This window comes from Talpa occidentalis, unplaced genomic scaffold (assembly GCF_014898055.3).
Source record: "Talpa occidentalis isolate TD23 unplaced genomic scaffold, MPIMG_talOcc4v2.1 talOcc4.16, whole genome shotgun sequence".
NCBI lineage: Eukaryota > Metazoa > Chordata > Mammalia > Eulipotyphla > Talpidae > Talpa > Talpa occidentalis.
The window spans coordinates 22,237,631-22,381,809 of NW_023601653.1; the positions used below are offsets into that span (position 1 = coordinate 22,237,631).

Below are 144,179 nucleotides of genomic sequence, written 5' to 3' on the forward strand. Positions count from 1 at the left end.
GGATTACAAAGTATTGAAAAATATGTTTAAATATTTAAAAAGTATTTTTTAGTAAGTTTTACTCAGTTTCACATCATAGGAAACCCAACCCCAAAGGGTTTTAGAAGAAAAGGAAAATATTGATTTATGTATGTAACATGCCAGTTATTTTGCTTTTACTGCATTTTTATTGGGGACCCAGGTTCTCTCGGTCCTCTTCTGTTCCTTATCGTTCTCCTCCACTGTCAGGTTTCATGCCTTCTTTTGGGAAATGGTTGTTCTTAATGCAGACTTAGATCATCTTTCAGTCAAATCCAGTGGAAAAGGAGAGATTCTAAAATTTAAGAATTTTGGCCATATCAGGTGTTTTCCTCTATCTTTTGAATTATTAGTAAAGTTGATGTAAGGTAAGAACTACGATTTCAGTGGATCTGAACTGATAATCTTTTAAGTTCTATTCAATCTATTCAGTTAACATGTTTTCCATGACCATATCTGAGATGCATCTTGTTGTTCTTTATCAGGTACTTTGTTTAACCTGTAGTGCTAGAGTCTGAGAATAATTCTAAGGTTTGAGCTACTGTAATTTCTTGTTTGTAAGACTTGGGATTTTTTTTCATGGTAAAATGTGTTGAAACTCTTGATATGCTTTTAATCTAGTTTTTCTTCACTCTATATTATGGGATAGTAAACAAAGAACACTACCATGAAAAATCAATCTTTAAATCTAGAAATCACTCTTGAATATTCTGTCTTTAAGAGATTGACCATGTACTGTTATGGCTTGAATTTTGTACCACCTATGTCCTTGGTACATCAAAATGTGAACCTATTTGCAATTAGAGTTGTTGCACACTTCATTAATTAAGATGAGGCCATAGTAGAGTGAGCCTTAATCTATTATTACTCATTTCCTTATAAGAGGGAAACATAAAGATAGAGAGATATATGCCATGTGAATGGAGACAAAGTGATACATCTGCAGGTCAAAGAACACAGAAGACTAGCTGACAGCTTAGAAGCTAGGAGGAAATCATGGACTAGTCTTTCCTTTAGAACTTCCAAAAAAAAAATGTCTTGCCAGCATCTCAATTTAGAAATTCTAGATTTCAGAACTGTAAAACAATAAATTGTGGCTGCTTTAAGCCATTTTAGTTACTGTGTTAGTGTTCCTTCCTAGGAAAGGAAGACAGCCACAATCCACCCCCAATGTCTTTGGTCCTGAACTGAATGTCCTATACTCGGAATCTGTGCCCCAGAACTGTCTTCTCAGTGGGAGTAATTCATCTCCTTGGCAGCCAACAACAGCTTAAATGGAAGAATGTACAAGGAGCCTGAGATACTAAAATCCAATTTTCTCAACTACCAGCATTTTAAGTCTCCCACCTGGTATTTCTGCATGATCCAAGTGTAGCTTGGGGCAGAAAATTTGGCTTTTCCAGCCCTGCTATTGTAATTGCAACTAAGTCAGACTATAGAGTGCAGGTAGAAAGGATACTTACAGTACAAGAAAATTGTCTGATCTCTGTTCACAGATGGAAAAGATCCAGCTTAAAACTTTCTCATTTTTAGGTGAACTTACTGAAGGCTGTAACATGCTGATTATTTTTCAAAACAATTTCTCTTATTCTGTTGTTTTTCTCAGCCCAAGATATAGTATGAACTACATTCATTCCACTTGGAATAAATCCATCAGTAGAATGGTCCATATATTTTGGGAAATTCTTGGCTCTTATCACTAAATAATTTTTTGTCTTATTACCTCCTTTTGAAACTCCAGTGAAATGCATGCCACATCATTTGACTATGTCTCCTGTATATGTTAACATATTTTTCCTCTTCCCAAAATATGTCTCCATTCTTTAGCTGGTATGTTAAGCCCTTGATCATGCCCTTGTCTATATGTTCCTAATGCTAGTAATTTTTTTAGTTTTAGAATTTTAATTTTTTAGATTTCAAATTTCTGTTGAAGTTCTATGAATTTATCCATTTTTCATGTATTTTTCCCTTTAATATATAATAGTAATATATCTACCATAGGTCCCTGTCTGCTAACTCCATTATTTGGATAATCTGTATTTTAATTTTTGTTTTATTCTCTTGATAATTACAGTTTTCTGCATCTTTGACTATCCAGTTCAAAATCAGGCAAATCTGGTCTTTGTAGGATGAGAGATAGTTTAGATTTGTTGTAAATGGAATACTATTTAGCAATCAAAAAAAAGATAAACTAATGCCATTCACAGCAACATGGATGGAGCTAGAAGGAATTATGCTCATTGGAATAAATCAGAAGGAAAAGGAAAAATATCAGATGGTTTCACTTACAGGAGGAATACAGGAGAACCAAATAAGACATCAGGGGAAAAAATATAATACAAAACACAACACAACAAACAATTATAAACCAGAAACATCCTGCAGGGGAGGGGAGGGAGAGGGACTGGAGGGAGGGAGGGAGGGAGGGAGGAGCACAGGGAACTGTGGTGATGGTGCACAGGTGAATTGGTGGAGGAAATTCTATGGGGACTACACCTGAGGGGGGTGTGGGGGGGTGGAGGGAAAGGCAAACATTGTTTAAAAATCAACAATGATGTAAAATATATATGAATTTTTAAAAAAGATTAGATTTGTTGTAGGTATCATCTCTCAAAACATCTATTTCATCCCAAAAGCAAAGTAAAATGTGGGTCAGCTCCAACTCGACTCCTGCTGCAGCAGCTGTGCTGCAGTAGCTGTGGATTGCCTCATAGTGCCGATGCTTAACCCCTTGCACCACTAGGGAGGCCCCTCTTTCTAGTTTTTAATACATTATATCATTCTTAAGTGATTACATAAAACTCTATAGGTTTATCTTTCTCCCAGTAGGTGCTCTCTGTTCTGCAAAGTCAAGTTTTCACTCCACACCCAGAATTGGCAAATATCCCTAGGGAAGAAACTGCTTAGTAGTTAAGCTCTTCTACGAAGGACTCTTTCCTCAGTAGACTATTGGGTTCATAGTTTCGGAAAACAAGAGAATATCTGGGGCTGCAGAATTGGAATCATATAAAACTGAAACCACTACCCCACATGAATTAGTATTTAAGAAATAAGCAGAGAAAAGAAGCCTAAAAATCACATTGTAGGTCCCCTGAAGGAAATGGTGTAATACAGTGACTGGTATTTAAAAAGTTCACACTAAATTGACATTCCAGAAACTAACCTCATAGTTATCATTATTGGATTGAGGTGGACTGATGTTGACAGTCCAGTTACGCTGATTCTGATTCCTCTCCCAAAGGGCAATCACTCAGGCAGCCAGAAGCTCAGCAAAACAGGACTCTGGGTACGTCTTCTGCCCACCTATGACTATGCCAGTGCCCCTCTCTCTTTTTCTTTCCTTTCCTAATAAACCTGTTCTTTTAAAATGTAAAAACAAAATGAAACAACCAGCCAGAAATACTCTGGTCAGAAGTGGTTTTAAGTAGCAGTTACAAAGGATTTTTGTGAACATTCACTTTGCTTAGATAGGCAGAATGAAGAAATTCGTATCACTCAATAGCTCCCTCTACACAGCCGGCTATTTCACGAAGCCAGGAGTTCACGAGAAATAGCTATTGAGTGGGTTAACAAGATCCACCTATCACCCATACTTTGGCATGAATTAATTTAATCTGACTACTGTCCTAATATCAGAAACTAAAAGTATGGGGGAAGGAAGCAGTAAAGGCTGCCATGAAAGTCTTTTAAGAAAGGGTAAACTGGACTCCCTGGTGGCACAGTGTGTTAAAGACAGTGCTATCAAGCTATTGCCAGCCACAGCAACATGAGTTCGCTCCCCGGCCAGGGAGCTAACTCACATGGTGCAGCAGACGTCTCCTGTCTTGCCTGCTGCTCCCCTCAGCAGTGTATTTCAGTAAATCTGCCAGTTCTGCTCCCTACTCTGTCTCTGGTGAATTCTCTCACCCACTGCACTTCTGGCCTACACCCCAGTTCTTGTATGCATAAAAATAAATCAATCTTTTAAAAAAAAAGAGTAAACTCATATGGGGTATTTTGTACAAAACATAAACATACTAATTCTTATAGAGTATGAACGCTAATTGATGGGACATATGACATCCATTGATATATATAGTGTTGCTGATGAAGAAAATGGGTGCCAAAAACATTAATTTGCCTGAAAGTTTTCAGACATTTAGGCACTGATATTTTATCTTATACTGCCTCCCTAATGCCAGTGAATAACAAAAGAGGTAGGCTGTACAATCTTAAGGTGTGGTAGTTTGAGTTCTCATTTGTGTGATTTAATAATTTAACTTTTAAAATACATGTAATTGTTGGGCCTCCCTGGTGGTGCAAGGGGTTAAGCACCCTACTATGAAGCAATCCGAAGCCTCTGCAGCACGAGTTCGATCCCCGGCCTACCAGGGAGCAACCCACATGGCGAAGCAGACCTCTCCTGTCTTGCCCACTGCTCCCCTTAGCAGTGTATTTCGGTTAGTCTGCCTGTTCTGTTCCCCACTCTGTCTCTGGTGAATCCTCTCACCCCACTGCATCTCTGGCCTGTGCCCCAGCTCTTGTATGCATAAATAAATAAACCCTTAAAAAAAAAAAGAAATACAGGTAATTGTAAAATATTTAATATATTTTAGCTATCTATGCACTAGCTGGCTTAGAAACAAGCATTATTAGATTGCTAATAATTTGCTTTCTATCATAACCATCATCTAATACACAATAAAATGACAAAAATAAAAGCATATGCATCAACTGGAAGCCTACACCTTGCAATTACATTAACTAATATCTATTATTTACTATGTGCCAAGTATGGTCCTAGGCAATTTAAATATATTAACATATTTAGTAAAATTATGTAATACATAAAAATTTCTTCATAACTTTGTGAAGAAAGTATTTTTACCACTGGCATGGAAATGGGAATTGGAGGTTAAATAACTTGTCCTACACTGTAATAGTAAAGGTGGTACCAGAATTTGAACCCAGACGTCTCTTACTCATACTTTTTCCATAAAAGTCATTATCACATTTTTGCATAGAAAAAAAATATGTCATGACTTTTCCAACAACCCAATATTCTACTACACTGACTTCCAATAGTGTGTATGTATAGAATTCCACATCTGAGTTTAACTGTCTCATTTTCTTAATTTAGCTTGTCATTCAGGATAGAAAAAAATCACCTTGACATCTTTCTCAGATCACTGCTAACAAAACTATCAGTTCTTTCTTTTTTGGGGCAGATATCTTTATACATTTTTGTACTTTTCATTTTAAACACTAAAAAGGCAATTCAGGTTAAGGTTTTAAAAAGTATCAATTTAATTTGAATATGTAGAAATATGCTACACACACACCATAGAAATATAAAATGCATACAATTTATAACCATTTTTTTATGAACCCTCAATATGGATGGCTGACAACTTCCAACAGATAAAATTTTGGACAAAGATATCAGAGAGGTTGGGGCAGGGGGTTCATTTCAATACCACTTAGTCATGCTGTTAATTAGGAGGTTCTTAAAAAAATAAATGACAAATATATGGATTTCTGAAGTACAAATTGACATACAAATCTATATATTTTCATATTTTCCATTTAAGTGTCTTTAAAGAAACATTGTATAACATGAAATTGGGAGGTCAAGTTATATGTAATGAAAAAACATGAGATTTATTAGAATTGTGTAACTCACATACTAAATATTTACATAAAAGTAAACAAACATTGCAGAACAAAATTGCAAACATATTTGTTGTATCCTCCAAGTCATCACCTTCAGAAAATTACTCACTGGAATAATTATAAAATTCCCAATTCTGAATGTTAATAAGAAAACATATAGGAGCAATGTGAAACATTCTTCCTACTGAGAAGTAGTGAAGGAGTATATAATTGCCCGTTGGGGATTGTCAAAGCTTTTTTAGAACTCTGGGGAAGTAGATTCCTTTTTTACGAGAGAACTAAAACTACACCCTTTTACCAACAAACTAAGATCAGCTTTCTTTTCCAAATGTACAGATAGACGCTGACAAATCTGACCTGTAGGTTAGTGAACAGTGCTTAAATGTCCCCATCCTCCATTTCCCCAAAAAGGCAGTTCTAAAGGAAAAAAAAAAAAGAAACTATTACCTATTCTCACCCTATCAGCTTGAACACAATTTTAAGTTGAAATAATTAATCATAATACAAGCAAGCTTGATGGAATTTAAGATGGAATAAATACTAGTTGTCTAAAGAACATATTCCTTAGTGGAACTCACAATATCAAAACTTAATTGACTATGTTACTAATTTAAAAAGTTAACACAGGAGAGAGAACATTTTCTTAAACTAATTTACACTCACTGTACTTCATCCTGACTATAATTTAGAATAACTTCAAGAGCTTTTGGGAAAACTTAAGGGTGGACAAATTGTGGGGTAGGGTCTATTATTCAGAGCCCTCCAGATGATTCTATAATGAAGTAAGGCTTGGGAAACATTGATTTGAAAAAATTAGTTAGGGTGTGTTTAATTTAAATAAATTACTTAAAATTCAAATATATGAGCACTAAGTTCTAAGTGCTTAGAAGGAATTCTTTTTTTCTACAAAAATCATTGGATAACATTAATATATCTTTTATCTCTTGAATAGTTATATATAACTTTACTAAAATATTACTAAAATTTTTTATTATGGTGTGCTGTCGTTAAAGATTTCCATTCTGCTTTTCTGAACTAGCCTTCACTCGATATATAACAGAAATCACTCAGATACATTTCCTCAAGATATGTGGAGAGAAAATAAGAATAACATAGATCTTATTTTTCAAGTCACAGTATATGAGGTATTCTCCACTTTATATCTGGAGTCAAGAAATCTAATTTAAGGACTAAAATTAAGTATTGCTTTAATGCTTAACAGAATATCAGAAGCTCCTGGATCAAAAATGAACTCTCATTGGTATCAGTGCATGCATTAAATTGCCTAAAAAATAATCTATGACAGGTCCTCAAGGAAACAAGTGAGAGTGGGTCTTTAATGCAGATACTGCTTCTTGTGACCTATTTATAAAACATTTTTAAAAACTGTCAGGAATATGGTTTTTGAAACATACATAATTAGAAATTAGTTATCTCAAAGGAATACAGTTTTTGCTACATTATTAGAAATTAGTTTCTATCCCAGGATAGCTTGAGCTTTAACATTTTAAATTATAACCAACTTTTTAAGGTATAAAAAACTGATCTGAAACATTAATCCAAAACAAAATCAGATTTAGATTAATAAATCTGATTTATATCTAGTTTCAACCTAACAGTTTTCACGTTCAAATCTACAAAAGCCAACTGACCAATTTATTAAACCCATGTTATACCAGTTACCGTGTATATCTCATAGGTGGACAGTAGGCCAAAAATGATGAAATTTGTTTAAACCATAATATATGCACATTTAGGAAAATGCAACAACAATTTGTTTTTCATACTTGATAAGACTTAAAACAGCTTTATACTTTTATGGAAGCTCAGTAGTCAAAATAAATATTTAATAAAAACATACACCATGATAAAATATCAAGAACTTAGTGTTTAAAAATAAACTGTTACATGTTTCACCTTTAGTTAAACAGAACTTAATTTAGTTGTGCAAAGTACAACTAACTAAGATGGGGTCTTGGAAAATATAATTAAAATTCAAATAACACTAGAGAGAGAACACTAAGATGAAAGAAAAACTTTGTTTTAATTCAGAAGTTTGAATGTAGTTATAGCTAATGGGACTTCTCAATATGATTATGACCCTAAGAAACATGAATAGTTTGGGGAATAAAAGTCAAAGATAGCCATGACTGCATGGTTCATGTTGTGAAACTTACATCACGTAAAAAAACAAAAATACAGTATATATGAGCACCATTAGTAACGTCTGTGTATGCACACATGCACATTTAAAAACGTACCTGATTAAAAACTGCATTTAGGAGAGATTTAAGGACTAAAAACACAATCATGAAAATACATTCTTAAGCTAAAATGTCACGACTTTTTTAAAGAATGTTTCCTCTAAATCCTAAGAATCAACAGAAGAATACAATACAAAGGAAGCCAGTATTCTTTTGTAATACACAGACCCTTGGTTAAACAGGTTGCTGAAGAAAAAGAATGTGTTCACTTAGTATTTTCAATCCACAGCCAGATTCCAATAAGTGAAGGGAAAATGCAATCAGCTAATAAATGGAATTCATAAGATAAATTGGTACATGTTGGTTCTGACCCCACAAGAATTTAGATTATTTTTAACTGAGCAGTAAAGATTATTCTGCTGGAAAAACATTCTTCTATAATAAAAGATAAAAATTTTCCACCTATAATGCAATAGTTTTGCTAAATTCACAAAACTCAGAAAATTACTGCCATATTTAAAATTTAATGCATATCCTGGGATTAGACAGGTCTTCAACAAAAATCTTATTTTCATCACATACATATATATATATATATATACATATATATATATATATATATGCAGCTCATGATAGACTGTTGTGTGTCCTTCTATTTTTCAAAGCTTCCATTACAAGCAATCACATGATATAAATCAAAGTTCTTTGAAAACCATTGCCACATGATGAAGAGCAATGCTATTCACCATTTAAAATACGTTCAATCTCTTCTAATCTTTTCAAAGCAGCGACTCTTTTCTTCTCAATTTCTTTGATTTCTTTTGTTGTTTTGTGGGGGGTCTCTTTGTCTGTATTTTTTTCTGATTGTTTATTGGATTTAGACTGACTTTTATTATCACTTGTTTTTACTATCTGTGTAGGTTTGGCTTCAAATCTGATTTCTTTTACATTTTCAATTGGAATTTTTTCTTCTTCTACACCTGAAATCTTACCAGCTGGGAACACTGGCTGTTCTATTAAACTAGATGAGGAAATTTTATCCCTGACTATATTCAAATGACGCTGAATATATTCTTCATGTGGTGCTAATGCCAATGTCTCAACCAGACATCTTTCAGCTTTTAGTAAGTCCTTTTCCTCAAAATAAACCACACAAAGATTATGTTTTCCTTGAACATTGCTTGGATCCATCTCTAAAATCTTTTCAAAACATTTTTTTGCTCCAAGTATATCCTTCTTTTGATTCATCAGAATGTCTCCCTTCAATATGAGACCCTTGATATGATCAGGATAGTATCTGAGTAATTCTTCCAAAATTGGCAAAGCCATTAATTCCTTTGCAGTCTGAGAATACAGGAGAGCCAGGTTAAACAAAGCACTTCTGAAGTCAGCTTGTAATTTTATGGCTTTCTTCATCCACATCTCTGCTTCACTGTCCTTTCTGTCATCCATGGCAAGCATCCCTAGATTAAAATAACCATTTGCATCTTGTGGCTCTTCATTTATATAGCTTAGAAGTCGTCTTCTAGCTTCAGGTCTAAGTTTCACCTCACCTTTGAAAAAAATATTTTTTAAGGAAAAAAAAAATTACAGTTGGCAAATGAATTAAGTCTAAGGAGAAAAGCCATTTTCAAGTACTTATCTAGTTAAATTACAAAGAAACACATCAAAACAAGCAATTGCTTTACCTAAATCAAAAAAGGAAAAACCAAAAACCTCTAAGTCTTCATAGGAAAAATAATGTTTAAAGCATTGAAATAACTCATTTCCTTTCCTTTAAGTAATAATAATGCCTCAAAAAACAAAAAGAGCAAATTATCTCTTTATAGTTCAGATCTAACTGGGAGCTAGCAGAGGAAGAACAGAGAATTAAGAAGAGGCAAGAGATTTGCAAAGAAAGATATATATTCAGTCAGATATATTTATTTCTTTTGACATTTGTAACTTCATACATTAAACAAATTTTTTAACTTCTCTGGGTTAACTTATTGAATGTTCTAAGGATTACGCGAGCCTTATGGAAAAATACTCGGCAAACAGTAAGCTATTATTGGAAAAGCAAAATGTTTCAGTTTTACTAAATCACTGATTTGTATATTATTTTTTTTTAGGGCTTTTCAAAAGTGAAAATGTACCATTAAGCATAAAGATCATAAATGAGCATTTAGAAAACAAGTATTTCTTGGGAACATTTGTATTGCAAGAAAGTACAACAAAAAAACTCAAGTTCTACAATACATCTTAGGGTGCAATCTTGCATTGGATAATGGGCATCTTTCATGATGACTAAGGTTAGCTGACTTACAAAAACATTAGTTTTCTCAAAACTTCTTTGAATAGTGGTACAAATATTTCCCCTGATTCTTTTATTTGACAATATGATGCAACAAAAATTGGAAAATAAATCTCATCTTACACAAATCACGCTAGCTATGGAAGCTACTGCTCCTTACTCTCTAACCTATTAAATAAAGGATTAGCACAGTAAACTTAGAAATCTTCTTTCATTCTAAAATAATAAGATTTTATAATTCCATCATTTTTGGAAAAAGTTTTTAACAAATACCTATTACCTTAAACATGTAAATACATTTGTCAAATATAAAAATTAAGATTATACACCATGTAAGATTGCCGAATTAAGCAATATTCAAATTCCTAGATAAGACAAATCCTGATTTATTTTAATAAATTAATTTTGCTAAATTATAGAAAATGTAGGGAATTATGATATCTGATAAAAAAGTAAAACTGGATATAAAAAGATACCAAAAGCAATTATGTAAAAAATTTTACAAGTTCAGATAATTTGGGCAATGGAATATTTATATATGTGATATTTCAAAGCATGAAATCACAAAACAGATTAACATCACTTGGTAGAAAGACTGCCTGAATAGTATTAACTAACTATACCAGAAGAACTAATAATTAGTATTGTCATTAATATTACTGCATATTACTTGAAAAGTTTGCTTCAATTATTTAAAATATTCTTATAAATTATCTTCATATAAATGATCCATTTGTAAAATATATATTACAAATAATATAATTTAAGGTTTTATTAGATTTCAAACTATACTTTGTTTAAATATAGAAGTATTTTGAAAACACATACCTGATTCTTGCATTAATATAGCAGAATTGAATAATGCTAGTTTATGTCTTGGATTTAGTTCTAAAGCATGATTGAAATTTTTTAGAGCTTCATTTGGTTCTTTAAGTTCAATATGAACAATTGCCAAGTTGTACCAAAGATCTGCATTATTTCTGTCCAGCTCAAGTGCTTTGAGATATGCTTCTTTTGCTTTGAGAGGTTTATTCATTTTTAAAAGTAATTCTCCTCTGTGGAAAAATAACACAAGCTTTACTTACAACATTACCTTGTAGATTTGCAGATACTATTTTCTTCTGCAAGTTTTAAGTTTTTTCACATATTTAAAGCTTTTATCCTTTATCCTTAGGTTCTTGAAAGTTTCGCTTTCAAAAATAACTATGAAATGTTATCAAAACTGAACTCATTAATTTATCAATTTGGCTTGATATGTTGTCAAATATTAAGAATGCAAAAGCAAGCCTGGCTTTAGAGGGTAAGATGTGGGGAGGTATCCAAGAAAGGAGGATAAACAAAATATATCCTTACAAATATCTTAGAAGGAGGCAGACTACGCGGCATCAGAAAAATGAAAGTAACCAGTGTGGAAGATCAAATTGTGAGGAGATGAAGTAATAGCATTTGAAGAAAAGGAAAAAAGAAATACAGGGTATTGGAGAAATTTCATAATTCAAAATGTTACAAGTCTCAATATACAAAAATCAGAACAAATGAAAAATTTTAACCCATCTAAAGTTATTTTCTCCATTGTATTCTGATAAATATGATACGATCATTCATTTAAAAAATGAAAGAATTTAAAAAATTGTTCATGTAGGGTGGGCGAGTACCAGTGCCACCTGCAGATATCTTAGGGGAATATAACTAGAACTGAGGATCACAGTTTGAAAATAATTTTACAAAAATTTTATTATGGTTCTATATTGTTAGAATACTTAAGTCATTTTGCTTAAACACATATAATATCAACCTAAGTATTGATATAAAAGTTATTTTTATTATGATACTATTATTCTCTAAAACATCAGCATAGGAAATCAAATTAAATGAACTCCAGATATTCTCATTAAAGCAACAAATTAGTGACCAACTCTTTATAGATTAATACATATCTTATTTATATATACAACCCACTAATCTTAGTGAATTTCAATAAGCACTGGATAAAGATAAACAAAGCCTCCTAACTTAAGATTTTATCTGAAGAAATTAAATTTTAAATGCATTTCCCCAACAGAAACAATGACATAAATTATAATTAGTTTTTTGGGGTAGGCAACACAACCAAGTTTAACATACAATTTTCCTCAGATACAAGAAAAACACTCTTGCACGGGGAAAATATATCAAATTCTAACATGTGGTGACAAAACTATTTTTTGCTGACAACTGAAACATTTCTTTGTGGTAAAGGCCTCAATAACTGGTTAATTCTGAATATTTATATATTAAAAAGAAAGTTTTTGAAGTTAACAACCCAGCTCCACATTAAGCCTTAAGGAACTAGAATAAGAACAAACTGAATTTGAAATTAGCAGAAAAATGGAAATAATAAAATCAGAGCAAAAATTAATGAAAGACAGAAAAAAATAATAGAAAAGATTAACCAAACTAAAAGTTGGTTCTTTGAAAAAATAAATAAAACTGACAAATCCTTAAAACTACACTAACCAATGACAAATGAGAAAGGGCCCGATTTACAAAATTATCAATGTAAAAGGAGATATTACAATTGATACAAGAAACTAGAATATCTGCATAGTCCAATTACTAGGAAGGAGATTAAATTAATCAAATAACTCCCAGGACAAGTTGGGCACCAGAGGGCTTCACTGGTTAATTTTCACAAACATTCAAAGGAACAAATACTAATCCTTTTCAAACTTTTCCAGAAAATTGAAGAAGGAATACTCCCCTAACTAATTTTATAAAACCAGCATTATCCTGTTACAAAACCAGAAAAGTGCAATATTAGAAAAGAAAACTACAGGCTAATCTCTCTGATGAATATGGATGCAAAAATTCTCAGTAAGGTACTAGCAGACTGAATTTAGCAGCACATTATGAAGGATCCATCTACCACAATCAAGTGAGACTTATTCCTGTAATGCAAGGATGGTCCCACTTATGCAAAACAATCTATGTGATACACAGAATGAAAGAAAAGAAACATTTTATTATCTCAATAGACACACAAAAAACAAGACAAGACATCCATTCAAGATAAAAATTCTTAAAAATTAGGAATAGAAGAAACATAACATAATAAAAGTTATATATGACAAGTCCACAGCTAACATCATACTTATAGGTGAAAGGTTGAAAACTTTTCCTTCAAAGATTAGCAACAAAACAAAGGTGTCCACTTTTATCATTCCTATTTAAAATAGCATTGGAGGACCTCCCCAGTGGTGCAGCAGTTGAGCGCTGGGTTGTGAAGCTCCCCGCAGCCTCTGCGGAGCCGGTTCGATCCCCAGCTGCTCCCCGGCCACCGGAGGAGGGTCCCACATGGCGCGCAGACCTCTCCTGCTGCCCGCTGCTCCCCTCAGCAGTGTACTTCGGTCCTTCTGCCTGCTCTGCTCCCTGCTCTGGCTCTGGTGAATTCTCTCACCCTCCCGCGCTTCTGACTGTACCCAGTGCATGTATAAACAAATAAACAAATAAATAAATAAATAAATAAAATACGGGCCTCTTTAAAAAAATAAAATAAAATAGCATTGGAAGTCTTAGTTAAAGCAATCACACAAGAGAAAGAAACAGAAGGTATCAGAACTGGAAACGAAGTGAAACTTTCACTACTTGTAAATAATACAATTTTATATATTTTATATCAATGGACTGGAAAAATATTGTTAAAATGTGAATACTACCAAAAATTATCTATAAAACCAATGCAATTCCTATCAAGATTTTAATGGCATTCTTTACATAGACATTAAAAAACATTCCTAAAATTTATATGAAATTTCAAATGAAATCCTGAAAAAGAACAAAATAGGCAGTATTATACTTTCTGATTCCATACTACACACGAAAGCAATAGTCATCAAATAGTATGATACTGGCATAAAAGCAAACAAGTAAATTAATGGAACAGAACTGAGCCCTCAGGAATAAACTCAAGCATATATGATCAACTTATATTTGACAAGGGAGCCAAGAATACTCAATGGTCAAAAAATGTCTTCTCAATAAATGGCACTGGGATTAGATAAATAAGATACAAATGAGTGAAACTAGACCCCTGATCTTATTCCACTCACAAAAATTAACTGAAGATGGATTAAAGACTAAAATGTAAAACCTGATATTTTGAAACTCCAAGAAGAAAACATAGGAATAAGGCCCCTTAACATGGGGCTTGGTAATGATTTATTGGCTGTGACAACTGAAGCATAAATAAAAAAAACAAAAAATAAACAAGTGGGCCTACAGTTAATCTAAAAAGCTGGGCATAGCAAAAGAAATCATCAAGAAAGGAAGATTATCTACAGAATGAGAAAATATATTTGCAAACCACAAATACTGTGGTTAAACCACAAATACTGATGTGTTAATATCCAAAATACATAAAGAATCCACATAATGTAGTAAAAAGGAAAACTAAATTAATAACCCAATTAAAAAAACAGACAAAAGATACAAATGGACATTTTTCCAAAGAAGACATGAAAAGTCAACAGGTACATGAAAGGATCCTCAACGTCACTAATTATGAGGCAAATGATAATTCAAAGGAGATGTCACCTAACACCTGTTAGAATGTCATCATCAAAAAGATGCTGGTATAGGTGCAGAGAAAGGGGAACCCAAGTGCATTATTCGTGAGATTTTAAGTTGGTACAGCCACTATGGAAAACAGAATGGAGAATCCTTAAAAAAATTGAAAATAAAACATATGACCTAGAAATTCCTTCTCAGAATATATCCAAAGGAAATGAAACATTAACTCAAACAGAAATACCTGCACCTACATATTCATAGCAGTATTATTCATAATAGCTAAGAACTGGAAAACCACCTATATGTACATCAATGAATGAATGGAATATTATTTAGTCATAAAAAAGAAAAACAAGGAAATTCCACCATTTGTAAAAACATGGATCGATCTTGACAGCATCATACTAAGTGAAATAAGTCAGACAGAGAAAGTCAAATACTGTATGATTTCACTTATATGGGGAATCTAAGACACAAAAATGAAAAACAACAAACTAAACTCACAGAAAAAGAAAACAGACTAGCGATTACCAGAGGTGGACAGAGGGGGGAGAGGAGAATGGAGGAAGGTAGTTAAAAGGTAAAAACTTCCAGTTATAAGATATTCAATAGGTAACAGAGATATTATGTACATGATAACTATAGCTAACATCATAGTGTGACACACAGGAAAGTTTTTAAGACAATAATAAATCCTAAGAGTTCACATCACAAAGAAACATTTTTTTTCCTTTTTCTCTTCCTTTTTATTTCATCTATATGAAATGATGGATGTTAACTGAACTGCGGAAATTCACAATCCATCGTGTTGTATGCTTTAAACTTACATATTGATAATATCAATTATTTCTCAAGGAAACTAAAAAACAAAAGGCGGCTCTTCAGAGGGGGCTATTACAAATAATTTTTAGAAGATGTATGTTTCAGTTGTTTTAAATAAAAATGAATTTGGTAATAAGAAGCAAATGAAACTAAGGAGAGTCTTCTCTATCCTTTTTTCATGTAAAACTTAAATTTGCCTCTATCGAGGCCATTATTTATTTCAAATCAACTGACTGTTAGTTTAAAATAGGCCACAGCTTTTGATGTTCTCAAGTGCCAAGACTACTAAAAGAAAAAAAACTACCAATCTAGTCAAACATTTGTGCCGCTTCAATCTCAATCTTCTATAATGATAGCTTAAAGTTAACTCTAATACCTGCTAATGTAAGCCTGCTTAAAGTCAGGCCTCATGCTGATTGCTTGTCGGTATAGCTGATCTGCTTCTTCCAGTCGTGATTCATTTGCTCGGATCAGGTTGGCCAGATTGATATAAACATTTAGGTGGTTAGGGGCAATTCTGGCTGCATATTTTTTGCCAGGAATAATCTGTTCAGAATAAAAGGTATTTTTTATACTGTTATTTCAGTACCAAAGAAAAAATCAAGTACCCCAATAGCTTCTCTAAAATACACCAAAGAGAGAAAGCTTAATGCCACTGATTTTACTGCTATATTAAAATAAGTCATAAAAATGTAAAAGCATCTGTAGTATTCACAAAATGTAAATTAAAAAAAAACTATTTGGTTGCATAGCATATATTTTTTCATTCATGCCAGCTCAAGAGAATATACTGTTAGCTTTTTATTTATGTATCATTTATGAAGTCATGGAAATCAGACTTTTAAAGGCTGGGTCTCTTATTTCTTAGTATGCGTGCATCAGACAAGGAATAGAACTCAGGTTTCCTTTCCCTCACTGCACTGTACCTGTTACCATATCAGCTCTCATGCTGTCAGCAAAATATTTCCTGATTGTGAAATAGGGTAATTATATGTCAGAATTATATTAAAACCTCACTTGGCTGGTAAAGTTAGGAAATAAAATTCTTTCATTAATTATTTAGGTTAAGTAATTATATATAATATTTATGGACCCAAATTTTCAATGAACATAAATTATATCTGATAAAAATCTACATTGAACACAATTTAACTTTAGATTAGATCTGATATATTTTATTTTAAATAATCTTTAATTATAAAAGACATTTAATTTAGCTATACATGTTCTTGATACAAATTCATATTCATACATAGTTTATCCCTTGCAAGTCTCTCCCTCAATTTTTTTGTCATCTCTGTTGGGTTTTTTTGGCACAAGAGTCAAGTATCTATATATTTGGTAAGGAAACAGTTTATCCTGTGCATTAAAATCTTCTGTAGTAGTCTTATTTTTAAAGTGTATTCCATTAAACAGTGGCACCAGAACTACCTATATGGACTTATGGACCACCTTTGGACTTGTGAATCTAATCACACAATGGTAATATTAGGCCAGAATGCTGTGTAAACCCCGACATTTTAGCATAGATTTGTGGAGCCCAGGAAAAAAATGGGTAAGCCACAGCCATGTTCTCTACTTTCATATTTTGTCTCCCATAGATGGTAGTAAGGAAAGTGATGGCAGGGTCTCATCATTTCATAACCTGTTGGTGGTGGTGTTGGTATTCTGAGTCAGAGGTGCAAAGAATTGAGTTCTTCATAATTTTCATTTTCAGAGACACATGATCATGAAAAATGAAAGTCCCTTTTCTTAAATTTCTTTCCCTTTTTCTCCAACTTCCACCCATTTTTCCCTCCTTGCCATAAACCCGCATTGTAATCTGCTTGATGTATATCTATCCTTGGTGGAAATGATGCTTTGCTCATGACATTTTCATTCAAATATTGTTATATGTTAACCTAGTCAAGCCTCGTAAAAGCTGTACAGGACTCCTTCAAACCTCTTTGACTTGTCTATGCCCCTCACTCTGAGGACTTCAGTTGTCCCACCATAATCAGCTCAAGTTCAATAATCATCTATATAGGTTTACTACTTGACCAGTTCATTGGTAATCAGGCCTCAAAAATACTCTCACCATTTTCCTTCATCTGATATTAGATACAGAATTTAAAAATCCTTTTTCATTGATGATATCCTAATAAGCTGAGTGGATAACATGTACTAGGAATCGCAAACTCAGTGGAAAGTGAAATAATTCTTAAGATAGCATATGATATAAACTTAAAAAAATTATTAGGAACTATTCAATTATTTTAACCTTACTATTATCCATATGGTATTAATAAGTATTACTATTAACAAATCTATAACCCATGGTAAAGTGATTGGCTTTTCTGACGGCACACAGCTGGTAAAGGGCAAGATCAGATTTTGCAAATTTGATGTTATGTTACAGTATCCATTAAATCTAGTATTGTGTCATTATAGCACAGAAATGCATTCACTCATCAGTTAGTTCCAAAACATTTTTTATAGGAATAATACTGAAAATAGTGCTTACTGTAAAAAAAAAAAAATTCTCTTCACTTAAATTCATCTATACTTATAATTCCTAAAATTAATAACCTTATCTATTTAGGCTTTACAAATGGATTATTTTTTTTTTCAAATTAAGTGAGCTAGAAAAGTAACTAGTGTTTTATAGAACTTACAGTAACAGAAAGTTCATTGAGCACTTTATCAACTTTTTTTATATGAATAGGTTGAAGAAAAGATAAGGATTTTCCATCTTGATAAATGAACTTAATATGGATATCCAGTGGATTATGACACAACAGGAATAAATTATGACAACTTACTTGGGGCATCAGTGACTTTGCCATCATGTAAGATTCTTCAGCTTCTTTGGTTCTATTTAAATTTTTGTAAGTTCTTCCTACATTCATGTGGGCACCAATATCATCTAAAATTAAAAAAAATAAAACCTTGATCTTTTGTTGGCAAATACACTAAAATAGTTCTTAATGTAAATTACTAAGACATGTTTCTGGCAATAAAACAGGTCAAAAAATGCAAAAACAGGTCCTATTTCTTCTTTAAAGTTCTTCCAACATTTGGTATGAATTATAAAAGACTAGACAATTATTAAATAAAATACTGTTAGGACAGAAAAAACACATATGACACAAAATACTGGATTAATCGAACCTTAAGGTTTAAAAATGAGAGAAAATGGGGCAATGAAGAATTTTACATTATTTTTCTTCATTATATTTTGCTATAATATACTAACAGATGTTTCATTTCCTTATTCACATAGCTTTGGAACTCACTCAAAAAAGTATGGCTCAATTCTACAAGTGACAAAGTTCTACTGGTGAAAAGGATCATCGTAATTCTCGAATTTTTCAGGTGTTATAACTAACAAGTATGTACTCATGATAGCAAAGAGACTATGAAAAAATCTCTGAGATTGTATTTTTAAATTTTTGGAATGTGAGTAGAATGAGAGGACTTAATATTAGGATTCTACAATATTACCACAGATGCACCAGCCTATCTCTTTTAAATGATAAATTCCTACCTATATACAATGTTTTAAAAGGTTGTGCTAATAGCATATTGTTGGGAACTTTTGTCTCATTTTCTGATATGAAAATTCAAATCCTCAGTAACTCTATTCAAGGACAGAAAAAGACACAATTTAAGCAAGGAGGATAAGTGGTTCATGGCATACTATTGGGTTGAAGAAAAGTCAAGACATATTTTTTCTACGTTTTCTATGCAAAAATGCATTGTGACTTTTCCGACAACCCAGTAACTTTAAACTACATTTCTCAGTAAACATTTCAAAGGTTTGGTATAAAGACATAAAGATCTTAAAACAGTTAAACTAAACTCAACATGAGCTTCTAACAGACATGACAAGGCTTCAAATAATGAATACTACTTGCCTATGACTGATGATTTTGCAAAGTGTGGAATAGCTCTCTGCCTGCAAGTGCCAAGATACATATGGGTCAAACATACTCATCTAGGCATTCCCCTAAGAGGTGAGCAACAATCTAAAATGCTGCTACATTATTTTAAGCTGGTAATTGTGTATACTGTACAAAAACTGTCAGATGCAGTTTAGTTAGAGAACTAGGGGCAAGTTGGGGGAAAAGGTCTGCTCTTTTTTGTTTTTAAATATCTATATACATGCAGCTCATTGGGTCTCAACGGGGAAACAAGCAAAACAAAAAACAAAACAAATCTGAAAACAGTACTTAGGCTAGAGTAGTCATTCCTAACCCTGGGGCAAATCAGAATACCTGAGTGGCTTTTAAATTTTCAGATATCTCATCTCTACCAAACTCTATCAAAATAGAATATTCAACAATATTCTAATGAAAATTACTAAGACATGTTTGCAGCAATAAAACAGGCCAAAAAATGCAAAAAACAGGTCCTATTTCTTATTTCTTCTTAGGATCTGAAAATGTTTATAAAGTTTCAAAGGCAATTGTGATGTAAAGCCAAGGTCCTACCTTGAATCAAACAAGACTGATTGCCCCCATCCCCTTCTACCCTCTTGATTCCATCCATATTCAGAATTCATACCAATTGTCTCTAATTATTCTGCCTTTACTCCCTAAATTTACTCCTATCAGGCTTTTGCACCTATCATTCCACCAAAACTGCTCATCAGAGCAACCCTAGAATGTTCTATCTATATATGAAAATTTTTTTTTTCAAATGTCTGATATAAGTGGTTCCAACATGAAATCCAATTCAAAATAAGTTGGCATCAAACACTATAGTATTCAAATTACTTAGAATAAAGACTGAAAATAAACTTTCTTATTTTCCTCAAATATAATCAAATTTTTAAAAAGAAAATAAACTATTCAAATAGTTTTATTTCATGATGCTTACCTGGCTGAACATGGGTAGCCTGCAAGAAGTATTTCAAAGCTCTCTCAAAATTCTTTTCATTTTCCAGAGCATGACCCACATTATTCCATAACTTGGCATTGTTTTTATTTACCTTAGATATACAGGTACACGTGGCATTAGTTACAATTAAAAATAACACAACTCCAATTAGCACAGATATTAATTTGGTACACTATTAGGAACAGAATGCTACGTGATTTGAATGGGTGACAATGCTAAAAGGTACAACTTTCCAGTTTGAAGTTTTGAGAATATAACAACTCCACAACACTGCACTGAACAATACTAAGGAGAATATTTGAAAGTTGCTGACAGAATAGACCTTAAAAGTTCTTATCACAAGAAAATGAGGCTATATGAAGCTATAAATATTAACTAAAATATTGTAGTAGTCATTTCATCATACATACATACATCAAATCTTTATGTTGTATACCTTAAGCTAATACAAATTTGTCAATTACATTTCAATAAAACTGGAATAACATAAAATAAAACCATGGGGATTCTCTACCAGAATATCTATTTATACATATATATATATTGTTTAATATACCATTAGGAATGGAGTGTTCCATGGAGATGTCCTTGGCTACAAGAAATGAGCTAACTAGACAATGCTTCACTAAATTTACTCTATGCTTAATTTCCATTATCAACATACTAGAACCACAGTACTCTGATTTTATTTATATTACGTATTAGAATTTTACTAAAACTTATTTGATCAAAGGATAGTGGTTTTTTAAAAATACTTGCTCTTTGCATGCTTTTAAGAGAAGAAGTATTTGGACTTAAGAATATAACTAAATATTCTGTCCTGGGAGTGAGGAGAAAAAAATTCCTGAAAATTATAAGGTGCCAGTGGTATAGAAATGAGGGTTTATAAGAATAGTAATGTAGTCTTATTTGCAGATATCTGAGTTTGGGGAAGAGATTGTAGAGAATCATTGGGTCATAAGAAGCCCAGTAAATCAAGAAGTCACATGTAAAATCAGAATAAGAAAACAAAAAGGAAGTAAAAATTTGTAGTTCTGAAGAGAAGCACTGGCAATGGAGTGCCTGAAAAAAAAAAAATCTTACAACTTTTTTTGAAAACACTTTTGGTGATTTTTAAAAAGACCTATTCCTACTTATACTGTCTATTTTATAGAAATGCTAACATCACTCTTTTTCGCCAGCTCCAATCTTCCTTAGTGTTGTAACCACTGGGTATACCCCAGATCAGTGTGCCTTTTTTATCCATGACATATTTTATTTCACTGAATCTAAGATGCTGTCAGTTATGGCTCACTATTATTTTAAGTACTATTAAGAAAGAAAAAAAGTTTATTAAATAGTTGCAAGATTCCTTTTGCTATAATATTTAGTTTTTCAGAGATGTTAAAAGATAAAAAATGTGTACGTTAAGCACCAATGAAATACAGTATTCTTATTTATATATTTTATCATTAGAGTTTTTAAAGACTATGTAACATTTAGGGAATTATACAAGCTGTGATACTATTTAAAGTATTTCATTGCAGCACACATTATATAAAGAATAAATTGTCTTATTAATATTTTGGTGAAATATTTGTACCAACAGTTAAATGTCAAATTAAAAGTGATGTTAAAATAGGTAACACATGGCTATAAGATATCAAATCAAAACAAATTTGTATCCACACTGCCACTTACTAGCTGTGTTTCAATACACAATTTCAGGTTACATGCATGAATTGCAATTTTCAAATGTGCTAAACAGAGTTAAGGAGTAACAAATTCAATAAAAACATTTTTGTCATTCTGAATAACACGTTACCTTCAAGGCTGACATAAACAATGTATATTCAGATTCCCAATCCCAATTTCTGTGGAGTGTTTTTAAGGCATGAGTGAATATCACCACAGAGAGGAAAACCCAGGATAGCTTTCTTAATACACTGTTTAAGAGAAAAATGGAAAATAAAAGATTGTCTACATAACCAAAAGCATTTTATCTTTTAGAGAGGAAAATCTTAATTATTTCTAAACATGTTTGAATTCATTCTCAAGTATAGGGATAATTCTAATCATCATTTAATGTCAGAGTGAAAACATCAAAATAAGTAAATATTCTCAATACAGAACTACCTCTTCAGTCTTCAATTACATTAAATATTCTAATATTTGTCTCTATTTCAAAAGCCTTATCTAGAATTAATGACAAAAACCTGATAAAACTGGTTTTTAATTGTTTTTTATATTTAAAGTTTCTTGTACTATTACCTACAACTTGAATATTAAAGATAATTAGAAAGAGTCAATCTTATCATAGGTTATATTTACAAATGTCTTAATGTATATTTAAGGTCACTGCATTTCAGACTGTAAAATAAAATCATATAAATATGCTAAAGAACATAGGATGAGATAGGTGTTATAAAGCTTTCCCAACTTGAAACATAGACAAACGAGGCAGCACTCAAGATGATAAACAAAATAGCTTGAAAGTATGACTTGTAAAAGTGAAGTAAGTGCTTATATGTATCATACTTAAATCTGTTGCTATTAAACATTAAATGAATTAACATTTCAATTTACCTTTTGTTTGATATCTTCTGCCATCCATGGGCTACTAAAATACAGAACCCCATGCTAGGAACATACAATACTCGTTCAGCAACAACAAATCCAACTGGAAAAAAAAGGTTCGATGCAGGAATAAATGGTAACGCCATTAAACAAAGTGCCTACAAAAAAAAAGATATTTTATTAAACTAAAAATATACGGACATTCAAATCCAACTATTTTATTTAATTTAGTGGCTGTGCCAGAAATGATGTATTTGCAAATTATTACAAATACTTCCTGGCATATATAAGTGATTTCAGAGTACCTACCAAATTAGGGAAATTAATAATCAGTTTTTATTTTATATTCTGAATGTACAAATCATGCCTACATGTCATAGTCTGACATATAATTTTAGGAAAACTTAATGAGCTCATAAATATGATGTTGAACAAAAAAAGATTCTAGTTCAAAAAAGACACTTTTGATGAATGAGAGGCAATCTCCTGATCAATTAATGTAAGAGCATGTGTAAAAATAAGAAAATTTCTTACCATTAAAACAGTCTTAGAGGAATCACCAGGGTATCTGAGACTGAATATTCCCAAAGCTCCCAATAAGCAAAAGAAAGTAAACGTGGCAAGATTTCGAATATCCAGAAATGACTCTATAAGTGGTATTGTTCCCATGGTCCAATCACAGCAGAGCTCTGAAGGATTTAAAAGAAGCCAAGCATTTACAGGAAGGAGGTAGTTAAAAGTTAGCTGCCTTGTGGGAGTTGGGCTTACAGCAGCTGGGTTATCAAACCTGTATAAGGAATGAAAAAAAAAAAAAAGTAATTTTTAGATACAAAATCAACTCATATATAAATAAAAAAAAATCAATAAAAGCAGCATTTATATGTAATCTTGTTAAGAAGACAAATATTTTTATGCATACCTCACACTCTTGCTAGAACTCAAAATGTCTAACCTCTATGAAATGTCTAGCAAAGAGGGGTGATATTTATAAAGAATTATATAAAAAAATCTAAATGCAACCACTAAGACAACACAACAATGATGTACAGCTAATAAGTCAACATGGAGCTAAAATAATAAAAAAACTCAATTCAGAAGATGAAAGAAGAGAAAATGGAGAACAAAGACCAGATGGGAACAGCGAGATGGCAGATTTATATCAAAATTTATCAATAGTTATGTTAAATGAAAATAACAGAAACAGCTCATTTAAAGACAAATATTTTACCAAACAAGAAAGGGAGACTCAACTGTATGCAGTCTACAAGAAATCCACTTAAAATGTAAAGACATAGATAAATAAAATGTAAAAGGATGGAAAAAGATACATCACATAACACTAACAAAAAATAACTTGATATCCATATTAACTTTAGACAGTGAATTTCTAAGGGATAAAGAAGTTCACTTAAAAATGATAGAAGGATCAATTTATCAAGATATTACAGTTCTAAATGTTTATGGACCTAATAGAGTTTTAAAACAAATGAAGGAAAAATCAACAGAACTGTAAGGAGAAATAGATAAGTCTATGATTAAAGTAAAAAATTTCAATATCCTTCTCACAAGAAGACAAAGTCATCAAGGATACAGAAGACCTCAACACTTAACCAATTTTGGGGGAATCATCATCTTGATAGTGTGTTTTTGTAAGTCTAACAAGTTGAAACATGAATTTGCACACTTTAAATATACACAGTTCTTTAAAATGTTAATAATACCTTAATGTTAAAACACCTCAACGTAAATCAAAGACTTAATCTTTGTAATCACTTAAAATCCAAAATTTGAAAAAATAGGATGGAAAAAATAGAAAGAACCAGAATTTCCTACCTGGTAAATACTGGAAGTTGGGACTGAATAACCTGGACTCTAATCACAACAAGTAATAGTGTACTGAACATCAAAACAATGAGTTTTATTAGTGTCTGCAGCATAGAAAATGGAATACTACCCTTTCCACGGAGAAACTGCCCAGCAGTAGCACATAATAATGGCAAAGTATACTGAAAAAGAAAGAAAATATTTTTAAAAACAAGTAACAAAATACTATGATGTTTTCAATGATGCATTGCATTCTAAATAACAGAAACTACAAACTTAGTATAATTAAAAAATATGGAACAATCTGTTGAACTGATAGTAAGACAGTCCAACAATCTTATCCAATGATGAATTATACTACACAGTACTGTTGTGTATTGTTGCAAACTGCCTAGAGTCCATTTAAAAAAAAAATCAGTCCCTAAAAAATTGCAAATGTGTTGGGCCTCCCCTGGTGGCGCAGTGGTGGAGCGCTGGGCTGCAAAGCTGCCCACAGACTCTGCAGTGCCAGCTGGATCCCCAGCTGCCAGCAAGGGTCCCACATGGCGCAACAGACCTCTCCTGAAATGCCTGCTGCTCCCCTCAGCAGTGTATTTCGTCAGTCTGCCTGTTCTGTTCCCCTCTCTGGCTCTGGTGAATTCTCTCACCCTCCCGCTCTTCTGACCGTACCCAGTGCTTGTAAATAAATAAATGAATCTTTTATTTAAAAGAAAAAATTGCAAATGTGATAAAATGTTAAGAAATTTTCAGTACACATAAGAAAAAGACAAGTTTGCTTCTTGCAAATTTTTGGTAGCATTACTGATAATCAGATCAATTTATATAACGACACATTGGAAAATATTGGGTTGTCAAAAAAGTCATGACTCAGTTTTGCAATGAAACAGAAAAAAATACGAGATGACTTTTCCGACAACCCAGTATTTATAATAATCTGATTCAACTAGGATAAAGACAGCAACAAGAAAATTTATATTTTTCCTTACCCCCTGGGCAATAAATACTTCATACACACAGCAAATTCCCACAACTGTTATTCCTTGTTCTTTACACAGTGTTGCAATGGCAACTAAAATCACTGTCAAAGCAATTGGAGTCCACACTGTAATTTAAAACAAGAACAAAAAAATAAAACTACACAAAACAATTTTGTAACATCATAAAAGGACATTTTAACTTAGACAACTATTAGTCATTACTGAAAAACTTTACTACTGATTCTGTATTCATTTATATTATTTTCTATTGACCTATAAATACTTTGTTTTAAAATGTATTTGAATTTTGTAATTTTTGTTTTATAACGTAAAACTCAAGATGTATTATTTGAATTAGAAAATTTCTGTGAAGAAAATTAACCATATAGTAACTTTTAAAACAAAGATATGGTGTCCAATTTATAAAAGAAAACTTACAGCCTTGAGATTCATGATTAAAGAACTATCAATTTAAAATGAACTCAAGTATCAAAAATAATCACAGATCTCTATATACCTGATTTGTAATATAATAAATTTGAACGTGAAAACTACTGATAATTAAAAACACTGAATTGTGAGTAATATTGAATCTACTGCTAACTTGTTTTGTGACCTTGGGTAACTTATCTGAACTTCAGTTTTCTTACTGGAAAATATCACTTCAATTCTTTTCCAATTGGAAAAAATACAGGGTAGTATGAATGTGCAATGTCACCTTTAATCAAAGCAAAAACTCAAATAAATGAATTAAATAAAGGTATAAAATAAGAACACAATTTGTGAATCTAATATAATTTCTCTCATCATTGGTCTTAAAAATAGTAATTTAACAATTTCTGAAATTTAAAAGTTTAAATTTAAAAATTCAATTTTAAAGCTCTTCACAGATTAAAACAAAAACTCCATAAGATTGTTAGGGATATTATTATAATAAAGGTATACTTTAATAGATGTTTACTTTTGCCTAAACAATACAATTCGCAGTCCATCAGGTGTTAAAGAAAGACTCTAGTAGAGGGCCTCGCTGGTGGCGCAAGGGGTTGAGCACCGCACTATGAAGCAATCCACAGCCTCTGTAGCACAAGTTCGATCTCCGGCCAGTCAGAGAGCAACTCACATGGCAAAGCAGACCTCTCCGGTCTCGCCAGCTGCTCCCCTCAGCAGTGTATTTCAGTCAATCTGCCAGTTCTGTCCCCACCCTGTCTCTGGTGAATCCTCTTGCCCCCCACATCTCTGGCCTATTTTTGCAGCTCTTGTATGCATAAATAAATATTTTTTTAAAAAAAGACAGTAGAAATACTGGTAGTTGTAGTATTTACAGGTAACAGCAGATAGAACTAAGAATGACTCTAACACCCCTGTATTCTAGGGTAATTTAAAAAAATTAGACTGGGGCCTCCCCGATGGCGCAGTGGGTTAAGCGCAGTGCTGTGAAGCTGTCCACAGCCTCCGCAGCGCTGGTTCAATTCCCGGCCAGCCAGGGAGAATCCCACATGGTGAGGCTGTCTCCTGTCTCACCCGCTGCTCCCCTCAACAGTATATTTCGTCAGTCTGCCTGTTCTGCTCCCCGCTCCATCTCTGAACCCTCTCACCCTCCCGCGACTCTGGCCTGTACCCAGCTCTTGTATAAATAAATAAAATAAATCTTTAAAAAAAAATCAGACTGTACAAAATCTGTAGTCATAATAAAATATAAATTACACTAACAAATTAATATTGCCAATATTGCATACTTTCGTATTTCTATACATGCTAAAGCAGTAAAATATATAAAGATAAATTATTTTATAAGTACACAGAGTAAATAAAAATTGCTTGATGAATTTTGAGCTATAGAAAAATGTCAAATATTAGACATTTACCTATGGAATTGTTGGGTCCTTTTGATTTGGTATATGACAAAAAAGCAGCCAGAAAAAAGATGGATGACAAAAGTTCAGCTCTTCCTACAACACCTGTTACCTAGAAAGGGAAATGAGGTGAGGGGTGGTTCATATTAATGAAGAGAATATTGAAAATTTAACTATAAATGATAGCAAAGGCAATTTAATTAGAAATCCATTGCCATGACTTTTAAGCACATTTTCTAAGACATTCTGTGAGCGCCCTCTTGTGGAAAATCTGTCTCTTTCATAAAAATTTAGCAGTGACTTTAATAGGTCTTTTACTAACTTATTTTGAAATAATAAAAGACAGCAAGTTACAAAAATAGTAGCAGTCCCCTGTACCTTTTACATCCAAAGGTAACATCTGAAATAGCTACATCTAGAACACTTCTTTATTTACATATGCTCTGATATATTTTCATCCCCTACTTAAATTTGCTTTACTATTTTCTGTACTTTGAAACATAAATATTGCCAAGTTAAAAACTTTTAACTAAAAGCTATATTTGCTTATATTGCATGTGAGTGCAGTTAAGAAATTATGGCTTATGTTCTTGAATGAATGTTTCAAAAATAGTTTTAAATTTAAATAAGTCATGCAGGAAACAATAGACTGTACGTTAAGAACTTAGACTTGCAGTAATTTAAGAGTCTTCAAATACTTATATTAATTTAATGGCTAATTATTTTTTTAAAAATAGGTGCGATTATAATCACTGTGTAGGCTTTTTAAAAAAAAAGTAAAAAAGCGCTAATTTAAATTATACTTACTGCTTCTGTGTGTATTGGGTGTACTGCAAAAAGTAGAGAGGCAATCATACTACTCCTGTTGTCCAGAAAAAGTCTGCACACTTTAAGAAATATCACACTAACCACAGCATGAAAAACTGTATTTAGAAGATGGTATGACATGGGTTTCAGTTCACTAAACAGATAATTTAAGCGAAATGTCAATACTGTTAAGGGACGATAAGACTTGTGGCTTCTCTCCTGAAAGAATTAAAAAAACAATCATTGGTTATTAAACAACTTCAGTGTTTATAATCTAATCATTGCATTTACTATTGAAAGTATATCTACATTTGTTGGAGACATAACAGTAAAATAATGAAATGCCCCAAGGATGATACAGACATTAAAGACACCATTATAATTTGTACTGTCCTATTTCCTTCGTAAAAAAACAGAACAATTTCCTTTCTATATAGTGGTCAGAGAATTAACAGTACAGGAAGAATATTTAAGTAATTCCTTTTCAATACATGTATTAAAAAGAAGATAGGAGGACAACAAAAGTGGCACTAGAGTTCAGGATTCTCTCAAAGGCCTGCACCCAGGTCTGTGACAAATACAAGTATTTATTGAAATGATGGCCAGATCTTCCAAAGGAACTACAAGAACAAAATATTTACCAGTAGAGTTGAAACAGCGATAACCAAAAAGGTACTGTCTAGTTGTTTTATGAAAAATATTTCCATGATGTATAAACCTGATTTTATTAAACCAAAATCCCTAAATACTACACAAGAGCAAAAATTTTTTAGATTAGACAACTTTGTTATGGTAGTCTCTATTGGCAATAAATTAAATTTTATGTGAATACTGAATTTCTTTATAAACTAGAAGTTACATTTAATGAGAAATATTTTTACCCTCAGACAAAAATCAAGGCAGATTTAAGAATATAATACATAGATCAAAAATACATAAAATATTACCATAGATTTTTTTTTTTTTGTAATTTTACATTATGGTAACTACACTCAGTTTCTTTGCTCTCCTATCTCTTACCACATTTTGCTGTAACTCTGGTATATAGGTATAGATTTAAGCATGTTCAAACCTACAAAAGGAACATTAGGATGCACAAGGAACAAACATTTCACATTTTGAAATGAGAAACATTATAATATCTCTCTGATTGTACACTATAACAAACCATGAGCACTGTCTACCTAGAATATTCTTTCCTGCTTGGCCTATTCCTAAACACCCTTCAAATTTCATCTCAGGCGTACAAAATTGTTCGTAAGCACTATAATGAACTGACATGATTTGAACCAGAAAGTAGAAAAGATTCTAAGAAACCTTGTGAGTGCCTGATATGTTACTGTGGTTCCACTTAACTGCCAACTGAAAAGAAGTCAGAAAATAGCAGGAAATAAGTATTTTTAATTGCAGTGTACATAATTGTTTTGCTAGGTCAATTATACAGATATACATATACCATGATAATGACCAAATAAAAGATAAATTATTAATATTATTATTCATATAATTCATTAGTAATACATTTGAAACACTACTATGACAATCAGCAGCTTAGTAGGTATCAGGTTTACTCTAAAAAAAATAGCTGGTTCTGTTATGAATAAAAACAATTCAGATTATTATTATATTGAGGTACATAAAGAAAAAAGTACTTGGAGTGTTACCTGGCAATAGAAACATGAGCAAGAATATACCGCATAAATAAGCTAACAATTCCCTGTCAATGTGATCTTCAAATAGGGATGGCAAAAACTTACTGAGTGGCTACATGCAAAAGTTACCTTAACATAGGTACTTTACAGGTCTAATGCCAGGAATATATGGCTCCATAAAGCAGAAAAGTTATCAAACATGGCAGTATCAAATAATCACTTTGTTAACAAAAAAATCTCCCATTCTCCCAAAACACACTCCACAAAACAAAAAAAAAGCAAACATACAAACAAGACAAAAAATAGTGATGCTAACATCCCACTCTGAGATAACTATTAACAACAGGCTTCGGTAGAGTTTTGATAATTTTTTAAAGTGCTCCAGGCAGATTCTAATGTGCAGCCAAAGCTGTAATCCATGAACATCAATAAACAAAGTGTTACGTATCTCAAGAATGGATTTCCTGAAGAGATAATCTAAACATAGACAGGCGAAGGGGGATGCAAAGACTCCTTACTAAGGCAGTAGTCACACAGCTCAGGAGAATGTCCTAAGGCCTCTTCATGATCTGCACTGGCACACAAATCCTTAGGGAAAGCATGCATGCCTGCACACAGGCTTCCAGGCTATCATTACATGATGACACAACCACTAGATCTGTGAATGTGCCAATTCCAGCTTGTCAAGAAACTGACACCTAAATGCTACTTAGAATAATTTTTCCCTAGTGCCACATTTCCCTGCAGGAAAGAATTCGTCCATCAGAAAATAGAAGGAAGTGATACTCTTCACTGTAACTTGTATTCTAATTTGTTTATTTTCTCCAAAATTATTATTATTAAATTTGTGTGTGTGTGTGCACTTACTGTTCTCTGAAAAAAATCACAAAACATAGTACGGATTCTATGAGATCTTTTTATCTGGTGAAATTTTCAGGCAAAATTGCAATATGATTAAAATCACAACAGATACCAGTGTAATTTTGGGCAATGCACACATACTACTAAGAGCCTCTGGGGATAAAGTGAAGGGTAAAAAAAATAAATTATCTAGAAAATAATACAAGCTATAATAGGGCCATATTTTCTTTTCATTATCAAGAGTTTTCTTTTTTTTTTTAAGACCTAAGTTGTATGTGAATAGGAAGGCTGTAAGAAAAACAAAGCCTGCTTATTTAATCAGAAAACATACATATTATGTGTTTGTAACAAGAGGAATGAAAGACTCCATCCCCATTCTTGAGAAGTATCCAAGTTTGGAGAATACAGAAAGGGGTCATAAATTACAACTCACAAACTATCAAAGAGTATTATGTATTTTAACAATAATGTGCCAGATACTAGTTAGACTGATTCATTTATCCTCAGGGTATTACTATTCTTTTATAGGTCAGAATAATGATTTGCCATCAAAAGCTGTATTTCCACTTATTTTTCACAACTGATATATAACAGAATGTTAGATTCCAATCTATATGATCCTGACCTTACAATTAATCCTAAATAGCATAAAATTGACCTTGGCAATAGAGTTACTAGCAAAATAAAAAACCCTGATGAAAATAAACTAAACTTTTAGGTATTCTCAGTATAAAATTAAAGTAACTATTAGGTAAAAGATATGACACAAATTTAAACTTTTTAATAAATCACTGCTTTTTTGCTATAGAAAAACTGTGTACTTACTATTTTATCTTTAAAGTATAATCTATTTACATAAATTATACATTTTAAATGTTTAGACATAGCATACGTAGTCATCTCTTTTGCCTGACTCACAAGAAAAAAAGTATATTTAGTATTTGCTTTTCATACACTTTTTTTTTTAATTTGGTCAAGGTTCACAATCAAGGAAAGGATAAATTAGTCTAATTATAGTACCTAGCACATAGCTGATAAAACATAACCATAATACCCTTATCGTTTGCTTTAGAGACGATAAATCATATCTTCAACTTGTTCTTAAGAATGTTATGTATCTCATAAAAACTTTTTTGGGAAAAATTCATACTTGCTATGATTACAACATTAGTAAAGAAAAAATAATAAACTATTCCAGACTATTTCAAATTCTGATATACAAAAAAGTAACTAATTTACCTCAGACATGGGGGTTAATAAACTATTCCAGAGTATTTCAAATTCTGATATACAAATAAGTAACCATTTACCTCAGACATAGGGGTTCCCCAGAAGTCATTCTGAAATAAAGTTTTTAAAGGTGTAGATGGATGTAGGTCTTTATTATCCAGTATTGCTGAAACATCATCAAAAACAAAACCACAGAAGAGGCTGTTCCAATAGCAGGCAGTAATCACACCTACTATTAAAGTTACTTCTTTGAGGTTAATATCAGCCATCTTTTCCACAACCACTTGTGGACAAATCTGGGGAAAAAATCATGAAGATAAAATAAACAACAGAAGTACAATTTTACTGTAAGTAAAATAAAGATTGACTATTAATTGTCCCAGAGAATTACTTTAAAGTCCAGCTCAAACATCATATACTTTCAAGAAGAATTAGTTGATCACCTCTCCTAATTCTTAAGACAAAATTGTTCCATCATATGAATTTTTATACCTCTGTTACAGTCTTTTATCATACCACTCAATCTTTGGAACTGTCTCTCCAGCTAACTGGAGAACGGACTCCTTATCAACTGTCACATGTCAGGATACCTGGGAAACAGATTAAAAAAAAAAAAAACCTGAAAAAAATAGCATGATAAATAGTATAAATGCAGCTTTGTGGGAATTTCTAAAGTGCAGAAAAAGTCAATATTTTAATGCAAAACTTTGTCTATAAACTTTATAATAGATACCTATGGAAAGGAAAAAACTTAGTATACATAGGGTTCAGTACCATCTGTAGTTTCACATATCCACTGGGGCTCCTGAAGCATCCTCCTTGGATATAGGGATACTACTATACTTTATGTAAGTGGCTATCAATTATTACCTAAATCAGGAGTCCAAACTTGTAGCCTGCAGCCTTGCTGATTAGTTTGAGCAGTTTTTAAAAAGTATTTGTCTTGAATGCCTTTAGGCTATCCGTACACTAGCCAAATAACTACATAATCCCATTGTCTTCCATATAGGTTAATTTGCTTGACTGATTATGTTAACTGTTTGGCCCTTCTGACAGGAGAGTTTATGACCAAGATGTAAATCAGTTTTTCTTTTTCCCACTACAACAAACACTTTTAATATAGAGTATAGGATTCACGTATGGCAGTTCATAATTAGCACACTACTTTATAAAGTGTTCAGTAGAAAGAAGTACATTAACTGGATACTGAAGAAATCAGCCCCAAATAAAAATAGAAAGTACTCTCAGGAAACAAGCTAATGATACTTTTCTAGTTAGAGCAGCTTCTTTAGCATAATTTAGTGTTATTTCTTGTGAAAGGCTGTATAGGGTAAATGGTTTTCAGGCTTTTCTGCCCTGCCATTAGGATTGCCCTGCCTGATGGGGCACCTGGATTTGTTACATTGGTATGACTGTGTTGTTTACTTGTGTGGGCCATGGCTCAGCATTGAGATATCCAACTAAGAGATGCAGAGGCAGGAAAGAAGAGGCAGGAGAGAGAAGGGGAGAAAGAAGCCCAGAGTGAAGACTTGCTGGGGGCCCCTGCCTGCAGTGTACCTGGTTGCTGCACTATATGTAAAGCTCAATAAAAGCCTGAGAAAACCACCTAGGGCTCCAGGACTCCTTCTTTATCCCAGTCTGCTCGGGTCATAGGAAACCTGCTCAGTGCCCTTCCTGGCACTACAGGCAGAATGGTTTCCCAAAATTGTCCACATCCAAATACCCTCAACCTGTTAATGTTACCTTGTGAGGCAAAAGAAACTTTACAGAAATTAGTAATTTGAGGATTCTGAGATGAGATTATCCTAGATTATACAGATGAGGCTATTCAATGGCATTAGAATTTATAAGTGAAAAAGACAGAAGTCAGAATAGCAGAGGTCTGAGTGCTATGACAGGCTTGAACCACAAGGTAAGGAACAATGGAAGTCCGGAAAAGCTGCCATGACCCAGCAATTCCATTCCTAAGGATTTACTCAAAGAATACAAAAACACTAAATAGGAAGGAAACTCCCACTCCCATGTTTATTGTAGCACTATTAACAATAGCCAACGTAAGTACCCCAAGACAGATGGGAGGGTCAAGAAGGTATGGTATTTATACACAATGGAATACTACCTGACAATCAAAAAAGATAAACTCATGCCATTTGCAGCATGAAGCTGGAAGGGATTACGCTAAGCAAAATATGCCAGAAGGAGAATGATAAATACTGGATGGTACACTTTATTGTACAGAATATAGAGAAAGTAAACAAAGGATCAAAGATAAACTTCAAAAGCTGACCACAGAACTAAGCCATCCAGAGGGGGAGGGGGAAGGAAAGAGGTGAGAAAAGGGACCAGGAAAGCACAATGGACTACATGGACTAGGGTGGATGACTATGGTGGTTGGTGCACTATGGTGACTTCACCTATACTTCCAAAACACTAACCAGGATGTGAGCCAATGGTTTAAAAGAAAGAAAAAAAAAAAAAAAAAGAACTTTGGGACTACCATCCTACAAACAGCACTTTGTGGACTGAAATGTCTATGCAGTATACTGAATGCATAAGAATACCTTTATTTGAGAAACATATACAAATATATATACATACATAGTTCATATATATATTCCTTCTTTTGATTGTGCTTGTAGTCATTCTTGTACTTACTTGTACTTACAGCTACGGTTGGATATCTAAAGGGTAGGGGTCTCAGGTTGAAAAGCTACTCTCTGCTACCTGTGGTCATATCCAGTCGGTCAGCCTGACCTTCTTTAAATGATTTCCAGAGAGCATAAAGGCAAGTCCCAATGCAAAACTCTTTTCAAGTCTCTGCTTACTGTGTATTTTTTACTGCCAATCAGACAAGATAAACTCAGAATCAATGTGGGATTGGTGATAAAAGGGCAAAATAATAGAAGTTTTGAAGTTTCTCTAAGGGAACATCCAACGATAGAAAGGGAGAGAGCTGGTTTTCACACATGGCATGAGCTCAGTTGTGGAGCTATATTAGGTTCTGTCCATAACAACTGCCTGCAAAGATAGACTTTATTTATTTATTTATTTTTAAAAGATTTATTTATACAAGCACTGGGTACAGTCAGAAGTGCGGGAGGGTGAGAGAATTCACCAGAGCCAGAGAGGGGTGCAGAGCAGGCAGAAGGAATGAATGAAGTACACTGCTGAGGGGAGCAGCGGGCAGCAGGAGAGCGTGCCATGTGGGACCCTCCTCCGGTGGCCGGGGAGCAGCCGGGATTGAACCGCTGCTGCAGAGGCTGCGGGCAGCTTCGCAACCCAGCGCTCAACCGCTGCGCCACCAGGGAGGCCCCAAAGATAGACTTTAGGAGAACAGGAGGGTGTTGCAAAGGGGCAATGATAAAGGGAGGTATAATTCAAGGGGGCCATTACTTTAACAATGTAATACATCACTATTCAATGTTAGTTGTGGGAATGCTATAGACTAGATATTTGTTTTCCTCCCAATTTATATTAAATCCTAATGCCCAATGTGATGGCATTTGGAGGCAAAACCTTTGGGAAGTGATTAAGAACTGAAGGTGAAGCCCTCATGAATGGTTTATCTTGTCCAGTAAAATAATTTACTATGTTTTATCACTATTTTAAAATTCAAAAAACTTTCTTTGGCCTATACAGTTTGCTAAGTCTGCATTTACAGTGACTCCTACTAATCTTTCCAGTCTCCTCATGTTGAGAAAAGACAAGTGTCTGCTTGTTGCACACAGATTCCTCTCCACAAGAATAAGTCAAAACTAAACATTTATGATACATAGGGGATAGTAAATTTCTCATGGCCATGCTTTATTTTAGATGCTGGAAAAGAAAGCTACTATTCATTTTCTTGATAAGGTAGCAAAAAAGGGAATGGAAATAACACCTAAGAAATATAGATTGCTTGGTACAAAGAACAGAGGTAGTAATTTTAAAAGGCAAGTCTTTCTGTTGAAATGATTTTTGGTCAGATAAAACTGTTTATAAAACCACAGAGAAAAAAGAAGGCCGGTCCAGGCAAGTGCTGCTGTAATTAGATCACTTTATAAAACTGTCACATAAATCCTTTCTCTTGTTGCAACTGATTCAGAAAATTTGATGAAAAATAATGGTGAGTTTCAGTGAGAATTTGAATTAAATTTCATGATTCACAGTTACGCATAAACATAATATAGTGCATTAGGACCCTTTTTCCTGCTATACCCCAGTGTCTAGCACAGTGTACAAGCTTACAAATATCATTAGAACGAGTAAAAGAATGAAATCTAAGCAGTATATTTTACATTTACTCAGGACTACAGCTGGGATCTGGGTTACATCCTTAGTTTCATTGATTATTAAGAAATTACTTAACTTTTATAATCTTGTTTTCATATCTAAAAACAAAAGTAAAAGCTTGCCATTAGGCCAGGTACCCTGAATTGTTGGGAATACAGATATGTCAAAGAAGGTGAAGGAAGTAAGGATAGAAAGACCAATCTAAACAACACAAAATAAATAAAATATAATAGTTACAATGAATAAAATTCTAACTTGCTGCAGTAAAAACCAGATTCCTACTTGGAATTACATACATAGTGTTAAGTATAATATGTGACATAATATGTACTCAAGAAATACTAGATTTCATCCCTGCTAAATTACAAATTAATAGCACTGAACACAAAACATTCATTGAAATTGAGGAAACAAGGTTACATAATTAAAATATGACATATAGATAGCAAGATTGAAGAACAAGCATGTTACAAACAGTGATTCCCAGCAACCCTGAGGAGGCAGAATAAATAATTCAGAAAATGTTCTTATCAGAAAAATTTCAATTCAATGACATTATTTAAATTTGATCAGTGTGTTCAACTTCTTCATTCCAGTATCTGAACTGGAAAATGAGGACAAAATAAGCATCTATTTCATTGGACTGTTTAAAGATTAAATCAGATGACAAAAACTATAGTAATCAAAATAGTATGGGATTGCATAAAAATAAACACACAGATCAATGGAACAGAATAGAAACCCAGAAATAATGCAATAGCATTAAAACAAACAATACAATTAAGAAATGGCAGAGAGGTCTTCTAAAGAAGAGAAACAAATTGCCAACAGGTTCATGAAAAGATGAAGATGATCAGTATCACTAATCATCAAGGAAAGGTACATAAAACTCCAATGAGCTATCAAACTGATTAAAAAAAATAAAGAAAATATAGTATATAGTATATATAGTAAAAATGAATAAAGAAAACATAGTATAGTATACACATAATGATGTATTACCCATAAAAAAGAAAACAATCTTGCCATTTACAACAACATGGATGCATCTTGCGGGCATTAAACTAAGTGAAATAAGTCAGAGAAAGACAAAAACTCTATAATCTCATTTACCTGTGGAAATTAGAAACAAAAGCTTATCATAGAAACAGATTGGTTAGAAAGTACAAATTTGTAGACATAAGATAAATAATTCCTGTGGATGCAATACACAGAATGGTGTGTGTGTGGGGGGGGGGGCACAGAATTTGGCACACAATACTGTATAAGGTCAATTATTAATCCCACAAATATTTAAAATGTAGCTCACAAACATGAGTATCTTTTTATTTTCTAGGGAGCTATTTCTTCTTTTACCCAAGCATATATTTTGGAGAGAAATCTATTATTTATTATCAAAGGAAAACTTACCATCAGTTACAATTATTATTATTTTTTAAATGGAAAAGGAGGAAAGACCAAAAAAGAGGGAAGGCACTGGTCCAAGCAGTCATTTGGATCAAAAATGTCATAGATTTCAAGCTTAGAGTTTTATTTTATTTTTAATTCTTAATATGGTTTATTTTATTTGCATCATCTACATAAATGACTATGTTCAAAAACAAAGGTTAAAAGCACCACCATAAAGAAGATATGGCCAGTTTCAGGTGCTCCTTTTCTCCTCACTCAACGAATGGTAAGCATTGTGGTTGTTCCTCTCACCCTTTTTTATGTTTTAAAGAAAGTTACCTAGTGGTGTATCACACTCCAGAAGGGCAGTGAGCAGCGGGAGAAGCAAAACCGGCACCACCAGGATCTATACACACCTGAGAAGGTGCTCCCCCCCGCCCCCAACCTCGGTAAACAGGTAAGTGACAGCAACAGGACTGGTGAACACTGAGACCCCAAATCTCCCCATTCCCACGGTGGGCCGGATTACGTTTGAAGTTTCTCCTCTCCAGAATCTTCGCTCTACACCAGCTCCTCACCGTTCCCTTCGTTCAATCCATGAAGGGAAAGGTGTGACAGGTAAGACGGGCGGGGTTTTCTCAATGCTCCCCTCTCCCCCAAACCATACCCTCGGCGCGGCCCCTACTCCACAGCATGGAGAGAGATTCTCAGACCAAGGAAGGCTCAAACTTTTTTCTACTTCAAGCAGGCAGCGCCCGGGGAGAGGCTGACAAACGCCTGTGGAGAAGGTGGGGTTTTCCTCAACCCTCAAGCCCAGGCCGGGCCCTTCCGCCCCACAGGTAGGCGCTGCTCCCCGCCGGGACCGCAACCCACAACTCCTCCCCCGCCGCTGACCGCCCGCCCGCCCGACCTCACCTGGGGGCGGCTCCACCGGGGCTGGCTTACGAAAACCTCAGGAACAGCGGGCCAGCGAGCGACGCCGCCGAAAGCACACTCATGGTCTGGCTCGTGCAGGTCAGCAGCACAGACGCGCCTCCGCCAGGGCGCCTCCCGCCGCCGGGGTCTTTACCTCGCCGCCCTGGTACCGTCGCAGCCGCCCGCATTGCACGCCGGGAACGGGCTGCCTCCGCTTCACAGAGACTTCAGTTCCCAGGATGCACAAGCTCCCGAGCAGAATTGCACTCTGGGATTTGTAGTTCTCACTGCAAGTCTTGGCCTAGGCTTTTCTACCCAAGTCCGGGGACCGACCTGGAACTTTAAACGTAAAGCACGATCTTACTGTCGTGAAATGTAGTCTTCCCGTCATCCGGGGCCTTGTTCGGACCTGGCTGGGGAGGGAATGGTGTCGCCTAGCAGCCACCGCCGCTAGTGCTGGCTCGAGACGTGTTTGGCGGGATCCGGTGTCCGGGTGGAACCGCGCTGGGGAGCGGTCAGGCGTGGTCCAGGGCTCGGCTTGGTGGGTGCGGTAGATGAGTTAGTGGCTTTGGCTGCCAGGCATGGTCTAGGTGGGTGGATCTTTGATCCTGATGAGCGGGAGCAGGAAATCTCTTGCCACGCAGATCCTTTAAGTCTCAGGGCCCATAAACTACGATGCAGCCTGCACGCCCTTTAGCTTTTGGCACTCACTGCATCTACTTTCTCAATTCATTCCCTGTTTCTCCGGGCCCACCTGCACTCATTTCAATCATTTATTGTTGTTTTTTTTTTTTACCTCTAGTTCCAGCTTCTCCTTTTCAGCCTAAGAAACACCCTGCACTTGGCACCATTAGTTATTTACGTGCCCAAACTTAAATTAGTTTTAACAAGGAATTTCTCTTAATTTAGCTCGTACAATATATAATGGTTTGTGCCAACTGCTGTAATTTTGATCGAGGATACTGTGCACACTTATCTGTGATGCAGTGAAGGAGCCATACTAAACACCGTGGAGTGTTAGAATGATATAATGTGCAAAATATGAATATGATTGCAAAATCAATATTGCTGTTTACTTTGAAAATGTTAATAGCGACCTGTTCTGTTACAGAAGGTAAAACACAGTGAAAGAATTCAAGATGCCACCTAATATAAACTGGAAAGAAATAATGAAAGTTGATCCAGATGACCTGCCTCGTCAAGAAGAATTGGCAGATAATTTATTGATTTCCCTATCCAAGGTGCTTAATAGATAGTAAATATATATAAGTACAACTATGATTAAGTTGACCCTGAAATCACAGTATGATACATCTGGAAGATTTCTTATATTTTGTTTCAGGATTATAAAATATATAATAGTTGCTTTTCTGTTACTTTAGGTGGAAGTAAATCAACTAAAAAGTGAAAGTCAAGAAAATGTGATACACCTTTTCAGAGTTACTCAGTCACTTATGAAGGTTTGTATGCAGTAGGTTTTAATAATAGCTTTGAGTATTAAAAGTTTAAGAATCTGTTCTAAAATAAGTTAATCTCTGTGAAAATACTTTGCACTCAAAGATGAAATATCTTCATATGTGGATTGAGCATTTCATTGCAAATATTGCTAGCTTCTGCACTCATGCTCCTAAAAGAATGTATAAGGAAACAAAATAAGTATGCTTTAAAATAATGTAGGGGAGTTCTATGTTAATTATTAACATAGTCCTGAGATTGACATGAAAACTGCAGGCTGTTACTATAGGGATTTGTTAGAAGGAAAAGAGATTTAGGTCTGAGAAAACGTGGTCAGGGGCAAGGACTGATAAGTAATTTTAGGTCAGTGGAAGGCAGTGGTAAAATGTTAGGGAAATTCTAGCGCTAGAGGCTATCATAAAAACTGAGTTACAAATGTGCTTATTCTTTACATTTGAGGAGACAAGTGCAGAAAGTTTATATTAGGTTGTAGAGGAAACAAACGTTGGCTATAGTTTGGAAAAGATTCTCAAGAGTCTTACAGGTGTATTTTGTGATATCAGTAATGAGGAGCCCTTGAATGTATCGAGCCACAATTGTTTGAGTACAGAAATAAGCATGTGGAGGCTAAAACAATGTATGTCAGTAAAACAAATTAGAGGGAGCTGAGGCTGTTTAGGCAGCATTATGAAAGGGTTTATATATGAAACTATGGGATAGAATAATGACAGTTGGAATAGACAAAGGGAGATAGTGGAAAACAAAGGGAAAAGTTGCAATGCTCAATATAAAACTAGAGGGAAAAAAGGACTCACAGATATTTCAACTGTTAGGAATCTAAAAATTATAGTTTTAAGTAAGAAAATCATCTATTCAACAAATATTTACTGACCATCTTTGTGCACCAGGTGTAGGTACTAAATAATGGATAGGAAACAAAGCACAATTCTTATTTTTAGTGTACACATTCTAGGGTAAAGGTATATTGAAATAATTTTTTAAATGTTTAGATGAAAGCTCAAGAAGTAGAGCTAGCCTTGGAAGAAGTTGAAAAAGCTGGAGAAGAACAGGCAAAATTTGGTAAGTGCCTTAGAATAAGTTTATTATGGCATTAAGTATTGAATTTATTCATCAATAAAGAATGAGCTGCTTTATATTTTAATTAAAATATTTCAATATTTTCAAAATTGTGTATGCTCAATTTATTTTGAGTCATTTCTAAAAATTTAATTTCATAGGTCTGATAGAAAATAATTATTTTTCTCTTATGGTGCCTTATTAATACAATCATGATGGAATCTTTTAAGAGAATTTTATTAAAATTTAAAAGTTTTGAATTAATTCTGAGTAATTGAAATATTCATTTTTTATAGAAAATCAATTAAAAACAAAAGTAATGAAACTGGAAAATGAACTGGAGGTAAGTCCTTTTGTATTCTCTAAGGTGTAATTGTTAATTTTATTATTTTGAATTATTTCAGATTTGTTGGCAATTATTGGCTGGAAAAATCACAAGCATGCACTGTGTTCTTAGTTATTTCTTCAGTCTTTATTTTACATGCCTGTTATCTACCTTAAGTTCTACTCAGAATTGAGTATCAATTGTGAACAAAATAAAAGCATTCAATAGATGCATGAAACTTAGAGTTTAGAGAGTGATGCAGAAGTGTAGGGTCAATGATTGTCAGGCTTTTCTGCCCTCCCGCCATTGGGATTGATGCTGGATCCCTGCGGTCCTGAATGCATGCCCGATGCAGGCACCTGGAGTAGGGTGTGGGGACATGTAGGTGGGAATCACCTGGGCTGAGACCAGGTTAATAAGGGTGGTGTTGCGGAATGGAACCACCAGAAGGAGAGCAAGCAAGCGAGTGGAATGGAACCACGAGAGAATGCCAGAGAGTCCAGGAAGAGGGAAGATTCACCGGGGGCTGAGAGGGCTGCCAGCCTCCTGGCCTCCCGGCACCCCTGCATGTCGTGTACTTGGTAAACTCAATAAAAACCTGGAAAAGCCATCAAGGGCTCCAGGACTGACTCTTCTTTACCCGTCTGAATAGGATCATAGAGATCCTGCCCTGTGTCTTCCTGCCTCTACAAGAGGGATTACTAGTAACTGAATTGCAGGAAGGCATGTGGGAATTTGAGGACTAGTGACAGAAGGGTATGGTAGAAGAATTAGCTTCTGAGAAAGCCAAGAGTCAAAATATGTGTGTATTGTTGAGGAACTGAATACTTTGAGATTCCTTAGAATTTGGGAAGTAGCATGGTATACAAATACATTAAGCTTTAAATGGAAGCTTCCTCTTTTAAAAGAAGAGTCTTCTTCCTTTGTGGTAGGAACAGAGGAAGAATGGAATGTGTTTAAAAGCTTTTATGCTTATAGGTTTAGTGCCTGAAAATAGAGAGGTTAAAGAGATGGTCCCCTGGTAAAAATCACAGTGGGAGATTTGTGGCCAAATATAAAGGAGATCATATAAATCTTGAAATATAGTAGAGAATGAGCTAGACATAAGGGAACCTAGAGTCAGACAATTTGAGTCAAATCCTCATTCTTTTACTGCTAACTCTGAATTTTTATGAATGAGGGTTTCTTTGTTCTCCACTACATAGTTAGCTCCTTGGAAAATAGGGACTACTTAGAACATTTATTAAATGAATTATGAAGCCTGTTTATTTCTGTTTTAGTGTTTAGCCAGGCAGCTGCTATAGAGTAAATAGAGCAGTTGAAGGTTTTGGAAATAAAGTAGTTCAGGTGATGATTATGCAGTTGTAACAGAATAGACAAAAATTCAAGAGGTGCAGAAGATAGAGGAGTGAGAGGTTAGAGAGGAGTCAAGGGGTTAGAGAGGGTCCTGTGAGGTCAAAAGGCAGGTTTGTTGAGAATAATCGAGTAGATATTCCCACTTAGAGAAATTACTGGTGGTGGCATGGGAGTAGAAGACTTTGATAAGTTCAAAAAGCAAATGAAATAGTGAGACCAAATTGAAAGTTATTTGGATGCAGAAATTGCATGGAATGTGGCTGGTGGTGGGGGCAGTGGTGATGGTGGGGAAGAGCTTAAAGGAATACTGCCAAAAACTTTTTTTTTTTTTAAATAATAAATTTTATTTTTATATTCCCCATACAGTTGCAACCCCCCCTTTCTGATCCCAATCCCTCCCTTCCCGCCCTCCACCCCCCCAAAAGTGTCTCTGTTTCATAGTTTTTTGTTGATTCTGATTTTCACTTTCTTATAGTTATTCATTTTCCTGGTCCTTTATTTAAGTTTTCTAGATTCCTGCTATGAGTGAGACCATCCGGTATTTTTCTTTTTCTTTTTGGCTTATTTCGCTGTGCATGATCCCTTCCAGCGCCATCCATGTTGCTGCAAATTGCATGTGTTTATCTTTTTTGAATGCTGAATAATATTCCATGGTGTATATGGACCACATCTTCTTGATCCAGTCATCTATTTTTGGGCATTTGGGTTGTTGAACATTTTTTCATATGCCTATTCTGCCAAAAACTCTTAATGAACTTTGAGATGGAGTGACTGGGAAATTGGTAGTTTGCTTCTACCTTGGGTGGTAGGTATTGGATAGCTGGGTGTCATGTAAAAATCAAAGAAGCTGGAGTTTTTGCAGGATATTACAGGAATCATAGTCTAGAAATTGCAAGTTGGGGTAAATCAACACCTCTTTTGGCATTGAGGTTCATGGTTATAAAAGAATGAGCATGTCCCAAATAAAAGAGTTCCAAAGGAATTAGTGTACTAAATGGGTCAAATTGTAGCTAAGGGAAGGCAGTGGATAGGAGGATTCAGTAAAAAAAACAAACTAATGTAAAATACTAAGTTTTCTTGGAATAGGAATTTTGAGAGAAATAGAAATCTTTTTGAAAAAGGGAATGAGAAAAAAATTTTGTTAAGGTGGAAACGAAATAGAACTATGGGGCAGGGATGAATGTGAGACAGGTTAGTTGACCAAAGAATTTGATGTTTTGGACCATGACCCAGGAATATGAAGTAAAATGGATACATTGACTACAAGATTTTCAAAGATAATCTAAAGTCTTGGCTATCTAGAATGTGGCTGTTTATATTTAACTTTGTTAAAATTAAAATTAAAAATTCAGCTCTTCAGTTGCACCAGCCAGATTTCCAGTGCTCAATAGCACGTAGCCATGTGTATGCAGTGTGCTGTACTAGACAGGCAGAGAAAATTTTCATTATTCTGGAAAATTGGATACTTTGGTTTATATATTCCATGGTGTGAGGTAAAGGGCATGTTCAGAGCATCAGGGGTCAGTAACTGGGGTGGAGACTTTAGTGATTTATAGCCTAGTGGTTTATAACCTGTTTTCAGAGCTTTGAGGCTAAGAGGAAGCCTAGGTCGGTTATCACCTATGTTTTGTGCCCTTGCTGTACAGTATCGCTCAGCAGCTATAACAGCCTGAGTTGTTGACAGTCAATTCTTCATTACTGGGAGACTCGGGTAGTCTAGAAATTTAAGCTTAAATAAATAAACTTTTTTAAAAAATGAATTTTAAGCTAACATGACTTTAAACATCTGATGCTTTCCTATAAAATATTTAAAATCAAGATAATTATTTGTTGTTGATTATTTGAATCCTCACATACAGTGGAGTTGATTTATATTTTTGGTTTATTACTTTAAGATGGCTCAGCATTCTGCAGGTGGACGTGATACTCGGTTTTTACGTGATGAAATCCGCCAACTTGAAAAGCAACTGGAACAAAAAGATAAAGAGTTAGAGGATATGGAAAAGGAGCTGGAGAAAGAGAAAAAAGTTAATGAACAAGTAAGACACAATTAATCAGTGAATTTTTTTTTTTAAAGTCCTTGAGTTACTTTATTTTTTTTAAAATAAATTTTATTTTTATATTCCCCATACAATTGCAACCCCCCTTATTTTGACCCTAATCCCTCCCCTCCCTGCCCCCCACTCCCCATAGAGTGTCTCTGGTTCATAGTTGTTTGTTGATTTTGATTTTCACTTTCTTATAGTTATTCATTTTCCTGGTCCCTTATTTAAGTTTTCTAGATTCCTGCTATGAGTGAGACCATCTGGTATTTTTCTTTTTCTTTCTGGCTTATTTCACTGAGCATGATCCCTTCCAGCGCCATCCATGTTGCTGCAAATTGCATGTGTTTATCTTTTTTGAATGCTGAGTAATATTCCATGGTGTATATGTACCACATCTTCTTGATCCAGTCATCTATTTTTGGGCATTTGGGTTGTTTCCAAAGCTTAGCTATTGTAAATAGTGCTGCTATAAACATAGGGGTGCAGGTGCTCTTTGGAATTGATGTTTCTGTGTCCTTTGGGTAAATACCTAGGAGTGGAATTGCTGGATCATATGGAAGCTCTATGTTTAGTAGGTCCAGAAATCTCCACACATTTTTCCATAGTGGTTGGACCAGTTTGCACTCCCACCAACAGTGCAGGAGAGTTCCTTTTTCTCCACATCCTCGCCAACATTTGTTGTTACTAGTTTTTTTATGTGCCATTCTCACTAATCAGTGAATATTAACTTTATCTAAATAAAATACCTGATTATGCTTTTTAAAATTATTGGTAACACTCTCAATTTTTATGTTTGTATGGAGAAGTGATGCACACTTTTCTCTAAGGTTTTATATCACTGTATTATCATCACATCTTTAAAATACATTAGGGGGGCCTCCCTGGAGGCACAAGGGGCTAAGATGCAGCACTATGAAGCTCTCCGCAGCCACTGCAACACAAGTTCGATCCCTACCCATTACAGATGACTCACATGATGCAACAGACCTCTCCTGATTTGCCTGCTGCTACGCTCAGCAGTGTATTTCAGTAGATCTACCTGTTCTATTCCCCACTGCCTCTGGTGAATCCTCTCAACCTCTGGCCTGTACTCCAGTTCTTGTATGCATAAATAAGTAAATCTTTAAAAAAATGCATTGGACATGGTGCTTCTGGTGAACAGGAGATTTTTTATATATGCAGATACATTTTTCTCAGAACGTTGGAGTATTTTACACAAACATACAAATGATGATTTGGTATGAAGAAATTAATAGACACTTATAAATAAGTGATTTTTTTACTTGCCAGAGTTTATTTTGGGAAAAGATACTTCTTTTTATTAGTTTACTTATAGTATTAATAGACTTGGAAATTAATCTTTGAATGATATATTCAATACTAGTCAATAACATTCCTCGGTTTTTAGGTATGCCTTTATAGATTCTTGAGAAGTTGTTTTAATTCAGCATTTTGTAAAGCAATGCATATTTTAAATCAGACATTTCATCTTTTATATAAAATAGTTTGTCTCTTAAGTTGTTTCTTGTTATTAATAAAAAAAACTCAAAGTTAAGTTTAATTTGAGGAGACAATTGTTTTTGCAGAAAAAAATTTATATTTCCTGTCAGAAAATAATGTATTATTTTGCTTCAATTATCAGTAAGTTTAGTGCAAAATTTGAACCTAAGGGTGGTAACTATCCCTTCCTGGATGCCCAGAAACTTTTTCATCGTCCTACAGAAGGTCTCTGTTATGTTACATCCTGATAATTTTATTTTGTTCATTGTTTTCTCAGAAATAAAGGGTTGTACAATTCAAGAAAATAGCAGTGCTTGAGATATTTTTATTTAAAAGCAACACATCATAAATTGATTTGTAAGAAAGAATCCTTATTCTTGACATATCTATTTTATTATATAATTTAGAAGAGTCTTTAAAAGTGAACAATGTGTATGATTTTCAAGGTGAAAAAAATATGGATTGATGCCACTTGAAGGTTAAGACTAAGCTTTTAGAGGATTATCTGTTCAGCTGAGGTAGTAAAACTATAATAGAACAATAGAGTTCTTAATTTTTGAGGATCCAACCCATGAAATACAGTAATAGAATTGTGAGGATTGTCTGTCTACATGGATATTGTTTTGTCTAGCTTATTAGTCAGCTTCCCATCATTCATAGCATACCCTTAGGTATTTTGTTCATTCATACCTTAGACTTTATTCATTAGCACATGCACAGAAACCTTGAAAATAATGTGTATGTGCCTGTCCAACTGCTAGGTTCCATGAGATGGAATCTGGAATCTGGAATCTTCCTTACCCTCAAGTCATTCATTTTATTGATTATTTTTGTTATACCACAGAGTGTGCCAAATAGTAGAGATACAGTGGACAAAGACATTCTTGATTCTCAAGAATATTCATTATAAATAATAAATGTAGATTAGGATTAATATGCAAGGATATAAGGATACCTAAATCAATCTTGTGGTTCAAGATGAAAATGCATACATTGTGCAAAAATGAAAAATGATGTAAAAAGTACATAAAATAAAAATGCTCACAAAAAAAAAAAGAAGTGGTCTGTAATTGAAGTTAACCTGGAAAAGAGCATGTAATGTTCATCATGGTTAAGGAAACATCTTCTGAATAGAAGATTTTGCTAAGGTGTAGAGGTAAGACATAGCATGGTGAATTCAGGGAACTGCAGTTATTCATTTTGAATATAGATAAAAATAACGTAGAATCCTTGCTATGTGTCAGATACTTTTTATATGCATTAATTTATTATTACTTATTTGATGCTTATTATATGAGGTGGTGACATTTCTCCCATACTATATATGAAGCAATTGAGACTTGAATGAAATCATCTGTATATGGAAAAGAAAATACTTCAAAATGTTTTGCTTTTCCATGCACTGAGCATTGCATCATGCATCATACTTAATTCTTCTGTCAATATATGAGATGAGAAAACTGAATAAAGAACTATTTACACTTTACTAGAAATTGGTGGCAAATTGAAAGGCCAATCCTGGCCTTTCTGGGTTTCATCCAGATTTCAGGTTGCTGTCTTTTAACCATTATGTTATACTGCCTTGAATTTCTGAGTATTTTAATACTCAAGGAAGCAAAGAGTATTTTAGCCCTGACGTAGGAGAACTGTAATATGATAAAGATTTGGGACAGAAAATTATTGTTATGTTCTGGGATGGAGGGAAGGGGGTAATTTTTCTGTTAGTGTTTTTGTCTCTGTATCCTTTGATTAGAGTTTTATTTCTTGTTTTACTTTTAATCTTTTAAACTTGTACTATCCTTCCTAATCCTTGGTTTTCAAAAATTTAGATATTCTTGTCTTGGGTCAACAATGGGTCCTTAATAGTTAAACATTCCATTTTTTTTATGAACAGAGTTTAAAATTTAAACTGATTAGCTAAAAGCCTGGCTTTATATTGAATTACTGCTGAATTTTATCTTTCTACTTTTTAGTTGGCTCTTCGAAATGAGGAGGCAGAAAATGAAAACAGCAAATTAAGGAGAGAGGTTGGTAAACATTTTTAGTAGTTATGATGGTTTAACAGATATTTGTTTAAAAGTTTTTCATAAGCTTTTACTGTAACCAGAACTGGAATCTTTTATATAACTTTTTTCCCAACTGACTGATTTTATGAGATGACTTTGTCTCAAGGAAATAGAAAATTGAAAGGTGAGGCCATTAAATACTATATTCATCTTCTACATTTATGTGGGTTAATTTTGCTTTCTGTTTTATAAGCAACTCTTTGCTAGTTAATAATGAATAAGTGATAATTTGTCTCATTTATCTTAATTTATAAAGCATTCTTTAACAGTTTTTGTTTTTCATGAAATCTTATAAGTTCTGATTATTTGGCTTTTTTGAGCCAAATAATGCATGTACATTTTTATCTTGCTAGGAATTCTTATTTTTGAACATAAAATGTTCTTTCTTTTGGTTGATATTATTCTTGTTTTCCTTGGTTATCCAAAGTGATATCTCCTTCTCTTAAATTTCTCTTTTTATTTTCTTTAGTTTCTGATTCTCACTTTTAATTATGTTACCTTTCTCATTTCTAATTACTTTTGTCCTGTCCTTTTCTGGAGAACAAACGTCTAAAGAAAAAGGTGAGACTTTACAATGGGTGGAAAAACCTTGGAATTTAAAGATATGTTTTGAGTTCACTATTTAGAAGATACAATTTTGTATCTTTGGATAGTTCCTTAGCAGAATTTTGTGTTTGACCCACCTTCAGAATGAACAGCTTCGCCAGGATATTATTGACTACCAGAAACAAGTAGACTCACAAAAAGAAACACTTCTATCAAGAAGAGGAGAAGATAGTGACTACCGATCACAACTATCTAAAAAAAACTATGAACTTGTCCAATATTTGGATGAAATTCAGGTAAAATGGCAAGGATTCCTATAAAACTTCAACTTGATAATAATGTAAGTTTAGTATTTAGTCCTACATTTTAATTCTTCAATATAAATCTGCAACTGTGTACTTGCAAACATGAAATATAGTGCATCTTTGAAGTTGCAAAATTGCAAAATTTTCTTTTATATGTGTATCTTGAACATTGTTTAGGAAAAGTTGAGATTCTTAGGTATAGTTTTCATGACATTTAATTTTATATAATTAGTCAACACCAATTAATACTAACAGTCTGTGAAGAATTCTCTTTTCTCCAGCAGACACTTATGACTTACATTTCAACTTAGTTTAAATTTCAGTTTCTTAAGTTATTTTTAACTGTAGTACTTTTAATTTTCTTAGACTTTAACAGAAGCTAATGAGAAAATTGAAGTTCAGAATCAGGAAATGAGAAAAAACCTAGAAGAGTCAGTACAAGAAATGGAGAAGATGACTGATGAGTACAACAGGATGAAAGCTATTGTACATCAGACAGATAATGTAATGGACCAGTTAAAAAAAGAGAATGATCATTATCGTCTTCAAGTAAGAATTCCTGTTTGACTAACTTGTTTGCATAGATTTCATTTTGCCTCATTACTGTTGGCTTGAAATTTAAAAAGTACTTTTATCTGTGATCTTATTCTGTAATATTTATATATTTGTGCCATATTTATATATTTGTCCATATGTGTTTAACAAAATTTATACATACCTCATAATACATAGTTGATACCTGAATGAATGTGTAGATAGCAGTCCTGCCAAGTTAATATTATGGGGCTTTTCTACTAAAGACTCTTGGAAATCTGGACCATGAAGTTTCATTTTGTGCTTTAAAATGAATACGCTATAAATATCATAATCAATACATTATTCACTATTTACATGGATTAAACCTGTTTAAAAAATATGGCTGTCTGTGTAAATATGTACATACAATGAATATATATGGTACTAATTTGTAGCAATACTGGAAATTGTGTCCTTTTAGGTGCAGGAGCTTACAGATTTTCTGAAAGCAAAAAATGAAGAAGATGATCCTGTCATGGTAGCTGTCAACGCAAAAGTAGAAGAATGGAAGGTGCTTTTTTCAATCACTATTATGACTTTTTCATATGTATTTTATTTATTTATTTTTTTTAAAGATAATACCTTTTTTTTTTTTTTTTTTTTTACAGATTTACTTATTTATTTATACAAGCACTGGGTACAGTCAGAAGCTCAGGAGAGTGAGAGAATTCACCAGAGCCAGAGTGGTGAGCAGAACAGGCAGACTGACGAAATACACTGCTGAGGGGAGCAGTGGGCGGCAGGAGAGGTCTGCGCGCCATGTGGGACCCTCACCCTGTGGCCTGGGATCGAACCCGTGCTGCAGAGGCTGCGGGCAGCTTCGCAATCCAGCGCTCAACCACTGCGCCACTGGGGAGGCCCTCATATGTATTTTAGATTTCAGTTTTTTGGTCTTAGTTTTCTTCAAAACAAAGTTAGCCAGTTTATGCAAATGATGTTCTTATTAGACATTTTTAAGTATATCAAATGTCTTAGAAAAGCTCTAATAACTCTCCTGTGTAATGCTCTAGCTTACTTCTTGTCAAATGAGATCTTCATATCAATGAGTTAAATTTTAAACTTTTTGATAGAAATCTAAGTCTAAAATGTAATATATTTAAAATATATAATTCTAAATAAAATTAAAATTCTTTTCACATAAATGACAGTTACTTTGTCTATATTAGTTATGTAATACCAATAATTTTAGTTTTTCTGACTCTTATGTCAGGTTAATAAAAGTATTAACAGTCAGTGGGAATGGGAATAAGGAAAGGGATCTTTCAGAATCATCTGAAAAGTCTTTTCAGAAGTCTTTTTGGGCCTCCCTGGTGGCGCAGCCGGTGAGCACTGGGTTGCGAAGCTGCCCACAGCCTCTGAAGCGCGGGTTCGATCCCCAGCCACCGGGTGAGGGTCCCACTGGTGCGCAGACCACTCCTGCCGCCCGCTGCTCCCCTCAGCAATGTACTTCATCAGTCTGCCTGCTCTGCTCTCTGCTCTGACTCTGGTGAATTCTCTTGCCCCACCCCTACTTCTGACTGTACCCAATACTTGTATATATAAATAAATAAATAAATAAATAAATAAATAAATGTTTTAAAAAAAAAGTCTTTTCAACCTCATCACCCTGCAACCCAGCTAAATTCCTCAGCCTTACCATATCAGAAGCTAGGGTTGTAATGATTGTGTATTTTGAAAATTGACTGATAGGACTTTTGAATAATTTCTAACTGTAAAAGCTAACACTTCTATAGTTAGCATTCCTGATCAGATTCAATTTTGTTGGTTCTTTGGAATTGGTTGTCATCTAGTAAGTTCAGATAAACTGCATTTTAAACAGTGGAAACAGTAGCAATGGAGATGAAGTCTACAGAATCAATCAGAGGTCAGTAAAGTTTCTATAAAAGACCAGGAAGTAAATGTTTTAGATCATCTTGTCTTTGCTGCAACTGTTCAACTCTTCTATTATAGCATGAAAGCAGCCATAGACAATACACAATTGAATGAGCAAGGCTGTTCCTAATAAAAGTTTACAAAAAATAGGCACCAGTCCAAATTTGATCTGCGAGACATAGTTTATTAAATCCTGGAAAAAATAGTTTTTACCATGTTTGATATTTAGGGGAGAGATGATCAGATATGTATTCATCTGCAATTAATTTGCTTCTGCTTAACATCTATTTTATATTCCTTCTGAAAAACAGTTTCATTTTTATTAGAGAAAATATTTTATATAATAAATGCAGTTTCATTTTTATTAGCTACACAACTCTTATTGAATTTAAATTTTCTTGCAACTCAAATATTGATTGATCTGTTTTCTAACCATGTACTCTTGTTTTAATTGTTATATTTAAATATTTGAAAAACTTTGGTTTTTGACCCTTCCTTATAAACATGTTTTTTATGCAAATTTTAGAAATAATTCTTAAAATAACTATTAAACTGAATATGGGTTAAATCTAAAAATAATGTATAGATTGAATTTGATGTGTGGTCTTTCTAGTCATGAAGATAGTTTCATTCATTCCAAATAGTTTCTGCATCTCAATAATATTTTAATGTTTTTTTTCATAGAGATTAGCTATTCAATACTTTTTGTAATTCCTTTGTCATATTTATAATCTCTTATTTAGGAATGGATTTTGAGAGCCTGAGTTGTCTTAACAATGGAATTCCTTAAAAAAATGTGAAAGTTACAGGGTACAATTTTCACTTACATTTTATTTGAACTTTAGGTTGTGTACAGGAAAAGGAACAATGATTTTACCAAAAGTTGCTGATATTTTCTCACTTCAAAGAATTTTATCTCCTGAAATCTGCTAATGGTGTATATTATCATATTTACCTTTAATGAGTAATGGTTTATTAATTTTCTGCTTATGTAACAGACCGTATTTTTTTTCTAGTTAATTTTATCTTCAAAAGATGATGAAATCATTGAATATCAGCAAATGTTGTATAACCTGAGGGAGAAACTAAAAAATGCCCAGCTTGATGCTGATAAATGTAATGTCATGGCTCTACAACAGGTAAAAAATCTCAAAATTTGGTTTACCAACCAGCTTTATTATATTTTGTTTTCTTGTATCACCTATGCTTAATCTAGTGACTTGCACTATTGGGTGTACAATAAAATTTTACGCAGTTTATTACACTATCCAGTCCCAAGAAAAAATGAGAATTAAGGTTAGAGTTAGGGATATAGTTATTACAGTTGTTTTTCTGTGTTATATAGATAATGCACAAATTGTTTTAATTGGCTTTAATAAGTAAATGTTAAAAACTTAGAAATTTAAATATATCAACAATCTTAAAGTTTACTGTATTGTAATGCTAAATATTCTATGCTAACAGTGTGGTTTTAATGACTATACTACATAAAGATTTTATTTTTAGTACAAGTATATTCATTAGAAGTTACTCTTTTATCATCTGTGCTCCACAGTCAAGATGGAAATTTGGGAAATATTGATGAATAAGAACAATTGCAAGGACTGTATTTTTCTTTTTTTTTTTTTTTTAAAGATTTATCCATTTATTTATACAAGCACTGGGTACAGTCAGAAGCGCGGGAGGGTGAGAGAATTCACCAGAGCCAGAGCGGGGAGCAGAGCAGGCAGAAGGACCAAAGTACACTGCTGAGGGGAGCAGTGGGCGGCAGGAGAGGTCTGCGCGCCATGTGGGACCCTCCTCCGTTGGCCGGGGAGCAGCCGGGGATCGAACTGGCGCTGCAGAGGCTGCGGCAGCTTCGCAACCCAGCGCTCAACCGCTGCGCCACCGGGAGGCCCCACAAGGACTGTATTTTTGAATGAAGTGCTCTTACTCAAGTTGAGTAAGAGAGCAAGCACAAAGCAAAACACAAACATGAAATTGGAAAATAATGGAATTGGATAATGAAGAAAAGTAATGTAAAGCAATTCATAAGAAGCTATATATTAGAATTGTGGAATTCTACATGCCAAATTGTTAGCCACTCTATCCATCTTTAAGTATTAGAGTAACAGCATTATATCTCAGATTGTCTAGTACTTTCAAGTATTCCAATAGTAAAAGGCATAGTTTGATCCACAAAATATACCCTGCAGTCTTGTTGAAAAAAGAGCTACCTTTTGCTGTATTTAAAAAAAAAAGGATGTTAATATTCAATGAAAGAACAACATGTAATATTCAAAATGTCTTTTAGGGTATACAAGAACGAGATAATCAAATTAAGATGCTCACTGAACAAGTAGAACAATATACAAAAGAAATGGAAAAAAATACTTTAATTATTGAAGATTTGAAAAATGAGCTTCAAAGAAACAGAGGTATTTCAATATTATATAAATATGTGGTTAGTTTATTAAATCTAAAAGTACTTCATTTTTACTAAAATTCATGGATTGTGTGGTTACTGAATTACATTTTCCCTATTTAAATTTTTTTTTTTTTTTAAAAACTATATAGGATATTTGTCAACTACTTTGCATGTGTTCCTACTATTTAGATTTCTAATGATGGATATATTTTCTAAATTTTCTCTGATAAAAATTACACCAACTTTTATTACCATGTCAGTGGTTTGAAAATGGTGATTGTGTATTTTTAACTTCCTTTCTACTAATAAAGAATGGAAGAGAAAAATAAATTAATCATATAGCAGCACTGTAGATAGTTTTCAGAAGCCACATATTAGAGTTCTGGAATTCTTACTTGCCAAATTGTTAGCCATTATATCTACTTTATTTCAAGTGACCATGTATGTGGCTAAAATTATACTTCTATTACAATGGACAAAGTGAAATTGACCTTTTTTTTTGGAACAGATAAATAGTAGTGTCTGCTGAGTCATTATTGTTTATAAAGTAATGTTTTGCAGTCTTATAATCCATACCTTTTGATTTGGGAAGAGCTAACTGAATTTTACTCTTTTAGTTTGTTTTATTAATAAAATCAAACATTTATTTGTAAATATCAAGTTATATTAGGGGACTTTTTAAGTGGCATATTACTTTTCCACTTATTTGAACCAGTGATTTAGAGGAATATGTAGTAAATTCAGCTCATTTATGATTTTATTTTTACCATATAGGTGCTTCAACACTTTCTCAAGAGACTCATTATATGAAAATTCAGTCTCAGGTTCAAATTTTAGAGGAGAGAACTAAAGAGGCTGAGAAAATGGCTGAACTAGCTGAGGCTGATGCCAGGGAAAAGGATAAAGAACTTGTTGAGACTCTGAAGCGATTAAAAGATTATGAATCGGTGTGTATTTTTATCTTATCATTCAAAGAGCTTAGAATTACTTTTCCCACTCAGACTGTTATGACCATTAACTGTATACCATTAAAATCATTCCATAAGTGTCCCATGATAATGATTCTTCTATTTGATTTATGCTAAACCTTTAAAACTTTTGAATATTTACTTTTTGGCAGGAGAATTGTTTGCAAATTATTTGATGGAAGCATTTTTACCCAGATAATTAGCTGTAATGATGCAGCAGGATAGATTCTTATCTTGTCATTGTGTCACCAGATAGATGTGATACCCGTGGTTAGTTTGATAAAAGTTATTCTGGGACATTTGCCATCTACTGTGCCAACATACACTTTGTACTTTTTGTATTTTTAAATTTTATTACAACGAAGTCAAGAAATGATGACTTTTATGTTCTATTGGTATTGATTCACTCTTAGCTTTTTTTCTGTATTTCGTTAAGTGTTTTTGTGAAACATTTTGAGTCACTGACAGTAAGATGCTATACTGGGAAATTACAACTAGTTCATTTTCTGGTTTTGTTACTGGGTTTGTTTTTAAAAAACACAATTAAAAAACACAGTTTAGTGATATATAAATCTTAAATATATGTGTATTTTCCCTAAGGGTTAATAAAATAAATTCATGAATTTGATAGTTTGTTCATGTAAGCTAGTCATGTTTAAATTAGATTGAATATTTTTCAGGGAGTATATGGTTTAGAAGATGCGGTTATTGAAATAAAGAAATGTAAAAACCAAATTAAAATAAGAGATCGAGAGATTGAAGTATTGACAAAGGAAATCAATAAACTTGAGTTGAAAATCAATGATTTCCTTGATGAAAATGAAGCACTTAGAGAGCGTATGGGTAAGTTATTTTATGATAGTTTGTTCAACCCTAATTGTCAAATCATTTTTTTTTTAAGTTTAATACTCTCCCCCCCCCATAAATCCTTCTACAAGAAATGTAAAATGAGTGAAAGTGGAGCTGATTTAGTTGAAGTGGGATTGGGGATTTGATGGGGTTGGGATAATGGGTGGGCAGGCCTTTAGCACACTTTATTCAATTATGAGATGATCTCAGTATTAATTGTTTGTTTAATAACTGAAGTCTACAAAGTTAATACATGTTAGAGTTAACCCCCTCTTTTTTCCAACAAAAATATGGTTCATAAGACCCATGTTAGTGTAAAAAATGTTTTTCATTGAAGATGAATTCATGAGGACATTTAGAAATACTTTTTAAATCTATTTAAGACTTTCACGTACTTAACATTTATAATTTAGACTGCTTAAGTTTTGCTCTGGTTAAGTGTTTTAAGATTACTGTTTATTCTAAAAAGTAATATAGCTTGAAAGTAATATATAATGATTTAATAGATAGTACATTGGGGAATATTACTAATTTAAATATTAAGTTAGGGTAGATCAATCAAAATTGCCTCCTTAAAATGAAAATAAAGATCTAAATATTGATTTTTTTTGTACTTGTTAAACAACAGTAAATGCTTTCTTAGAGTTAAAATGATCATTTCTAAAAACTGTTTTCTAGAGGAAGGGAAAATATTTTATGCAGATTATTTACTTGTAATGAAGTATCTAACTAGAACCCAGATTCACACCAGGCTCTCAAGTCAGACTTCTAATCAACTTGACCTAAAAGATCATAGCCATCATGTTCTTAATGATGACGGAGCTATCTAGGTAGCTGTCATAAACACCATATTTTCTATATTTGAAAAGCTTCTATATAAATCTTGGTTTGTAATTATTTGAGTAAATCTTAATATCTGGTTTTCAGAGCATAGCTGCTTAGTGATAGAAATTAGGAGATTTGTACAATGGAAATTCATACTAATAGTGATGACATAATGGACATTGATATTAATAATGACTACTATGCCAGATAGTTCATTAAGTACTTTACTTGGGTTAATTTTATTAAACCCCTGAAAAGCCAAAAATAAATACAGTTTTATCTCTATGTGTTGGTTAATAATTGAAAGTGGGATTAACCTCAAGTCTGTTTTATTACAAAGCTTCAGTTCTCTTCTTTGATAGCCTAACATAGAGAAGAAAGACAGATTTTAGTAATAATTGTGATAAATTTTTTTAAATTTTTTTTTTAATAGAAGCATGTTTTATTTATTTATTTATTTGTTTGTTTTGTTTTTTTGTTTATACATGCACTGGGTACAGTCAGAAGCGCGGGAGGGTGAGAGAATTCACCAGAGCCAGAGCAGGGAGCAGAGCAGGCAGAAGGACCGAAGTACACTGCTGAGGAGAGCAGCGGGCGGCAGGAGAGGTCTGCGCACCATGTGGGACCCTCCTCCGGTGGCCGGGGAGCAGCCGGGGATCGAACCGGCGCCTCAGAGGCCGTGGGCAGCTTCGCAACCCAGCACTCAACCGCTGCGCCACCGGGGATGCCTAATTGTGATAAAATTTTAACTTGTAGGGTTATAGTTTAAAATCTCTTCAAAATCCTTACACAAAAACCAAACAGAACACCCCATTCTTCAGTGAAGCTGGCTAAATAAATTATTAGGCACTTGCTTGATGATAGCCAATTGCTAAATGAAGTTTTTATAGTTCATTTAGATATGATAAGTTTTTAATCATATTGCTCTATTTTAGGTCTTCAACCAAAGACAATGATTGATTTAACTGAATTTAGAACTAACAAAAGCTTAAAACAGCAGCAGTACAGAGCCGAAAACCAGATTCTTTTAAAAGAGGCAAGTGCTCTCTTGAAGTGTTTTTTATTCCTTCATTAAACTAAAGAGAAATACTAATAATTTATGCTTTGCAGATTGAAAGTCTAGAGGAAGAACGACTTGATCTGAAAAAAAAAATTCGCCAAATGGCTCAAGAAAGAGGAAAAAAGACTGCAAATTCAGGTATACTTAGTTATTCCAAATCTTCAAATGAATAATTGGAAAATGAATTGCTAATCTGAATTTTTCTGTATAAAAATATTATTACTATATAAGCTTACTGAGTGAAAATAATGACCTGATGAAGAGCATATAAGCACTGTCATTGGGTTCAGTCCTACATCTGAAACAAGTAAAAAAAAAAAAAAATAAGCAAGTAAACAACAAACTTTAGAATCATGTACTTTTGAAAAATTTACAGTATCCATTAATTTCTAGACAAGCCAAATATGTTGTAATTAATGATGGAACTTCATAATTTTTATGTTCTATATTGCTATCAGTTTCTTTTTCTGCAATGCTCTGCATTTAAAACTTTGTAAATATTCTATACTAAGTAAAAGTAATGTTACATTGAGTAAAAATTAGCTCTTGAGGGGTTTACTTGCTATCAGGAAAACAGTTAAGTTGTGTAATAGAAGTTGCATTCCCTTTTTGCAGGAGAACCATATGTAAGGAATATTTTATAATTTGGCCATAGTCAGCAAGTATCTGAATAATAGACATTTTGTTTATTTTTTGATAATACCTTTAAAATTTTCTAGAAGGAATAAACTTCATGATTTATTAGTATATTAACGAATTTACCCATCATGATTTTTGCTTCTTTATATCTATGCTATTTTAGTGCTTACTAATTAATATGTTAATGTAGATTGGGCAAAGAATGATAGAAAAGATAAAATTCACTACTTTTTAATATTTAATGTGAGCTAAATCAGAAAGTTGTATAGTCCGTAGGTGGATTAAGGATTTTTGGAAATTATTATTTTACCTGTAGTTTGAGTTAAAACTTGATTGTAGTTTTTAAAAATAAAGTATTAGAATAATAAGAGTTATTTTTATGGTTCTAATTCTTCCTCTATTTGTAGGATTAAATGTTGAGAATGTGAGCCCAACTGAAAATTATTCTCAAGAGAATAGACTAGGAGAAAGAAAATTTGATTTTATGAACCTCAAAAATATGAGTGAAACACAATCAAAGGTGAGCAGTGAAGTATTGACATGATGAGCAAATATAGAAAATGTTTTCATTACTTTTATTCTTACCCACTTTATCTCATTTTAGACATTACTTTTTTAATAGTTGTTAACTAAAAAAAGTTTTTATTTTAAATAACCTGCTGATTCAAAGATTGATTAATAAGATATTATTTACTCTAAATGCAGATTAGAAGTTCAGATAAAATAGAACTGCTGCATAGGAGACCATTCAGTATTCTACAGTCATATCAGAATGAACCACAGGAGAATATGACCACAGGACCATTATCAAGAATACTATCTGAAATTCATCACAGTGTAGAAAGTGAAGTGAATCCTGTTGCTTCTTTAAGTAGACATTCTTCATCTATACAAGTAAAAGATAACTATTCACTTCCAGGATCTATTACGATAAGGGAGATTTTTAAAGCACCCTGTCTACAATCTTTAAAAAATCTGGAATCATTAGTTAATACCTTTAGTAGGGAGAGTCATGAAGACATAAATGATTACTTATACTCTTTTTCTGATGACTCTATGAAGAAAGAGTCAAGAAGCCATCAGGCGCTTGAGAAGACTAGTTTTACACAAAAAAGTCAGTCAACTGAGCAAGGCTTATCAGCAGCATCAGACTTACTGCAGAAGTTATCACTTAGGCAAAAATGTGCAGTATTTTCTCAACAAATTCATGTTAATAGAACTGACATGGATAAATCACAAGTAGCAACATCAGAAGATGAAAAGACTCATAACCGAGCAAAATATGCTGATTCCAATTTGAAAGAAGATATCAAAAGAAGTGAAGTACCCTTACAGGCAGAGATCTTGAAAAGTAAATTTGAAGTTAATCTTTTGGACCCTGTGCCTATTATTGCACAATCAAAATTATCTCAGATAGATCCACTTGAAAATCTTATAGAACAGCTACGGAGAGAACTAGTATTTCTTAGATCTCAGGTGAGCTTTCCTCCAAATTACCTTGCTGGGATCATATTTTTACTAATTTTTTTTCTGTATGTAATAATTATAACAAAGTTCTCTAATAATTTTAATAGATTTTGTATGTTTCCAAATTATCAATACTTTATACATACTCTCTTTCAAAAAATCTAAAATACAGTGCATCTGATATGAATTCATTGATTTGCCTAATTTATTAACTTTTTAGAATGAAGTGATAGCACAGGATTTATTGATTAAAGAAGCACAGAGTAGAAATGCAGAAAGAGAGCTTGAACGTCATAGACGCCAGGCAGAACAGGTATTGTAATGGAAGATCATTAAAAGAGATGATTATGGTAATAAAGACAACACCTTCATTATATGTATTTGCCTTTTGTCACTGAGGTAAAGGGAGGGAGGTGGGAAGATAATCACCATCTGTTTAACCTTTCAGTTTTATTTTTATGATTGCCACTATGTCTCTACAGCTTGTTATTGGTGTGTTGTACCTTAATTGATCCATTTTTTTATAACTTCAAAACTATAAATTATTGTACTATTTTGTAAAAGTTATTTTTTATATTTTGTTTAGAATGAATTTCTTTCAAAAGAACTCACTGAAAAGGAAAGAGATTTAGAAAGAAGTAAAACAGTAATAGTCAAATTTCAGAATAAATGTAAGTTACTTCTTATTTTTCAATGTGTATTTATCCTATACTAAAATCTTATGACTGAAAGGACTTTAATGTATTCTTTGTTTTCTTGTATGTTTTAGATCTATTTACCTATAGCATGTGTAGATTTTTAGCCTTTCATTCATCCATTTGGCTTGCCAAATTTATTCTTAGAGAATTTATTAAACTAAATTTCTGTGGCAATAAATCTAATTTTCCCTTTTTCTCTAATTAAAGTAAAGTTACAAAAACAGATTTAAAAGACTTAATATAAGTGAAGGCAGCATATGCTTATAATTTATTTTTGCTATGGTGTATATATATGTACTTTTATAGGCACATCGCTCAAATTGGTATGCCATTTAACTTCTCGCACATTGGACTTATAGTTGAAGTTTTTTCTGTATTTACATTTGCATTTTACAAATGAATTATTTTTTTCTACATGTAAATTTTTGTCATCTGTAAGAGTAGTATGAATTGTGAAAAGATCTATTCAATCAGTGAGAAAAATATGTCATTTTAGTAAAAGAATTAGTTGAAGAAAATAAGCAACTTGAAGAAGGTATGAAAGAAATATTGCAAGCTATTAAGGAAATGCAGAAAGAGCCTGATGTTACAGGAGGAGAAACATCTCTAATTATCCCTAGTCTTGAAAGACTAGTTAATGTAAGTTATTTCTCTTCTTATTAATGGTTTTTATTTTGGTTGCCTTATCACTGTAAAGATCTTATTTCACTGTCTGTTGGTCTCTATAGTTTCTGCTAAGATATTTACAGTCATTTGAGTCATTGTTCCTCTCTATGTGATATATGAATTTTCTCAGGCTTCTTTCAAAACTTTACCTTTACTATAAAGTAACTTTCTGTCCATGTGTTTATGTGCACATACATTTGTAGGTGTGATTGTGCATGCATCTCTTGTTTGAGGTTTGCTGAGCTTCTTGACTGCTTTTTACTTGTGCTATTATTCACAATTGGTCTGTTAAAAACTTCCTGAGTCAATCATTTTACTCCTATCCATTGTTTTCCAGTGTACCAGTCTACTAGAATTGGTTAATGCTTGTTAACTGTTAAATTGCTAAACTTGGTAATACTGATATAAATTAAGTTAGAATTTTGTAAATTTAAAATTATGAATAAGAAATAGATATGGCATCTTTTTTTGTTATACAGTGGGAATAGTAAAATATCTAAGTGTCAACTTATAAGTATATTTTTCTTAATAGGATTTTAGTGTTTTTCTTCACATTTCTTAATTTAAACATATCAGGCTATAGAATCAAAAAATGCAGAAGGAATCTTTGATGCCAATCTTCATTTGAAAGCTCAAGTTGATCAACTTACTGGGAGGAATGAAGAATTAAGACAGGAGCTCAGGGAATCTCGGAAGGAGGCTATAAATTATTCTCAGCAGTTGGCAAAAGCAAATTTAAAGGTGAGTTTTATTTCATAAAAGAAAATTCTAAGCTTATGAATATAATTTTTATGTGAAATTTTCAATTTTTTTAAAATGAATGTAAGAAATAACCCCTGAATTAATTCCTTCAACATCAAAAAAGCTCCTGCTTAGATCTATCTTATAAAAAAGACAAATAAGTCTTATTTATAAAAAAACACTAAAATTCTGTTTATCCATAGGCATTTCTAATTAGAAATTAAAGTGTGGTTTAATTAATTCCTCACAAGGAATTAACAAACATATTCTTAAAAAAATACATTCAGTAGGAAGTTAGGTTACTACATTTAAATTTGTTATTCTTTGCATGTAAAGGATGTGATTCTCATTCCTGAATTGTTCGTTTCCAGATAGATCACCTTGAAAAAGAGACCAATCTCTTACGACAATCCAAAGAATCAAATGTTGTTTTTAAGGGAGTAGACCTACCTGATGGGATAGCACCATCTAGTGCCGATATCATTAATGCTCAAAATGAATATTTGATACGTCTCTTACAGGTACTGAAAAATTTATGGGTAAATAACAAATCATTGATACTGTTTTTAACTTAGTCTTCATGTATTTCAGCTCTCAAAATGTTAACAGTGAGATATAATGAGTTTTCATGATAAATGGAATATCATTAATAAGATCAATTTATACCATTCATCTGCATGGGGTGCATGCTGACACAACTTGATTATTTGTGTGTCATTCATAGGAAATATATGACTGACAAGTAGAATAGCATGCTGGTACTATTAGGTCATAATGTGTAAGTAAGGTGATCACTTTTATTTATTGCTGATTGGAAAAACAACTCAAGTCAATAAAATCTGAGCAGTTGTTTTAGTATAATGATTAGAATTGTTCTGTTTTTGTATTCAACAAAAAAACGCTTTTAAGCTTGAGATAAAATTCATGTCTTTTTATCGTTATATAAAAGAAAGGTATAAGAACACTGGTAGATTAGAGAGTATCAATTGGGAATAGGAAAATCTGTCCAAAGTCGTAAAATATCTGGCACTGGCACTCACAGTCCTAAGAGAATGTGCTGTAAATCACAAAGCCACACCAGTCAGACTCGACCTCAAATGTTGGCTCTGCAAAGTTTAGAGTACCTGACAATAAGCTTGACTAATGAATTTCTTAATGTTGAATAAGTTACTTAAGCTTTCTAAGTCACAACTTCTTATCTTAAAAATGAAATAATTGGAAGGATAATCTGAGTGGAGGCATGGTTATGTATTTGTAGGATTTTTAGGACTGAGAGTCTGATGAGAGGTAAAGTTGTAGCTATCTGATAATTTGTGTGGTTACTACAGCTACCCCATACAATAAAAATAATGTTACCTGTTTTGTGGTACTTCTCATTCACACATATCATGTTTTTTTTTTTTTTTTTTTTTTTTTTTTTTTTTGTGGGACCCTCGCTGGCGGCCCGGTAACGAACCGGCGCTGCAGAGGCTGCGGGCAGCCTCGCAGCCCAGCGCTCAACCGCTGCGCCACCAGGAGAGGCCCCATGTTATTTCTTATGCCTTAAACTAAGATGTTCAAAATGTCATGGAAATGATCGGTGTTGCTTTATAGAAATAGTGACAGTTCTCTTTTGACTTTTATAATTTTGTTAGAATTTGAATTTAACCTTTGAATTCATTTATTAAATATTTTTCATTATATTAACATTATTGTACATCATTGTTTGCATTATAGCCTTATAGGATCCCCCTGTTTAGATGTTGTTGCTGTTAATGTGCCACCACCAGAGAATAATCCATAGTCCACCACCATAGCTCCCTCCTCCCTTTGTTCTAGTCCCTCCCCTTTTACCTCCTCCTCTGGCTGTGCCCATTCCACGTCAGCTTTCAAGGGTTAGTTTGGTTTGGCTTTATCTGATCCTTTTGTTTCTCTATATTCCACATACAAGGAAATCCATCTAGTATTTGTCGTTCTCCTTCTCAGTGTTTTCACTTAGTATAATCCCCTCCAGCTCCATCCATGTTGCTGCAAATGGCATAAAAGTGTGTTCTGATGCTTTCACATTTTTATTTCTAAATCATTTTTAGGAGCTAGAACATAAAGAAAAGAATTTAAAGAATTTAGAAGATTCTCTTGAAGATTATAATAGAAAATTTGCGGTAATTCGTCATCAGCAAAGCTTATTATATAAAGAATATCTAAGGTATAAGTATTAATATAACTATACATAATTGCAGCACTTTCTTATTCATGATGAAAATAATATAAAAGTATTTAGATATTTTGTTTTAGTCGTTCCTCCTCCTCTTTCTCTCCACTTTGTGTCTTAGTTTCTTTATGAACATTTTATAGATGTCAACTGTTATTATCATCTTCATCATCACTGCCAGCATTACTCATATTTTCATAAGGAACTAACATTCTCCTGTCTCCAATTTTGTTTATATCAATAGAATAATATCCTTAGTAATTGGAATACCAAATCAAAGGTGATTTAAACCCTAAGGGTGATTATTATCTGATCTAACAAGAAACCCAAAGTTAATTACAGGATAGGTCCTATTTAGGGGTGGTCACTATACTCTCACTGTGGTTATAAAATAGTTGCAGGAGTTCAAAGAAGATATAAACCACCACCACAGGATGGGGACTTTTTTTTCCACATAACTTTGTAGTTTTAGATAAACTTTTTCCAGAGGCTTCTGGTAGATTATGGTTCAGATCTCATCAGTCGGAATAGGGCTAATGAACTGTCCAACTGATGTCCAATTCTGAGCTATTGAGTAGCAAAGATAATGATGCTGATGCCACTATAATTGGTATATGCCAAGCAGATGGCAGGTGACAGTGGTATGACTCTTGGGTAGGCAGTAGTATATCCCAGGACTTCTTTTATGTCTAATGATTTCTAATCTTCTTTGTATTCTAAATATTGTGCAAATATTGAACATTCAAACAGAAGAGTAGAGTGAGAATTCTGAGGCTTTATTTCCAGAGTTAGCTTAGGATATGGATGATTTTCTTCATCATTTTCTATTTTTTAATAAATACTACAATATTAAATGGCAAGCATCTTACTGTCACAATTCTAAGATGATGATTCATGGAATAATGAAAATAATTTGATAAAATAATTCTTTATCTTGCATTTATTAAAAATACTATTTTCAGACTAAGTAAGTCCTTTTGGCATGGACTTCTTATGTTGTCAGATGAGTAATAGCTATGTGTCTTATTTTATGAAAAATTTAAATTTTCGTAACCTATGGTTTACTACATTAGGTTTAGTATAGTTATTTTTATTTTTTTTAAGTGAAAAGGAGACCTGGAAAACAGACTCTGAAACTATGAAAGTGGAAAAGAAAAAACTTGAGGATCAAATCCAACAAGATGCTATAAAAGTAAAAGAATATAATGTAAGTAAAACACTTCGAAAATCACTATACAATATTGAACAAACTATACTAGCTTATTCAACAACTAATGAAATGTATCTTTGTACAGAATTTGCTCAATGCTCTTCAAATGGATACAGATGAAATGAAAAAAGCACTTTCAGAAAACAGTAGAAAAATCACAGTCTTGCAAGTGAATGAAAAGTCACTCATACGGCAATATACTACTTTAGTAGAAATGGAACGGCAACTTAGAAAAGAAAATGGGAAACAGAAGAATGAGTTAATGTCCATGGAAGCTGAAGTTTGTGAAAAAATTGGACATTTGCAACGATTTAAGGTGCATTTATTTTTGCTTCATCTCTGAAAATTTTCAAATGTGAAAAATAAAGTATAGTATAATAGACACCCATCACCTACATTAATAGTTAACATTTATTAACATTCTGCTATAATTCCTTCATCTCTTTTTTGTAGGGACATGGGTATTGTAGACATTTTCCCCCTAAATATTTTAGTGTGCATCTCTATAAAACAAACTGGGTTTTTTTTTGTTTGTTTGTTTAGGTAAATAGAAAAACTGTTATCACACCTACCAAAATCAGTATTAATTCCCTTATGTTTTATAATATCCATGTTCAGATTTTCTCAGCTGTTTCAGAATCCACTCAAGGATCCTGCAATATATTGGCTGTTAAATTACAATAAGTCTTTTTAATTTGATTCCCTTGCAGACTTCTTTATTTCTGAAAAATGTTGTTTTTTGAATGTAATTTTATTTCTACCTCTATCCATTGTGGTCACTAAATGTTAGTTCTGAAGCCTTGCTTTATATTCACTTACACATAAGCAATGTTCTGTATTTTTCAAAAATACTTTATATTGCTTCACTGTAAGAGATGAAATGTCTGGTAGTAAGCAGAAATAGGTGAGCTGTAAGAGTTTTCTGAATTGATATTCTGTGATTCTATTGTCAAAAGACCAATTTTTTTTAATCTTATGAAATTTAGAAAAGCCATCCAAAAATGAATTCTGAGTGATATATCATTTTGCTGCTGTGGCTTATGCTTTCCTCAAATTAACTGAATTTTATTTAACTATAATAGGTTATAAAAGGATTCCATTTATTTTTATTATAATTAAAAATTTTCAAGAGTATTATTTCTTTCATGAAGGAAACGGGTAATTTTTGATTTTCTTACATGGTAAATCTTATTTTTAAAAATGACTCTAAAATCTGTTTTTGCTTTCAGGCGTATTCTTCTCAAAAGTGGCTAGTATTTCATGAGAAAAATTACACCAACCTAACTTATTTCCTTATTTACACAGGAAATGGCTGTCTTCAAGATTGCAGCTCTCCAAAAAGTTATAGATAATAGTGTCTCTCTGTCTGAACTAGAATTGGCCAATAAACAATACAATGATCTCACTGCTAAGTACCGGGACCTTTTACAAAAAGATAATATGCTTGTTCAAAGAACAAGTAACTTGGAACACCTAGAGGTAAGCTAATGTGATTTTGAACTTTGTATTACTAGCTACTCTTCTTTGGTAATATCTTGTATACAGGTGTGGAATGACTTCTGGAGAACTTCATCTAGGTCATCCTTCGTAGCCCACTTTCATGATTAAACTGAATCAAATTCTTCCTACCAGGCACTTAAATAAAAAAGAATGCCATGGAACATATTGAATATTACAATCAAAGGAGGAAGTATCATTAAGTACCCATACCTTTTTCTTACCCCTTCAAGTGTATATTATTCTTTCACAGTCCCTAGTTTCTGTTCCTTGGAATGGCTATAACTGGGAATGGGTAAAATATTAATGACTCTTCCATCAATGAGCTCAGCAAATTCCCATTTTTAGTATCACAGAGATGCAGAAGAGTAGGATGGAGTATCTTAAGTTTTATTAAAAGTCTGTGAATATGGCCCAGAACTGCTCTCTTCTGACCACTTGACCTCCCTACCTTTTACAGTAGGCAAAACAATCTGTTCATGAAAAATAGGAGTGTATGTATTTTGTCTTACTCTTTTTAATGATACTATCATTGGAGTGACATTTTAAAATGGTTTTTCAGGCCTCCCCTGGTGGCGCAGCGTTTGAGCGCTGGGTTGCGATGCTGCCCGCAGCCTCTACAGAGCCAGTTCTATCTCTGGCCACCAGCGAGGGTCCCACAAAAAAAAAAAAAATTTTTCATGGGCGGGGGAGGGAGGAACTTCTCATTTTATTAAAAAAGATTGTGCAGTTTTAGAGAATATTTCATAAAGTTAAGACAGTATTGCTTCTGTGCTATTAGTCTGATTTACAATATAGTTTCTCAGTGATGTTTCTGTTTTATTCAGTGTGAAAATGCATCCCTAAAAGAACAAATGGAATCTATAAATAAAGAACTAGAGATTACCAAGGAAAAACTTCACACTATTGAACAAGCTTGGGAACAAGAAACTAAATTAGGTTAGTATCGTACTCTGATGATGCAAAATGATGTCTAATAGTCAATATTTTCCCTATAAAGTTCCTTTTCTATACAAGATGAAAAGGAAATATTGATAAAATTGAACTATCTGCCTAACAGTTTACTTTAGTTGATGAATAATACCTTGTACTAATCTGTGAATATTTGTTTTTAGTTTCTTTTTTTTTTTAAGATTATGCATTAAAAATTGGGGTACAGGCCAGAGGTGCAGGGGTGAGAGGATTCACCAGAGACAGAGTGGGAAACAGAATAGGCAGATTGACTGAAATACATTGCTGAGGGGAACAGCAGGTGAGGCAAGAGATGTCTGCTGTGCCATGTGGGTAGCTCCCTGGCCAGGGATCGAACTTGTACTGCAGTGGCTGCGGATAGCTTCATAGGTTGCATCTTAACCCCTTGCGCTACCAGGGAGGCCCTGTTTTTAGTTTCTTATGCCAGATTTGATGTAATGAAGCTATATATGCTTAAAATTTATAAGTAAGCACTTGGCATTTTGAATCATTTAACAATCAAGACTAGTGATAATTTTGAAATACCTGTTTTTAATAATAGTATTATAAGTTATTTTATTGTATATAAAGTTATACTGGGTTAACTTCACTTTATATTTTTAAATTAAAAGATCCCCATAAAACATCAAAGAATATTTAAAAAGAATTTATATTGTCTATATAGTTACATAGATAATACACTATATTTTGTATTATCTTATACATGCTTACACATTTTATATACTTCATAGTAAGAATACTATTATATTCTGCTTTCATGTAGTAGATATCAAAAATATTTCCATGTTCTATTTAACGTAGTTTTAAGTAAGTTATTAATATTCATTTGTTGCTTACTGTGAGTGATTGAATTACTAGCTTTCCTTATATTTACTATTGCTTATTGTGCTGCAGATATTACTGGCTCAGAGGGTATTAAAATTTTTTTGATTCCCTTGGAATTTTCATATTAGTTTTTCAAATGGTTATCCTTGTTTTCAGCATTTAGATAATTTTATATCATTAGCATTGTGCTTTATAATTTTCAAATAAATTTGATGCTTTCGTTTTCTAGACCTAGAGCTCTGCCTCTATTCAAGGTTTTACAAGAGAGAGCTGCTTTATTAAATTCGTATCTGAGACATACAGAGAGACCTAATATTGAGAAGTCTAAATAAGCTATTATTAGAAATATAATTTTTAATTTTTAAGAGATTAAAAGTGAGTTGACTCCAGGTAGCTTCTACATGAAAGAAAAATCATATTTAAACTAAGATATAAAGAAGATATTACATACAGTTTTAGTAGGTTCTCTGTTCCCTCTCTTAGGAAGTGCTGAATTCCATATCGAAATACCTTAATTTTCAAATAGCTTAATATCTACCAAATGTGTGACTTTATATCATTGAAGTTTTAAAAACATTTATTTCCTGTTGCCCTTATATCTTTGTTTAAATGTATCACTGTATTCGCTTTCTTCATGTAGAAATTGGTTGTTGTTTGATATTGTTTGTTAACTTCTAAGAAAACTCCAATCACAAGAACACACATGGCCTGTCCATTACAGCTCCTGTGATGTGCCTCCAAGCTTCATTGTCAGAGTTTAGCATAGAGTAGAATGGAGAAGAGATTTCATGTTCTTTGGATACTTGTACTAGTGGATTTTTTTTTTCCTTTCATTTATGGTGTTTAGGGTTGCCTGATTAAGTCTCTGTTCTGTAATGGATTGGTTTACTAATAGTATTAGCTCCTTCAGTAATCTGATACTGTTAGTTATTTGATCATTGCTTACTACAGCTACTCTAAAGTTATTTATTAAAAGAACCATAGAACAAAATGAGGCAGACACCAAATTGTATTTTCTGTCTGTATATAATATCTATTAGCTTCAGGTTTTACTTTGTAGCTTGATTTTATAAGACTTTAAAATTAGTCATTACACTTATGTTTACAAAGTAGTTTTGCCTTACTGTTTACCTATTTTTCTGTCTCCTTTCATGTAACAAAATATTTTTACCCTTTTTTTGATTGCCTACGTGTTCCCTACTTACTCCGTATCATCTTTTGCATTGTTATTTCAGTAGTTCTCTGAGGAATATTTTTTATTATGAGACTGATGAAGAATATAAATTGCAGAGAGATTAAATGAGACAGACATCATACAGACAGGAAAGTAACAGAACTAACACCAGAATCTAGGTCTTTCACAATTCACAAGGTTCACGTGTTTTCTACCAACCAGATTGCCTCTTTATATATAACATATAAAATCTAAAATATATGGGATATAATTTTGATAAGAACAGTATGTATGAGATTGACATAAGTATTGTTGCATGTAGGAAATGAATCTAACATGGATAAGGCAAAAAAGTCAATAACCAACAGTGAGATTGTTTCTATTTCAAAAAAAATCACTATGCTGGAGATGAAGGAATTAAACGAAAGGCAGCGGGCTGCACATTCTCAAAAAATGTATGAACACATAAGGACTTCATTACAGCAAATGGAAGAACGTAATTTTGAATTGGAAACCAAATTTGCTGAGGTTTGACATTATAATTCTTATATTAGAGAGTAAAGAATTAGTCTTGGTAGACAATGTTTTATTGTAAGAGGTTTGTCTGTTTCTCTGAAGTAGAATATTCATATGGTAATGGATAAATGAATGATGTGTTTTCAAATCTGAAATATTTTTGAAGAAAGCAATGTTTTCTATGAATTAATTCATCTTCTTATTTTTCACCAGCATTACATTATTATATTTAATGTGCAAAAAGATATTACTTATTAATGGTATTGCCTCCCACTGGCATCCATTAATTTTACCAATATTTGTTGAGTTTTTGTTTTGTGCCAGACACTACTTGGGGGCAGAAGGGTGGGTTATTGAAAATAAAATAGAACCTCTCTGCCTTTGGGGATGTTGCATTCTAATAGGCGGTTTTAACATTTTCATTATGATCATAATTATTAAATTAACTGGTAATAATATAGTTTATAATTCAATGATTTCTGATGGAGTAGCACTCTTATAATATTTGTGTCCCTTGAGAAATTAGCATATTTTTCAAAGTTTGTATGTCATTTTGTTTATTGTAACTGAGTCACTAAATATCATTAATAACTCATTTAGATTTATTTATAGATGATATAATTAATGTATGAGTGTGCCACATTCCAAGCAAATTGAGAATATCAGAGATTCAAATATTACCAGACGGTGGTTGCCTAACATAAGTGACTTTGAGGGGAATTGACATTTTACCAGAGTTTCCATAATTTGCTCCTACTCTTTCCCACTTTACCTTGTTCAGTCAGTTCTTAATACTTCACACCCAATTCAAATATCGACTAATGCAAAGTAAAGAAGACTTTAGTACTTAGTCTTCTTTAGCTTTAGTCTTCTAATTTAGCTTTACTAAGCTAAATTAGAAAAAAGACCTTGCCTGAAACTGATGTTTCTGAACCTTTTTTGTGACTTTTTCTTAGCTTACGAAAATCAATTTGGAAGCACAGAAGGTGGAACAGATGTTAAGAGATGAATTAGCTGATAGCGTGAGCAAGACAGTAAGTGATGCTGACAGGCAACGGATTCTAGAATTAGAAAAGAACGAAATGGAGCTAAAAGTTGAAGTGTCAAAGTAAGTGCAAACTTTTATATTCAAACTTTTTAGTCAGTTATAGTTGTGTCTCCTCTCTAATTTGACTTTAGAATACAAAATACAATGCTACAGAGGTGGTAATTGATACTAGCTTCTTTTTATAAGAACAGAATTAAATAATATTAGCAAGGATGACTTTTTAAAGGCATAAATTATACAATTGAAGAGGAAATTGCCTCTTAGGAGTCACATTTTTCAGTCCAACAATAATTGCAGAAGGAACTGAAATTGGAATCAATACCCCATGATTTCCAGTACTTCCAAATACTGATATTTTTGAGGGGGAAGGCAGTGGTTTCTTATGTAAACATGTTGGTTTATGATACCTCTTCTACTTGCTTTATAAAATGCTGTAATAAAGTAAAAAATTTCAGACTTTAATCCTTGTATGTTGGGAATCTGCTGTATACTGTGCTAGGTGTTAAACAGACATTAAGTCACATTATTATTCTTAATAATCTGAAGTCATGTTATTTTTATTTTACATGTGGAAACAGTTAATTAGCTCAGAACACAAAATATATATAAGAAGTAAACGCTGTGGGCCAGGTAGATACTGTTTACTTTCCTTTGTAATTAGGTCCCACTGTAGTACAAATGTACAAGGAGCACTGAATCAACCTGCCAACCACAGATAATAGTAAAGATGTTTTTATTGACTTAACCATAAAGTTATTGCCATTTTGGGGGAGGCTTGAGGAATCCTTTTGGGGATATCAGTCATTCCCAACCTTTTTTACTGTGAAGAGGACCTTTTTTGTATTAAAAAATAAGATGACCTTTTTTGTATCACTGTGTAATAATGTACCTGGCGATCTTAGGGATTTAAATTTTTTGTATTCTTACCTGTACAGTTTTGTTAGATAACCCTAATACCTTATTCTAACTTATCCCCCCAAAATAACAGCATAAATGTTTTATGAAGACAGGTGGTGGAGAGGCATTCTTTGACCATATACATTTGGAAAATGCTGTATTATGTATAGTTTGAAATGATTACTTAACTTTACTACTTTTCAGAACTTATTTAGAAGTTCTGAAATAAATACTTTTCAGTATTTAGAAATGTACTTATGAGAAATGTACTTATTTAGAAATGTACTTAATCATTCCTGAAATATCTTATCACTTCCTAGACTGAGGGAGATTTCTGATATTGCCAAAAGACAAGTTGAAATTTTGAATGCACAGCAGCAGTCCAGGGAAAAGGAAGTAGAGTCCATCAGAATGCAGCTCTTAGACTATCAGGTCTGTATGTATTGGTTCTTCTATATAGATTGTTTTTTTCTATGTTCAAATTAGGTAACGGGATAGTCTTAATCAAAGAGTACTTCAAGTAAAGGGTTCTATTCTTGTTAATTGTTACCTGATTAGGAAAACCCATTAATTTGAAATGGTATTCATAATCCAGAAAAACACTGAGATGCCTAACATGTATTATGTTAAATAGTAAATTTTTCATAACAGTATTTTCTCTTGTATTTATATGTAGCTTTTCAGTAGTCCCACATTTAAGATTTTTTAAATTTTAAAGCTATTTAAAAAATACTTAAAAAATTTAAAAATAACTAATGTTATTTACATATGGAACTTAAAAAAGAAGTAGAATGTCAAAAATTATTTAGTTATACATCAGATTTGGCTTTTAAATATGTTGATTCTAGTTTTTTTTTCTTTTATGATTTTTTTGGTAATTTGTATTGAAGTGGGCTCTGATTTTTGTAGCAAATCATGTACCATACTCTTTTACATTTTATTTGGTACACTGATTTTAAGTGTACAATAAGTTTCACTGGGAAAACTTGAAAATTAATATTTTTTTTTTATATTAGGCACAGTCAGATGAAAAGGCACTAATTGCCAAGTTGCACCAACACATTGTCTCTCTTCAAGTTAGTGAGGCTACTACACTCTGTAAATTGGAGTCGACTGCATCTAAACTGCAGAAGGTGGAGACCTGTAATTTACGCTTAGAGCAGAAACTTGATGAAAAAGAACAGGCTCTCTATTTTTCACGTTTGGAGGGGAGAAACAGAGCAAAACATCTTCGCCAAACAATTCAGTCTCTACGACGACAGTTTAGTGGAGCTTTACCCTTGGCACAACAGGAAAAATTCTCTAAAACAATGATTCAGTTGCAAAATGACAAACTTCAGATAATGCAAGAAATGAAAAATTCTCAACAAGAACACCGAAATATGGAGAACAAAACATTGGAGATGGAATTAAAATTAAAGGGACTAGAAGAATTAATAAGCACTCTAAAGGATGCCAGGGGTGCCCAGAAGGTAAAAAAATTCATTATAAGCTCAGTATTTCCAGAAGATTACACAATAACTTTAAGTTCTTAGTATGTGCCCATGTGAAAAATACTTAATATATGACTAAAACTCCAATTTATTAATTTGGATTTTATAAATTAGGAGTTTGGGCTGTGGGAATGCCTTTAGGCAGTGGTTTTAATGGATATGCTTAGATTGTATTAAAGAAGTTTAAAAACCATAGAAAAATTCATATATATGTTAATTAAATATAATATTAAACAGTGATTATCAATTGAAATTTCTTCATAATTATCCATTTAAATTATTCACAAGTATAGGTCCATATTTATTTATTTTTCAACTGAAGTAACATTGGCATACAATACTGTATGTGACTCAGAGGCATTGAATCACACTTCCTCAGATGCCTGTCCCCCACAATGCTCCCACCACTAAGGCACCATAGTCCACTGTACCCCCCTCATTTGACTTTATCCTTATTTGAAAGGAATTAAATGAAAAATATATTATCTTACAGCTAAATTTTATTCTCTAGATTAGAAATATTTAGGGTTTCCATTTTTGAAAGTAAAATCAATGCTTTCATTATAAACTTACAGTAAATATCCAAATATATGAAAGTGACTAAGTGAAAGTGAATGTTAGTGACATCTGTTCCAAAAGAATTTGAAGAATGTTTTAATGCTAAGATATCACCTTTTCTTAGAAAAGTCTACTGAAATTCTAAAGAAACTGCCATGTAGCTCAACCATGGAATCATTTTTATTTTATTTTACTGCAGAATTTCCATTTCAACTAAAAGTATTAGGATTAATGGAGAAATATATTTTTTACATAGTATTTACATTTTTGATCTTTAGGTAATCAATTGGCATATGAAAATAGAAGAACTTCGTCTTCAAGAACTTAAACTAAATCGAGAATTAGTCAAGGATAAAGAAGAAATAAAATATTTGAATAATATAATTTCTGAATATGAGCATACAATCAGCAGTCTGGAGGAAGAAATTGTACAGCAAAACAAGGTTCATTTTATATATTTTTATTATTTCTGGATTCCCTAAATAGAGATACCTGGCTTCATTTTTCTCCATGTCACTCATCACCCTTTGACATATTATTACATATTTATTTACTGTCTCCTCACTACCATATGTTTCATGATGGAAGGGACTTGGTTCTGTTGATTATGATGTTTATATTGCCTGGAATAGTGTATTGCATCTACTACTTAAATTTATTTTGCATGGATAGATATATGATGGATGAACAGGCTGATTGAAATCCTGACTCCAGTTCTGCCTATATCTTAGGCAAATTGCTTCACATTTCTGATCTTACTTCCTTTTCCATAAAATGAAAACAGTGATAGTGACTAAAAATATATATGTTCATTAAATATAATTATTATTAAACAGTGATTATCAATTGAAATGTCTTCATAATTATCTGTTTAAATTATTCACAAGTAGTGGGTTGTAGTGAAGATTAAATAAGATAATGTATGTTAACTGCTATATGTCTGGTACATGGGTTATGTGTGTCTGACACAAACTTTTTTTTTTTCAGTTTCATGAAGAAAGACAAATGGCATGGGACCAAAGAGAAGTTGAGCTGGAACGTCAACTAGATATTTTTGACCGTCAGCAAAGTGAAATACTGAATGCAGCACAAAAGGTATGTATGATTGAGACTGTTCGCTATTCGGTAGCATGACCTGTAATGTTAATCAATAGCAGTATCTTCTGAAGCCAGGTGGAATTTTAGTTGATGTTATCTTTGTACATTTCAAATATAGGTGGGGTTTAATCATGTCTTGTCATGTAATAGTAAACAATAATACGTTTTCAATGCTGTAACTATATTTCTTTTTTAATGCTATTTCTTAAAAGTTTGAAGAGGTTACAGGATCAATGCCAGACCCTAGTTTGCCTCTTCCAAATCAACTTGAGATTGCTCTAAGAAAAATTAAGGAGAATGTTCGAATAATCCTAGAAACACGGGCAACTTGCAAATCACTAGAAGAGGTAATGAAAAGAGTTTTCATTTTGATTAGTATCTTATGGGTATGTTTGTGGAATTTCCTAACTAATATTTTTAGAGATGGTAAAGCTTAAAATGATGAATCTTTTACTAATTCCACTTTCCTTTTCTACCATTCAATAATTTCACTTGACAAATATATTTTGAATTAAGGAAACATTGGTTTATAACACTATGATTCAAAATATAGAATTCTAATGCTTCAGGTGTCTGTTGCCACACCACACCCACCAAGGCACCCATAGTCCTCATCACAGTCCACTATGTTTCTATAGCCAATAAAGAAAAACTGATATGACAGATTTGAATTCACTGTCTATTTTGTTCATTTATTTTTTTTAAAGATTTATTTATTTATGCATACAAGATCTGGGGTATAGGCCAGAGGTGTGGGGGGTGAGGTGACAGGATTCACCAGTGACAGAGTAGGGGCAGAACAGGCAGATTGACTGAAATACACTGCTGAGGGGAGCAGCGGGCCAGCCAGGAGAGGTCTGCTGCACCATGTGGGTAACTCCCTAGCCGGGGATCAAACTCGTGCTGCAGTGGCTGGGGACAGCTTCACAGGTTGCGTCTAAACCCCTTGCGCCACCAGGGAGGCCCTTACTGTCCATTTTAATCAGTACTTGTTACTTTTGTGCAAACTGAGTAGTGGTGAGCATGAAAACAAAAATTGCATAATAGCTTTTTGAATAATTGTCTTCCCTGTATTATCAAAAAATGTTTTCATCTTTATGTTTACTCTTTAAGTGCATGTTGAATATTCTGAATCAGTTTTCAATTTGCTCCTTTTTTCTAAGTGGTTAAAGGCTTGAAGGTAAGCTAGAAATTGATACTTTATTTAGGTTTTAAATTTGATTAATAAGTAACCAAATATCTCTTCATTATATTGTATAGAAAATAATATAAAAACTGTGATTTTCATTTTATTTTAAATCTAAACATAGATTAACTAAATGCAAGTAAAACTGTATGTTCTTAATCAGCTGAAGGACGTTAGGTATCTTCAGTAATTGTACAATTTGTCATTTATGTGAAATGCCACTGAGTTGGTTCATTTAAATCATCTACCATAATCCTCCTGAGGATTAAAGCTATTTTCTGCTTTGCATTAATAAACTGTAGATTTTGCAATAATGTTTCGTTGACTTGGACCACTAAAATTCCAGTTTTTATATTCAGTTGACTTTTATAGATTATCTTCTAGTGCTCTGATAGTCAGTGGGCTAAAATAAAAATAATTATTATATTCCCTCTCTAAATCTAATACCACTACACATTTCTAGTAAAACTACAATATCTAAATAAAATACCTTAATTAAACTTAATTTTCATAACAATGAAGTTTCTATCACTTGCGATAATCTTATAAATAAAATGTGCACATAAATATTGTCATCACAGAAATGCAATTAATTTAACCATATTAAGTGTCATTTGGCTATTATAGGTGATATGAAAAATAAGGCAAAATTCCTAATTTTGCTTATAACTAATCTAAAATCCAGACAAAATATTTTTGAAAGAAAAATAAACTAATAATTTATTGTGATTTGATTATTGCAGAAGTTAAAAGAAAAAGAATCTGCTTTACGGTCAGCAGAGCAAAATATTCTGTCAAGAGACAAGGTAATCAATGAGCTGAGACTTCGATTACCTGCCACTGCAGAACGAGAAAAGCTTATTGCTGAGCTAGGCAGAAAAGAAGTAGAACCAAAATCTCATCACACATTGAAAATTGCTCATCAGACCATTGCCAACATGCAAGCAAGGTTAAATCAAAAAGAAGAAGTTTTAAAGAAGTATCAACATCTTCTTGAAAAAGCCAGAGAGGTATTATAGTATGTTTTATGTTATGTTATGAATGCTATGTTTTATTTTGTTTTTCAGTCAAATACCTAATACTACTCTGCCTTAAAGTGGTAGGTAATTTCTTGCTTTCAAGTGATTCTATTTAGGAATTCTTGCTTTCACGTGATTGGACTACAGATTTGTACGTAAAACTGACAGTTTGTATATGTATATCTTTCTTTTATGGACTGACTACACCAGTGATAGTTGTCATGGTGAAACTGTATGATTTTTAAGAATATCAGTTGAATGTATAAGTAAAGATTGAGGCAATGTATTCAAATTAAATCTATGTATCATACTGATAGAGAAAATCAGATTTGCTAGAAGCTTGGAGGGGAAATCTAACATTTAAAAAATGTTCTAGAAACAAGTTAAAAGATGGTGAATACATGTTATTCTCATAGCAGGAATAAATTGTCACCTAAGGCTGGGCACAATTTGAACTTGTGCTAGGGGGAAATTATGCTGATAGAAATATATATGCAGATAGCATTCCTTTTGTATTCCATGGGGATTTTAGAAATATTAAATCTTGAGCTTGTGAACCTATTTGAATCATAATTTAAGATATATTTGTTTATTTGCTGTAAAATAGGAGCAAAGAGAAATTGTTAAGAAACATGAGGAAGACCTTCATATTCTTCATCATAAGTTAGAACTACAGGCTGATAGCTCACTCAATAAATTTAAACAGACCGCTTGGGTAAGATTCTAAGAATTTTTTCTGTTCTTTTTTGACTTTTGAGACATATGATTGAAAATTTACCTCTCTTCTTTGTTGTTTGTTTTTCTTTTGTAATTGCTAGCATCATCTGAAAACACAGCTCATTTTTCTCCCTAGACCCAGAACCCAGCAGCCCACAAAACCTTGTTCATATTTCTTAACCATCTACTTGAAGATCTATTTCCATGATCTGACCTCTTTCCTTTCAAATTCTGCTCATTACAAATTTCCTTGTCTCCAACTATTCCCATGTTCCAACTTGAGTTCAGACTTGCCTCTTTTGATCATTGTGATGTGTACGTATGAATGACCTGCCTTTCCTTTCTAATGTGTGGACCATAACATTCTCAAGCCCTAAGACATTAATTCCATCAACATTTATTGTTCCTCCACTATGTGTAAGAATTAAATTTTAGATTAGGTATTACAACATTTGAGGAGTCAGTTAAAATTATGAAAAAAGCATAGTATTGAGTTTTATATGCACATGCTTAATATATTGGTATTTCATAGGATTTAATAAAGCAGTCTCCTGCTCCAGTTGTTACCAATAAGCATTTTATTCGTCTGGCTGAGATGGAACAGACAGTGGCAGAACAAGATGACTCTCTCTCTTCACTTTTGATGAAACTAAAAAAAGTATCACAAGAGTTAGAGCGACAAAAAGAAATCACTGAATTAAAAATCAAAGAATTTGAAAATGTCAAATTACGGTGAGTCTTATTTGGAAATGTATTGTTAAAAATAGGCAAATGGTAATAACGACATGATGAACAATAAACATAATTGTTATGTCATGTGCAGTTCTACAAGTTTCATGTATGTCATCTCTTTTTATACTGAGACCACTGAGAGCATAGATTATTATTATCCCCATTTTCCAGAAACTAGACCCCAGGGAGGTACAGTGACATGCCAAGGAGGAGGTAGGAAACCGCAATCTGAATCTAGTCAGTCTGATTTGGGCCAACCCAGATTCTTGTCCAGAATCTCGTGTTTAATATCTCAAGCTTCTGGTTCATCATCTGTAAAATGGAATGAAAGTTCTCACCTTGGCTCTTTCAGAATGGATATATAAAGGCTGAACGATAGTAAATTTGACAGCAATTTGAAAATTGTAAACTAAAATAAATATGAAAGTTTTATATACACACCTTTAAGAGTTTCTAGGAAACATCAGAGTCAATATATAGTTGCTGAATGAAAAATTATTTTTTTTAAATATATATATATTTTAATTAATTAAGTTATACAAGCACTGGGTACAGTCAGAAGCATGGGAGGGTGAGAGAACTCACCAAAGCCAGAACAGGGTACAGAACAGGCAGACTGATGAAATACACTGCCGAGGGGAGCAGTGGGCGCAGCAGGAGAGGTCTGCACGCCATGTGGGACCCTCGCTGGCGGCCGGGGATCAAACGAGCACTGCAGAGGCTGCGGCAGCTTCGCAGCCCACTGCTCAACCACTGTGCCACCAGGGGAGGCCTGAAAAATTAATTTTTATGACTGTAATGACAGTAAAGGTGTCACAATATTTTGTGTATTAGAGATTATACACATTGCTCAACCAATTATCAGAACATAGATTTTATGCCTAAAATAGGTATGTAGTTAGGTATTTTCTAATCATTATAGAAAAGGCCTTCTCTGGACCTTGATTTCTTGTCTGAAAAGAGTAGGATATTGAACTACTTAACTATAATTTCACTCTAGCTTTGAAGCCCTTATTAGAATCTTTGAATCTTTACTTAGTTATCTAAGATGCCTCTTAAGGAATTAATAGTATTTTGTTCATTATTGAGAAGTTGCTACTTTTAAGAAATTGTTCTCTAAAAGAAAAAAGAATTAGCTATAGCATGTGGTATATTTTTAATATAATTTTTTCCCATTCTATTTTATACTTAAGTTATTATTTTGAGTATAGTAAGTTTCTTTCATGTTTTGGTATATAAAATTGTACTTTGAGTCTCTTTCCTTGGTTTAGCATTTTTTTCAAGGTAGATTGTACATACATTGTTTTTGCACATTGCTATGCATGTTTTAATGTCTCAGGAAATTATAGATCTAATTGATTTCTTTAGAAAACCTTGTATTTTCACAGTTTGATGATTACTTAAGGTCACTTTATTTTTGCTGTGAGCTGCAAGTCTCAAAGTGTTTAACACTTAATCATGGTTTAAACAATCTTCCTTTTATTGTTCAGAGTTTTAATAATTTGAATCTCTGTATTGAACTTACTAATGTGGCATCTATATACAGTAAAATATATATAAATCACTGTATAAGACTTATTAATGCTAAATGAGCAATAGGATTAATTGAATAAGCTGTTGATAGTATCTACTTCTGTTATAGACCCTGTCCTCAAAAGAATCCCCTCTAGAGAAAAGAACTCAACAGAGAGCTCTAGATATATTTGAACCAGGCAAGGCTTATTAAAGGCTCATGCATGAGGGACTGAATGCCAGAAAGGAGATTAACCTGGCTCCTCAAAGGGGAATTAGGAGATATTTGAAGGGTAGGTCCAGGTGTTGGGGTGGAGGAGAGCAGTGTATCATAGATTGACCTGGGCTGGGATGTGCCTGAGCATGAGCAGACAGGCTACATTCCACTGTGCGTGGATGATCTCCTCTTTCTCCCTTTAGGATATTGTGAGATAGTCATCAGTCAGGACCTGACAGTTTTGTCATTTTGATGCCTTATGGTCAGTATGGTGGGCCAAATTGTTTGTACTGGATGTTGGGACAGGGCTTACTAGTCCATGACTTAGTCCATGACTTAGTCCACCTGTTAAAACAGGACTCTCATCCTATTGACACATAATTTTTTTTTTTTTTAAAGATTTATCTATGCATACAAGAGCTAGGGTACAGGCCAGAGGTGCGGGGGGTGAGAGGATTCACCAGAGACAGAGTAGGGAACAGAAGAGGCAGATTGACTGAAGTACACTGCTGAGGGGAGCAGCAGGCGAGTCAGGAGAGGTCTGCTGAGCCATGTGGGTGGCTCTCTGACCAGCCGGGGATCGAACTTATGCTGCAGAGGCTGCGGACAGCTTCATAGGTTGCGTCTTAACCCTTTGCACCACCAGGAAGGCTCCACATAATGTTTTTACCTAGGTTGTCTCACTTCCATCAATATAAATATGGTTATAGATGCAATATAAGTGACTTTGGAACCATAAACAAATTGATAATACTTGTGACTTCTGTGCAAGCTTATATTTTGTCTTTGAAATCTGTCAGAGAGCAGTGTATCTCTGCTGAAGTAATTTTGTTCTCTTTCTTCCCTCTGAGGACATTTGGTAATGTCTGGAGACAGTTTTGATTGTCCTAACTATACTGTACTATTGGGCAGCTACATCTTGTAGGTAAATGCAAAAGATTCTGCTGCTCTTCTTACAGTGGACAGGGCAGTGATGTCCCCTCCCTCACCAACAAACCTCTCCCAACAAAGAAATACCCAGTAAAAATGTCAATATTGCCATGTCAAGAAATCCTGATACACAATGAACAGTCACATCTTGTAGAAACCATAATATTTAAGGTGCTGTTTTATCTATTTTCTATATTTATCAGGAGCCACAAAAACATTTGATACAATCATTGTCAAATTTAGTATTCAGAAACTGCAGGGAAATGTCTTTTTCATGTGAAGTTTAAGAATAGTTAAGTGGAAGAAAGGATTGTTCTTTTGGATTCGGTTCAGAACTTAGATTGTAAAGCTACTTACATATACATTATACATATTTATGTTATGCTTTATATACATATGTTATATATATTGTATTAGGCTCCAAGAAAACCATGCAGATGAAGTAAAAAAAGTGAAAACAGAAGTAGAGGACCTAAGGTCCCTTCTGGCCCAGTCACAAAAGGAGTCACGGAGTTTAAAATCTGAACTTCAGGCTCAAAAAGAAGCAAATTCAAGAGCTCCAACAACTACAATGAGAAATCTAGTAGAAAGACTTAAGAGCCAGCTAGCCTTGAAAGAGAAACAACAAAAAGTAAGTAACAACAGAATATTATCAACATTTAGGAAAAATATGACAGATTGATTTAAAAAAATGTGTCTGCTGTAATTAAATGAGGCCTTATCTAATGCTGGTAAGCAGGAGTTTTCGAGGAAATTCTTTCAAGTAGCGTATTGGTATTTTTATGTATTTATTTTTAATTAAATTTTTCTTACATCATTGTTGTCTACATAGTTCTCTCACCACTGTATCACCTATGAGCAATCACCGTATTCCCTTGTGTTCATCCCTCCTGGTGTTTTTTTTAAATGTGGGTGTAGTCCAGTTTATATTTTTATATTGTCATCAGTCAGATTTGGGATAATCTGTAGGAAATAAGGAGAAGTATTAATTCCATTATTTCCTCTCCTTTTCTATTGGGAGTTCTATTTCCTTTCTGTTTTCTCTTCTAATGCTACTAAGGCTATATCAAACAATTTAAATAATTGAGCAAGTTTGGGATTTTACAAGACGATATAACAATGAGAAGGAAAAATTAAAGTGGAGGTCACAGTGATAGTTACATAAGAAGGAGTTGATCAGGGATTATCAGATTAATTAGGGTTTTTTTTTTTACATATCTCAGATTTGATAAATATAGTTGTTTAAAAAGGTGCTACTTTTCAACACTAGCTCATGAAATTTATTGGCAAATTTTAAGTCTTTCCTAATCTTATAACTTTCTTATCTAATTAAATTCAATTGTTTTTAAAGATTTATTTATTTATGCATGCAAGATCTGGGGTACAGGCCAGAGATGTGGGGGGTGAGAGGATTCACCAGAGACAGAGTGGGGAACAGAACAGGCAGATTGACCGAAGTACACTGCTGAGGGGAGCAGTGACACTGCTGAGGCGAGCAGCAGGTGAGCCAGGAGAGGTCTGCTGCGCCATGTGGGTTTCTCACCCCCTGCATCTCTGACCTATACCTCGGCTCTTGTATACATAAATAAATAAATCTTTAAAATAAATAAATAAATAAATTCAATTTTTTTTTTTTTATAGAAGTGAGCCATTTGGATAATACCTAAACATGAATGTTTGAAAATCAAGCAAACTTGCTTTTTATAATATAAAATTCCGCAATTTAATTCTGGGCTCGGAAAATTATTATTTCCAAGATTTTAAACTCTCACACTCAATTTGGAAAGATTTCAGTGAAATTACTAAAGGAAATTCATTTGAAAAAGTTGGGTTATTAGTTTGTGAAATATGTTTTATTAAAATCATGGAATTTTAGTAAAATAGTGAAAAGTAATAAAGCTGTTTTTTTTTTTGCATTATATCTTGCTCATATAAAATATAAATATTTCCCAAAACACTTAGATTTTTGTAAATTTTAGGCACTTAGTCGCGCACTTTTGGAACTTCGGGCAGAGATGACAGCAGCAGCTGAAGAACGTATTATTTCTGCAACTTCTCAGAAAGAGGCAAATCTCAATGTTCAACAAATTGTTGATCGGCATACGAAAGAGCTAAAGGTGAACATCATGAATGCAAAAATTAATGCAATAAAATTCCTGATGATTACCATTGAAAGAGGATCCTTTTTGATATGCAGTGTTTTTTGATAATGAATATGGATTTCATTTTAAGGAATTCTTGGATAGCTATACATACATATATATATATATATGCACATTGATAGCTTTAGACTGTTTGCTCTAGTTTTGTTTTTTCTCCTCAAAGTAGACTTGGTTCATTTGAAATGAAGATGGAAATATATATGTAGTAGTTTTTATTTCCTTATTTCCTTAAAAATTTAGATAGAAACTTTCTTTTTAATATATTTATGTTATACTTTTTTTTGTTTTTGCTTATATCACTGATTCTTGTTGAAAATTTTATAAGCTAAATCTTTCTGTCTCTAATTAGTCACAAATTGAAGATTTAAGTGAAAATCTTTCAAAATTGAAAGAAGCTCTTAAAACAAGTAAAAGCAAAGAGAACTCACTAACTGATAATTTGAATGACATTACCAATGAACTACAAAAAAAACAAAAAGCCTATAATAAAATTCTTAAAGAGAAAGACGAAATTGATCAAGAGAATGATGAACTGAAAAGGCAAATTAAAAGACTAACCAGTGGATTACAGGTAATTTTATATCTTGATAATGTGTTGGTTTTTAATACATAGGTGGGAGTTTATTCCCACTTTTTAATTTTATCTGTATTTGCTGATACTAGCCTTTAAATCACTTTGATTAATATTGTTGATTCCTACAGTCATCTCTATTGTATTTTCAGTTCTAGAGTAGCAAATATTAAAACACAGTAGCAGCTACCATGTCATATTTATACATAAATACTGTCATTTAGAGAGCATGATTAGCAAGTCACTGAAACTTTCTGTACTTAAAATATTTATTATGTATTTTTTGTACTTTTTCAATTTTCAAAATATAAAAATGCTTATTTTTCAGAGCAAGCCTATCATAGATAATAAACAAAGCCTAATTGAAGAACTGCAAAAGAAAATTAAAAAACTGGAAAGTCAGTTGGAAAGAAAGATGAATGAGGTAGAAATAAAGCCTATAAAAGAAAAGGTATGTGAAAAAATATATTGATTAATACATTTTAAGGTAGTGGTAGACTAAATTAAATATGTAATTGAACAGATAATGTACTTTATTAATGTAAGTATCTAATTCATACTGGATATACATACATAAAGTCATACTGGAAAATATAGAGACGTCTAAGACAAGTTTTTGTCCTTTATAAAAATTTATATAAGTCTACTTAAAGGAACACCAATAATGTAACTCTTATTTAGACATTACTAAATATCTTGTGTCACTTTCCTGTGACATTATAATACCTCAGAAATCCCTTCAGCTCTTACATATCCAACTATGTCATATTCCCTATGTAATTAGCTATTAAGATTAGTGCTTTTGACTTTTAGCAAGTAAAGTGGGTTATTTTTAGTCTTCTACCTTGACTAAAGTGTTTTTCCTACTTGTCTTTCAGTAGACTAACCTGTTATCTCAGGGTAAAAAAAAAATTATTTTGAATATATTCAATATTTGCAGTATTATCAACCCATTCATAAATTATCAACCCATTCATTATCAACCCATTCATAAATTGATTCTGTAATCTGAGCAGAACTGCTTAAAATTTTCTTATAGGTTAACGAATAAACTATTTTGTAATAAAAATTACTGATAAAAATAATAAACCCAGGGCCTCTCTGGTGGCACAATGGGTTGAGCACAGCACTGTGAAGCTGTCCACAGCCTCTGCAGTGTGGGTTTGATTCCCGGCCAGCCAGGGAGATACCCACATGGTATGACAGACCTCTCCTGTCTTGCCCACTTCTCCCCTCAGCAGTGTTTTTGGTCCATCTGTCTGTTCTGCTCCCCGCTCTGTCTCTGGTGAATTCTCTCACCCTCTTGCACCTCTGGCCTGTACCCCAGTACTTGTATAAAAATAAATAAATCTTTAAAAAAAAAATAACCCAAAGAACAACCCCTTGAAGGGACTGTGATATTAGGAGGTTGCTATAGGTTGATAAAATTGGTTTTGTCACTTACATATACACATTCTTTGTTAACAGCTTACTTTAGTCATCATGACCATATATGTTAGAATCTTTATTTAAAGACCTCTAAGGGTGTTGGCAATAGTCCAATCTATTCCCCAGAATTTCATCTACAGGTTAGGAATTCAGACTCCTAAACTGAAAGACATTTTTGCTAATAGCTTGGCATGCCTAAGAAGTCTAGCAGTCACATAGGAAATGGAACCTTTTTACTATAGGAAATATTGGTTCACCATTGTTATAGTAAATTCTAATTGATAACTCTTAAACTTAAAATAATGTTAATAATTTTCTTCCTCTTTTGTTATTGTTTACAGAGTGCTAAAGAAGAATTAATTAGGTGGGAAGAAGGTAAAAAGTGGCAAACCAAAATAGAGGGAATACGAAACAAATTGAAAGAGAAAGAGGGAGAAGTCTACATTCTAACAAAGCAGTTGAGTACTTTGAAGGATCTTTTTGCCAAGTGAGTTTCAGTTTAACAAAAGTCTAATTAATTGTGTATAAAGCCTTTAATAGTGATATGGAAGTTACATAGTTTGATCTTACTTGATAATGTGAAGAGTTTCCTAGTTTTATTTAGGTTATAACTATGGTTCATTTTTTATTTTTAAAATGTGCTTAAAATATATTTTAACAATTTATAAAAATAGTTTCCTTTAGTCTTGAAATAAGTTAGCTTATAGCAAGTATAGAATGATCCTATTTTTATATATATGTCTTTTGAGGAAGAAGCTGAAGCATAGTTAGTTGAACAAGCCACAGTGATTGGCATATTTTCATGATTCTATGTTAAATCCCACAGAGCTGACAAGGAAAAACTTACTTTGCAGAAGAAACTAAAAACAACTGGTGTAACTGTTGATCAAGTTATGGGGGTACGTGCTTTGGAGTCAGAAAAAGAGTTGGAAGAATTAAAGAAGAGAAATCTTGACTTAGAAAATGACCTATCGTATATGAGGTAAGCAATTATGTGGAAATGTGCTCGTCATTATCATAAAAAAAACATGATTGACCATAGAAACTAATGTAACAAACGTGTTATTTTAAGGTTGGTATCTGCTGATTGTCTTTTCTCACGTGAGTTGAGATATTCCTGTTTCTTTATATGCCATATAATTTTGGATTGTATTCTTGAACTTTTGAAAATCATATTTGAAGACTCTGGGCTGTGGCTATAAACCACATTTAAATAGACATTTAAAGTCTATTAAAATGTAGATGTTTTTGTTTTAGCAGATAGTGGTTTGGAGAGTTTTAGATCTGAAGTTCCAACCTGCTTTCTGTGGGGTATGGTTCCAGTATCAGTTCAGTTTTCAAAGCCCTTACAGTGCTCTTCAAATCTGTCCTGGCTCTGCCCTGCCATGATGATAATACTGCCTTATGTGTGTTAGTTCAGCTCTTAAAGTCTTTAGTATTCATTTAGGATCAGATCCGTGCATGTGCAGCTGAAGACTGAGCCCACAAGTTCATAAACAACTTTATGAACTACTTGAACTACTTCTCTATTGTTATTTCCCTAATACTTTCCATAGAATTCACCTTTTTGCTGATTTGAACCAAGCATGATGCTTTGAAGTTACCCTATTCTACTGGACACTGCAGCAGTTGTGCATACATCTGCAGCAAAACAAACTGGAAAGCAGAATGGGTGCAGGGGTGAGGTGTGCATGTGAGGGGCAAGGGTAGGGGGTTGGCTGTACTACTTTCACAATACGCCCTTACCAGTCACAGCTCTACCAATTGGAAAAGACTCTCTCCCTAAATATTTTGACTTTTATACATTTCTGTTTGCTGTCTCTGCCACCATTGCCTTGGGATTACTTGAGGGCTGGCGCATGAGAGAAAAGAGAAAGGAGAGAAAGGAGAGGGTTCTGTGCTTTCTGTATTTATAAGTGCCCTTTCTGTTTACTGGAGCTAGAACTGGAGCTAGAAGACCTCCCTGAAATACTCTCCCTCAGTGCTAACACTCACCTACATGTTTTAAGTAATGTTGTGTTCAGGCCAGGCAGTAGCAGAGGAAAAGAGGGTAAATCACTACCTATTTACTAATACTTCAAATTCCACTAGATGTCCCAATCTATAACATATATACTTGTCTAAGTCTCTGAACTGCTATTCCATGCATTTGGGAGAAACAAGATTGAATGTATTTACTCTATTATACTTAGAACCAGAACTTCCCATGTTATTTCTAGCAGTCGTTGAATTTTTTTTTGTTTTGCTTTCTTTGTAAGCTATGTCTTCTGATATATTGATGGTAATAGAAAGCAAAAAATAAAATCATGTTCTAATGGCAAACCTATTTATAATTTTCTGTTTCACTTAGATTTGTTTTACATATGCTACCTTACTTCCTTTGCTTACAAATAAATGACCTGTAATCATGTTAGAGATCATTGTCAAAGTCTGGTAGCTACATGTAATAATTGCACAGAGAATACTTAACCATTCTTAAATTTGTCATACTTTATTTTCCTTTTTGTTCATTTAAAAAAACTATCATTAGTGCTATTTATTTCTGTAGTTGTGTCATTAATGTAATGTGAACATATGAGGTTGATCTCCTGTAAAGGAACACTCTATCTTCTTCCCTTCTAAGGCATTGTTTTCTTAAATTCTTCAGAATTTTCCTAGATAGAAAAGAAAAAGTGAAGAATTCTTTATTTTGACATCTGGTTATAGTTACTGTCCAGTCCCAGTGGTGGCTCTATCCTTCCATGTTTTTCTTGGTCTAAACATATGTTCAAAGTAAAGCTAAACCCTTTTATCCTCCTTTGCAGTTTTCACAATGATCAAAGTGTTTTAGTTTTGATACCTTCTAATAACTTTTAATTGCCCTTTGTTCCCTTCTAATAATGTGAATGTGTGGTTGAAGTAATTGGACAAAACTTTATAGCAGAAATTAAGATTGTTCTCTCAGTTCAGGTGTGAATTTCTGAATTTTATGAATCAGATGTAAATAAAGATATCTACAATACTAAAGGTATTAAAGGGGGATAAAGGCATATTAAAAAATCAGAAACATAAAGGCAGGCGTGAACATTCCATATGTGTTGGTGGATTTATATACCTAGGTAAAGGTAAAGTCCTAGGCATTATTAGGTTGAGTAGGTGTAGTTGTGCCCCATTATAGATCTTCTGGGCCACAGAGATGAGTGGTAACTTGAAATGGCCTTTTAAAATCTTTGAGCTTTTAAGGGACACCTGAATGTTAAAATATTATTATATAATGTTAAATATACTGGGTATTTTAGTTCAGCTTCCTTATACAATTCTATATAGATGTATGTTCTTTCAAAATTCTAATATATTCTTGTAAATCAGAATATATTTGTTAACACATACTTTCAAGGAGCCCTATAGTGAATCATCTGTAGAGAATCATTTTATAATGTAAATAGTCATAATATAGTCAAATCCTTATTAAAGTTTTGTAAAGGTTGAAAGTTATATATAATTAAAATATAGTGCTAATAATTTTAATTTGAATGTAGTAAAACAGTGAAAAATTACAATTTGAGTAGTAAAGAATCTTTGTGGTTGTTGTCCATAGGACCCACCAAGCCCTTTCTCGAGATTCTGTTATAGAAGATTTACGTTTACAAAACAGATACCTCCAAGAAAAACTTCATACTTTAGAAAAACAGTTTTCAAAGGACACGTTTTCTAGGCCTTCAGTAAGTGTAAGTCTTTTCTTTTTTCTGTTTTTAAATTTTAAGAATAAAATCAACTTTATCTGGCTAAAAACATTAGATTCCTTTCACAACTATTAATACAATAAAGTTAACTTTTACTTTTATTCTTAATATAAGCTAAATTCTTGAATCCTTCCTATCTGTTAACAAAAACTTAAGATTCTTACATTTGGAGTAAAACCTCATTATAGGAAATTTCTAGTGATTTTAAATGTAGAATCAGTGTGTGTTTTGCTGTGACAAGAATATACGATTAGGTAAAATAGAAAAAATATAGCATTACTTTTCATTCAAACTTGATATGTTTGTGTTTTTTCTTTTTAAAGAATTATTAATGTAGAATTGTCATATCTTATTTTAAGCCATCTAGTCTGTATATTTTTGTTGTTGCTTTTTTTCCTTTTGTTCTTTTCATGTTTCTTTTCTTTCATCTGCTTCAAGCAGAATCTGTTATGTGACACAACTACACTTTCTACCCTTGCTACCAGTGTTAATAAATACAGGCATAATTCTGTTCACAAAAGAACATTTTGCACAGGAACAAAAACATAAATCTTAACCGTGCTCAGAATTAAAAATGGGAAGCAAAAAGATGCCAATGTCAGCTTACATCATCAGGTACCTGGAAATAATATACGGTATTACAGTAATGAAGAAAAACACAAAGCAGAAGATATTATGGATCCTTCTGAGTTTAGTAAATCTAAGGAAAGACGAAACAATGTCTAGTTCATTTGGTTAAACTAATGGGAACTTTGCAGGTTTTAACTCCAATTATGAAAATGAATCAGATCTTGAAATTGAGAAAATTGATCATGACTGATGTGAAGAAAATAAATGGGAACATAAAATCAAGGAAGGGAATGAGCTAGGCAAGAATGGGAAAGGAAAGGGACACACAACTGAAGATGTGAGTCACAGCAACCAAATAGATCCAGAAGAATCTGCTGGGGAGGACCAGTATTATCTCCCAGATAGGTGCCATGAGTCAGTGGCTGAGGATGCCCAGGCATACTCTGAAACTGATGTACCTGTCCAGCAGAGAAAGGACATGTGTCAGGTTTGAGCACATGGCAGTCCTTTATTATTTTGTTTGCTGTGTTTTCTTATAGTGACTAGTGCTGAGTTTTCTTACAGTAAATAATAGATACATTTGGATTTGTTAAATATATTAACTGTTAATAAACTCCTTAAGCCCTAACATTTGACTACTTCCTACAAGAAAATTAGTGGTTTTGTGTTTTCTTATTTTCTAAACTCCTAAACTTCATACCTTGATAAAAGCACCACTAGCCACCACCACTAGCCACCACCCAGTCACCATTATCAAATGAACCTCCTATACCCATTGTTCCCACTCCTACATCCCTTCACATCTGGTAGTCACCATTTTGTTATCAGAGTCTAAGAGTTGTTTCTGTTGTGTTCTCTTAGTTCATTTTCTAATTGTTTCTTTATATCCCACATGAGTGAAACCATCTGAAAGTCAGCTTTGTCTTTCTTATTTTACTTAGCACAATCACCTCAAGTTCCATACATATTGTTGTACAACACGAGATTTCATCTTTTTCTTTTTAAAGCTGACTAACATACCATCAAGTATATATACCTCATCTTTATCCAGTCATTCATTGACGGTATTAGATTGTTCCCATGTCTTGGCTATGGTGAACAGTGTTGGAATAAGTTTAGGGATGGATGTATCTTTTCAAATATTAGTGTTTCATATGCTGCAGATAAGTATCTGAAGGTGGAATCACTGGTTATATGGCATTTCTATTTTTAATTTTTTGAGAAATCACCATTCCGTTTTCTGTAGAGGCGGCACAAATTTACATTCCCACCAACAGTATAGGAAAGTTTCTCTTTTTACACTTCCTTGCCAATACATGCTGTTCCATTACTATAGACCATTCCTATATTTGTGAGGCATTACTTCACTGTGGTTTTTGATTTGAGCAATTTTTCATGTGCCTGTTGGTCATTTGTATATCTTTGGAGAAGTATAGTCCAATGCCTTTTTTTTCTAGTTAAACAATGACTTTATTACTTGACTACTTGGACAAATTTATACAACCAGGGCAGAAGCTGTGGAAGACTCATACTTCCACTTCAAGAGGAGAACCCATTTGGTCTTTAAATAGCTAGCCAACTGATGAACATGACTGTCAGTCAGAACCAGACAGAATTTAGCTCCCATCTAAGGAATGACAAGAAGCTTTCTGAAGAAGGCACTGGCTTGTATATTAATTTACTAGGGTTACCATAAAAAAGCACCACAGATTTGATGACTTAAATAACAGAAATTTGTTCTCACAATTCTGGAATCCAGAAGTTCAAACTCAAGGTATCGACAAGGTTGATTCCTTCTTAAGGCTGTGAGGGGAGGATCTTTCTATGCCTTTTTCTTTGGCTTAGATAGCTTCTCCTTGTCTCTTCACATGGTCTGTCTCCTGTGGTGCCTCTGTATCCAAATTTCTCTTTTTCAAGAGAATGCCAGTCAGATTGAATTAAAATTCACCCTAATGACTCTGTTAATTTTAACTTGGCTGTCTCTAAAAAGCCCTATCTCAAAGTCTTGTCATTCTCTGGTACTAGGAGTTAGGACTTAAGCCTATGAACTGGAGGTGTGTGGGGGTTGGGACATAATAAAATCCATAACATGTCAGTCATGCTTTATTTTTGAACTGGAAAAGCCATAAATTATTTTAATCATTAGGGCAGTATAGAGGTATTATATATGTGGACATTATTAAGTCATTTCTTGATTTTGTTTTCTTTGTTAATTTAAACAAACTGCATTTCCTTTTGTCCTGCAAGTTTTATATTGTAGCATTAATTTTTGGTTGTTTTCTCCAGAACTCTCTGAATTTCTCATATTTCTCTGTGGGGAAAAGTTCTCTTTTAGCATAGTATTTTCTTATCCATTCATGTCTTAGGTGGCTTTTTTTTTTTTTCTAACTTCATTTTTCTGAAGACTTCAGAAATAGAGTCAGATGATCGTAGCCAAAGAGAACAGGAACTTCAAAGGGAAAATTTGAAGTTGTCATCTGAAAATATTGAACTAAAATTTCAGCTTGAACAAGCAAATAAGGACTTGCCAAGATTAAAGGTAAACTTAATGTTCTTTCTTACACAACTATAATCTGACATCCGAAACCTTTTTTTCTCCTGCTTAGTTATGTTCACCTTATTAGCTTGTGAAGAAGTCAGAGACTCATAAAGTATCTTTGTAGTGTTATACTTTCTACATTTGTTCATTTAACAATTTTTTTGTGGAGAACCTGCTTTGTGTCAGGCATTCTTAAGTCGTGGGAAATGGCTATGAAGAAGATTCTTGCATTTGTAGAACTTATACTCTAGTGTGGAAGATTGATAGTAAACAAGTCAATATATAGTATGTCAGCAAATGTTGAGTGCTCAGGAGGAAAAGCATGTCTGCTGTGAAAACTGAGTGTTAGGTGGGGGGGAGGGATATATGGAATTGCTATTAAAATAGAGTAATAAGGGCCTCCCCGGTGGCACAGCGGATTGAGCGCAGAGCTGTGAAGCTGTCCGCAGCCTCTGCAGTGGAGGTTTGATTCTCGGCCTGCCAGGGAGCTACCCACATGGTGCGGCAGACTTCTTCTATCTCCTCCGCTGCTCCCCTCAGCAGTGCTTTGGGTCCTTCTGCCTGTTATGCTCCCTGCTCTGTCTCTCGTGGATTCTCTCACCCTCCCACACCTCTGGCCTGTACCCCAATGCTTGTATAAATAAATAAATCTTTAAAAAAAAATAAAAGAGAAATAAGAGAAGTCTTGCTTAATCAAATGATATTTTAGCAAAGAGCTGGGAGAGAGGTTGTAAAGTGAGTCATCTATACTGGAAAAAGGAGTTTCAGAAAATAGAAATAATACATTTAAATGCTCTGAGGCAAGAGGATGGTTGATTTATTTCATTAATAATTATCACACTTTAAAACATTAGAAAGTTCAGTTTTCTGTTTCTCACCAGCATATGAGGAAAGATCTATGTATGTAATTTATGGGACAGTTGAAACCTGAATCTGAGCTCAAATTTATATTGTTTACTAAGGCAGTAACGTAGAAAATATTTCTTGAAATTCATATCCATAATACTCTTGTATGAATACACTTTAATTCAGCCTATGTCTTAGTTAAAAACCCTCCATGGTGTAGAAACCCACTTGTCAATTTGGCAATGCAGCTGAAGAGGTTGAGGGTTCATAGGTGTCTCCTTATTAATGACATTAGCTCTGTTAAATTGTTTCATGTTTACTTTAATCTTTTAGAATCAAGTAAGAGATCTGAAGGAAATGTGTGAATTTCTTAAGAAAGAAAAAGGAGAAGTTGAGCGGAAACTGGGCCGTGTGAGAGGGGTGAGTGTGTGAAAATATGCCGTATGTTTGTTTTAATTTCAGAAGTTATAAACTGGAAATGGAAAAGGTTTAGATATGTCATAATAGTTGCAATATCCTTTTACCAGTGCCTCTAGTTTCAATTTTTATTCTGCATCCACTGTGCAAAACATCAGTAAGCTTTCCTTTATGTTTCAATATCTTTTATCATCTGTCACACCTTACATGACTTTGTATTTCACTTAGAGTCTATATCATCCCTTTTTTTGTTACATACCCCTCAACTTGATCTTGAAAACATTTCTCTTCTAGGAATCTTCCTTCTGTTCTGTCAGGTAACTACAAACTTCTCCTTGGGCCTATTCTAATATTTTGTAACTATATTTTATGATTATAAAATATAATCATTATACCAACTTTTTAGTATAATGCTCTATATATACATTTCCCAATTATTTTTTATACTTGTGTTTTTCTTACCTAGTTATTTTATATTCATTTTTAACCATGATTAACTGTTTATGAGACCAAAGCCAAAGATTTAAGCATTTGTTAATATGGTGATGTTGATCGCAAAAATAAAACCGATTGTAATATAAAAATTAATTCAGAAATTTTATTATGTGAAAATTTGAATAGTTTAATAGTATTCAGAAAAAATGTTGCTGATAGTAACATTCATTTCATAAATTAAAAAACCTGTTAATTTGACCTTTTCTAAGTTAATTATGCATTATGTATTAAAAGTATGTAAAACTTTATATTTTAGTACTGTTTGTTGAACAATGTGAATACTGAATAAAATACAAAATTAAAAAAACATTATTTTACTCAACTCCTATGATATCTTGTATTTTAAATCATAAACAATTGAACCTAAGTAGTGACTGATCTCTTGATAATCTTACATGGGATTTTTTATTTCACATGTCTCTTCTATCTATATTTGACAGAAACTAAATTTCTATTCCCTGGCTATTCTTAAAGAAATTCTGCTTCTGTCATGCTTCTCTGTGATTTGGTCATTCATGATTTGTCTTTTGTGGCTTTATTCCATATGAAGAAAATTCTGGTATATTGGAAAGCACATTAGCTAAATAAATTCATTTAGAATTGTAATTCTTATAGGATTATTGTGATAATGAATTGAAACTTTGGCTTCAAATGTTAGGAATCAACACTGAGTATAATAATGAGCCTATTATGTTGTTAATACTTTACATTATAGTTTTAACATATTTGATTTTAATAAAGGTAATGTATTCTTTTTCAGTCTGGTAGAAGTGGAAAGACAATCCCAGAACTAGAAAAAACCATTGGTTTAATGAAAAAAGTAGTTGAAAAAGTCCAGAGGGAAAACGAACAGTTGAAGAAAGCATCAGGAATATTGACCAGCGAAAAAATGGCTAATACTGAGCTAGAAAATGAAAAGTTGAAGGTACCTTTTTTAGTGATTGTCTGTATAGAATGTTTTGCTATTATAATTTTTATTAACTTTTAAAGAAAAATTTAATGCACTCATACTATATAAAAATGGCTTTAATGCAATAGATGTTTATGCATACAGAAAAAATTTATTGGAGACAGGAACAGTCAGAGTAGCTCTATTTGGTCATCTTCTTCTCTCATGACCAATGGTTCTCTGAGAACTTGAAATAATTTCCAGGGTCTATTTTCAAATATGCAGATGTATAAGCCCCTAATACTGAAATTGATTCAGTTATGTCTGGGCAGGTACTGCCATATATTACGATTTTTTTTTCTTTTAAGTTATTAGGTCATTCTAATGCGCTGCAAGGACTGGGAACCAACTGCTCTAGGTGACCAGTATTAAAGGGAAGGCTGTAATTCTATTCTATTTTATTTTTTTTAAAGATTTATTTATTTCTACAAGCACAGAGTACAGTCAGAAGTGCGGGAGGGTGAGAGAATTCGCCAGAGCCAGAGCAGGGAGCAGAGCAGTCAGAAGGACCGAAGTACACTGCTGAGGGGAGCAGCGGGCAGCAGGAGAGGTCTGCGCGCCATGTGGGACCCTTGCTGGCAGGCGGGGATTGAACCAGCACTGCAGAGGCTGCGGGCAGCTTCTCAGTCAGCGCTCAACCACTGCACCACCAGGGGAGGGGAAGGCTATAATTCTAATCCTGTCAAATTGGTCTCTAAAAATATTTTAAATTTTTATGAGTTTACAAGATCATCCTTTATTTTTGTTTTCATAACATATAGTTTTGTTTTTTAATTAGGCTGAATTAGAAAAACTTAAAGTTCATCTTGGACGTCAGTTGAGCATGCACTATGAATCCAAGAACAAAGGCACAGAGAAAATTGTTGCTGAAAATGATAGACTTCGAAAAGAACTTAAAAAGGTATAATTTCATTACTGATTATAATTTTTATCTTAATTAAGTAGCACATCGAGGAAAAACTGTATGAAATATTTGATGTAATGTCTATTCAAAGTACGTATTAAGAGATTTAGGAATTGTGTTTTTGTGTTTGCTATCATTTCACCACGAACAATATTGAAAATAAAAAGTTAGTGAATTTAGAGACAGTATAATGTAGAAGCTACATAGCCAGGGTTCAAATCCTCTCTCTTACTTAGTAGCTATAAAAACTAAGGCAAGCTCTTAACCCTTCTCTATCCCTCAATTTCCTCACTTATAAAATTGGGAATAGTGAACATATCTACTTCATAAAGCTACTGTGAGATTTAAGTGGGTTAATATTTGGACACCTATAACAACCTATAACCTATAACAATGCCTACTATATAATTAGGTATATATGAAACTTGATAAACAATCTGTACCATTCTTCTCTGTATAAATGTCAAAATTTATTCCTTGCCCAAGACAAGTTAGTTTTACTTATATGGATGATCCAGTGAATTAATTGAAATTATTATTTTTATTTTTTTAAAGATGTATTTTATTTATTCATGCATATAAGAACTGGGATGTAGGCCAGAGGTACAGGGGTGAGAGAATTCACCAGAGACAGAGTGGGGAGCAGAACAGGCAGATCTACTGAAATACACAGTTGAGGGGAGCAGCTGGCAAGACAGGTAATGTCTGCTGAGCCATGTGGTGTGGGGTAGCTCCCTAGTGGAGGATTGAAGTCATGCTACAGTGGCTGGGTAGCTTGATAGCGCTGAGACTTTAACCCCTGCGCTACCAGGGAGGTGCTGAAATTATTTTTAAACTGATTACAATAGTATCTGAATGTGGTCAGTTATATTTTGTTCTCAAGGTGGATATTTAATGATGGAAATAATTATGATATTTACAGGTAGCCTATACTTATAGCTTGGTCTCTCAAGTATTAAGAAGTCAAAACCAAGCATCTTTTAAATGTATGAAGACAAACTATCCCTTTATTCCAAGTGTTTTAGACATAGATGACAAAAGCACTACAATGTATATTTGTCAGTGTATTTTTCTAACATCATTTACATTATCTTGTCCTAATTATCATATTGGGTTTTGGAGTAAAGGAAACATTAAATTTTCATTTGACTTTTAATCAGCCTTTAGAACTTCAGTTTATTTTTTCTAATCTGTGGTGATAAATTTGAATATATTGTATCTATGAGAACAGTATGTTTTGTTATATACTAATTAGTTTTTAATGATAGGAAACTGAAGCTGCAGAAAAATTGCGAATAGCTAAGAATAATTTAGAGATTTTAAATGAGAAGATGACAGTTCAGCTAGAAGAAACTGGTAAGAGATTACAACTTGCAGAAAGCAGAGGTCCACAGCTTGAAGGTGCTGACAGTAAGAGCTGGAAATCAATTGTTGTCACAAGGTAGGAATAAAGAGTTTAAAATTCTCACAGAGATTAATCAGTTCTAAATTGTATTGCTTTAAAAGACACTATTCTGGCTCAGTTGTTACTTCCTGATGAACTGTTTTGTTGTATGTTTTAATATGACAATCACTTTTTTGCCTGCTCCAGCATTGCCAGAGTCTTTTTTTTCCTTAAATATTTAATTTATGTGGCAAAGAGCAGAGCTGAGGCCCAGTAGGGTGTTGATGCTGGGTGGGCGTCATGAAATTGCTGTCACACACAAGCCCAACTTGATGGTGACCTATAAGCAGCTGGATGTTGCTTTTGTCCAGCCCCAATCCGTTTCATTTCTGAATGGATGTTCTGAATGGTGTTCATTTTCTGCCTCAAGTACAAACCAGGAACAATGAGCTATCCTGTCACGAATGGATTCAGGAACAGCTTTAGTGTCTTAATGGTCTCTGATCTTGATTTTCTCCCAACCCGTGAACCTTTTCTACAAGTAGGTGTGCCTTCTATGAACCTGGCCTTTGTGACTATGAAAGCAGAGATGGGAATTCATGAGTAAACAAGCATTCATACTTGCATTGCCTTACATAAGTGGTCACAAAGTAATGAGTCAGTAAAAGGCTCTGGTGTCATTCTCATTTCTAATGCCAAGCAGCCTTTTCGGGAAACATTGAAGTCAGAGATCAGTAGGATGCTGCCTGTGTCCTTGCACGTTGATGTCATCCTGTATGAAGTTGTGTTCTTTACAACTGCTGGCCCCATTTCAAAAAGGCAAATTCATCTTTATCTTAATTTCATAGTTACTTATATCCACGTATCCTCAGTTCCTTCTGAATGTCCTCAAGGGCCTCATCTGTCTCTCCTGATAGTTAGAAAGGGACTTGGTGAGGGTTGGTTGGCATTCACCATCATTGCAATTAACATGGGAGTCTTGGTCCAGCAAATCCCTTAGGGGAACCAGCTGCACCGCATTTATGTTAGGTTAGTTCTAAGCAGAAAAGGGAAAGGTTTATGCAGGTGGACTAGAGGCAGTCCTGGGTAAAGGGTCCTTGGTTCTTGTCCTAATACCATACTGAGAATACTGGGAATCTACTCTTTTTTGTTGTTGTTGTTGTCAAAGAAAGAGAAGTTTATTATCTCCAAGCAATGGAGACAAAGAATTTGAAATTTTTTAGATTCTCCCCGAGTGAGGGGTGTAAGAGGACTTTAAAGGAAAAGGAGGGCAAAGGAGAGCCAAAGGCGTTTTGGTGATTGGGTGTTACTCACCATCTGCCGGTCTTCTGAGCGTGTCAGAGGGGGCTCGTGTTTGCACATACATCGTATGTTCATAGATGGTGGTTCAACTCTTCCCTAGGTGGAGTTTTTTTTTGTTTTTTTTTAAAATAAATCCTCGCCTGATTCTTGCAGTGTGTGGGGTTAAGTGAAATAACATTTATAATAGTAGAAAGTAGACGAGGGGGTTTCTCTCATTTCCTGCTTGGAACCCCAGCAAAAGTTTTCAGACAAGCAGTTTATCAGTTGATCTGGATTGTCGTTTGTTTCTTTCTATCATGTATACACTGAGTTTTGTGTTACATTCACATGTATTTATTCAGCGGATACTTAGTACCTACTATACACCAGGCTCTCTGCTTTATATTAGATGTATTTCTAAAAGACCTACTTTGCAAAATATTTGACTAGAAGAAACAGTATATTATTATTTTTAGAGCAATAACTTGAATGGGCTTTTAAATCAGTGAGAAAAAATATTTTTCATGTCTACACCATCTTTTTCTTCACACTTTTAGAATGTATGAAACCAAATTGAAAGAATTGGAAACTGATATTGCCAAAAAAACCCAAAGCCTTGCTGATCTTAAACAATTTGTGAAAGAAGCAACAGAGCGGGAACAAAAAGTTAAAAAATACACCGAAGACCTTGAGCAACAGGCAAGTCATATAGTATTTCATTTGATAAAATAACACATTATACCCCTTGGTGTTGTCTCCTGTAGATAAAAATAAGCTTTTGGTCAACTGCTGCAGTCCCTGGAAACCCCACCTGAACAAATGGCACTAACATTCACCCATTTGTTTCAGCCAAAAACCTTGGATCACTGTTGATTTTTGTTCTCATACCTGACATCTTTTTCATCATTAAATTATGTCAACTCTGTTTTCCCCAAATCTGCCAATGTCTCAGCGCCTTCACAGAAGCAGTCTAGTCTGAGCTACTCTCTCACTCTTGAACTATTGCAGTAATTTCCTAACTGGTGCACCTGCTTCTACTCTTGCCTTGTTTCACCCTTTCCCCATTTCTGATTTATTTCCCACAGTTGCCAAGAATCTTTTAAAGCATAAAGCAAATCATAGCAGTTCCATCCTTATCATTTTCCAATCATTCCCCACCATTCCAGGGGAAAACAATCTGCATTTTCTCAGATTCCCTCAGGACCTACACAGCTGACATTCTCTCTTGCCTCATCATAACCACTTTCCCTCACTCACAGTATTCTGACCACACAGACCTTTTTCCAGTCCTTTAACAAATCAAACTCTTTCGAGCTTCAGGGCCTTGCCCTTGTTTCCCTTGCTTAGAATACTAATATTCTCAGAGCTCCCCCACTTCCTTCATGTCTCTACTTAAATGGAGGCTCTTTAGGCTTTCCCGGAAGCCTCTTCATCACTGCATCCTCTTGTTTTTCTTGATGGTCCTTCCCTTCACTGACACTGTAGATCACACGCTCATTGTTGTGTTCTCCTAAAAATATAAGCACCATAAGGAACAAGCTGGGAGGGATTTTGCCTATTTTTTTTTCACTGTAATATATCCTCTGTGCCTAGAACAGTGCCTGGCAGGCAGTACTCAATAAATGTTGAATGAACATGGAGTAAAAACCACTGAAATGTGCTCATGTTTGCTATTGAAAACCAGCTTTTAATATTATGCTTTAAAAATGTACATTTTTTAAAAACCTCTTATTCCCTTGTCAAACTGTCTTTTACCTTTTCATTGTGCCCAAAGATTGAGATTCTCAAACATGTTCCTGAAGGTGCTGAGACAGAGCAAGGCCTCCACCGGGAGCTTAAAGTTCTTAGGTACATTTTATGTTCATACGACTTTTTTCCTTTTCTTTTTATTATCTTTTAATATAACCAGGTTACTGTATCTACAGATGAGGATTTCCAACCTTACTGCCAAATAGGCTTATAAGTTCATTTATATCCTTCTGTTGCTCTTTTACATAATGTATACAGAAAAGCTTATAAGCCTCATTATAGCCTTCTATTTCTCTTTTATATATATAATGAATACTGAAAGGTAAACCAAAAAGAATAAACCAAATCTTAATATAGGTGCCAAGTTTGTAATTTGGTTTAAACTTTTCTTATAGCATAGACTATATTAAACCTTAGCTTCAGGCAAATACTGTGAAAAAAATTATTTACATCTAACACTGTATGTAACTTACCTCTCATGAGGTCATCTAATAGGAAAACCACCATTGAAAGTGATAATCAAGTCAAATTCTTAAAAAAGAATGAATTTCAAGTCTGTGATCTCTGAGAATTGGAACATTGTAGCAGTGAGGAAATATGAATGTTACCATTATAAATATCAGAAAGTTCTGAGCACTGTACAAGCACTGTTCATAAAAAAATGCCCATTTTTTAACACATTATTATTTTGTTCTAGATTGGCTAATAGTCAGCTGGCAAAAGAAAAGGCAGAATTAATTCATCAGTTAGAAGTTAACAAAAACCAAAGTGGAGCTGATGGCACCATACCTGGTAATACATTTTCTCATATGTATAGCATGTTAACTAACTCATTTTTTTTAAATTGCATTGTCTTTTTTGTTGCGGTAACATTGGTTTACACATTGTACATGATCTAGAGGTACAGGTTCACATATCTTCAGATGTAGATTATAGCTCACTTACCACACTTACCCATAGTCCTCTACCATACATAGTCCACTGTAACCCAAGTTTTATAGTAAGTCATTCTACTCTCTTCCATTTCCACTCAGAAGTGATTACTAATCATTCCTCTATTCCTGTGTGTATATGTATGCACATGTACATATTTGTAGTGTGTATGTATACACATACCCACACAATGATTGATCCTTATTATTTGCAGTTTCTATATTTGCAATTTATCTCTCATAAAATGTACTGGTAATTCCAAAATCAGTAATCATATTTTGTGCTCTGCCTCCTTGTTTCATACAGACAGGACAAGATGGGGGATGGCAGGGGACAAACTGCACAGGGCAAGAATCTCTAGTTCTGGTTGGATGGAGCTTTAATCCATCACTTCACACTTCTGAACTTAATTTTCTCCTTTGTAAAACAAAGAAAATGCATCTATCAGTTTGTTTCCAAGATTTAAGATTACTATCTACTTGAGATGTATGGGTGAATCTGTTTTACCAAAGAGCAGAGGTGCAGATTTTACTAGTTCCTTGTTTGTGGTGACTTACAGAATGTAACTAGTGCAAATAATGAGGATCAATTCTATATATTTTTGATAGTTTGATAAAATGCCAAATTCTATACCAAGAGATGATCAGTTGGTATCTGAAAAATCTTTATTTCATACAGCTTTTTAAATATTCTACCATGTAGTCATCTTACTGCCTTGTATCAAAAGCTATCATTGTCTGCGCTGTACCAGATACTTCACTTATATGCTATATCTATTTTTAATATTCTGAGAAATGTCCATTCTCACAGGTGTGAGGTGGTTTCGATGAGCATTTCCCTAAGTGATGATTAAGTTTTTTTCATATGCCTGTTGGCCCTCTGTATGTCTTTGAAGATGTGCCTGTTTAGCTCTTCTGCCCATTTTTAAACTTACTGATTGGGGAAAAGCTGTCTAATTTTTGTAATTTTTGGCAGATACTGATCAACTGAAAGAAAAGGTAAAAGATCTAGAAACACAGCTCAAAACCTCAGCTCTAGAAAAGCAGCATTTGAAGGTAATTAATTTTATCTAATTACATTTTAAAATTGTTTTTTGTGTGTGTATAAGAACTGGGGTGTAGGCCAGAGGTGTGGGGGAAAGGGATGGTGAGAGGATTCACCAGAGACAGAGTGGGGAGCAGATTTACTGAAATGCACTGCTAAGGGGAGCAATGTGTAAGACAGGAGAGGTCTAATGTGCCACATGTGGGTCAGCTCCCTGCATAGATCTTAGCAGTAGGCGTGCTAAGAACTGACCCCAAGCCACCAGGGAGGCCCAGTTTTTTAAATGTTTTATGGAATATTTCAACATGCTGTTAAAAAACTATTGTTATGATGATCATATTTGAATTTTAAGTATGTCTCCTAAAACTTCCTTCAAACGTAAGTTTGACCTTGATACTGCGAAGTTCATAATATTCACAGAACTGTAAAAATATTAAACAAAAAAATACCAAAAAAAATCAGACAAAATAAAGGGTGAATTTATTTTTTGTCTTGAATACAACTGATTTTTATTGTTTTTATTTAAATTTGGGAGCACATTGAGTATAAAGTCTTTTATTTCCTCTTGAAATTTCTTTTAGGAATAGTTACCGTAAAGAAAGGTATTTGCTATGCTTTATATCTTTAAAAATCTGTAAGATGAACAAAAGAGCATGAATGTGAGAATAAACTAGTGATCCCAGTTGTTCTAAATGGTTGTTAGAGATCAGACTGTCTTTCCACCAGATGTATTACTCTAAGGCAGCATCCTAGCGCTGCCCTGATCGTTGCTATGTTTAAAAGAAGTTGACCATTAAAAACCAGATATTTGTGAAGAAAATATAAATGTACCCAAAACCAAAGACAACGAAAACAACTTCAGTGATATAGCTAAATCCTTTTGATTGCTTCATTGAGAAGACCTGACATGCTTTTGGAGAAAGATTAAATCCCACCCATCCAATTTATAAGCTGTAACATTTCAGTCAAAGCCTGCAACACAACTTATAGAACAGATACTTTGACAGTAACAAGTTACTTACATACACTGTACAGTAAAACCTTATTAACACAATATTAAAATGCTTCTGCTTTATAAATATATTTGACTATTCACATTATTTTGTCTCACTTTTAATTAAGTATCCTTAGTTCAAACCTAAAGAATATATTATATTCCTATATGCACCTTTTAAAGATAGTATTTTTATTAGGAGGAAATAAAGAAGCTGAAGAAAGAACTGGAAAATTTTGATCCTTCATTTTTTGAAGAAATTGAAGACCTGAAGTATAATTACAAAGAAGAAGTGAAAAAAAATATTCTCTTAGAAGAGAAGTTAAAAAAACTTTCAGAACAATTTGGGGTTGAATTAACTAGTCCTACTGCTATTTCTGAACAGTTTGAAGATGAAGAGGAAAGTCCTGTTAATTTCCCCATTTATTAAAGGCCACCTACAACTACAGTTTTACTATTAACTTTGTAAGTTAAAAGTCCATCTGTAAATCAAGCACGTTTCTGACCTACATTCTTGTACTCTTATAATTGGAATTTGTAGTAAATAAAATTGTATAAAAATTACCATATTAAAAAAGTATATATTTTTAAGACTTTTAGAGTTATGACTATCAAATACTATTGAGCTGTGGTGAATTTCTGTACATTCATGTTTTGAATTTTTAAAGATGTAAATTTTAATAATTTTAACATTTAAAATTGGGGTTATATGTAATGATTTGAGATAGTACAGTCATAAATATATATGTAATATATACATTATGAGGTTAAGCCATATGTTTTGTTAACAAGATTCAGTTTAAAACATTTAATTTTGAAAGTGAATGATCCAAAATTGTTGGTTGAATTGTTTAAATTACAACCCAGTTATACTGGACAAAATCCAACCTTTATACAAGCTGGGGAGCTTACTATTATGTACATTTTTAAGTCCAGGAGTTAAAAATCATTTGCAGATTTTAAATAAAACTTGGAAGAGATATTTGCAATGGGGAAATTCATTTCTTCAAATGCTAGAAGATATATTCATCAGAATCTGAACAGTAAATAGGCATATTTTTACCTTTAAACACAGCATGTTCAAGATTCAGGTATAATACATCTGGTTTGTACTGCATTTCTAGTTTATACTTCAAGTATTATATCTTTGAGCCTACCAAATTTCTGATTATCTATTTTTGAAAAATGACTAAACAAACATTTCGTATCAAATGCATAGTCATGTTTGTTCAGGTTCATGTTAATAATAACTGACTTTGAATTCATATAAGGGTCTGGAATTGGCCAGCATAAACCAAGATGATGGCGATGGACCTGAAAAAGAAAAATAGGGAATTAGTTTTAGTCTGCGTGTCTTCATTCACTTCCACATATATCAGATTCCCTACCATTTGCCACACATTGTTTAAAGCTTCACTTACCGTACCCTTTTTTCCACAGCTATTCTCCTGACATATATATTTACTTGTTTACTATCTATCTTCCCCACTAAAAAGTGAGCCTTACGAAGGCAGACACATTATTTTGTTGACTTTGTTTTTAGCACCTTGAAACATGCGAGGAATCAACCAGGGGCTCTGTTAAAATTTAATGAATAATAGAGTCCGCTGATGAGTACAGAAGGCAGCCAGTGGAAAAAATGGACAGTCCAAAAGGGCACATAACAATTTTTTTTGCCCTGATGAAAATTATTTATTGAATATGAGTATAGTTAGAACATATACATTGTGGGTATATTAGGGAGAAAGGGGGTGGCAAGCAGTTCTAGAAAGCCAAGCAGGACCATATAATGAAAAATTTTAGTATTACTAAACGATCTTAGTAATTAACACCACTAATCTCACTAAAGAAAAAAATCTTAATATAATATGCAGGGAAGCAACATTCCATTCATTTGTGAATAATGGACAGGACAGGGATAAGACAAAGATAATGTTTAGAAGGGTAAAATAATTCAAGCATAAATTAAACCAATTATATTAGCTTAAATTAAAATTAAAAGCCAAATGAGGAAAGGTACACAGATTCCATAGATCCTAATCTTCAAGAACCATTAACAGATTAAACTAAGGTAAAAAAGGGATTAAAACTGTTTTCCAAGTCTATGGCTTCAGTAAATTGAAGTCAGAAGAGCTGATATGGTAGGTCCAGTTTGGAACATTACAAATTTCAGGTACTTGTAACAAATCAAATAGAGAAGCCTGGATAGAAAAGGACGCAAAATGTGAAATAATTCATTCTGTCATCTTGACACTCTTTACTCTTCAAATTCTATCAAGTAAGATTGGGAAATGCTACATTAAACTAAGTACAGGAGGTCTCAGCAGTCAGTTTCCTTCTGAAGCACATGTAGCAGAACCAATGCCCCACAGCATACACACTGGGAAACACAGTTGTATTATGTAAAGAATGATGGCAGGTGAAATGATGAAATTTAATTTCCTTATCTACAAATCAGAATTACTGCAACTTATAAAAAGTATTTGGGTAAAACTTCTGTGCTTTAAGACAATGAAACATAAATTACACAAGCTATATTCCACCATTACCTTAATTAAGCAGCCATCATTGCAGTGCCATACTATTCCTTCAATTTTACCCTCTCTGCAGCCTTCAAACCAGGACAATAGATCACTGTGTCTCAAGGTAGGTAGATTTCTTATTTGAAATGCTCCATGTGGTACAAGAAGATGTAATGGACACTTCTTGGTTCCTAACCCTAAATGATAAAAAAGCTGCCATTAGCTAAAGGTTTCAGAAAGAATAAGAAAATGTATCTCTCCAAGTAAAATCTTTTAAAACTGTTTACCAAAACATTTAGTTGATTTCCTTGAAGAGAGAAATACAAGTGCTCTCACTCAATCCCATTATATACAAATTCCACCTTAATATGCTACACCAGGGGTCAACAAACTATAATTTACAAGCCAAATCCAGCCAGATGCCTGTTTTTGTTTTTTTTTGAATAGTGGCAATGGAACATAGCCACACTCATTCATTTAAGGACTGTCTATGGCCTGTGTCAGAGGTATGGCTCACATAGCCTAAGTACTTACTATCATAGTGGTCTTTTACAGAAAAAGTTCACTAACCCCTGCTACATACTATTAGTCACACTGAATCATCTATGTTTGCAAAGAGCTAAGTCTTATATAATTACTACTTTAGCTTCTTTCCACTGGTCAATCAGTCTATATTTATATAGGATTTCACTTATCCAGCTTTAATATCTTTGGGTCTATCTTCATCACACTGTCAAAAATATACTTCATAGTGACCTCAATGCTTGTACTCAATTCATCATGGTATGTATTTTGATAATGGATATGCTATTCATTGCTAATTCTTTATTATTAGTATATTACACCTAGCTATTAATTAATATTAAACTATATACCAAGCCATGAAAAGATGTCATTATTTTCAATGAGCTCCTTCACCTAAATTTTAAAAAGCAATGAAAAGTTATGTTAGTAATTACTTTTAATATTTTTATAATGTTATTACAGGAAAAATGAATGGGACACTAAAATGAACTTTTTCAATCAATATTAAAGAGCCAAGTATTTAAAAGTCATGGACAAATTACTCCATGGACATAGTTAATAAAAGTGGCTAGACCTCAAATTTGCTACTCACTGCTTTAGTGTAGATTTTAAGTTGAACCTAAGAAGTTCTCTTTACAAATGGGTGTTACGAAAATGAACAGGAAAAAGGGGCTTACTCACCGTATGGATTTCCATTAATATTTGTTCCTATTAGCTCCAGTGTTTGTTCTAGGAGATCTGATAGTGGCACTGCACTAATTTCCAAAAGACCAGGATCATCAGGATGAAGCTTCAGTACCAAGGCAATTTCACATTCATAATTAACTACAGATGAATGCCAACAATACTGTTTGTTGCTTTTCTCTACTGGCACCCAACCTATCATTTAAAGGAAAAAAATTTTACTTACGTCGTTTTTTTTTTTTTGGATTGAGACTTTGCGGTGATTTTTATTTTTAGGGTAAATTTTCCACATTTTCCACATACACAAACAATCACTGTTAAAAATCAGTGAAACAGTTAACCATTTTAATCCTTTTTTAATGATAAAGTTTCACTTTTGATGCTGCTGAGGAATTGAACTGTGATATTCACTACAGAGCACTTATTCTCTTAATAGAAAACTCACCTTTTCAATAAGAACTGAACATCATTCTAACACACCTTTAAAACGTTTTAAAATTAAACTTTCTCTGTACTTTCTCTTTAGTTGCAAGACTAAAGTAGTAAATGCTCCACAATTTATTTTATCTTTCCAATATTTCCTGAACAGTTTACTACTTCTATTATTTATTTATTTTTTTTTTTGGAATTTTTTTTTTTTTTTTTTTTTAAATAGAGGCATGTTTTTTCTTTCTTTCTTTATTTGTTTGTTTGTTTGTTTTGTTTATACATGCACTGGGTACAGTCAGAAGCGCGGGAGGGTGAGAGAATTCACCAGAGCCAGAGCGGGGAGCAGAACAGGCAGAAGGACCGAAGTACACTGCTGAGGGGAGCAGCGGGCGGCAGGAGAGGTCTGCGCGCCATGCAGGACCCTCCTCCGGTGGCTGGGAAGCAGCCGGGGATCGAACTGGTGCCGCAGAGGCCGCGGGCAGCTTCGCAACCCAGCGCTCAACCGCTGCGCCACCGGGGAGGCCCTACTTCTATTATTTATTAAATGTTACCTCTACTCTCTAACTCCTGTCACCAGAATAGGCTTCCTCATTGTGGAGAATTCTTTAGCGCAAAAAAAAAAAAAAAAAAAAAAAGACAAGCTTGGCCATATATGCCATCATGGCCATCATATCTTTGGCCTTTAGTACTCACCCAGATTACATTACTAACATTCTTGCTAGTCTACTAGTCTTCCAATCAAAACCACCCCACTTTTATTATAGTTCTGTTTCAAAAACTTAAACTTAGTTTACCTGTACTCACGTTAATCATCTTCAAGATGAAATCAAACTCCTTGAAACGGAATACAAAGTCCTTTAAGATATGACCCCAGGTTGAACCAGGAATTTTTCTATTTTATCTAACTATACCCTTCATATTTTATCCTTTTAGTTTTTAACTCATCCTATTATTGGTAGATTTCCCTTACTGTCAAAAAGATCATCAAAGATAAGAGTGCTGATTTTCATTACTGCATTATCAGAACCTTAGAGTACTGTGCAGACCATAGGACTTATCTGCTAAAGTGCATCTTAATCTGGAGTATCTTCTTCCCACTCTGTATATTTTTGCAAAATTCTTTACATTTCCAGAAAAACTACTTGTGAAATACCTATATCCCCTTACTTTATTAGCTATTCTTCTGGGAGCTTCACACACACAAGAAAAGTACACACATACCTTTGTTATCCCCAATCTAAAAAAATAAAGATTTAATATCTTCTTTCAGATTAGATCAATCACATAGTCTGTCCTGACATCACAATTCTAAGGATCTTCCCACTTGATACTTCACAGGCTACAAAGAGATTGTAAACTATCCAACATAGAAAAGATTCTAAAACCAAGATGACATTTCTTGATATGAAAAACTTTTGTGATAACCTATTATACTTAATATAAATTTGAAATTTTGTGCTTAAAGAGACAAATAGTATAAGGACCATTTAAAATTAAATTCTGTACTGCTGAGTGAATGGATCAATTGTCCTTATACTAGTAAAAAACATTTATGGAGATACTTCATTATACCTGGAATGTGTCCATTTTCATCAGGCACTGGATTTCCATTTAAATGTTCTATTTCCTTTGCTGGTATCCAACAGTCTGGAACAGGTTTGAAGTCCTCTTCAACATTCCAAAAAAATTCTAAAATAGATATTCTTGTATGTGACAATTCTTTAAAAAAATAAAATACTAAATAAAATTCAAAGTCGGAACAGCTAATATCACCATTTACTATTACCACAAGGTAATAATACTTCCCAGGGTTAGTGTACAAACACTTCTAAATTTTTCAAAACAAATTTTTTTCTGTTGAAGTAACACTGCATAATAGCTATAAGTTTTAGGGGTTCATAATTGAAAACTACCTGTGCGTATGACTATTAAGGTCATCACCAAGAGTTCAAATCTACTCTTCACCACACCAGTGCGAACACACCACCATTTGTAAATAGCGGAAGAGTTTCAAGTAGCTAAAATTTCATAGTACATATATATTCATGAATTTTTAATATACTATAAATAAGGAATATATATTTGAGTGAGTAGATATACAATGATGAGTATGTGTATATACTTAAATTTAAAAATATTTTAATATAGAAATTAAAAATACTAATAATTCTTTAAGATTTGTACCTGATTTAGAAAATTACACATTTGTCTTTTAGGCAAACAAAATGTACAGAAGGGCATTCTTGACATGAAACATTTTTGGTATAAACTGTTGACATAAATTTGACTTAAATTCTGTATTATACAGGTAAATACAATAAAGAACCAAATTAAATTCTGTACTTTTTGATTGAATGGATCTTTTGTTCTTTATACTATACTGATAGTTATATACAGAAGGATCTAATATATACAGAAATACCAGAGCAAGCAATAAGCACAAATTTCAGTTATTTAAATCATGGAAAGCCAGAAGAGAAAAGACCCACTAACCGTTTGATTTCTGTTTTGAATGGAGAAAATTTTTAAATCTTTTCTCAGCTATTTTGTTAGGTTTCCTATCCAGCCGAGCCCAAAGGTATGGCTGACCTAAGGAAATAGTAATAAAAGAAAAAAATATAAAAGGTTAACAATAAAAGTTATCTTGAAAGACACTTCAAAATAAAATTTTTCAAAAAGCAATAGGGTCATCTTGCTTAAAAGAGAAACAACCCTACAAGAAAAAGGAAAATGTGCCATGCTATCTGATGTTATAAGAAGACTTAAGTCTTTGGTTAAAGAATGATGATGAGATTAAAAAGTAACTATGTGGTCAATTTATAAGGCCATTCATTAGCCATATTTTATTAGTACACAGCATTTGTGAGAAACTGAAGCTACCTCTATACTAAAAGGAGACAGGATCAAATTGTTTCTGAAACATTGTAACTGTGCTGAAATGTTAATTCCCAAAGAGCTAGTTGTTTTACATAGTTTTGACCCTTGATCAAGCAAGGCATGAACCACGGATTAATAGTCATGTTTTATAATCATGGCTCTCAGGAGTTTCAGAGCAGTGTGTTAGCATTCTTTATTGATAATAGTGAGATAGCTGCATCGCCTATGATTTGAAGACTCCTGGAGGGTTCTGCTATTGAGTTCAGTTAGTTAGTAAAAAGATACCTTCCTGCCCAGCAAAACATAAAAATCCCCAACTGAGACTCCATTTTGGATAACCTCCTTCCAAGTGGCTTAAGAAAGTGTGTCTTGCCAGGGCTTGGGGGGTGACTGGGAGAAATAGGAACTTTCACCTGGCCCCTCCAGACCCTCTGCTATGAAATCGTCTTGACTGTGATGTACAGCCTTACTTTTAATGCCCGTGCTCTAATGTGTATCCTCCTTCACCTGTAATAAACATAGATTTTCTAAGCATTGTCTTTTGGGGTCCTATGAGTTTTCTTTAGCACTCCAACCTTGTTTAACTGCCACCACTGTACATAATCACACAATGATGTACACTAAAGTTTCTTAATATAAATGAAAGTCAGGAAAACTTTTTATAGTTCCCTCAAATATATACAGACATCAAAGATAAAATTACTAATCACAGTTTGGTTCATACATTATTATTAACTATCCCAATAAACTGCAGAATTGATTAAAATTATATTGTCATTTCTGGTTGAATGACCTTTTGTTCTTAGTAAACATTAAAAATGCATTTCATTTATACCCATTAAGATGGCTACTATAAAAAAATTGTTGATGAGGATGTGAAGAAAATGGAACACTTGTGAACTGTTGGTATGATTATAATTGGTAAAGATGTTATGGCAACCAGTATGGCAGTTCCTCAAAAAATCAAAAATAGAATTACCATATGGGGTTTCCCTGGTGGCACAGGGAGTTAAATCTCAGCACTATGAAGCTATAGGCAGCCACTGTAGCACAACTTTGATACCCCGCCAGAGAGCTGACCCACACAGTGCAGCACAGCTCTTCTGTTTAGCCCGCTGCTCCCCTCAGCAGTGTATATCACTCAATTCGCCTGTTCTCCCCACTCTGTCTCTAGTGAATCCTCTTACCCACCCCCCACCGCTGGCCTGCACCCCAGCTCTTGTATGCATAAATTAATAAATCTTAAAAAAAAAAAGATAAAGAATTACAATATGACCCAACAATTCCACTTCTGAATATATACCCAAAAGAAATGAAAGCAACATCTTCAAGAGATATTTGTATATCATGTTCACAGTGGCTTTGTTCATACTAATCAAAAAGTAGAAGCAACTCCAGGGTACACTGATGGATGAATGGATAAACAAAACACACAGACACAATGAAATGTTACTCAATGAAATAATATTCCTTAAAGAGGAAGAAAACTCTGGCATGCATTACAACACAGGGATAAACCTTGAGGGCATTATACTAAGTAACAAAAGCCAGTCAAAAAAAATAACAAATATTGCATTATTTGACTTACTATGAAACACCAAGAGTAAGCGAAATCACTGAGGCAAAGTAGAACAGTGGTTGCCAAGGGCTGGAGGGGGTAGAAATGGTGCTTTGTTTAATAAGTATAGAGTTTCAGTTTTTCAAGATGAAGTGTTCTAAAGACAGATGGTGGTGACAGCACAACAATGTGAACCATATGTAGTACTGAACTATACATTTAAAAATGGTTGAGATGGCAAATCTTATGTATTTTTATCACCATTCAAAATGAAAAGACACATGTCAAAAGAGATTTCTTCATACCTAGAATGTGTCTGAGTTGTGTTTAACTATTCTGTTTCTCTTGCTGGAATTAAAAAGTAATTTCACCATGCAGAAGAAGTCAAAGATCATTTCTCTCTTTTCAATGCAAATTTTCCACTTAACACAGATGTACAGTTGACAATTTCTATTTGAGTTTCTAACTTTTAAAGTACATTAGATGAAATAAAGGCATTGTCAACAGTAATAAAAACTAGGGATCAGCACTGGTAACGGTGTAGTAAGAACAAGCCTTAGTATCAGACAACAAACCCAGTGTATTACCAGTTTAGCCATTCATGAATACAAAGCATTAGACAAATTAGTTAAGTTCTCTGATCCTCAATTTCTGTATCTATAAAAAGCAAAAGCTTAATGTGCAAGTTGGAGATAACAAGTATAAAGTATTTACCATACTATCTGGCCTTTAAATTAATATTAGTTACCTTCCTCTACTCCCCAAAAAGATAGATATCATGATTCAGTAAATAACTGTAAGGAGTGTGGTTTTGCTATTTTACATAGGTTCTCAAGGGCTTATGAAGAATAAATGCCCATTTCTGATATATAGTTTATAAAGTGTTTAGAAAGATAGTATTTGTAGTATAGTTTGATTTTACCTTTGTAGGTAGTAACATAACAACATGTTCCATCCACTTTTTCTGTTGGTATTGCATTGTATATATCTGCATCTAATGCCTTGTGACTTATAGTTTCAGTTGCCAAAACTTTAAACAGCTTAAAAAAGAGAGAGAAAACTGGTTTAAGATACACAGCCTCTACACTTTTACACACACTCACCTAGAATATTCTAAACTTCACTAGTTCTAAGGGCTGATCTCCTTCAAGACAACTTAAAAATATTTCTTCCAGGGATGTTTCATGAACCACCCCCTCCTTTCCAGGCTATCACAGCAATACCTGCTTTTCCACCATAGTAAGACTGACACCAGGAACCATGCCTTATGCAACTCTGTCTCCCCAGCACACATCTTCAGTGAATTTACTCATTTAATTCACAACTATTTTCTAAATGCCGCCTATGGGCTAAGCAGTGTCCTTGGCACCAAAAAACAGGTGAACAAAATAGTACCTGCCTTTGGAGGAACTTTCATTTCAATGAGGGAAACAACAGTGAAAAAATGCACAATATAATGTTAAGTACCATAAGGACTAAGGAGAAAAACAAATGGAGACCCTTTCAGCATTATCAGTAGTGAATCGTTTGCATATTTAGGGTTCTCCCCTTACATCACGTGAAAAAACACTGTACAATACAAACATTATACTGTTTTCTATAGTTTTAAGACTAATAAGTGGAAGTACTATTTTAGAGAAAAGGAAACTTAGGAAATTAGCCATTTCCTGGTACTGAATGAGTACTTTCATGATAGGATTTTATGAATTTAACCGATATTGGTAGAACCATGAAGGTATGATCCAAAAGTAATGTGTATGAGTATGTTTTTTGTGTGTGTAGTTAAATTTATGAAAAGTCTTATCAGCATGTCCAACGGACAACATAAGATAACAAGGGAATACAAAATTCTCCTTTTCTACCTGTCATTTCAGACTTTAAACTGTAACTGGAAAAACAAGGCATGTGTAAATAAAAAGTAATAGTGTATGTAAGTTGAGTGGTCCTCCACTATTTCTGAGGTAAATCACTGGGAAAACTAAAGTGATCAAAGACTTCACAGTGAAACTCTCATTCAAAAAATTAAAACTTCTGGATGTGATCCAGGCAAAGTGCATAGTCTAAGCAAAAACTTGACAGGATTGCACATGGGATGTTAACAGAATGCAACCGATTTTTCTTAAACAGACTTCACTTCACTTTAAGTGAGGTTAGAGAGTAGACTGGAACTGATAAATGGGAAGCTTTAAATGACAGCTAAGGGTTTGGACGTTATGCCAAAAACAATACTTTAAGCTCTTCTTAACTGCAGAGTGTGATGAGAAGAGGCTTATTTTTCCTCGTAGAGGGTACATTTAAAAACTATTCCCAACCTCAACACACAAAGTTGGGAATCACAGCCAGAGAGAACCACTCTTCAAGATGACAATATTTCATGTAGATTAGTTTTGTTAGCAAGCACTGCTACACAGGCAGTTAGTAGTTACTGTGGGTTTTGATTAGGAAAAAAACATAATGATGATCATTCTGGGAGGCAAGAAGAAGAATTAGGTAATTCAATAAGTAAGGCATAAAATATTAAAACTGTAACAGTGATGGCAGTGGTGGTTAAAAAGACCAGACGGAATAAGGTAAACAGTGTCAAGGTGAATGGAAAACTGGCATGAGATGACTCCAGGTTCATTCTTCAATTCAACAAATATTTATCTGGTGCCTACCATGTGCCTGGGATGAGAAATAACAAGGCAGTATCAGCACTAAAGGTCTTTTATCTGGAAAACAAGAAGGCCAGAAAGACTGATGTAACTAACGCGTGTGCTGGTTTTGTAAGATGAGTTGGTCTCAACCCAACTGGGGATTCTGCTGCCATGGATTCTGCTATATAGTAAAGCATTTTCCTGACACCAATATTAACTAAGGGTCTTCTGTGTGGAACACATGGTGCTGAGATCAGAGACGCTGACATTAGAATTAACTAGGTAATGATAGCTAACAATACATGAGGTCTGCTCTTGAGTGACCTAACACTGCCATCGATTCCCAGGTTATTACAGGTGGTGGCGCAAGGGGTTAAGATACAACCTATGAAGCTGACCGCAGCCTCTGCAGCATGAGTTCGATCCCCTGGCCAGTGAGCTACCCACATGGCACGGCAAACCTCTCCTGTCTTGCCCGCTGCTCCCCTAAGCAGTGTATTTCAGTAGATCTGCCTGTTCTGTTTCCCACTCTGTCTGGTGACTCTTCTCACCTCCCGCATCTCTGGCCTGTCCCCAGCTCTTGTGTGCCTAAATAAATCTTAAAAAAAAAAAAAAGAAGAAGAACAGGTAAAGCAAGTCTAAAGTCTCCACTTTGTCACCACACTCTTGAAAAGTGGTGAAGTTTGCACTGCGGCGATGATGTGACTACTTCTGGGAATCTACCCAAAAGATGGCAACCTGCGAAGGAACATTAAAGTGTGGCTTTTCAATTTCCAAGTCAGGCCAAGTTTGAACTGCAATCAATCAATCAATAACTTCTAGCAGTCTGTTCCTTTCAAATAAGGTACAAGAAGCTGGAGCGCCAGGTATACTAAGACCTCTACCCTAGACCACCCCGGCGAAAACGAAAACTGCACGGAGCTCCCCGCCTGCACGGGGGTCCCCACGCAGCAGCGCCCCTGGAAGTCCCCTCGGGCCCCGCGCTCGCCAGTACCTGATGCTCCCGTTTGGCGGAGGGCTCCTCCTTCACCTCCGTCACAAACGCACACGGCACTTTCCGCTGCACGGCCCCCAGACGCTTCATGATGGACCCAAGTGGAAGTGGGAATAGAAAGCCCCCAGTCCGGGCAGGAAAGCGGCCACAGCAGCCGGCACGAGGCTAGAGCCACTGGCAGTCGGCGCCCGGCACCGGCGCAGCCCTCGCGCGTCTTCGTCGCGGGGCAAAGAGCGGAGATGCACGCAAGGACGTGGCCTCCCTGCCGCGGAGCCTTCTGGGAGTTGTAGTTCGGAGCACCGAGGCAGGGTCGGGTGCGCCTCGCGGGTTCCTCTGGATTCTGATGGTGGAAAAACAGGTCCGACTGGACTGGGAATCTAGAAGATGTGGTACATATACACAATGGAATATGACCCAGCAATCAAAAAGATAAACTCATGCAATTTGCAGCAACATGGATGGAGCTGGAAGGGGTCATGCTCAGCGAAATAAGCCAGAAAGAAAAAGAAAAATACCGGATGGTCTCACTCATAGCAGGAATTTAGAAAAACCTAAATAAGGGACCAGGAAAAAGACTAATTATAATATAGTGAAAATGAAAACAAGCAACTATAAACCAGAGACACACTACGGGGGAGGGGAAGGGAAGGAGACAAAATAAGGGGGGTGGGAATTATATGGGGAATATAACCAATATGAAAATGTATACATTGCGGAAAAATGAAAAATGATGTAAAAATATATAAAATAAAATTTTTAAAAAGTTATAAAAGAAAAAAAAAAAAGTACCTGGGGAAAGCACTGTAGAAGTTTAGGAAAATTCAGAGACCTCCCCAGACCTAATGAAAACTGATTTCTCTGGAATGTTTAAAAAAAAAATCTAGGGCTATGTATATAGGTGTGTTTGGATTACACCTCATTGTGTGGCACAATGTGGTCAAAATTGGGTCTGAGACTTTCTGGAGTGCAAAGTTTAGACTTAGAGGCATCCAAAACCACGCAAATACCAACAAAAGATTTGTGTCTTTTCCATGGGAATCTCATTTATTTTAAATATGAGCGCTAACAAATTCCAAATGGCTTGACTAGTTGTCAATCTACTAAGCTAAGAACAGCCTTAGTTAATTTAGTGCTGAAAGACTATCAGAGGTTAAGCGGCTAGTCAATGAATAAAATAGTAAAATGAAAATAGCAGCCTGTTCTATCTCATTGAAGCTAATAGTTCTCAGTAGGGAAGTTTTGATGACCACTATCTTTTATGAGCTTGGATAAAGCCCAGGCCTTCTTTCTAAAACTGTCATAGCTGCAAGTATCCAACTGCCCCACGTGTTACTTATTTACTTCTTGGAAAATTAAACAAACACTCCATCTGCAGTATCTATACATGAGGGAGTGCTCCCCTCCAATAAAAATACTATAAAAATAATTCACTGTTTCTTGTTTGATTCAGGTGTAAAGAGGAAAAGGTTTGCCATTTCAAAGTAGTTTCTCTTCTGTTACCTTCATTTCCTCATAGGAAAGCATGGAAAAGCTAAAATACACTGTTTTAAAGTGGAGAAATTGTGAGGAGAAAACACCTGATAGTGATAGTAAAACATTAGGACAAAAACTTCTGAGCATTTCATAATGACTTCTCTGTTACTTTTTTGTTCCTCCAGAGGAATTCTCATAAGGAGCTTGTTTCATGGGCCTCCAGGTGACAACAAATAGCCCTCACAAATTTCAACTGTCATTTACCAAACTGCCACAGAATCTTCTAGGTCCAACATTCTGTCACTTCTGAGTAAGGGTCATCTTCCAAAACATTCCACTTGCAGCAGGTATAACAGATTTCTCAGGAAACACTGTCTTCCCAGTGCTTTGGTTTCATCAGTGCCTGGAGTAAAGCCTGTTGAGATCTGTTTCTGGCGGAAACAGAGGTCCCCTGTGTTAGAAAAGGCAGGAGAGAACTGCAAGACCAATTCACATTATAAACTGGAATCCTGCTCTGATGAGTATTAGCCAGCAGCTTTGCGAGATTCTCATAAGCCTGAAGAGCCAGCCAAGAGTCACTATATCAGTCCCTGTACGAAAGTGGGTGGTACTGGATTGCAAGATGGAAGGAAAACTTTCTTCTCTAACTGGTGTTTTACTGTTTATTATGCACCTCAGATGAAAGACACTTAAAGTGAGTCTCCCTTCACCAACACAAAATATTGAAAGAATTTTCAGACCTACTGCTACTTGGGGTGACAAATTTCCCATCACTCTTCTTTACAGGGAGTAACGATCATAAATATGGGCATAGCTTTCCCTTGAATGACTAAAATGAATTTCACAACAGGAAGAAGTAATTAGGAAATGGGAAAAAAATAGAAAGGAAAGGAAGGGAGAGGGAAGGAGGGAGAGGAAAAAGGAAGGAAAAGGCAGGTGAAAGAAATTAAATCTCCAGACATTCTAAAGTCCACCAAAATGTACGGATTTATTCGTTAACTCTTCAAAAAAATAATAGTCCCCATTTTGGTTTGACCTGGTATTCCTGTATCTACAGAAATACAGTTGCTCACAACAAATTAAAGCGGTAAAAACATTTTTTAGCTTTCCCTATACATAAAAAATGGATTTTCACAATGGCTTTAATCATGAGGTTACAATTAATCTTGCTATATTGGTTCTTTGGTAACAGTACCTGCAGTTAAAAGTTCATTGGTAGAGCGGAAGTTGTCTGGAAGCAAAATCTGCTTAAAAATATTTCTTAGGGGTGTTCCTCCCACACCCCCATATGATTAAGATGGCTCTTTTATTATTCTAGAGTTAGAAGGTAGTACAAAATAAAAATCAAGATATTAGATGTGTCTCCTTACCTTTGCTAATATTTTCAAGAATTTAACCAAATCTTTATTCTCTACTATTTTGTTTACTTCCAATACTGCCTAAAATTTAATCTTAATTTCCTAGATTTTTATCTTAGCGCATTTACTCAAAATACTTGTACTAACAGTCTATTTTACTTAATCCAAATGGGAATCTATATGTCTTGATCATTTGCATTTCAAATTAAAAGCACATTGTAAGTTAAAATGTTTTGATCTAGAGTATTGCATAAACTCTATGGTATCTTCTGAATCACGTTCTATCATTTTTCTGTTGATTTCTGCTAGGCTCTGCTTCTTTTAGTAAAGATTCTAAAACGAAGACCTCAATAACTGCTCACTGAAATGTCTCATTCTGGGAGAGTACTTCACTCTGTTATCAACAAAATCTCAAAATTTGCAAGCACTTGGGGATCTTTCTGCCCTAATAATGGATGAAAAATGGAGTGTAGCTATAAGATGAATAAGTAGTCCAATTTATTTTCAGATACCTATTAAAATGTCAAAATCTGAATGATTTTTTTCCAAGTCAGTGAATATGAGTAAGTACACATTTAAATAAGTTTATTTGTTATCTTAGGATATACTTGTATATTTACCTATTGAAATTTTTCAATTTTATTTATAAGCCATATGTAGAAATAAAGTTTTTAGAAAATAACTTTACTTGTGATATACTTTTGAATTATGAAATTATGAACTAGCTTGTGTTCCATATTTAATCAGACATTAAAATATTTTATTTTTAGTGGTCTTTTCTTGTTAATATACTAGAATTGAATAGGAAATACTGTACAATATTCACTAAGGGAAACTAGTGTACAGTTACACGTGAGGTCATTTATGATGAGCAAACAATGGATTAGGTAACAATGAGGAAAATTCTGGAAGTTTGAGTTTGTGTGCTTACTAGCAACCACTTTCAACATTTCTGCAAAGCTAGAGAAGGTATCTTCTAATTTAAATTTCTTTAAGAATTATCTATTGTGTAATATACTGTCAACAGGAGTTCAGTTTTAAAGGAATACTACTGCTAGCCTGAAAGACTGTGGAAAAGAAATTCTTTTTCCCCCTTACACACTGATAGTTCTTATATTTGCATTCCTGCAATTTTTATAATAAAAAAACATTGGATTAGCATCAAGAGAAATGGCAGAAGTTGGGAATGACTGCTATTACTTTTTTAATTCCACATGCATTAAGGTAAATATTGTACAATTTATGGTACTTCACATACTTAAGCTTTTTAGTAAAATGAAGAAAAATAGGGCAATATGCATTGCTATCAATTTACTATTTTCCAACAATATAGTTGATGTATTCAAAAACTAAAATGAAAGCTTATCATTTATCTTTGATGTGGTAATTTTTTTAGGAAATCTGGGATAATTTAATATTATAATTGTTTTGAAACTATGCTTATATATGCCAGTTACATGCCCATAGCTTTTTAATATTCCTTAAAAGTGCTTAAATATAGGCACTTTTGCCTATATTATGATGGCTTCTTGAGATATCAGACTCCTAATAAGGAAATATTATATCATCATACTGTTTTGGTTAATGTGATTCCAGCCACAGACTTTCAAATAGTTAAATTCAGGTCATTATCAAACTTAGTTTAATATATTGAATTGTTTTCCTGTCTAAAATTCATTAACCCAATTGCTGAATTTTCCCTGGTCAGAAGTCTAACATCAAATATTTGTTTTGGAGAAAGGAAAAGAAGTAATATAAACAAATATGCCAAATATGAATTCAAATGTATAAAGGTAAATGGGAAAATTATTTATTCTATGAGATTATGAAACCAAATAAATGTAGAAACTTGATGTTTGGAATTTAATGTTCATGCCACAATGAACCTGATGAAAGACATGTCCAGTTTAAAGTGTTGTGTCTCTGCAAGGAAATCCCACTTTGTAGGGGTTAGATCTACTTCCTCTGCCTGTTTCCTTGTGATTAAACCCTGGAATGATAACTAATACTAGAATTTGTTTCATCTGGGCAGAGGTTTGTCTGTTTTATTGCTATCTCCCTAAGTAACACAATGATTGATGGAGGAGGAAGTTCTCAACAAATAATTAAATGAATTTATAAAATATAATAATAGCGGTCGTACTAACACGTAAAAGTATCTCCATAGCCTGAGTGAAGCAACATAATTAAATGAAAGGATTAATGGACATTGTCTCACAAATTAGAATATTCTGTTGATTCTTTCGAAAATGTGTATTTTCTGGCTTTCTTTAGGAAGAGAAATTAGATTGTTCTGGCATTGAACAGTGATCAAGAGTATCACTGGTCTCATTTATTTATCATTAGTGAACCAGGATTAACTGATTATCAAGATTAGCAATTTATCAGTGACTTGTGATATGTACTTTTTAATCATTATTTGTGAGTCTCTAAAATGAAGCTGATTTGCTAAAATGTAAGCTATGGCCTTATTTGTAGTATTTTTTGTAATGCTAATTTGATCTACTCATTTTCTTTAATTAGCAACTTACTGTTGTTGAACACTATTGTTCTTATATTGAGTTTTCTACATTGTTTACTTTTTTCTTTTAGGGTTCTACATTGTTTACCTTTTTCTTTTAGGGTTCCCAGTGCCGATTCCGACACTGTGAAGAGGCCCTTGGCAGTGACACTGTGTGCTCTTTATGGAGAGAGGGAAAATGTTTAGATCCACTTTGCAGATTTAGACACATGGAAATGCAGGTAGAATTGCTCAGCAGCATCATGTTTGTTAAAAGTTTCTCCCTTCAATAATATATAATGATATCCTTAGAACAAGATAGAGAGGCAATGATTCTTCATTTCCCTAGGTAATTTCAGGGATTTTCCACTTCTCTCAACTTAGATTTGCCAAAAAAAAAAAAAAGGAGGAATATATTTTAGGAACATCCATTGCATCCTTCAAACAGCAAAGCTTAGAAAAACTGAAAGTCGGGGAACACGTATGATCCTGCATCAGTCATTGCAGTTGTTTTTATCACATTATGTTGTGTTGTAGCTCACTGTGTATATTTTGAATATGTCTTCTGATCATTACATTTCCCCCACCTCCTTTGTCTAGCAAAACTGCAGTATTTCATGCTTCTGGGAAACTCAACCTCTTGGTTGTGTGAAGATCAGTTGTATCTTTTATCACAGCAAGCCTCGAAATATCAATGGATTATTTTTGCCACCAAGTAGCAGTGAGTATATTTTTTTAAATAACATGGGCATACCATATTATAACCTGGTTTTGAAGTAGCCACCTAGAGTCACACTTTAAATAAGGTATGATGAGAAAGAGTAATGTGGTTTAATAGCTTCTGGATGATTGAGGATGATTCTATTAAGAATTTTGATTTGAAGCTTAGAATGTGATCATGTAGCTAACAAGATGAAGTGAGCAGAGAGCAAATTAAACTTTTTCAGACTCTGTGTATGTAAAGTGTGCTCTATTCATCTGAAAAGTGAGGTAACTACTAACTTCACAGTTAAAAGGAAGCTGTCTCAGTAAAGCAGCACAGAACTCAAGTGAGGTTACTCCCTGTGTATGTACAAGAAGATCTCAGAGGTGGGAGAGCAAGGGCATGATCTGGCTTGCATACTTCTGCTTCTGGGAAAACACTATATGGTCCTTGTACAGAAAATATAATCCCATTGCTGCAAAAACTGGCTGTTTGGGATTTGAAAGTTGGGTTTTGAATAATCTTTGGCAAATGGAGACCTTAAAATTAGGTGCCCTTGATTTATGTTTCTAGATAACTCTTAAGTTTTGTCATGCGTATCATGCTGCGATCACTATCTCTGTTCCTCACTAGCCTGTCACCATCACAAGTATGGGAATCATAGCTAACTCCCTTGTCAATGCTTCCCACAATGTCTGGAGCACAAACATGTAATAAAACTAGATATATGGATACATGGATAGGGAATGGATAACTACTAAATAGTTAACCTTCCAAGATGAAAGTTATTGAGCCTATTTAAGTGATTCACTTGGCTCCATTGTTTTACATTTAGTGGGTTTTTAATTTCATGAGGAACATTCCAGGAATTCTTTATGTCTAGCTATAATAGTTTGCTTCCTACTGTCTATGGGTGAAATTATCATCTCAAACTACCTCTTTCAGGACTAGAATAAAACAGAGTGCATCACTGAGCAGAGAACTGGTAGAATGTCTGTGTAACTGACAGTTCTTGGGCTCCCCACCATTACACATGTCCTGGACTAAGTTCTACAAGGATAAATATTATTATTTTCATTTTTTAGGCATAGAACCTGGGGGTCAAAGATAACTATGGCTTAATGTTAATTTAGGAGTAAGCTTTTCCCTCTGCCAAGTAAAGTCACAACTAAATTCATGCACTGGGCGCAAACATGCAAACTATTTCTGATGTTTCAACTCCAGAACCACTGTGATACTCTTATATGTAAATTAGATGTCAGCCCTCCAGTGGTTTTCATGTTATTCAGAGTAAAATCAGAGTCCTAACAAAAGCTTAAGTGACCCTACTTGATGAGGTGTCCTGTTAATTCTCTGAATTTATCTCCCAAAACTAATTTACTTGTTCTCTCTGCTCCTACCATACTAGTTGCATTGCTTTCCCTAGAGCATGCTCTCCTGCTCCTGTTTTAGGGGTTTTGCATGAAATACTTTTCTCTCAATATCCTTTTGAATAGCTCTTTTATCTCTTCAAGACCTTACTTTACTTCTATATCACCATTTAATGAGTGAATATTTATTTGAAATGTTGTCAGCCTGCCTATTTCCTACATAGATATTTACTAACTTTGGGGCAGGGGAGGAGGTATTCCTTACAATGTTCTCAGATACAATGTAATTTACTTGTTTACTGTGTCTATTTTTTTTTTTTGTCTGTTTTCTCATAGGATGAAAGCTCCATAAGAGCAGGAATCTTTATTTTGTTCTTTGTAGAATCCCCAGTGCCTAACATAGAGCATAGTTCTATGTAAACTTTTAACTTTTTGCATAGTGGCTAATTCTACCCCAAAATGTCTTGAGTAGTATATATTCAATTTAGTAGATAACTATTTTCCCTCTGCCCAGACACATGTCTATGCTCTAGGAAAGTGCATTTAATTTCCAGTCTGTAGAAACTACCAACATCATTTGAAGTGTGTATTGAATTGCTTCACTATCTAATCATATTGAAAATATTTCAGTACCTCTGAAGGTATAATTTGATCTTTTCACCTACCCATCAAGGTTCATTTTTAACCAAAACTGAGAACATAAGTCTTCTCACCTTAGACAAAGAATCAGGTTGTATTTTTCTTAAAATCTACAATTTTATGTTTCAGTAAGTACATGCAATAAATTCAGGGTGAATTATAATTTTCGGAAAACAAAATATACAACTAAGTATCATTTTATATATAGCATTGTGCCACTTATATATAATTTTGTCAGATTAAAATAAGATAATTATAAGAATTTCCTAGGCATTTCTGAGTAGATTGTTTTTCTTTGTGAGTGGAATAGGAACCTGTTCTTTCTCCCATAATATACAATAGAGATTAATTTACGGACAGACTGCTCCTCTTAAGAAACTCCCTACCTCTTGCTAAAAACAATTTTCTGAAAACACAGTAGCTCAAACATTGAAGCAACTACTCATCTACTTGGCTTATTGCTATGTTATTCTATAATGATCAATTGTTAGTATATTTTGATTTTTATTCATTCTAAGTCAGGGTCTTAGAGATGCTTTGGGCAAGATTGGGCCACTTTAAACATACCTTGGATCAGCTCACTTCAGAATGTGTAATCTAAATGACTATGCACATGTAACCCTTTTAAGTCTTGAAAAGCCATTGTCAAATAATCGTTTGTTAAATGGTTTCATAAACACTTTGACTTGAAGATCTGAGTCAGCAAAGCATAGACTACTAATATTGCATATGTGTTTGTGTGGATAAGACACAGAAGAAGACAATTATGGATGGTCATCAGAAAACGATTCAATTCAGTTCTTTCTGCTTTAGGAAGAGAATCTAAGTGCCATAACCCACACGGTTTTGACCCCTGGAACACCTGTGTTTAAATGAGAGAGATTTCGGGCCTCCCCGGTGGCGCAGCGGTTGAGCGCTGGGCTGCGAAGCTGCGCGCGGCCTCTGCGGCGCCGGTTCGATCCCCGGCTGCTCCCCGGCCACCGGAGGAGGGTCCCACATGGCGCGCAGACCTCTCCTGCCGCCCGCTGCTCCCCTCAGCAGTGTACTTCGGTCCTTCTGCCTGCTCTGCTCCCCGCTCTGGCTCTGGTGAATTCTCTCGCCCTCCCGCGCTTCTGACTGTACCCAGTGCATGTATAAACAAAACAAACAAAGAAACCAGCAAACAAATAAATAAAGCATGCCTCTATAAAAAAAAAAAAAAAAAAAAAAAAGAATTAATAAATGAGAGAGATTTCATTTTGACTGGACATTGGTTCTATTCTCATCTGTGATCCAAAGTGATTCTAAAAGTGCAAAAAAAAAAATGTGGTACTCAAATGTGGGTTCTCCAGACATAACATTTGTTAATTGTGTCTGATACCTCCACAAAATTTCTTCTCACAAACAGTATAAACTGAAAATCTGAATTTTAAGAACATGAAAGTTATGAGAAATGAGAAAATTCCATATTCAGGGCTTTCAAATAATCTCTTATATTAAATGTCTTCTGTGTGTTAACACTGTACTGAGCACTCTGCATCCTCAATTTCTCTTTTCCACCTACCTTAATGGCCACAGACATTTTGGAGAGGATGCAATCATTATTTTGCCAACCACATTATGATTTCCTCCTTGTAAGAGATGGATATAAGTCAAAATAATGCATCCATAGGAGGATGATTAAGTAAGGGAGAATGTCTTTCTTGGGTAATGCACTATAGAAAATTCTGACTGAGTGAGATATAGGCCTTTATTTTATAAAGTGGAGAAAAGACTATTGTGAACTGTTCTCAAGCAAATCAGTTTTATGGGGAAAATAGATGTCAAAACTGATCTAGAATAAGGTTAATTGCTTTCAAGTTATTGGAATGGCACCATAGAAGTGATCAAATAGTGGTTGACCCACTATTGCTATGGGGACCTTCTATTGGGTCACTGCTCTGACCCAATACCCTAGTTATATGATCATTGATTTAAGGCAGTGATTTCCAAACTGGAATGATTTAATAAGTGCCTGAGACATTAAAAAAAAAAAATTAGCAGATTCCCATCAGAAGTTAAGCAGGCAAAGACCCAAAAGATAATTTGAATATTCTCTTTAGTTGATCCAGATTTGGTAACTACTGGTTTATAAAACAAAGGGAGTTGAATTAGTAATAATAGAAGATCCATGTACTCACTAACTTTTTAAATTATTTGCTGGTTAGTTTTGCAGGTTACAGAACATTTAAATATGAACTAGAGCTTTGACAAGTCTGATCAAGTATGACCGATAGAGGAATCTGAAAGTTTCATTCTCTTCACTTTGAGTAATCACCCCGCAGCCATAGAAAATGAGTCCAATTGGATATTTTCCTTTTTTGACATATGTTTTGTGCCATTATAAGCTATATCTTTTGAGTGTGCTTTTGTTCATTTGTCATAATGTCATTAGTTATTCTTACTCCACAGGTCTAATGTAAGAATAGATTAGTGCTTGTGATAATTTTGCATTCATACCAAAAGTGTGATATACAAATCATGACTATAATTACTAGCTGAAGTGCATGAATTAGCATATTTTCTACATCTTACAGGCAAAATATTGATTTTTTTTTTGTTCCGTTCGAGAAATAAGAAGAGACACCTTTTAACAAAATACACAGTTAATTAGAGGGCAATTGTCGATCGTTGAGCATGCATATATTATGTGTCTTGAAAGGATTGAAATTCTACATTTTCTTCATAGATATCACAGTACAGAAAGAAACTCAGGAAGGCATACCTTCCCCAACACAGAGTCAGGAACCCCTGAAACCCCAGGAGAATATATCACGACCTATTCATCACCCTTTAGTTTTAAAAACTAAATTTGAGGATGAAGAAGAGGAAGGAGAAGAACAAAACGGTCAGTAAATATTTTCTCATGTTTACAACATATGTACAAAAGCCTCATGATATATTCTACCAATTTGTTTAACTAGTAGTTTATAATGTAAAAATATAAGGTAGATTCTGGTGAGAAATAATTTCAACTTATAGTATATTAAATGATCATAATCTACTTTATTCTATATGATTAGATAGTTGTCTATAAGATTATAATCATTTAGATTGGAAGGTTTTCATGGTACAATGCAGGAAAACAGATCAGTTAAATATGTGCATTGTTTGTAGGTATACTAATTACCTCTTTTATTTATATATAAATTAACTGTTTATAAGACACGTTGACATACATGTGTATCTCTCTACCTGACTATTACATGATTACATCTATCTCCCATTTAACCCTTAACATTATAGAGGTTCAAAGAAAAGTAAACAATTTATAAAGCACTGTCATCTGCACTGTCCCAGGTTATCTTTGCCCAAGTATAAAAAGAACTCAGTCTTTTTGCATCCTAGCTCACACTATTTCTCCTGTATCTCTATAGCACTGTTGTGCCAATAAGTGTGGACAAACATGATAAACATACAGAAAAATAAACTCTCACTCTATCTTTACCCTGGGATGTGTCCTTCATGGGCTTCAGGCACCCAAAGTGTCTGTGCTTAGGACTATATAGAAATATTTCTCTTTTTGTCCACATCTCCCAAGTCTATATCCTCCTCCAAACAAGCAAATATCATCCTAACATATGAGGCTCTACTTCCAGCATAACAGTCATTTATTTCTTTTGATTGATTCTTTGTTATCTAGAAATAGAGCAATTAGCAATGTTTTCTAGTATGCAAAGTTATTAATTTTAAAAATAAATAAATCATGAGAATAATGTTTGGGATTTTTCATTCTGGTTTATAAATTTTCAGATTATTTGGCTTTGGGACAATTTAATTTAAAAACAATATATCCTATAGATGCTTCTGGTTTATGGACAAAGACTCCTGAAGAAATTGAAGAAAAAAGAGCCATAAAGGAAATGTGTTATAAATCTGGTAAGCCGTCAAACATTTGTGGATCTGCAAATGCTTGATGCAACAAATATACTAACCATTACTTTTCTTGTGGGAGATTAGGTGGATACTACAGATTTCATACTCCTCCAGATATTTCATCATCAAAAAGCGTATCCTCTACAGCAGAAAAAGAGTTAGAAAAACCTATGGAAAATGGCAGTGAATTGCAAGAAGGTAAGTAGTGAAAAGGCAGCATTTCAAGGTGATGTATAAGAGATAGGTTGTGAATTATTTAGTAAGATGTACTTGAGAGTTAAATAATAAATAATACATGAAAATTGAGAGTGAGGAGGAAGTGCTTTTATGGGGTAACCTAAATTTAATATGAATATCTGCCATTAATATAAGTATGTTTCCCCAGAGGAGCCACAGAATGTGTAGACTTCATAAACACATGGTAATACTACATACCTATGCAGTAATTCTGTGAATAATTTGCTTTTATCATTTTACATGCCTTTGAAAAGAAATCTCCCTATGAAATAGGTATAGATTTTTCTTTATTAATATAAAAAAAACAAGCTGGCCATAGAACATAAGGGAAATCATGATGCTACTGATAGAACAAGGATGTAGTTATTCATCGTCTGAGTGCTTTCTGTCTATCAGGCAATTTCAGGAGTTACACAGGTGGATCATTTCAAGGCTGAGCCTTTCATGGATTTTGTGCTTTGGTAAATCTGATTTTGCTGCTGGTGAACATTTTCCCCTTGGAGACAAGATAACAGAAACATTTTCTCGGTATAAAATCAGAAACTCAGAGAAAATCTATGAGTTTATATAAAGTTCTTGTCTAGAATGAGCTGAAAAATAAATTTTGCAGCAGAGAGATTTGAATCTTTTCTTTCCTGTATTAAAAAACATTGAAGGAAAAGTCTTCCTGGATCAAAATATGCATATAAAATAAAGTATATGATAGAATAACATGCCTGTCTTGCAAGTGCAATATGTGGCAAACTATTTATTCGTAATGGCAGTAGGTGGCAGCATCACACTATGAGATAGTAGCACAATCAGCAAGACTTGTTTGATAGGTGGGAGCCTTCTGGAGAAGGACAGATTGTCAGCACTATCCTAAAGAGAAACAAAGTCATAACAGAAAACATACTAACATTGAATATATAAAATGGCAGATTATAGAGACAATTGTATACTTTTTCATTTTATGTTATGATTTCAAAAGCTTTTATTTTATTAAAATATCAATTAATTTAGGAACACCCTTTCCCCAGATTTTGCCCAAATGTTAGCATTGTACACACTTGATTTTTCACTCTCTAAATATAAATATTGTTGTTACTTTCTGAACTATTGGAGAGTAATTTGCACACTTGATATCCCTTTCCTCTTAAATAACTGTGGTGTAAATATCAAAATAAAGGAATTGCCACTGATACAGTATTTTTGCAGATTTCACCAACTGTGTCATTTATATCATTTTTAGGAAAATGAGTATTTTTTCCCCTGGTTTGGAATCCAATTGAGTTCAATCCAGTGTGACTGATTGAAGGTTGCATTTGATTGTTGTGTCTTCTACTCTATAAACTATTCTAGTTTGTTTTAAAAGAAAATTATCCAGAGATGTAAGAAAAATGGAGAAAGTTTTTTATTATCACAGTGTAGTTAGCATTATGTAGACAACAGTAAACTAATATTTTTTACTCAATTTGTTCTTGGTGAACAGATAAAAAGAAACACATATTATAAAACTTACCATTTGAAAAATATGTCAAATAGACTAAATATATTACACTGACACAATAGTGATAGATAGCCTAAATTTTTATGTTATCATTTGATAAAGTATCCAAATAGAAAAATAAATTTGCTTTGTGCTTTCCTGATAGTTTTAAAATTTTCTGGAAATTCATGACTTTATAAATGTATTGCTCATCATATCACTATGCAAAAAATATTTGCATTAAATTTAAGACTTTTTTCTATCATTATATATTCTATCATAAACTTGTAATGGTCCCTAGGTGATAGTTTGGTTTTCTGTTTGTTTGTTTTTCATTTCTAGGGGATGGTCTTACAGTTCCAACAAAATTTAGTCTATCTGAAAGGCAAGGTGAGATAAAAGCATCATTGGATAGGAAACCAAGGACTGACATTGCTGCTTTTGAAAATGGAGGTGAGTTAATTTATTACCTTTTGATTCTGAATATATCACCATATAATGAGTCTGAATTTCCTCTCTCATATTTAATTTTGTTTCACCATTTTTTACCTACTTGTGGGAATTTGTGCTCAGTGTGCAAGATACTCCATTTTCCATATTTTTGAGAAATCTGGTACATAGTGGGTGTGTGTGTGTGGGGGTGTGTGTGTGTGTGTGTGTGTGTGTGTAACTCCATGCTATAATGAATTCAGTTTTCATATATGCTCTTATACTATCACAGAGGAAGAAACAAAGGGTACAATTAATGAAGTCCTTGTTGCTTTTGAGTGTCTACATAATTATAAATGTAGAATTTACGCCAAAGCATCACATCTTGATTATGGATTACAGCTTAAACAATTTTGGAACTACATTCTAGCTTAAGCATTTTTATTATTTGGCAGAAAATTCCAAATCTTTGTGTTATTTTTTTTTTCTCCTGGCCAGAAGAATGTGGTTGAGAGCATGGGGGTGATGTTTCCTGCTCTCCTTGTTTCATCCATTTTCAACTATTTTCTGTCTATACTTTTTTTATACAACACAATTTGATTTTTTTCTCTCCTTTCTCTTTTAGCTTCAGAAGGTTTAGACTAGCTGTCTGTAGTTGCCTTGAAGCAATAAACGTTAGCTATAAATAGAGAACATTGGTGGTTTTTCCCAATGGAGTTCACATTTTCTATATTACCTGACAGTGAATGTAACTGTAGCCAGCCAACCTGGCCATTTCTAATTTTACTTTTCAGTGAAGTAGTATTAAGTTATATCCTCTTTTTGGTTAATAAAATGTTATTTTCAACCACTGATAAACTGATGTTTTTATATAAAAGATAAAATTTTCTGGGCCTCCCCTGCTGGTGCAGACGGCTGAGCACCGTGCTGTGAAGCTGTCCGCAGCTCTGCAGTGCTGGTTCGATCCCGGCCGGCCAGGGAGAAACCCACATGGCACAGCAGACCTCTCCTATCTTGCCCGCTGCTCCCCTCAGCAGTGTATTTCATCAGTCTGCCTGGTTCTGTTCCCCACTCTGTCTCTGGTGAATCCTCTCACCCTCCCGCGCATCTGGCCTGTACCCCAGTTCTTGTATAAATAAATAAATAAATCTTAAAAAAAAGATAAAATTTTCTCTGTGTTGTGATAATAAGGAAAATATTTCCTAGATTTGGGCTTAGAAAATGTGAGGATGTCATTATACTTTCAATAATCTGTCTAATAATGTTGATAAGAGTAATAAACTGCTTAACCAACCACACTAATAGAATGTTAAATTTTTCCATCATCTAGTATGCTGGGTTTCTGGCATACCTAGTCAAAATTGTTGATTTTTCAGGTATTATAATGTTCCTCATTTCATTAAGAATCAGAACATCGTGGGTATATGTTATGGAGCAATATAAACAAATATAGACCCCTGCATTTATAAGTAGCCTTGAAAGGTGAATCATCAGAAATTAAAATTATAATTAGAATATTTTAATTTAAAGGAAAATTGTGTAGTCTGAGTTCTTGAAGTTATTTATATGTAAGTACACATACTTCATATTCAGATACATATAGATATAAATGTATAATCTAAACAAAACATATATCACTATGATGTGGTGTCACTGGGAAGAATTTAAGCAAGAATAGATCAAAGGGATTGTGTAGAGGGTATTTCTGTATTGAAATAAAGAGTTTTGTTCAACTTTCTGACATAGTGTCACTGACAGTAAGGTATTGTCATAGGAGGTGATTGTTATGTTCCACAGAGGATCATATTTCTTGGAGTAGATGAAAATGAAGCTTTAAATGAAGAGAAAGAAACCTCCATGTCAAAATGTTCAAACACTAAAGGTAATGAACAATTTTATCATTTTGATCCATTTGTAATTTGGATAGATAAGTTAGAAAGATAAACTTAATTGTTGTAAAAAGCAAATACAAAAGGCAAGGTAGTAAATAACAATAACACTATATTCATTAAGAGTCAAGGACCCTAAGGTTCCTATTTGGCTCTCTACCTAATTGTTTCAACAGAAAACTATACTTTTTTAAATTTTAATTTCCTTATCTGAAAAATAGCCTGTTGGACTACATAATTTCTGAGACTCTTATTAGCTCTAAAATTGTTGGTTCTCTAAACTGGTAATACAAAATTCTTTTCAGTTTCTTTTTCTGTCTTCAGTATCAATGAATTTTCTTAAAAGCTTTGTGAAGACTGTAGAGCATTAATCTTTTCACGACTTCCATGATTTCTATATTTTGTAATTATTACTAATTGTAGTCTGTGAATTATCAAGAGATGTGATTAAAAAATATACCGACTATAACGTTAAAATGCCTTTATTGTGCTTAGAGTTCCTCTACCTGATATCTGTCTTCAGGGCAGCTCTATCAGCCACAGACTAAAAGTACAGCTGGACTGTATTTAAAGGATTTCACATAATCTCCATCCAAATATTCACCACTATTTTTCACTTTCACTACTATTTTCCCCACCATTAAATAAATGTTCTCAAGAATCAAAAAAGGCACTTATGTTTAAATTATTCTCATTTAAGTGTCTCTTCCTCTCTCACTCAGAGATGGGAAAGTTTGGTCCAATCAATCAAAATCACTCTTTCCAACTAGAATAGTAGCCATTGCCCACATGTGGGCTATTTAAATTTAATTAAGTTAAATAAAATTAGAAAATTATTTCCTCCACTGTAGTAATAATATCATAGCACTCGATGTCCACATGACTAGTGGTTATCATTTCTGATGCACAGAAATGCATCATTCTGATGAACAGCACAGATTTAGAATATTTCCTTCATCGTGGAAGGTATGATTGGAAATAGCCTTGTTCCAAAGCATAGAATAAGCATAAGTTGATACATTAAAAAAAATTTGGAGCCCCAATTTAAATTTAAAGCACACTTGATGTGAAATTGCTAGCCTTTTAATTCTTTTGTGTAGTAGAATTAAAAATATTGCCATAAAGACATAATTTACATACTGAAGATAGTGACTGTATTTCTGGATTATTAATGTTTTGTTAGTGACAAATTTTGGGAATGCTGTATGATAATAAGGGAATTTCAATGACTACATAATATATTAAAGAGGTATACTCATCATATAATATTTGAAAAGTGAAATAGCAACTGAAACACTTTTTTTACTAATACTGATATTTTATTTTCTTAATTTGCTTTAAAAGATAACAAGGACAGTCCTCATCCAAAGCGTTCCCTAACTACCCGGCTAGTACCTACTACGCATGTATTAAATGCAACTGAGAATATCAGTATGAAGTGCAGAGAGGACCCCTCTTCAAGTGAGACATTAGCTCTATCACTTTTTGGCCTTAGATATTTTTGTTTTATCATGGATTTGCTTTGCTTATTTGAAATAGAAATTAAAAAAAAAGAAAAACAGGATGGTTTGAAAATTATTCAGTATTAAGAATTAAACACACAATATTCTTCTACTAACTCTGACAAATGAATTGTTATTTAGGACCTAGTAAATTAAAATTAATAGTTGCCCACTAGTTTAATTTAGGTTTTAAAATTACTAACATACCACCTTCTTGGAAGATTCATTAATACAACATTTTAAATTTAACCCATAGAGGATTACATTGACAAGGTTGTTTTCATCATGTTTTGGATTTTTTTTTAAACTTCTCTTTGCCATTCAGTACTCTGAGCTACTTCTCTTGATACAATTAAGACTCATGGATCTTCCTCTCTGTTTCCTTCCCTACTTTCTTCTTTCCCTTATTTCATTTATTGAATCTCTATAGTATTATTGGATCCCAGCTAGGCACTGAAGGGAACCATAATGGTTTGCCCCCAAGAAGCTCAGGTTAGTGGCACTTGTTAAATATGGTTTCCAAATTTTAGGAGTTGGAGCTTTGAGAGTAAAGATGGAACATGATACTTGGAGAGGGGGTGGTGAATCAGAGTTTCACGGAGGATTTAAACATCTACTGAGTTTGGAGAGCTAGAGCAAAAACAGATTATTCCACTTACAGAGCGCTGATGTATTCCACATAGTCCTCTTGCTGTTCATTTTCTCTGTGCAGTAGTTACTTGTAAATCTTCATGATCTCTGCATAGAAAGAAAACAAAGAGCGCCTCTCTACTAAATTGTTTCAAGATTCTCTGGAGAAATGTACTTTAGGAAAACTGATCATACATAAAACAATTTTGATGCTAAATGATACAAGTAAAAGGTGAATAATTTAGTGCTTAGCACTTCCAAATTATAATGATTCAGTCTGATTTCACCAAACTATCTGTATACACAAGTTTTTGAGCTCTTAAAAGAATAAGATTTACTAGGAAGCATTTTTTAATCCAACTTCTTAGGAAATAATAGTTTTGGTTAAAAAAGTACAAAAAGATTTATATTCAAAATAGCAATTCTGAAACTACTTAAATAACATTATAATTAGATTTATAATTATATTTGGAATGTACTTTTATGTTCTTTTAATAGAATCCACATTTCCTCTGGAGAAAAGCATTTTTCTTTGAGGAATACTACTTACTGAAAGTTTTCTCATCAATCAATTTCCAAGATAGTTTTTTATTGTCACTTAAAAATAAATCACCCTTTGTTCTAGAAAGTAAAGTACTAGGGTGGTGCATTTATTTTTTTTCTCTTGCTTGACATGTGAATGCACAGATATGTAATTATCACCTACAGTAATTTTCAGATGAAAGCATCTCTAAAAAACTGTAAAAACTTGTATCTTCTCTAAGTGAATGATGTCCAGCCTGTGAGAAAGCCTCATTTTAAAGGTGTGAAAAAAAGAAAATGGATTTATGATGAATCAAAGAACTTTCCTGGCCCAGGAATGCGGAGAGGTAAAGCGACTATATATTTGCTACTCCTAAATTGTAATTTGAAGAGAAATTAAATGTCAAATATTTTCTACCTTAAAAAAATTCTTGTGCAACAAATTATTTTAGATGTCAGCCTAACTTCTATAAATTTAGTTCTTCCATTGTGTCATCAAATACTTTAAATGCAATATGTTATGGATGGGTATGAAACCAATTTATCTTATCCATCACCTCTTCCTCTCTTTTACAACAGTACAAGCCCCAAATCCCAAAAATAAAATGAGTTACCATCGCAATAATAAAAGCAGAAATGCTGAGAATGCCCCCTATATCCATGTTCAGAGAGAGGCTGTCAGGACAGCGACATTGAACGCACCTCCCCGCAACAGGCCCTCAAATGGGTCCTACAGTAAAGTGGATGTTAATAAGGAACCCAAACTCAACCTCTGTCCAGGTGAGGCTCTTAAGTTACATGGCTTACTCAAGTCTGAGGATTTCATTTCCATGGAATTCCGTGATGGTGCAGTTAATCTTCATTGCTCCCCACCCCCTCTTCTTTTCCCAGGCCACCACCATCACATCATGGAAAGCTAGTGAAAGGGTTTCTTCCATCACGTATAGGAGTGCACATGATTTAAAGGATACGGAAGAAAACTCAAGTAGGGTGCAGCTGACTTAACATTGAACCTTCCTACAGTTTTGTCTCAGAGCACTGCACTTTGTTCCCAATGGATAGCTTTATTTCACTCTTGAGGATTGTTTTCAAATGGTTGACATTTTCTTGTTCCACTAACTGCATTGTTCAATTATCACTTTCAGGCCAGTGCTGTGGCTTTTCTTTAGGCCTTCATGATTACTTTCTGAAAGGGTTAGTTTGGGGGTTAACTGCAATATTTTTGGCAACCTCTCCTCTCTCCCACCAAGCACAGATTGCTTCTAAATCATTTCATCATGTAATAGGCAAAGTCATAGCACCTGTCAGGATGGAGGAGGACACAGAAGGAGGGAACGGAATCACTTTTTCTTCCTGTCTCAGATGAATTTTACTCTTTTGAAGTTGGGTTTCAGTTTTTCAACGTAACGAAAGGCCACTCGATTCCTTATAATTTCATGTTTGTGTTTTCCTATGTTCACAGTCTAGTTAGTAGAATTCTAAAACTTCTATATCTTTCTTAGTTCCCTTCTTCTACAATTGTAATAAAAGTTAGCTTCATTTAAATTGTTTTCCCCCTACTTGTTTTAGAGTAGAATGATGTATGGATGTATATATGGAAATAGGATATTCTTAGGTGAAACAGGTTTCACATTTTATTTATTACTACTATTTCCTTATTTTGTGAGTGGATGACTGTGAAGAATACAATGTCCACAAGAACAGTTTGGTGTCATTGTCTGGATGTGTGTGAAGGTGGCCACCCTGTGCTCACTATTGTTTTTCCATCTTTAGAGCAAATGTTAACACAGGGGAAAAAGCAAATAGATTCTTGGTATTATTATAGTTCATGGTTTAAGAAATCACAGTTGCACAGTAATATTTGAATATACAAGTACAATGTGCTAGATGAGAGTTAGGATATAGATCTGTTCAAGAAAGTAGAGATTTAAGGAACAAGACAGTAGACATATACTGTGGTTTCCTGAGACAGCAATATCACTGTGGTAGAGCAAGTACTGCCTTTAGGTGAGTCACTTCAAGGAAAGGAAAGAGGGCTCTTCTTTTCTTTCTTTCCTTTTGAAAATATCCTCTACTACTAATAGCAGAATTATATGTTATATTAAGGTAAAGTAAGACAATGAGATATATTGATCTGGTTTAAATATCATGCACTCCTGCAGTTTAACCTCAAAGAAGAGAGCCTTATTTGAAGAATTGACAATCACGAGATGTGCAACCGTGTTTACTGACAACTTGAATGGTTTTAACAAACTTACTTATACCCCTGATGCTTCAGCTTTGAAATTGTGAAATGAATTACTTAGAATAGCTTCACTTGTTAGATGTTTATAACTTTGAAACAGTCTGGGAATATGGTTTTAAGATTATAAAATATTAACTACTGTCTTCACTTTTTCCTCAGATAAATATATGTCAACATCGTATAATGGTTCAGCCTGGCGCAAAAGAATTCCTTTTTCAAAAACATATTCAAAAACTGAGAAGATATATACAGGTAAATGTTTACTAGTGATTTTAATGTATCATACAACTTTGAAAATGAGGGACAGTTTTTAAATTCAAGCAACATAATTTAGAAAACATGACGACTAAAATGTTCATGATCTATACGAACACTTCTTGGAGTTTAGTCGTTTTGTCTACTAGCAGTTAATTTTGTTTTGCTTTATTGTGTTCTCCTTCGCCTATTTTTGTTATCAGAAATCATTTGATATATTTTTCTCCTTAGCTACCAGTGTAGCAGTTGTAGCAATTATATAATATGCTAAGAGGCATCCTTTGTTGGACTACAAAGCAAATACACAAAGGTATATTTTGACACACAATATTAAAGCCCTACCATATATGCTGTAGATAAATATTGGCTGGTGCAGACTGACAGGGTACCTAAGATGAAGTTTCTAGGCTAGCAGGTTTGGAGTGGCTGTGGTCTCCCCTTGCTGTGCTTGGTGCACTGGGAGGGGCTGGGGATTGTGGAGCCTCTCCAGGGTAGAGATTGGCAGCGCATCCAACCAGCCATTTGGCAGCCTAGCCATGTGGTGGAGTTCCCTGGGGTGGGCAATGCTTATACATACACTAAAGGTGGGCTAGTTCCTACTCAGGTGATTAGAATGCAAACTGAAATTTGAAAAACCTCAGACCACTGATCTGGGCCACCCACTAGTCACCAACCAATGACCCAGACCTTATTGAGACCAAGGATTATTGAAATGATAAGCTGTCACACAGTTAGGAAACCATTCTCCTCTGTCTTGAACACTAGATAGGCTCAGCAACAGAATGTGGAAAAGTGGGGAAAAAAGCTTGAGAAAGAATTTCAAATCTGAAATTCAAATCTGAATGTGGTTTTGAAATATAAGTGTAAAATAACAAAGAAATCTCTGAAGTGGACTATGCTTAATTTCAAAGAACTATATTAATTTTCCATATCAGGCAGAATGGGGACGTAGAGTCAACATTTGAACAGAGTTATCGCATAATAAAGTTAGTTTTCTTATGTACCTGAGCTTCTGACCGCATAATAAAGGTAGTTTTCTTATGTACCTGAGCTTCTGACTGGGAAATTCATGACCCCTACATGCTGATTTTTTTCCAATTGTCATCACCAAGGTAGGAAGAGAAGCATTAGCTTATGTTTCTTTTTCTGTACTTTCTGCTCTGGCACAGAGGATGAATTTAAGCATTTACCAGTGGACTGAAGGACTGCCAGAAAGAGGAGGCAGAATGGCCTCCCTGGTGGCCTAGGGGTTAAGTCTCAGCACTATTACCTCTGTGGCCTGAGTTCAAACCCCAGCCAGGGAGGTGACACACATGGCACAGCAGACCCCTCCTGTCTTGCCTGCTCTCCCCTCAGCAGTGTATTTCAGTAGACTGGCCTATTCTGCTCCCCGCTCTATCTCTGGTGAATCCTTTCATCCTCCACAACTCTGGCCTATACCCCAGTTCTTCTACACGAAAAACAAACAAAGGAATGAGTAAATAAATAACCTATAATTAAGAGAGAGAGAGAAAAGGCAGAAAATGCAAACTGCCATCAGTTATTCCTCATAAGGAATATGTGGGAGCTAATGTCACAGAATTGTAAATGGGGGAGAGAGCCTTACAGGAAAGTGCTGTTGAATATGAGGATAATGCAATAGCAGAGAAAAATGTGTCTGTGCGAATAGAGGAAGGAGCTAAAGGCAATGAGAGATGTCATTTTCACTGTCAGCCTTTCCTTGAGGTCTCATGTCCTCTCTGATAGGGATAGAGCAGATATGACCCAGGGAGTCTGTCTCAATCCTATTCATTTTGGGTGTCCCTTCTGTAGCCATCTATAGGGAATTATTTCCATTCCTTTATATCCTTATATCCAAATTCAAAACACAATAAGCTTTGTAGAGAAGTAGATTTGGTTCGAATGACATTTTGAAAATTTATAAATTAAAACAATAAGCACAGTGTCATTTTGCCTTTAGACTTATGGTAAGTAATGAGCAAAAGAAATGCAAAATGCTGGTGTCATGAAGAATGCTGAAAAGAATATAATTTAAATATTTTTTGTGTTTTATTATTAGAGCCAAGAAGAAATGGGAGCAAGTAAACCTGGAGGTTGAGAGAAGAGAAAATTGAGAAAAGAGAAAAGTGCCAGACGTCATCTGATTTACAATCAAAAATGAAAATTCAAAGAATGAGATATTCAAGTACTATATACTGGATAGCCAAAGATGATAAAATGCAAATTCTGAAAATAAGATGCAGGAAGTACATTGTGCTCTTTCAAAACTGATAAAAATGCAAATTACAAACAGCTGCCTGTGTATTTATGTAGGTCTGGAATTCATTCGATGCATTGCCACAAACATTTAATAAAATTTAAAAGTTTGACAATTAAAATCATTCTTTAATTGTAAGCTAAGTTAGATTGCACAGATTGAGGAGTAAAATTGTGTCTTTGATCTTTGTTTTGCAATATTTTTTTACTGTAAAAACCTCCCATTTTCTTCCTTACCTAAGTTTTAAGCAGAGCCCTCAGGGATGAAAACAGATAAAGAGTAAACAAATTCAATGAAATTCCAGGGTTACAGTTTAGTGATGAGTATGTTAGAGGAATTCCAGAAGAAATGCTTGTGATGTGTTGTGAAAAGAGACATAGATTGGTTTATTATGCAGGGCAGTTGCTGAACAATGTCTTTTAATTGGCAGCTATGAAATTATCTGCTGAGATGTGCTATACTCAGACTGAAAAATAAACATGTTCCTACCAAGAGAACAAAAATTATACTATCATATTGGTGAAAAGAACTTGATAAAGGAAAAACTGTGAATTAATAACATGGTATCCCAAAAGTCCTAGTGAGGTTTTAAAGCTGTAGTAATTCTAGGAGCATAATGCTTACAAACAGGAGACACCATTTGAAAACTATTTCCATTTCTTTTGCACTTCTTTAGAACTGAGCATTAAGAATAATGTGTTTTTATTTAATTTTAAAAATATCATCTGCAGAATCCTTGAAATAAAAATTCTGAATTCTTCAAATTTAATTAAATTTTCTAACAATGTCTTTGTAAATTTCTGGCACTTATATTTCTGAGTTTTTTAAACTCAGAACGTCACTAACTTTGGGACACTGTGTATATTTGCATTCTTCTTGGCGTTATTGTTAGCCTCTTTTACAATATTTATTGCCAGGGTATGTGGCAGAGGAGTAGGACAGCAGTGTTCTTAGAAATATATTAAAACAAGGGACTCCCTCAGCACTATGAAGCCATGGGCAGCCACTGCAGCATGAGTTCAATCCCTGGAGCTGAACCACATGGTGCAGCAGACCTAACTTGTCTCACCCACTGCTCCCCTTAGCAATATATTTCAGTCAATTGGCCTGTTCTGCTACCCATTCTGTCTGGTGAATTCTCTCACCCCCTGCAACTTTGGCCTACATACACCCCAGCTCTTCTATGCATAAATAAATAAAAAATAAATCTTTTTTTAAAAAAGATTTATTTTTTATTTATTTATACAAGCACTGGGTACAGTCAGAAGCGTGGGAGGGTGAGAGAATTCACCAGAGCCAGAGCGGGGAGCAAAGCAGGCAGAAGGACCGAAGTACACTGCTGAGGGGAGCAGTGGGCAGCAGGAGAGGTCTGCGCTCCATGTGGGACCCTCCTCCGGTGGCCGGGGAGCAGCCAGGGATCCAACCGGCGCTGCAGAGGCTGCAGGCAGCTTCGCAACCCAGTGCTCAACTGCTGCGCCACCGGAGAGGCCCAAAATAAATCTTTTTTTTATAAAAAGAAATATTTAAAAACATTTTATAGACTATAGTTCCAGTTTGTGGAATAATAAACCTTAGTCTGGTGTCTTATAGTGCTCTGTATACCCACTTTCAAAAACATGAGGATAATTTTGTCTTTACCAGTACAACAAATAGAAATGAAAGCTGTGCCTGCAAAGTACCTTGATGAGATAGATTTGAGAAGGATCGATCCCATGGTCTAGATGGAGACTGACAGGAAACATCCTGTAATTCCATTTATACAAAGATCTATGTCCTTCCAAAAATTCACCTACTGATGGAGAAAAGGCTCTAAGAAGTCTAATCAAGACATCATTCTTGAAGTATAGATTCTCAGTATGTATCTTTATTATATGCAAAGAATCAGCGAAGAAAGAGAGACATCTGAAAGAAAGGTTGGCTATTATTCTTCACAACATGTACATGCATTATTCCTATGTAAATGAAAACTTCTATTATGGCAAACTTTAAAGGACCTAGGGCAGTAATCAACCCTGATTTTATATTTGTGACTTGGGACAAAGGCAATTGATTTATTTGTGAGTAAACTAGTAGTCAAGAAAGAAGGAGATGGAGAGGGCGGAGCAACATGGCGGCGAGGAGACGCTGCGAGTAAGATCTCCCATTAAAAAAAGTTAATAGGGAGGAAAAGCGGCAGGTCCCAGTGAGAACTGGGACACGGAAGATAAACGGGTGACTCCAGCAAACTGCCCGAAGAAGAAAGTGGCCATAAAAGAGGACTAGAAGGGAGGGAAGCGCAGAACCCTGCTCCCCTCCCCCGCCCACAGAGGCGGCACTCTCCGCCTGGCAGAGAGGAGGAAAACAACAAACCGAAACAGCCCACAAGAACAAACGACGCAGCAAGCGGGACTGGGAGTGGAAAGGAACTATTGCAGCCACCACACCCTGTGAACGGGAGCTGTGGAGAACCCTGCAGGATCCGCCGCGGAGGTGAGCTCCGGGCGCCATTGAAGACAGACCCCGCCCAGGAGGAGACCAGCACCAGCACACAGCCCCGGGCCGCCCGGTAAGCCTGCGCGGAAAGCTGCACGCTGGAAAAACAGGCGTGGAGCGGGATTGCGTGGAAAAGTGGCGCGGATCGCGCTGAAAAGCAGTGCGGTTGAAAAGCAAACGCGGATCCAGATCGGATCGCAGCTGCCCAGGTCCCCGCGCCTGCGACCTAGGCTTGCGGGGAGACGCGCGGAGGCCCTCCCTGAGTGAGCAGGAACCAGGCGCCCAGGCAGGGGAGCGGGATTCAAAAGGCACCATTCCCGCGCCACTGATCTGGGCTACAGCCCGCGTCCTGGAACTGAGGGCTTTGGAACTGAGACCCGGGGCACGAAATTAGGGGCGTGGGTTCCCCACGACGGTGGGGCACAAGGCAGACACAGCACCCCAAAGTCGTTGAGGTGTACCCTACCACCATCCCCACTCTGCTCCCTGTCCCACGGGGTGGAAAATCAGCTCCCCAAGGGCTCTAGGAGAGATCTCTGGCGCCACCTAGCGACTTGAAGCCAGCACAGGCCCCTGAAGGAGCTAGTGGCCAGCTGGGGAGTTAGCCCACGCCGGGCCCCTTCCGAACAAGTAGTCTGAGCCCACAGGGAGAGCGAGCACCCATAGCCGGGGCAGACCAGGCGCGCAGAAGAGTGTGCCTGAGACCGGACGCGCAGGGAGCGTGTCCCACATCACCATTATAGAATAGGGACATTTCTTCAGTAAAGACTACCTGCAGAAGGCTTCCTCAGGAGCCAGAGGTGAGCGGGGGAAGTTCGCCCACGCCAGACCCCCTCTGGCCTGCAGTCCAAGCCCAGAGGGGGAGCAGGAACCCACCGCCGGGGCGGACCAGGCGCACAGGGGAGTGTGTCCCCACATCGGCATTGTAGAACAGGGACCTTTCTCCAGTAAAGACTGCTTGAAACTGACAGATGACTCCTGGAGGAACCAGAGGGGAGCAGAGAAGCCCACCCAAGATGCCGGCCAGTCCCAACAACACAGTGTCCCAACGCATACGGCAAATTAGAAAACAGACAGTAGGGAGGAGGAGAACCACACGCAACCTAGCAACTCTCTAGAGAAAAAGCACACCACAAAAAGAAAACCAGCCCCCAGATTGCAACGACAGTAACTTGGAAGAACTTCTGAGCCTTCCAGAAAGAGAATTTAAAATTGCCGTGATTAAAAAACTGACAGAAGTCATAAAGGAAAACAATGATAAGGGAAAAATAATCAACGATCAGAAGAATGAAATTGAGTCCCTAAAGAGGGAAGTAAAAGAAATGCAGGAGATCAAAGAATTAATGGAAGAACTAAAGAATTCTGGGAAAAGCAATGAAAGCAGAATTGATGAAATGGAAGAACGAATAAGTACTCTTGAAGACACAGAAATAAAAAGAACAAAACAGAAAAGGAAAGAGAAGTACGAAGGAAAAAGAATGAAGAAAGACTTCGGGAACTATCTGACTCCATGAGGAAAGGAAATATAAGAGTTATAGGAATACCAGAAGGAGAGGAGAGAGAAGTAGGAACAGAGAAAATATTCAAAGAGATAATTGAATGAGAACTTCCCAAATGTGAAGGAGGAGCTGAAAATTGATATACAAGAAGCAAGAAGAACACCAAACTTCCACGATGAAAGGAAAAATACAGCAAGACACATAATAGTAAAGCTCCCAAGAATCCAGGACAAGGAAAAAATAATGAAGCTGGCAAGAGGGAAGAAACAGATAACATTCAAAGGAAAGCCAATCAGGCTGACATCAGACTTCTCCGAAGAAACACTACGGGCAAGGAGAGAGTGGAGGGACATAGTCAACAGACTCCAAGAAAACAGATGCCAACCAAGAATACTCTATCCCGCAAAGCTCTCCTTCCTCTTTGAAGAAAGAATATGGACTTTCCCAGACAAACAGAAACTCCGGAATTTCATTGCAACTAAACCCCCACTCTAAAAAATACTACAAGGAGTCCTAAAGCCAGAACCTCAGAGGGACGAATAACAATGAAAGAAGGCCAAAAAAAAAAAGTTATTAAAAGAATAAATAAATAAAATCAAAGGAAAGACAAACACAATGGCAAATACAGATGTTAA

The 144,179-nt window shown here is 34.2% G+C and overlaps 4 protein-coding genes across 20 annotated transcripts; 2 read left to right on the forward strand and 2 right to left on the reverse strand.

The window, feature by feature from the left end:
• Positions 1 to 4,892: 4,892 nt before the first annotated feature.
• On the reverse strand, positions 4,893 to 38,895 carry TMTC3 (transmembrane O-mannosyltransferase targeting cadherins 3). Its single transcript, XM_037513902.2, has 14 exons — positions 38,755 to 38,895; positions 32,259 to 32,474; positions 28,436 to 28,654; positions 27,641 to 27,740; positions 25,785 to 25,900; positions 24,808 to 24,980; positions 23,509 to 23,761; positions 22,984 to 23,132; positions 22,223 to 22,343; positions 20,398 to 20,509; positions 18,339 to 18,442; positions 15,914 to 16,083; positions 10,996 to 11,222; positions 4,893 to 9,427 (listed from the first exon to the last, which is right to left on the reverse strand). Exons 2-14 carry the CDS (start codon positions 32,445 to 32,447, stop codon positions 8,613 to 8,615), a joined length of 2,748 nt encoding a protein of 915 aa, XP_037369799.1. The 5' UTR covers positions 32,448 to 32,474; positions 38,755 to 38,895; the 3' UTR covers positions 4,893 to 8,612.
• A 273-nt stretch (positions 38,896 to 39,168) lies between these two features.
• On the forward strand, positions 39,169 to 105,185 carry CEP290 (centrosomal protein 290). Of its 6 annotated transcripts, none has more exons than XM_054696149.1 (55): positions 39,169 to 39,344; positions 39,866 to 39,995; positions 40,137 to 40,214; positions 41,220 to 41,289; positions 41,583 to 41,629; positions 44,863 to 45,006; positions 48,486 to 48,539; positions 49,268 to 49,420; positions 49,796 to 49,978; positions 50,427 to 50,516; positions 52,894 to 53,016; positions 54,171 to 54,294; positions 55,059 to 55,231; positions 55,933 to 56,095; positions 57,862 to 57,962; positions 58,037 to 58,124; positions 59,033 to 59,145; positions 59,331 to 60,101; positions 60,313 to 60,405; positions 60,679 to 60,763; positions 61,287 to 61,429; positions 62,033 to 62,197; positions 62,569 to 62,718; positions 64,267 to 64,382; positions 65,493 to 65,595; positions 65,684 to 65,914; positions 66,904 to 67,077; positions 67,923 to 68,034; positions 70,389 to 70,594; positions 71,539 to 71,690; positions 72,848 to 72,959; positions 73,544 to 73,999; positions 74,857 to 75,021; positions 75,566 to 75,673; positions 75,889 to 76,023; positions 77,606 to 77,872; positions 78,489 to 78,596; positions 79,131 to 79,330; positions 82,407 to 82,620; positions 83,969 to 84,106; positions 84,501 to 84,722; positions 85,051 to 85,173; positions 86,492 to 86,637; positions 86,977 to 87,132; positions 89,728 to 89,857; positions 92,847 to 92,981; positions 94,161 to 94,247; positions 95,500 to 95,664; positions 96,467 to 96,589; positions 97,861 to 98,033; positions 99,815 to 99,956; positions 101,032 to 101,105; positions 101,704 to 101,798; positions 102,915 to 102,994; positions 104,177 to 105,185. In XM_054696149.1, the coding sequence occupies exons 2-55, from the start codon at positions 39,894 to 39,896 to the stop codon at positions 104,405 to 104,407; spliced, it is 8,292 nt and encodes a 2,763-aa protein (XP_054552124.1). In that variant the 5' UTR covers positions 39,169 to 39,344; positions 39,866 to 39,893; the 3' UTR covers positions 104,408 to 105,185. The 6 variants fall into 6 exon arrangements, with proteins under 6 accessions (XP_054552124.1, XP_054552123.1, XP_054552125.1 ...); XM_054696148.1 differs by having other exon boundaries at positions 39,169 to 39,295; XM_054696150.1 differs by having other exon boundaries at positions 39,169 to 39,295; positions 89,728 to 89,851.
• RLIG1 (RNA 5'-phosphate and 3'-OH ligase 1) lies at positions 103,422 to 117,887 on the reverse strand. Of its 5 annotated transcripts, none has more exons than XM_054696159.1 (7): positions 117,703 to 117,887; positions 116,203 to 116,566; positions 110,631 to 110,726; positions 109,710 to 109,826; positions 107,706 to 107,903; positions 106,527 to 106,696; positions 103,422 to 105,291 (listed from the first exon to the last, which is right to left on the reverse strand). In XM_054696159.1, the coding sequence occupies exons 1-7, from the start codon at positions 117,820 to 117,822 to the stop codon at positions 105,103 to 105,105; spliced, it is 1,254 nt and encodes a 417-aa protein (XP_054552134.1). In that variant the 5' UTR covers positions 117,823 to 117,887; the 3' UTR covers positions 103,422 to 105,102. The 5 variants fall into 5 exon arrangements, with proteins under 5 accessions (XP_054552134.1, XP_054552133.1, XP_037369805.1 ...); XM_054696158.1 differs by having other exon boundaries at positions 109,710 to 109,856; XM_037513908.2 differs by lacking the exon at positions 117,703 to 117,887 and adding an exon at positions 113,495 to 113,612 and having other exon boundaries at positions 103,423 to 105,291; positions 116,203 to 116,336.
• A 2,030-nt stretch (positions 117,888 to 119,917) lies between these two features.
• On the forward strand, positions 119,918 to 139,718 carry CUNH12orf50 (chromosome unknown C12orf50 homolog). 8 transcript variants are annotated; one of them, XM_037513906.2, is made up of 13 exons: positions 119,918 to 120,002; positions 121,656 to 121,775; positions 122,134 to 122,254; positions 126,953 to 127,111; positions 128,065 to 128,142; positions 128,224 to 128,337; positions 130,187 to 130,297; positions 132,048 to 132,155; positions 133,507 to 133,623; positions 135,059 to 135,163; positions 135,396 to 135,596; positions 137,221 to 137,313; positions 139,376 to 139,717. In XM_037513906.2, exons 2-13 carry the CDS (start codon positions 121,764 to 121,766, stop codon positions 139,399 to 139,401), a joined length of 1,245 nt encoding a protein of 414 aa, XP_037369803.1. In that variant the 5' UTR covers positions 119,918 to 120,002; positions 121,656 to 121,763; the 3' UTR covers positions 139,402 to 139,717. The 8 variants fall into 8 exon arrangements, with proteins under 8 accessions (XP_037369803.1, XP_054552132.1, XP_054552129.1 ...); XM_054696157.1 differs by having other exon boundaries at positions 119,945 to 120,002; positions 128,017 to 128,142; XM_054696154.1 differs by lacking the exon at positions 119,918 to 120,002 and adding an exon at positions 120,014 to 120,257 and having other exon boundaries at positions 128,017 to 128,142.
• The last annotated feature ends 4,461 nt before the right edge of the window (positions 139,719 to 144,179 follow it).

Bases quoted from the DNA above. Each gene is read 5' to 3' on its own strand.
- RLIG1 (XM_054696158.1), bottom strand. From the start codon at position 117,822: ATGCTCAGAAGTTTTTGTCCTAATGTTTTACTATCACTATCAGGTGTT. The intron at 116,567-117,702 runs GTAACAGAAGAG...TTCCCAGTCCAG, and splicing joins TTTCCTATGAGGAAATGAAG to TCGGACCTGTTTTTCCACCA. The intron at 106,697-107,705 runs GTGAGTAAGCCC...TTTATCATTTAG, and splicing joins TATTAATGGAAATCCATACG to GGTTAGGAACCAAGAAGTGT.
- TMTC3 (XM_037513902.2), bottom strand. From the start codon at position 32,447: ATGGCTGATATTAACCTCAAAGAAGTAACTTTAATAGTAGGTGTGATT. The intron at 20,510-22,222 runs GTAACGTGTTAT...TGTATATCTAAG, and splicing joins TGTTTATGTCAGCCTTGAAG to GTAAATAAAAACAATGCCAA. The intron at 9,428-10,995 runs GTATGTGTTTTC...TTTTTTTCAAAG, and splicing joins TATATTAATGCAAGAATCAG to GTGAGGTGAAACTTAGACCT.
- CEP290 (XM_054696149.1), top strand. From the start codon at position 39,894: ATGCCACCTAATATAAACTGGAAAGAAATAATGAAAGTTGATCCAGAT. The intron at 55,232-55,932 runs GTGTGTATTTTT...AATATTTTTCAG, and splicing joins GATTAAAAGATTATGAATCG to GGAGTATATGGTTTAGAAGA. The intron at 60,764-61,286 runs GTAAGTTACTTC...ATGTCATTTTAG, and splicing joins AGTCAAATTTCAGAATAAAT to TAAAAGAATTAGTTGAAGAA.
- CUNH12orf50 (XM_054696154.1), top strand. From the start codon at position 120,204: ATGGCAGAAGTTGGGAATGACTGCTATTACTTTTTTAATTCCACATGC. The intron at 122,255-126,952 runs GTGAGTATATTT...TTTTCTTCATAG, and splicing joins ATTTTTGCCACCAAGTAGCA to ATATCACAGTACAGAAAGAA. The intron at 133,624-135,058 runs GTGAGACATTAG...ATCTTCTCTAAG, and splicing joins CAGAGAGGACCCCTCTTCAA to TGAATGATGTCCAGCCTGTG.